General features: G+C 50.5%; 12 protein-coding genes across 20 annotated transcripts in view; 5 read left to right on the top strand and 7 right to left on the bottom strand.

Annotated features, from left to right (window-relative positions):
- The window catches only part of ABCF1 (ATP binding cassette subfamily F member 1), a 12,854-nt gene extending 5,029 nt beyond the window's left edge, over positions 1-7,825 (top strand). For both annotated transcript variants that reach the window (XM_082663821.1, XM_082663822.1), the window contains exons 7-25: positions 345-419; positions 501-614; positions 1,574-1,678; positions 1,936-2,058; positions 2,437-2,537; positions 2,635-2,720; positions 3,033-3,172; positions 3,258-3,406; positions 3,702-3,785; positions 3,987-4,111; positions 4,302-4,414; positions 4,513-4,684; positions 4,786-4,860; positions 4,944-5,014; positions 6,241-6,273; positions 6,358-6,526; positions 6,724-6,788; positions 6,883-6,955; positions 7,101-7,825. In XM_082663821.1, the coding sequence (XP_082519947.1) occupies positions 345-419; positions 501-614; positions 1,574-1,678; positions 1,936-2,058; positions 2,437-2,537; positions 2,635-2,720; positions 3,033-3,172; positions 3,258-3,406; positions 3,702-3,785; positions 3,987-4,111; positions 4,302-4,414; positions 4,513-4,684; positions 4,786-4,860; positions 4,944-5,014; positions 6,241-6,273; positions 6,358-6,526; positions 6,724-6,788; positions 6,883-6,955; positions 7,101-7,267 (2,040 nt within the window). In that variant the 3' untranslated portion in view covers positions 7,268-7,825. The remainder of the gene's footprint in view (positions 1-344; positions 420-500; positions 615-1,573; positions 1,679-1,935; positions 2,059-2,436; positions 2,538-2,634; positions 2,721-3,032; positions 3,173-3,257; positions 3,407-3,701; positions 3,786-3,986; positions 4,112-4,301; positions 4,415-4,512; positions 4,685-4,785; positions 4,861-4,943; positions 5,015-6,240; positions 6,274-6,357; positions 6,527-6,723; positions 6,789-6,882; positions 6,956-7,100) is intronic.
- Positions 7,826-13,166: 5,341 nt separating this feature from the next.
- PPP1R10 (protein phosphatase 1 regulatory subunit 10) lies at positions 13,167-43,936 on the bottom strand. The gene is made up of 20 exons (XM_082663877.1): positions 43,806-43,936; positions 29,073-29,600; positions 22,652-22,770; positions 21,886-21,972; positions 21,604-21,739; positions 21,137-21,188; positions 19,030-19,107; positions 18,708-18,881; positions 18,384-18,489; positions 18,171-18,283; positions 17,582-17,682; positions 17,195-17,342; positions 16,962-17,120; positions 16,613-16,859; positions 16,387-16,450; positions 16,087-16,281; positions 15,857-15,932; positions 15,514-15,627; positions 14,686-15,348; positions 13,167-14,418 (listed from the first exon to the last, which is right to left on the bottom strand). The coding sequence occupies exons 3-20, from the start codon at positions 22,756-22,758 to the stop codon at positions 14,309-14,311; spliced, it is 2,730 nt and encodes a 909-aa protein (XP_082520003.1). The 5' UTR covers positions 22,759-22,770; positions 29,073-29,600; positions 43,806-43,936; the 3' UTR covers positions 13,167-14,308.
- MRPS18B (mitochondrial ribosomal protein S18B) lies at positions 30,407-36,363 on the top strand. The gene is made up of 7 exons (XM_082662727.1): positions 30,407-30,536; positions 31,716-31,824; positions 31,927-32,024; positions 32,430-32,498; positions 33,831-33,897; positions 35,160-35,219; positions 35,802-36,363. The coding sequence occupies exons 1-7, from the start codon at positions 30,459-30,461 to the stop codon at positions 36,095-36,097; spliced, it is 777 nt and encodes a 258-aa protein (XP_082518853.1). The 5' UTR covers positions 30,407-30,458; the 3' UTR covers positions 36,098-36,363.
- ATAT1 (alpha tubulin acetyltransferase 1) lies at positions 36,888-48,981 on the top strand. Of its 3 annotated transcripts, XM_082663878.1 has the most exons (13): positions 36,888-37,033; positions 37,507-37,567; positions 37,681-37,772; positions 37,893-37,953; positions 38,077-38,190; positions 38,378-38,479; positions 42,915-42,960; positions 43,080-43,148; positions 44,740-44,811; positions 44,981-45,224; positions 48,048-48,127; positions 48,219-48,261; positions 48,637-48,932. In XM_082663878.1, exons 1-13 carry the CDS (start codon positions 36,927-36,929, stop codon positions 48,809-48,811), a joined length of 1,266 nt encoding a protein of 421 aa, XP_082520004.1. In that variant the 5' UTR covers positions 36,888-36,926; the 3' UTR covers positions 48,812-48,932. The 3 variants fall into 3 exon arrangements, with proteins under 3 accessions (XP_082520004.1, XP_082520005.1, XP_082520006.1); XM_082663879.1 differs by lacking the exon at positions 48,219-48,261 and having other exon boundaries at positions 36,910-37,033; positions 48,637-48,981; XM_082663880.1 differs by lacking the exon at positions 43,080-43,148 and having other exon boundaries at positions 36,910-37,033.
- Positions 48,982-49,223: 242 nt separating this feature from the next.
- LOC309829140 (uncharacterized protein C6orf136 homolog) lies at positions 49,224-52,917 on the top strand. The gene is made up of 6 exons (XM_082664840.1): positions 49,224-49,436; positions 50,746-51,147; positions 51,432-51,520; positions 51,696-51,896; positions 52,487-52,556; positions 52,634-52,917. Exons 1-6 carry the CDS (start codon positions 49,365-49,367, stop codon positions 52,745-52,747), a joined length of 948 nt encoding a protein of 315 aa, XP_082520966.1. The 5' UTR covers positions 49,224-49,364; the 3' UTR covers positions 52,748-52,917.
- A 127-nt stretch (positions 52,918-53,044) lies between these two features.
- DHX16 (DEAH-box helicase 16) lies at positions 53,045-68,313 on the bottom strand. The gene is made up of 20 exons (XM_082663749.1): positions 67,928-68,313; positions 66,106-66,356; positions 65,847-66,009; positions 65,474-65,530; positions 62,196-62,450; positions 61,803-62,006; positions 61,532-61,723; positions 60,782-60,892; positions 60,494-60,609; positions 58,356-58,566; positions 58,066-58,164; positions 57,802-57,954; positions 56,045-56,185; positions 55,691-55,853; positions 55,477-55,595; positions 55,297-55,364; positions 54,408-54,570; positions 54,140-54,301; positions 53,723-53,896; positions 53,045-53,211 (listed from the first exon to the last, which is right to left on the bottom strand). The coding sequence occupies exons 1-20, from the start codon at positions 68,132-68,134 to the stop codon at positions 53,083-53,085; spliced, it is 3,138 nt and encodes a 1,045-aa protein (XP_082519875.1). The 5' UTR covers positions 68,135-68,313; the 3' UTR covers positions 53,045-53,082.
- Positions 68,314-71,038: 2,725 nt separating this feature from the next.
- PPP1R18 (protein phosphatase 1 regulatory subunit 18) lies at positions 71,039-79,139 on the bottom strand. Its single transcript, XM_082664036.1, has 3 exons — positions 76,926-79,139; positions 72,605-72,815; positions 71,039-71,938 (listed from the first exon to the last, which is right to left on the bottom strand). The coding sequence occupies exons 1-3, from the start codon at positions 78,543-78,545 to the stop codon at positions 71,919-71,921; spliced, it is 1,851 nt and encodes a 616-aa protein (XP_082520162.1). The 5' UTR covers positions 78,546-79,139; the 3' UTR covers positions 71,039-71,918.
- Positions 79,140-80,658: 1,519 nt separating this feature from the next.
- NRM (nurim) lies at positions 80,659-83,478 on the bottom strand (the record flags this gene model as incomplete). The annotated part of the gene is made up of 4 exons (XM_082664071.1): positions 80,659-81,456; positions 81,812-81,988; positions 82,592-82,788; positions 83,346-83,478. 4 exons carry the CDS (start codon positions 83,476-83,478, stop codon positions 81,175-81,177), a joined length of 789 nt encoding a protein of 262 aa, XP_082520197.1. The 3' UTR covers positions 80,659-81,174.
- Positions 83,479-86,114: 2,636 nt separating this feature from the next.
- Positions 86,115-99,170, bottom strand: MDC1 (mediator of DNA damage checkpoint 1). Of its 3 annotated transcripts, XM_082663261.1 has the most exons (16): positions 99,114-99,170; positions 96,706-96,847; positions 95,723-96,103; positions 95,568-95,637; positions 93,798-95,272; positions 93,617-93,655; positions 93,220-93,285; positions 92,965-93,054; positions 92,362-92,583; positions 91,633-91,676; positions 88,927-91,137; positions 88,726-88,845; positions 88,411-88,593; positions 88,059-88,184; positions 87,850-87,960; positions 86,115-86,885 (listed from the first exon to the last, which is right to left on the bottom strand). In XM_082663261.1, exons 2-16 carry the CDS (start codon positions 96,842-96,844, stop codon positions 86,718-86,720), a joined length of 5,445 nt encoding a protein of 1,814 aa, XP_082519387.1. In that variant the 5' UTR covers positions 96,845-96,847; positions 99,114-99,170; the 3' UTR covers positions 86,115-86,717. The 3 variants fall into 3 exon arrangements, with proteins under 3 accessions (XP_082519387.1, XP_082519388.1, XP_082519389.1); XM_082663262.1 differs by lacking the exon at positions 93,617-93,655; XM_082663263.1 differs by lacking the exons at positions 92,965-93,054; positions 93,617-93,655.
- A 2,245-nt stretch (positions 99,171-101,415) lies between these two features.
- On the top strand, positions 101,416-105,076 carry TUBB (tubulin beta class I). Its single transcript, XM_082662790.1, has 4 exons — positions 101,416-101,650; positions 103,061-103,169; positions 103,442-103,552; positions 103,839-105,076. Exons 1-4 carry the CDS (start codon positions 101,594-101,596, stop codon positions 104,894-104,896), a joined length of 1,335 nt encoding a protein of 444 aa, XP_082518916.1. The 5' UTR covers positions 101,416-101,593; the 3' UTR covers positions 104,897-105,076.
- Positions 105,077-106,698: 1,622 nt separating this feature from the next.
- FLOT1 (flotillin 1) lies at positions 106,699-118,350 on the bottom strand. Of its 4 annotated transcripts, XM_082662791.1 has the most exons (13): positions 118,200-118,338; positions 117,810-117,866; positions 117,435-117,510; positions 117,255-117,345; positions 116,885-117,028; positions 116,628-116,747; positions 116,444-116,539; positions 116,079-116,231; positions 109,081-109,262; positions 108,877-108,922; positions 108,629-108,766; positions 108,200-108,364; positions 106,699-107,077 (listed from the first exon to the last, which is right to left on the bottom strand). In XM_082662791.1, the coding sequence occupies exons 2-13, from the start codon at positions 117,850-117,852 to the stop codon at positions 107,048-107,050; spliced, it is 1,284 nt and encodes a 427-aa protein (XP_082518917.1). In that variant the 5' UTR covers positions 117,853-117,866; positions 118,200-118,338; the 3' UTR covers positions 106,699-107,047. The 4 variants fall into 4 exon arrangements, with proteins under 4 accessions (XP_082518917.1, XP_082518919.1, XP_082518918.1 ...); XM_082662793.1 differs by lacking the exon at positions 117,255-117,345 and having other exon boundaries at positions 118,200-118,350; XM_082662792.1 differs by lacking the exon at positions 117,810-117,866 and having other exon boundaries at positions 118,200-118,333.
- A 374-nt stretch (positions 118,351-118,724) lies between these two features.
- On the bottom strand, positions 118,725-120,103 carry IER3 (immediate early response 3). Its single transcript, XM_082664072.1, has 2 exons — positions 119,888-120,103; positions 118,725-119,788 (listed from the first exon to the last, which is right to left on the bottom strand). The coding sequence occupies exons 1-2, from the start codon at positions 120,095-120,097 to the stop codon at positions 119,528-119,530; spliced, it is 471 nt and encodes a 156-aa protein (XP_082520198.1). The 5' UTR covers positions 120,098-120,103; the 3' UTR covers positions 118,725-119,527.
- Between the last annotated feature and the right edge of the window lie 14,865 nt (positions 120,104-134,968).

Raw genomic sequence — 134,968 nt, forward strand, 5'->3', positions numbered from 1 at the left:
CCTTTCAGATTAGCGTGATCACATCTTGGCTTGACTGTGTGTTGAAACCTTTGTTCTTTATGCCTTCTCTTCCCTCTTTCTAGAGCACCTTCACTAAGCCCACATCCATTACCTCGTCTCGAGATGTGTCCTCTTGAGGAAGCCCTCCAGTGCTAGGGCCATCTCACCCACGTGGCTCACTTGCCTGTGTCACAGTCCCTTAGCCGGAGACTAGGGTTTTGCTGGGTCTCATTTTCTCCCTGGCAGACTCAGTATAGTTAACTGCCACTCCTAGACCCCCTAGAAACGCTCGTTAAGCTACAATATAGTAAATTAATTTGTGTGTGTCTGTGTGTCTTCTCCAGGCTGTATCTCAGGAACAACAGCCAGGGCTCAAGGGCAAAAAGGGAAAGGAGGAGAAGTCAAAGGGGAAGGCCAAGGTGAGGGAGTATAGGCAGGAGGAGGGGCTGGGTCTCAGGAATTAGAGCATTTCATCAAACTTGCTGTCTTTTCCCCGGTAGCCTCAAAATAAATTTGCTGCTCTGGACAATGACGAGGAGGAGAATGAAGAGGAAATAACAAAAGAAGAGGAACCACCCAAGCAAGGGAAGGAGAAGGCCAAGAAGGCAGAGCAGGTTTGTATTTTGGTGTTGGGGGAAGGTGGGCTGAAGGACTAGGACTCTGTGGCCCTTGGGCAGGGGGCAGGATCTGGGGGTGCTCTTACTCTCCAGAGCAGGAGTTGGCAACTTTTTTTTTTTTTTTTTTGTCCCTGCCACGTGGCTTGCGGGATCTTAGTTCCCCAACCAAGGATTGAACCCGGGCCCATGGCACTGAAACCGTGGAGTCCTAACCACTGGACCACCAAGGAAGTCCCAGGCAAACTTCTGTAAAGGGACACATAATAAATATTTTTGGCTTTGCAGGCCATATACAATCTCTGATGCATATTCTTCTTCTTTTCTATTTTTGGAAAAATTCCTTGAAAGTGTAAAAACCGTTCTTAGCTCAAGGGCCATCACTGGCAACTCCTGACCCAGAGAGGAAATGCTGCGGGCGTTAGCCTCAGTCAGTCTGAGCTCTGGCTTTTGCCACCACTCACTGTGTGACCTTGAGTACATTTTTCCATCTCCTTGGGTCTCAGTTTCCTCATCTGTGTGATCTAGTGATCTCTGAGCTCCCTCGTACTGTTAGCAGTTGCTAGTTCTGATTTTGCTGGATTTCTCAGTGACTGTATGCTAGGGCTTCTAGACCTTTCCCCTGCATGTTAATGTGTAGGCCACTGATACATGAGAAAAAGAACCTCATATAACCCTCAATTACACTGTATTGGCAGTTGCATAGTTACAGTACATAGTTACAGATACACGTACATTATTACATTTCATACATAAATACTCATACTATTCCTGGTGGCAAAAATGGATACAGAGCTGCAAGGAGAGCAGGGCGGGTATGAGAATGGGAGCGGATCCACCGGTGTATTTCAGGACCCTGGTGGAGAGAGACAGAGCTGACTGTGGAACTGGGGGTACGTGATGTGAAGTCTGAGTTCTAGAAGGGGTCCCTTGTTTTTACTATGCCCTGGTTCTCACAGGGCTCAGAGGAAGAAGGAGAGGAGGAGGAGGAGGAAGGGGAGTCCAAGGCTGATGGTCCCTTTGCTCACCTTAGTAAGAAGGAGAAGAAGAAGCTGAAGAAACAGGTAAAACCTTGGGTTCTTGGTGGTCAAAGGTGGGAGAACCTGATTTTTTTTTTTTTCCTTAACGCTTCAAGTAGGGGACACGTGAATTAGGGGACAAGAAGGAGGGCTTTGGGTGCTCTGTCAGGTAGAACAGTTGGAGTAAGGAAATAATTGCTCTCTGTGAGCCTTGTCTCGGTGTCTGGTGATGTGGGGCTGTCTTGTGGTGATGGGAAAGTGGCAGGCAATAGCCTCAAATGTGATTTTTCCTTCCTTCTCAGATGGAGTATGAGCGCCAGGTGGCTTCATTAAAAGCAGCCAGTGCTGCTGAAAATGACTTCTCCGTGTCGCAAGCAGAGGTGTCTTCCCGCCAGGCCATGTTAGAAAACGCATCTGACATCAAGGTAAGGTCTGAGGGGGCCTCTCTACCAGCTTACCCAGGGACATGCCACTTCTCACCTTCCCCTGAGTGGCCACGGCAGCCTAGGAAGTGGGTATGAATGGGAAGTCCATTGGGAAGAAAGCTCGGAGCCGTTCTCTACACCTTGAGTTCTGCCAAGTTGAGTGAGAAGATAGAAGAGCCAGCATAAGGGTCCACCCTCGGAGGGAAGCAAGGCGGGACAGGCTGGCCGCGCTTAGGATTTGGAGACTCCAGTTAGAGGCAGTGGTTGGGGAAGGGGCCGGTGTGGTGAGAAGAGGGGGCTTCCCTGCAGAGAGAAAGCTGCAGCTGCTGTCTGGAAGGGAGAGTTCTCATGTGCTCGCTCCTTCCCTGACACCTGCAGCTGGAGAAGTTCAGCATCTCCGCCCACGGCAAGGAGCTGTTTGTCAACGCAGACCTGTACATTGTCGCCAGCCGCCGCTATGGGCTGGTAGGACCCAATGGGTGAGGAGAGGAGGGGCTGGAGCTGTGAGAGGGGCGGGGCTGGAAGGAGAAGAGACTTCTCTGAGGCAGCCTGGTCCTAAAAGCTCTCATCCCCCAGCAAGGGCAAGACCACTCTCCTCAAGCACATCGCCAACCGAGCCCTGAGCATCCCTCCCAACATCGACGTGCTGCTTTGTGAACAGGGTGAGGCCGCTGGTGGGAGAGGGGCTTGACGGGGAGGTGAAACCGAGGGGCCTGAGGGGGGCCGCCCTGGGGTACAGGAGCCAACCAAGAATAGAAGAAACCGTCGTTGTAGAGCTGGAAGGGTTATGTGGGGAGACTGGGGACTGGGAAATGGTACTAAAGAAGGGGGAGAAGAGATGAGAGACTGGAGAGTATTTTGTTTGGAACAAGTACAAAGAGCTGGGCAGGGTCAGGCAAACCAGAAACAGCTATAGGGAAGAGGGAATAGGAGGCTTGGCCCTTGGGGCACCCTGACTTCTCCCCTGCCCCCAGAGGTGGTAGCCGACGAGACGCCGGCCGTGCAGGCTGTTCTCCGAGCCGACACCAAGCGCTTGAAGCTGTTGGAAGAGGAGCGGCAGCTTCAGGGACAGCTGGAGCAGGGCGATGACGCGGCTGCTGAGAGGCTCGAGAAGGTAGAGGAGATGGCGCAGGGGACACGGGCTAAGACTGGGGGCTCCTGGGACCTCGCAGCATGTGTCCTCTTCTCCCTCCTCCCAGGTGTATGAGGAATTGCGGGCTACCGGGGCAGCAGCTGCAGAGGCCAAAGCCCGCCGGATCCTGGCCGGTCTGGGCTTTGACCCTGAGATGCAGAATCGACCCACACAGAAGTTCTCGGGGGGCTGGCGCATGCGCGTCTCCCTCGCCAGGTGGGCTCCCTCTCACCACCCTCCCTTCCAGCCTCCGTCCACCAGGGCTCTTCCCCTTCTCCCCGTTCTTCCAGAGCCGTCTTCTCCCTCCCTTCCTGTCTGCCTTGTCAGACTCAGGGTCTTTTCTCCCTACCTGGGAGTGTATTCTGTCTGTGTCTCCTGCCTGGGAACTGTCTAAGGAGAGGTTGGGAAGGAGTGTTCATGGTCTCAGGCTCCACTTACAGAGGCTTCTCTGGGTTCTCTGAGCAAGGGTCTTCCTCCCCCTGACTCTGCATTCTGCTGCCCTGCCCTGTAGGGCGCTATTCATGGAGCCCACGCTGCTGATGTTGGATGAGCCCACCAACCACCTGGACCTCAACGCTGTCATCTGGCTCAATAAGTGAGTAGCCCTTGATTACAGCCTTTGCATCGTTGGTTCGCATTCTGCCCTCGTTTCCTCTAGCTGGTCTCCACTCTGCCCTTGACACCTCTCACTCCAGCCCCCCCTCTTTCACTCCCTGCCCCCATGCTCTGTCTGCTTCCCCTGACTCCACCCTAACCTGGCCATTGTGACATTTCCACGCTCTTCTCTAAAACCCAGCTACCTCCAAGGCTGGCGGAAGACGCTGCTCATCGTCTCTCATGACCAGGGCTTCCTGGATGACGTCTGTACCGATATCATCCATCTTGATGCCCAGCGGCTCCATTACTACAGGGGCAATTACAGTAAGGAGGATCATTTGCGGGCAAGGAAAGGGGTGGTTCCTGGAGAAAGGCCTGGGAGGGAGGGCCTGTAGGGTTGTGGTGATAATTCTGAGTCTTTCAGAATTCTAGACAACGACGCCTGCCCCCATCCTCCCCCGTCCTGCTGGGGAGAGGGACAACCATCGATGCCCATTCCCCTCTCTTGCCCCAGTGACCTTCAAGAAGATGTACCAGCAGAAACAGAAGGAACTGCTGAAGCAGTATGAGAAGCAGGAGAAAAAGCTGAAGGAGTTAAAGGCGGGCGGCAAGTCCACCAAGCAGGCGGTGAGCACCTGGGTCTTCCTGGGAGGACTCGGGCCCTGCCTGCCTTTTGAGGCCTTCTGTAAAGGGTGCGGGTGTCTCCCTTTCCCCTTCTTCCCCAGGAAAAGCAAACAAAGGAAGCCCTGACTCGAAAGCAGCAGAAGTGCCGGAGGAAAAACCAGGATGAGGAGTCACAGGAGGCCCCCGAGCTCCTGAAGCGGCCCAGGGAGTACACCGTGCGCTTCACGTTCCCTGACCCGCCGCCGCTCAGCCCTCCGGTGCTGGGCCTGCATGGTGAGCTGCCGCGGCCGTGCCTTCCCTCACACCAGGACATTCGGGGCACCCTCGGGGGACTCTGAAGAGAAAATAAAGTGCTTCTTTTCCTGGTCTCTCAGGTGTGACGTTTGGCTATGAGGGGCAGAAACCACTCTTTAAGAATCTGGATTTTGGCATTGACATGGACTCAAGGAGTGAGTTGGCAGGGGAGGCTCAGGAGCCCCGGGGAGAGTTTCTGGGGACCTCGCCTCTTTGACCTTTGTCTTCCTTCTGGCAGTCTGCATCGTGGGCCCTAACGGTGTGGGGAAGAGCACCCTGCTGCTGCTGCTGACAGGCAAGCTGACGCCGGTGAGTCCGGGAGCCAGGAAGGGGGACGGCGACGAGCGAGCGGAAGCGTGAGCACACGGCTGTTCCCCAGAGGCTGCAGTCGGGGGCCCCTCTGTGCCGTGGAGAGTTAAATACAGAACTTGTCATGGATGGTGCGCTTCCTTGAGAGGTGCTGTAGAGGAGGACGGTTTAGATCAGGCGGGGAGAAGAGCCAGGAGAAGTGGGGCCAGGCTAGGGGCATGCCTCCCCACCCCCCATGTGTTTCGGTTATGCAAGAAATACATGCCCATTGTAGAGTGGTTAGAAATTGCACAGGCCAGGGAATTCCCTGGTGGTCCAGTGGTTAGGACTCAGAGCTTTCATTGCCATGGACCTGGGTTCAGTCTCTGGTCCGTGAACTAAGATCCCTCAAGCTGCGCGGCACAGCTGGGAAAAAAAGGAAAGAAAAGAAGTTTCGTAAGCCAGAGCAAAATCCAGAGGTGACCAGTATTAATTTCAATGGATTGCTTTCTCCTTTTTTTCCTTTACAAGCGTGCATAGAACTTTTTTTAACGAAAGTGGCCTATCGTGTGAGTTGTCCTGTGGCCAGCTTTTTCCAGATCGTGTACTCAAGTGTTTTCCCGTGCCAGGAATCCTATGTGTGCGTGCGCTTCGTATGCATCTGCCGTAGTGTATTTGATGTCAGTCGTTTAGATTTTTCACTAAAGGACAAACCTGTAGTAAATAGTCTTATTATACCTGTTCATGAATTTAGTTTTCCTTAGGATAAATTCCCTAGAATTGTTTTGGGGACTTTTGCGGCGTTATGTAGTGCTTAGGTGGGTTGTAGCCATCTGTCTGCCCTCCAAGAAAGTGTTGAGAGGGCCCGTTGCCTCACACCCACAGAGAGTAGATCTTCAGAAAGGTGTTCTAGATCCTCCCACAAACTGTCTCTTAATCCCCATCTGAGGTGGAACCCTGAAAACATCTTGCTGGAAGGCAGGGGTGGGGACGGGGGTCCTTTACTTGTGGTCAGTCTGCTCCTGGTTCTGAATCTCTGCTTTCTGTCTCCCCCTCCTTCATTCTCCTCTTGCTTCTGATTTCCTGGGCCTGCCTTGGTCACGTTCAGGAGACGCCCGTGTTCCCTTTCTCATGCTGGCTTGTTCCAGCCCGGTTCTGGTGTTTAGCTCCCCTTCAGAAAAGTTGGGGTGTGGAGCTGCAGCTCCTTTCCCCTTCCCCTTAGCTCCCCCCTTGCTTTTTCCTTGCAGACTCGTGGGGAAATGAGGAAGAACCACCGGCTGGTAAGTGGCTTTGGGAATCAGGGAGTAAGAGGCTGACAGAGGAAGTATGACTTTGACCGACCACGTCCCTCTTCTCTCGGGCAGAAAATTGGCTTCTTCAACCAGCAGTATGCAGAGCAGCTGCGCATGGAGGAGACGCCCACCGAGTACTTGCAGCGGGGCTTCAACCTGCCCTACCAGGATGCCCGCAAGTGCCTGGGCCGCTTTGGCCTGGAGAGTCACGCCCACACCATCCAGATCTGCAAACTCTCTGGTACCAGGGGCCAGGGCAGGTGTCCCCGTCCTTAGCCTTCATACCTGCAGACTGTCCCTAGAGGCAGGAGGAAAGAGGAACTGGGACTTGGGGGACCTCACCGCGTGTGCGCACGCGCGCACACACACATTCAGGGTTTACCTGCAGAAATGTCAGGTGGTGAAAGGTGTGGTGGATCTCCTTTCCCTTTGCTACAGGTGGGCAGAAAGCCCGAGTTGTGTTTGCAGAGCTGTCCTGTCGGGAGCCCGATGTCCTCATCTTGGTGAGTGAGCTGGACTGCAGGGCTGGGGCAAGGGTGACAGAAGGGAAAGGTAAGAGTCGTAACTCTCAGTCACGGGATGCCTCCTCCCCCATAGGACGAGCCCACCAATAACCTGGACATCGAGTCTATCGACGCTCTTGGGGAGGCCATCAACGAATACAAGGGTGGTGAGTCAGCTCAGGACGCGCCCTCCTCCTCCCCGCCTTGGGGACCGGGCTGTGGTGTCTTTCGGCTGGGCGCCCTCCTCTCAGGTTCTGATCCCCCTCTTCCTCCTTCCTCCCTGCCCTCCATTCTTGCCATCTTTCTTCAAAGCTGTGATCGTCGTCAGCCATGATGCCCGACTTATCACAGAAACCAGCTGCCAGCTGTGGGTGGTGGAGGAGCAGAGTGTTAGCCAGATCGACGGCGACTTCGAAGACTACAAGCGGGAGGTGTTGGAGGCCCTGGGGGAAGTCATGGTCAGCCGGCCCCGAGAGTGAGCTTCGCTTCCTGGACATCCCCTCGTCTCCTCTCCACTCGGAAGTCTGCTCTGGTCTGCAGCTGGCGCAGTAGCTACTCGGGTACATGAAGGCGGAGTGTGGTCTTGATGTGACCAGGATACCGCTTCGATTGCTTCCTCTTCTCTGAAAGACTTGTCTGATTGCTCTCTTCAGATAACTGAGCTGGCCTTGTTCTTGAAATCCCTCCGTACAAGCAGAGGTGACCTTTGTTATGGGGTTCCATCCAGCCAAGCTCATGTGGCCAGTTGTCTGAGACTCTGTCCTCAGAAGCCTGCGTCTGGTCCGCCTCAAAGCTTCAGGCCCAGCTGCTGCCCTGTTCTGTGAGTGGTGCTGCTTTTTTTGGTGGATTTGATGCTGACCTAACTGATACAAACAGCTGGTGCAGCTCAGAGCTGGAGGAGAGTTCTGAGGCCTGTGCTGTCACCCAGGATTTGGTGCCTGCAGTCTCTAGTCTGGTTGGGGACTTGGGGGCAGGAAAGGAATGCTGCTGAACTCGAATCACCCTTTACAAGGGGAAGAAATAAAGGAAAGGAGTTGCGCCGCCCTGTCACTGTTTGGAGATTTCATGGGAGCTGGAACTGTTCTTACTCTTGATTTGCTTTGTTCAGTTTACTAGCAGCAGTTAGTATCCTCTCTTCCCCACCAGTACAGGTGGGTCTAACTTGCAGTCTTACCGCACTTTAGGTGGTGCTCACTGTTTGAGGAGCCTCCCTCCCTTCCCACAGCCCTTCCGACAAGGACAAAGGAAAGTGAGTCATCCCTTCCAACTAGGACACTCGGGTTTCTCACTATCCAAGCTCCGCCCTGGTATCAGGGACCAGAGACCTGATCCTCCCAAAAGTTACTAAATCAGCCAACATGTACAGCACCGTGCAGTATGCAAGAAGGGAAGAGACAAGGTCTGCCTTCATGAATAGTCTAGATAGAGAAGACTTAGAAAGTAAGACATGAGTGTATAGCGTGATACAATTAATTGCCAAATGTGTGGTGCTCTAGATTCTAAGTTGCCTTGAGCTCATAGAAGAGAAAGATTATCTAGAACTTGATTATTTGGCGGGATCACTTGAGAGTGGACCTTGAAAAAGTAAGGATTTTTTTTTTTAATTATTTCTTTATTGTTGGCTGCGTTGGGTCTTTGTTGCTGCGCGCAGGCTTTCACTAGTTGCAGCGAGTGGGGCTACTCTTCGTTGTGGTGTGGAGGCTTCTCATTGCAGTGGCTTGTCTTGTTGCGGAGCACGGGGTCTAGGTGTGCAGGCTTCAGTAGTTGTAGCACATGGGCTTAGGTGCTCCACAGCATGTGGGATCTTCCCAGACCAGGGCTTGAACTGGTGTCCCCTGCATTGGCAGGTAGATTCTTAACAACTGCACCACTAGGGAAGTCCCAGGATTTTAGTAGTGAGGAACAGGGAGCCATTTTTGGAACATAGGAAAAGAGCAGGTCTAAGGCAGATCTAAAGAAGAAAGAACTATTTGAGAGTTAATGAGAGAACATGGCTGGTGTGGCCACTTTTCTTATTAGAGTTAGATTGGAGAGATGGGTTTGCAAAGTAAAACCCAAGTGGCAAGTGGTTGGTTGGTGGTGATTTCAGGTAGTGATGGGCAAGGTGGACTTTAGAGACTTATGGGATGGGCCCCAGAACTTTTGCTGTGGGGATGAGCTAATAAATCCTGAATTAGGATATGAGAGAGAGGGATACAAGGCAAGGACAGATGGAAAGAGCCAGGTGTGGGAGTTGGAGAGAGGATGGTCAGATGTGTGCAGTTCCGGGGGAAATGTGAAGAACCATTTAAGATTTACTGAGTTGGGGTGTCTAATTTGGGGAAGTTATTTTCTGGCCAAATAATACTGGACCTCAATTATGAGTTTTACGCCAAAAGTGAAGGTTTGGTGTGAAGATGATTGAAGAGGTGCCGTTGGGTACATCTCCAAGTTAGATATAAAGGAACACCCCTTATGGAATTTGAGGGAAAAGCATCAGGGTCTTGTGCCAAGTAAGATGTTACATGTGAAAGTATTCTCCACAATTCCACAAAGTCGGTGTGTCGTAGAACAGTGGGAGCAGGCTTCAAGTCCACTACTAGTGGGGTGACCTTGGACTTAGCCTCTTGGTACCTGTTTCCTCATTTGTAACATGAAGGTGATAAAAAGCCCCTACCTCACAAGGTTATTAAGGGATTAAGTAATTATTTGTGAAGGGCTTTAATTTTTTTTTTTTTTTTTTACTTTTGTTACATGTATTTCATGTACACTCTACACTTTGCACTTAAATTTTTCAGTTCAGTAGTCTAGATGAGTTGTTACACAAAATAGTTGGGAATGTTGTTTATAAAATGAACACCAACATTTTGCATTTTAAGTGTTTGGTCGCTGATTTCACTACAGATACTTCAGATGCTCCAAAATAACTTCCATCCATGGGCACAAGTTTTCTTTCTTTCCTCAATATATATACTATAATAATGCACTTTAAATATGGGCAAAAGAATTACACTTCTTCAAAAAGAGCAGCATAGAAATGGAACTCGAAAGGAAAAAATTACACATGTACACAGTAGTACAGTATGTGGGTAACCCAAAGCCTGAAAAATGGAATTTAGTTAACAATTAAATATTTTTATTCATGACCTTTGTCACCTACAAATCATGCACTAATATGGTTCATAATGAGCACTGTAGAAGTGTTATAAAAAATTACTCTTCTCCACACCTTCCTAATGAGGAAACAGACTCAGAGACGCTGACGTGCCCATGGTCACCCAGCCTGGAAAGGAGAATTCCTGGGATGGGGGCCCTAGTTTTCTGATGCCAGTGCCCTGGGCGTCCTCCCTCATCTGTAGAATATGGACAGGATGACCAAAGGATGAGTCCTTGAGGGGCATGAGAGCCAAGGCAGGACTGTGTTTTAGGAACATGTGAGAGACGTTTTAGGGAAGTCTGTCAGCACTACAGTGGGAAAGATGAAAGTCGGGAAGGAGCCCTGTGGCCATACACAACTCAGACGAGGCCTGGGAATGTGCAAAGTTGCCCTTGTGCTGCTGGTGCTGGTGCAGCAGCTGAGACGCTTGAACTGGTGGCTGCTCTAGGGCAGTGGTTCTCAGCATGTCCTAGACCAGCGGCAGCGGCATCACCTGGAGTTTGTTAGAAGTGCAAAGGTAGGAACTCAGTGGTGCCTTTGGAGCATGTCACAGGAAACATGGTGTTAGGAGAGAAAGGGTAGGGGTCACCTTTAGCTTGAGTGATTAGGGAAGACTTCTCAGAGGAAGTGACATTAATTAAAACCAAGGCCTGTAGGTGGAGAAGGAACCAACTAGATGGGTGAGAAAGAGCCTTCAGCAAGGCACCAGAATGTGCAGAGGCTCAGAAGCTGGGAAGAGCTTGACTTGGTCAGGACCATGGCTTGAGCTTAGAGCTTGAGCAGCGGCCAGGACGTGGGGTCTTCTAAACGTTGACAGGGAGTTGGGATATGGTTCTAGGAGTAATAGAAGGCAGTGTGTACGCAGGAGTGTGAATTGACCTGGTTTTCATTTTCACAAAATTGCTCTGGCTGCTGGGTGAAGAGTGGTGGGTGGGAGGGAGACAGGAAGAGGAGATGCCAGGAGAGGCGAGCAGGAGGAGATATCCTCCTTCCTCTAAGAAAGGAAAGGAGATAATGTAGACTCATATTTTCAGGTGAAGAGAAGGGGAAATGGTGCTCACGTAGGATGGGGCTCACTTTCTCAGGAGATTTGGTGCCAGAGAAGGGAGAGGAGTTAGGAGTTGCCAGGCAGCAGTGAATGTTGAGTCAGTGCTAGTAATTTGTACTGGGCCAAGATGGTAGGATTTTGTGGGTTTTCAACATTATATTTACTGCCTGGGAGCAGGAATGGGAGAAGTAGAATAATGGTGATTCAGAATTGGAGACTGCACTGGTGTGCTTGGGGAAGGGTTGACAGAAAAGTCAAAAGTTAATAGGTTATTTAGGGATGGGGGTGGAAATGGAATAAGAAAGGAAGAACAGACCAACTGAAGCAGTCGGGAGAGGTGTGCCTGCAAGGCTTGGTAAAGAAACAGAAATGGGTCAGTGGGTACAGTGAAATGGATGAGATGCCCAAACTGTCTCCCTGCCTAAAAAAAAAAGAAAATCTAAGTAACAGGTAATTGGGATTTTCATGGAGAATTTGAAAGAAAATGGCTGAACTCATTTTTAAATTAAAATAGAAAAAATTAAGCTCTCTGTAAAGATTCTTGTGGCCTGTTGCAGGAGGTGGAGGGAAGAAGGTGAGAAGCAGCAGTAGATGGAACCAGAAAGAAAGAAACACAAGTTAAAGAATTTTTTTTTTTTTAATTATTTTTGGCTGCGTCGGGTCTTCGTTGCTGCGCTGGGCTTTCTCTAGTTGCGGCGAGCGGGGGCTACTCTTTGTTGCAGTGTGCAGGCTTCTCATTGTGGTGACTTCTCACTGCAGAGCCCAGGCTCTAGGCGCACAGGCTCAGTAGTTGTGGCTCACGGGCTCTAGAGCGCCGGCTCCATAGTTGTGGTGCACGGGCTTAGTTGCTCCGCGACATGTGGGATCCTCCCAGACCAGGGCTCGAACCCGTGTCCCCTGCATTGGCAGGCGGATTCTTAACCACTGCGCCACCAGGGAAGCCCAAGTTAAAGAATTTTTAACTTTTTTTCACTTGAGTTGTGTACTTCATTGGTATTTCACCTCTTAGGTTGGCCCTTAGATTACATCTTTTCAGGACCTCTCCGAGTGTGAAGAGCAACAGTAGGCTGACTGAAAACCCTCTTTCCAGAGAAGGGGCAAAAGGGAAGAAAAATTAGCACCACTGGCCTAAGTGTAGGTGGGGCTTGTGAGGTTTAGGAAGTTGCTCCCCTCTTGTGGCCAATCCTGGAAACGACAGCCAAGAAACGTGTTCTAGGGCCCTGTCTTTTCATTGTTTTCCAGATCAGCAGTCAGCAACACCTGGGAACTTGTTAGATATGCAAAATCTCGGAATTCATCCCAGACCTGCTGAATCAGAAAATTTGCTGAACCCCACCCCCAATCTCTTTTAAAAGCCCTTCAGATGATTCTGAGGAACGCTGCAACTTTGGTAACCACCATTCTCAACCTATACCCCAATATCCCTACCTCCCTTTCCCTCTCCCCACAAAATGTAATCTCTTAATTTCTGATTACAAGAATAGCAGAGCTTCCTATTTAAAGTTAATCCTCTCCCTCCATGTTCTGGACTCTAAAACCTCCTGTCTCCCCAGGAATCTTTCTTTTTTTAAATATACTTTTTTTGGCCATGCTGCACAGTTTGCAGGATCTTAGTTCCCCAACTAAGGATCAAATCCAGGCCCCAGCAGTGAAAGTGCTGAGTCCTAACCACTGGATCACCAGGGAATTCCCACCGCTGGGAATCTTGTTCCATCAACTAGGCCCTCAATACCTGTCCTTAAGGTCTAAAAATTATCTTGATCCTACATCTTCTAGCAGCAGGCCTATTTCTCTCTACCCTGCAGAGCCCCTTTTTTGGGGGACAAGCAGGATCCACCTATTTTTCCTTCCTTCCCCAGAAACTGCTCTTGGATTTTTCCTTTTTCAGCCACTCTTCCCTACTCCTCCCTTCTGCCCACCCTCACATAAATCCCTTCCCTAAGCTACTCCACAGGGCTGTTAGGATCAGCTAGAATGGATGTGCCTACACCTTCTGCAGCTCAGGTGATCTGTGAGCTCTGCCTTCCCGAGCTATGGCGTTTTATATTTCAAAGTACTCCTTCACCAGTATTTCACTTAACACCAACGAAGGGTTGAAAGCCACATTCCACAAAGGTTTGTATTAATGAACTTTCAACAACAGCTGATAATGGCTTTTTTCTTTTTAAACAGTCCAGGAACACCAGGGGTTAAATACTTCTCTTTCCACTGTTTATTATTAATGTACAAAATATACAAAACCAAAAGAAAAAAGAAAATACTCATCCTCAAATCCATTGTGGCTCTAACCCAAGACCCTGCACAAAACCCAACCAATCCACTGTTTTCATAGAAAACAACTGATGCTGAGACAGGTGAAGGAGAGGGCTGGGAGAGGGCAGGTCATCTCATCGAATCCACCCAGGAAGGCACCTGGTGGGGATTCAGAGGTGGCTGACAGGGCAAGGGAGGGAGCTGGAGGCCTCACACCCACAAGGTTCCAGGTGGGGGCCAGGAGCACGCTAACTCCCAGAGGCAGTGCGTGTAGTGTGACTGGCATGCCCAGCACGCCGGGCTTCAGTTGATGAAAAGCTGGTCTCACTGAAGTGTTTTAATTTCCAGAATGAGCTGCAGGCAAGGGTGGACCACCACCAATGGCCTCACCTATGCCAGCTAAAACTTTTCACCGGATGCCGATGTGGATTTGCCATCATTGAACCTAGCAGACCCATGATGCAAACTTGGGTGTTCACGGAAGATTGCAACGTCTTACTTGAGAAAGGACTCAATGTAAAGCCTGTGTCGGGAGGAGTGGGGATGATGTGTTCCAGAACTCAAATCCAGCCTGATTGAGTCCTCTCAGTGCAGTGGGATACACAATACCCCTTTACCATCTCCCCACCCCACGAGGAAGCATGAACTTGGCTGGGATGATTTCATAAGTGCAGCTGATCCCGTGTCAGAGTTCTGTGTGCATGTGGAGGACCCACAAGAGGAGAGTAGAGGTGTTCTCCAGGATAACCAGCTTTAGGTTCTCAGGCATAAAGGGTAATACTGGAGAGGCGCTTGGCATAAAGGGCAAATCTCCTCAAAAAGTGAAGCCAACTCGGTCTCCTCTTCAGCAGTCCAGGGTACAGAATGTGTCCAGTCTCTCTCCTCCCCAGACTGGAGGAAAATATGTACATCAATGCGCACCAGTGATCCGAAAACCCCCAAGAACCCAGGCAGGTGGGCACTGAGGGGGCCGGCTCCTCATCAGCTGGGGAAAGGGGAAAATGGGCCTCACAGAAGCCATAAAAGGGTGGAAGGAGCAAGGCTGCAGTCCACAGGGGTGTGGGTGGGGTGGGCAGGTAGTCCCTAGGGCAGGGGGGGCCCATTGACACCCGGGTGGTAGAAGGCACAGTTGTTCTCATAGCGGCAGTTACCCTTCATCATGAAATGTCGACAAACAGGGCGATTTGACATGTCTGTGGGAATGATGGTGGAATAGTTAGATAGGAAATGGCCAAGAGGTCAATGCCACCCTCATCCCACCCGTCCAAGGCATCCTGAGAACTGTCTTTCAGAGAGACCTAGTCTTGGGGACCTGGGGGAAGGGCTAAAGGAAGGAACTGCCATGCATGCTGGGAACGGGGTGACCTCATGTTCTGCCTGGCAGACCCGGGGTAGTGACGTTCCCCAAAAAGTTGTAATGGGACACCAAGAGCCATATGGGGGACAGGGAGCATCCTCACCTCCTCCATGGCTGTGGCCTCCATCATGCCCTCGGTGGCCTCCTCCGCCATGGCCAGGGCCATCATGACCACGGTGCTCATGAGGGGGTGGCCCTCGATGGTCATGGCCTCGGTGACCAGGGCCATCATGAGGTCGGTGGCCGTGGGGCCCCCCATGTCCAGGGCCTTCATGGGGCCGATGTCCACCACCAGCACCCATTCCTCCACCAGGGCCTTCATGAGGACGATGGCCACTGCCACCACCCATGCCGCCGCCAGGGCCTTCGTGGGGGCGATGCCCACCGCCCATGCCACTGCCAGGGCCTTCATGGGGACGATGTCCGCTGCCACTGCTCATGCCCCCACCAGGGCCTTCATGGGGACGATGCCCACCACCTCCGACCATGCCCCCACCAGGGCCCCCTCTTCCATTTGGAGGTCCTCCTCCAGAGCGACCTCCTCTGGCCCCTCGGAATGGAGGAGGAGGAGGAGGTGGTTCACTCCCGCCTCGGCCACCACGGCCTCTATGGTATGGCCCCGGACCTGGTCCCCCACGCATCGGGCCACCCCGCATGGGGTCACCTGGGCCATCCCAGAAGGGATCACCCCCTCGGGGAGGGGGTGGGGGACCCAGGAGACGTGGACCCACTGGCCCACCAGGGCCCCCAGGGCCTCCATGGGGACCTTTTGGGGGGAAAAAAAAGGGAGAGAGACAGTATCAGCTACCTGTTGCACCCAGGGACCGCCATCTCCCAACCCAAACCAACCCCCAGCTTTGGTCAATCCTGTACAGTTACCAGGCCGAAATCAAGCAGACAAACCCATTCTAACCTCTCACTCACCACCTACCTGGCATAGGTCCGCCAGGTCCAGGGGGGAAGTGCTGCATGCCCTTGGGGCCCCCAGGGCCTCCCGGTGGGAAACCATTGGCTATGGGACCAGGCCCTAAGAGTCCATGAGGCACTGTTAATGAAAAAGGAGTGAAGCAGTCAGCAAGACGATTCTAGAAGAGCGGCATGACGTCTTCCCGCTTAGGTGTGCCCAGCTGACCCCCTCAGACCAACCTGGCAGAGCACTGCCCTCTGTCCAGTCTTCCCCTCCCATGTCTTGCCGCCTAGTGGCAATACCCCTGCTCCCCCAATTCCACTGCAGGCCTCCTCGCCCAGGCCCCGGGGCTGGCCCTGAGGATTACCCAGCATCTGCTTGATCTTGTCTGAATAGTCTGGTTGCTTCAGCAGTTCCTCTGAGGGATGACTGTTAGGGCTACCCTGTGAGGCAAGGTCATTAAGGGACAAGGTCAACAGAGAATAAGGGTAACACCCGGCAGAGAAGGGAGAGCCCGAGGAGAAAGCAAGTGGGAAGGAGAGCAGAACGGGAGTAAGGAGAAATGGAGACAGTGGGGAAGAAGAGGGAGGCTCGTACCATGATGGAGGTGAGGATCTCCTGCACATTGATGCCTCCTCCTCCAGGACCCTGGGGGCTCTTCCCGGCACCCATGCTTCCCATAAGATTGGCCAGAACAGGAGGCAACTTGGAACCACCTGCCCCATCGGGTGAGCCACAGGTCCCCCCCGGCTCCAGGGTCTCAACATATGGGGTCTCATCCATGGAACATTCCTGAAATGACAGTACAGAACAATCAGGACCAACAAGGATAAAGAGCCAGTCTCACATGAAAGATGCATTAATGTCAAGCACAGCCTCCATCACCACATAACTCACCTCATCTAGGGGGATGAGTTTGGGGGGGACAGGCTCATAGGGCTCAGGATCAGGCTCGTGAGGACTGTCAGGAATGCAGCAGGCGATAGAAAAAAAAAGTGTGACAGTCAAATTATTTATTCAAGCCCTTGATTTTCTTCCTAACCCCCACCCCCCTTCTAATTACCCCAGGGCACGTTCCCCTCAAGGGCTCAATACCTCAGGAAGTGAACCCCATTTTGCTCACCTTTCCTTGTTCAGGAAGAGCTCCTGAAGGATCCCCTTCTCCCGCTCAGCCTGGATGTACCGCTCCTGGCTGTTGCTTCCAGGGGTGACAAGAGGCGAGGGCAGCACCAGGGGCCGGGGACACACCCAGGGCACCTTCTCCTCCATGTTGTCATGGCTCAGACGCCGGGCCGTCTCAAACGCGTGTCGATCTGACAGTATCTCTCGCTTAGCTGCCTCTCCGAAGTCCTTGATCTTATTCACATTCACTATTGCCAAGGAGAAAAAAAGCAAGAGGGAAGGTAAGCCCAACCAAGTCCTTTTTAAACTCTCTATACCCCACCTACTATAGAGGAAACTGGATCTCTAACCTCGTTCAGTTTCATCCAGTTCAAAATAGAAATACTCTCTCAGCTTGCCCTCCTCAGGCCAGGTCACAGTTTTCCTCTTCCTGCCTTTCCGGGTCAGCTGGCTAGGATCTCCGGGACTCTCCACTGGCTTTGCATCCAGAGCTCCTGGCTCCAAAGAGGCTGTAAACAAGTAGTTTCAGAGCAGATCCTTCCTTTCAGAAAACCCCGAAACCTGAACCAGTTTCTAGACTTACCAGTATCCATGAGCTCTGGGACTTCAACAGGGGGAACTGGGGTCCCTGGACGTTCTGTGTCCATAGCCTCAGAAGGAGGTGCTGGCTCTGGGGAAGAAGGTTTGGCTGTGCTCGGTTCTGTGCTCGTTTTCCCTTCAAATGGGCTTGGCTATTGTGAAAGAAAAAGAAGTTAATGAGCTGACAGGAAAGGCAAGGCAATTAGTCCAGGGTCCTTGGCAAGATCCCCTAACAGTTCCTATAAAGGAAGACTGTCTCTAACAGTACTCTGCCACCAGTCTACATCTGAGACACAACTCTTGTCCTCCCTGAGCATCCTAGCTGCTGGGCCCTTCCTTCACCTGTACCTTTTCTACCTGGTCACTGGCACCTACTGCACAGCACCCATACCTTGGCAGCTGTGGGTGACAGCACCTTCTTCTTCTTCTTAATTTTGATGCCTGGAACAGGGGCTGAATTGAGCGCATCCAGAAAGCCCAGGCCCTCCATAGCTACAAAAGAAAAGAGCATAAAATGGAATCATCAGACCTCCTTAATAATGCTATTCCTATAGACAAAATCTGGGCAGAAAATTGGCCAATAGAGACCCTGCCTCAACTTTGGACACAATAAGCTCAAGGTGACCAGGAAGCATATGTAGGAGGATTCACACAAGAAATTCTTGTCATTATTCTATCTTTCTTTTAAAGGCAGGCAAGCGTGGCTTTGGATAGGAATCAGAGCTCAGGTAAGTGACAAAGTCAGCCCCCATGAACGTGACGGCTGGGAGCGCACACACCAGTCACTGAACAGCACGCCTCCCTACTTCATCTCTAAAATCACTCCTAAGCAATCCTATCAAGGACTCCTAGGAAGGGAGTTCCAGGGGAGTAAACATTAAAGGACACCAAGAAACCAGATGAAAATGGAGGAAAACGCTTCATTTCCATGAAAAAAGTTTGCTCTCAGTTCAAAGCACATCTCCCCACTTTAGACTCACGCTGTGGCGGGATGATCTTCACTTTGATCTCTTTGGTGGCATTGGGTGTTGTGTTGAGTGGCTTGTATTTCTTCTCTGCAGGGGGTGCAGCATCTCCTGGGGCGGCTGTGGAACTGTTAGAAAGGGACTGGTCAACAACACCTGACTTGCCCCCTCTTTTCCCCTCATGTCCACAGACCCAACCCATTCAAAAACCAAGAACATGGTCCATACCTCTGACGCTTGAGGGGGATGGGTTTAAGGTTGTACTTGTCAGAAACCACCACTGCACTGGCATTCTTCTTCACAGGCACCAAAGACGGGGTCTCCAGCTCTAGTCCTGGGGGAGAAGACATGGTGTTGGGGCTGGACTCACTCCACACTCTCCTGACTCTTCCTCCCTTAACCTTCATCAAGCCCTATAAACTCCCACAATGCTCCACCCACTAGTCTTCCCTCTCTCCAGATTTATCGTACCATTAAGTCCAACTCTTCCACCATAAGGCCCGGGCTGTGCACCTACCCACAGACACTCCAGAGGCCAGACGGCAGTCTTACCGGTAGAGCGGAACTTGGCGTGACTGGGCGCCGTGGTTCGGAGGGACTTGGGCTTCTCCCTCTTCTTCTCCGGGGCCTCCTCAGCCCGAGTCTCAGCCTTCACCTCAGTCAACGGTCGCTCAGGAGGGGTGGTTCGACTCTTTCCCTCTTCTTTCCGTTTCTTCTTATCTTTCTCTGTTGTGGAAAAACAGAGCAGAAAAGGATTTTATTTAGATAAAGAGAAAGACTGTCAGTCAGAGGTAAAAAGCAGGTTAGGGGCACGGAAGGCCACATCCCAGTGGGAAAGAAAGAAATACAAGGGATAAAGGGCCTAGCTGCTTACCAGCAGGCTGGGTACTGCTCTGGGAGCGGATCACAGCCATCCAGTCGCTAACAAGGACTGAGGCCAATTTCCGGAGCTCTGCAGGTGAGAGAAAGGGGAAATGCCTAAATAATGTAAGATACACTGAATCATGGAATTTTCCTCTATTCAGATAACTTTCAACCCTGATGCCACCGGGTGGGGCGGGGGGGCAAAAAGAAGGAACATTTATTAAAGTATGTTGTAAAAACTACACCAGGTGCTTTGCATACATCTCATGTAATTGTTATTACAACCTGAACTTTTTTTTTTTTTTGCGGTACGCGGGCCTCTCACTGTTGTGGCCTCTCCCGTTGCAGAGCACAGGCTCCGGACTCGCAGGCTCAGCAGCCATGGCTCACGGGCCCAGCCGCTCTGCGGCATGTGGGATCTTCCTGGACTGGGGCACGAACCTGTGTCCCCTGCATCGACAGGCGGACTCTCAACCACTGTGCCACCAGGGAAGCCCACAACCTGAACATTTTTAATCTCCCTTTAAGACACAGAAGCATGGAGATTAAAGTTACAAAACTAGAAGATGGCAGAATGAACCTAGTGCCTATGCTCTTCCCTTAACCACTTATTACAATAAAATAAGGAGAAAGGCAGAGGGGTTCAAGTATCCAAAGGGCTACCAGATTTTAAAAATTTCAAGGAGGCAGATTTAGATCCTCGTAAAAAAAAGATTTTCTAGGGAAACTTTTTTCCTAGGATGTCACTAGTGATGACAGCTCTTAAAAGAATCAATTAAGTGTTGCAAGAGTGAAAAAAGAACTTAAAAACAAACCGATTTAGGATGAAGGAAGCAGAGTTTATCTAGAGAAAAAAGATGGTCAGAGAATTTAAAGATAAAAAACAGAATTTATTTCTAAATATATGGAAAAATGCATTTGTAGCTCTTTCCTTCTGTACTTGGCAAATAAAATCTATCTACGGGACCTCTCTTCTTGCCAACGTTTCCACTATGGGCTGATTTAATAATGAAATTGTTGTAGAATATTAAAACTTAACTTTTTAAAACAGTCACACAACTGCCAACTCCTATACCTAATGCAATATGAACCCCAATGCCCAGTGGGGGAATATCCTGAAACCTCTTTGAAGCAATCGATACTATCTATGGTCCAGTAAACTTAACTACAGTCAATAAGGAATGTACAAATTTCAGTATCTAAAGGAAGCACAGAATAATAATTAAACCTATACTCAAAGACGGCAACACAATTAAGCCAGCTGGAACAAGGACCAATATACCTCAGTGAAGAAACAAAAGATAGGCAATGATTTAATGGGATCTTCTGTGTTACAGTTTATCCTACAAAGCTACTCTGAGATGTCAGAAAAACAGTGAAGTGCTCATTATATAAAAGGACCTAAAAACAGAATTAATACAACTAAAAGAACGGAAAGCTAGGGAATGTTTTTCACTTAAACAATACTGTGAGTTAAAATAAAATCGTGATCCTTTATCCTGGAAAATGTTCCCAGTGTTTTCTCCTCTAGCTAAACTTTCCAAAGGGACCTAGCATACCATTCCCCATAGACAAAGAGCAGGGATCGGCTCTGCTACAATGCTGCTCACTTGCGGGAAACCAGCGTCTTGTGCTCACTGGTTTATGCCTTGGGTGTAAAACTTTTGGGTTAACTCTTGGATATAAACCTTTTTCTTCTCTAAAGAAAAGCCTGTGACTTTCTGGAGCCAGGCTTTGTCTTCAAGCCAGAACTGTATGGCCCTTGCCAGGAGCTCCAAAACCCTTTGTCTTAGCAAAGGAAAGAATCTGTTGCTATCAAAGCTATGATATACTCCAGCAGTCAGGATTCTGCGCATGCCCTACAGCAGGGTGTTTATTGGTAGAACGAGCATACCTGTTGTTAGGAAAATAGACATTGAGGGTCCCAGAATATGCTCTATTTATTGATATTTAGAGAAACAGAAGTAAATGATGACGAGACATTCTAGGATGACACTGTTTCCCCCAAAGAATTTTAAGTGTATGGCTTTTACACCAAGAGATCTTAAGAAATGAAGGTAACTGAGTGGAAGTAACGGAAGAAGGCCCAGGACACAGAGGAAAGGACTGGCCCCTACCTTCATCCTCACTTGACTTGCTCAGCTGCTTCACCAGTTTGGCTGTGTTGTTCTACGAAAGGAAGGGAGCAGCAGGATGGTAAGTGCCAGAAGGAAAAGCAGCCCACTCAGAGCTAACCACTCCCACAAACGCACAACCTCTTAACAGCCACTAACACTGAGATAGACCTTCTCTCTTACAAAGCCCTTGGAGACGTAGTCTTACTCCTTAAAACAACCCATTTAGGTAGGTTCAACCATTCCCATTTTACAAATGAAAAAACTGAGGCTCAGATATATAAGTGCCCCACGTCACACACCTATTAAAGGACATAAATTTGAACCAAATCTTGATTCCAAACTCCTATTTTTTTCTACCATTCTACCTCACAGGCCCAAGACTGTAGCCACATCAGAGTCAATATGAGTTTTTCATCTGTTAGCCTAAACCAAAAAGGAAGAACCAGGGTTGTAAGGACTGAAGGTACCTGCTTGAGATGGTCAACAGTGAGTGGTAGGTGCTGCAGGGTCAGTAGAATTTGCTGCAAGAGGGGAATGTTGTTGGTTGTCTTTGAATATGTCAGCCAATTGTTAAGAAGCTTGTAACCACCAACATCAATAAACCTGCAGGCAGGGAGGAGGCTCTGTGATGCCCTTCCTGGGTCTTGGGAGTATACCCCACCCTCCTAGTCCCCCAGCAATAACCCAGGAACCCCGTGCCTCACCTCCCCCCGCCTTCTAAGTACCCAGCCACCCAGGTCCCCACTTACTTGACCAATATTTCTGGTGAACGGGTCTGCAGGAGAATGTTCAAGTAAGTGCATCGACTCACCATCTTTCGTGCTTCCTTCATCAGACTGTAAGAGATAAGTCAAGGTTAGAAATGAAGCAGCCCGAAAGCACCTCTTCTTTGAGCAGACGTCTCTAATCTGCGGGAGTACCTCGAGATCCCTGATGACTTGGGACTTCGCTACAGTGTGGGGGGATCACACAGGCCCCTAGGAGGATGGGGTGGATCAGGATTGATGTGGAAACACCCAGAGGGATGGAACACAATGGAGGAGATGCACTGAAGTCTCCGATCTGAGGAGGTTTAAGTGTCACTGCTTCTCTAACCCACAGGACACATTTGATTCTGCTTCCAGGTGAAGAGCCCTAGCCTTCAACTACCATCTCTTCGGACTGGCTTAGTCACTCGCTTTCTCCTGGAAAACTTGAGGATCCCTGAAGGAAAATGACATTTGGAGCATGCAGAATGCAACCCAAAACAGAACTAAGAATCCTGTCACCTGACACTCCTGCTTGCTTCCTTCCTTCCCTTGGGACTGTGGATCTCCAAATATCCAGATGCCGTAATGACCGGGGACCAAGGGGTCATCTTTTCCTATCACTAGTTCTAACATAATTGGATTTGAATCCTATTCCACTGACTCCCATTCCTCTTAGGGAACACTTTTTGCTATCTACCTTAATTACAGTCATATTACAACACAAAATATTCTCCACTCACAACGAATTCAAAGGGTACAGACTCACCTGAAGATCTTCGAAATCCCATCCACACTCTTGACTTCCCCGTCTCGGTTAAGGAAGCTATCCAGGCCCTTGAGAAGCTCTTTGGGATCTATGGGACCCGAACCCATGATCGAGGTTTTCTAAGATAAGAGGATAAAACAAACCCACAGAATAAATGGGTGGCAAGGACAGCCGCAGTTGCCCTCTAATAAATTCTATCTCTGTTTGACAAATTATTAGTGATTATTTAATCTACATTCAACTGCACTCACCATTATCTAGGTAAGAAAAATCAACACAGACAATTGTCCCTACTGAGAAAACAGCCCTGGCAAGTGAAGCACTGTGTTAATACATGACTGAAGGGGACGACAGTCAGACTGGAGGACTGAGGCAGCACCTCTCCTCTCGCTCCCAGTTACATCCTTCCCAGGACAGCTGAACTTCACCAGATTGTATCAGAGCTAAGATTCACATTCCCAAAACAAACACTCAACTCTCCAAGTCATTTTTGCTTATCAGGTCCCATTTCCCCTTAGTTGCTAATGAATCGAGCTTAAAAAAAAACACCAAACCTATAGCTTGATAAGAACTGGGCCAATCATGGATGTTGGGCTGTCTTCCAAGAGTCAACTCCTTTCTATCTTAGCCCATGAAGAGTCAACCGCTTGGGAGATTGGGATTGACATATATACATCAATATGTATAAAATGGATAACTAATAAGAACCTGCTTATTAAAAAAAAAAAAAAGTCAACCGCCACAGGTAGCAGGATATGTTCTGCTTGCACCAGTAGACAATCTTCTAAAGTTGTAGGTGAAAAGAGAAGGAAACAAAACTTGAAAACAGAACCTCTCCCCTATGGGAGTTAGGGGTGGCTCCCAGAAAGAGAGACAAATGGAGCAAAGAAAATCAAGCAGGTCCTCCTAAGCCTTGAAAAAATGTCACTCATTAACCAAACCCTGCATGAGTTTTTATTGTTTCAAAGTTAAGGGCAAGATTGGTTTGTGGTTTCAAAAGCAAAGATGCGAATCTGACTCCTAGTCCCTCCTAAATCATAACACCACCCAAGATCCCCAAGGAGAGCCTGAAATTAGAAACCATGGAGCCAAAAAGAATGGAACAAATAAAACTAGAAGCTGGCAAAATGCCATTAAATTTTAAGTAGCTGCTTTAGACTAGGTTAGAAAAGGAGTTAATTAAAAGCTGAACACAGCTGTTACGGGACAGAGACACGTGAAACAATTTCTAGGCCAGAACTGAAGTTTGAGAGAGGTAATTTAGAATCAATATGGTTCTGATTAGGATTTTTATCCACAATGCCTCTAAACATTGGCTTCTGAGAAGCAGAAAAGAAAGCCACCTTAGTAATATCGACATTTGGGAAATAAGACGAACACTGGGTAGGAAGCAGGCAAGAAGAAAGCCTCCTGAATCCCGCATCTAGTACAGAGATGAAACACATGAGCCAGGCAGAAGGGTAGGAAAAAATCAGTGTTTTACAAAGATGATTATATTTTCTGCAGAAAACAGGTTCCTTATAAGATCATGTTAATTAGTTCTATTTGTTCTATTTGTTCTCAAGCCAAAAGAGAAAAACAAGCATAACACTTTCAACCTTTTAATTCTCACAATAAAAAAGTCAATAAATTTCTACATTTACACGGTCTAACAACCTAGGCCAAGAAGAGGCAGAGGCATGGGGGGAACTTGGTTCCTGAGACCATAACCTGTGGGTTGAATACAGGGAGAGGAGGTAAGGTAAGAAATACTGAGAGGTGAGCAAGTCTGGGTTAACTGTGCTTTGCTGCTGCCCTGGAATCTCCACGAGGACAGGTAGAACCTAAGGTCAGAGGAAAAAACATTCAAGTCCAATACCAGATAAATTAGAAGTCCACAGGCCAAATCCACTTAAGTGTGGTGATTCTTATGCACAGAGACACAGACATGGGGATAAAGGAATTTTCCCCATGTAGTAAGACACTATAAAGTGAAGTATAGACACTGTAAGGACAGAAATACAATAAAGGGATACACAAAATAGATTTCCCATTTGCTGGAGACTGGAACAGCAATGAGCGAATCCAAAATAATAAAATATATCATCAGTTAAAAAAAATATACGCAATTTGACCAAAAGCTTTCAATTAAACTAACTTCACTTCCAACCAATGTCCCCTAAATACAGCTGGCCCCTCAGATTCAAACCCAGTTGAATACACAGCACCTTGGAAAAGTCCCTTTTGCATACCCACCTACCAGTTAAGTCAACAGGCCTGCTCCCCCTACTTCCTTCAGAAACAAAAATTGTCACCTGAGCTCAAATGTTCCTTTGCTTAAGAGGGCAGCAGACAAGAGAGAATAACCATCTTCAGAGAGAAAAGAAACCAGCGAGTACACAGCTAAATTCTGTCCAGTGCCTTCTGCTGGGAATGGGACCCAGGGACAACTTTTTAATTCCCCATTCACAAGCAGCAAGAATAAAAGACATTAACAGTCAAGGAAAACTAGAAGACAAAGCAGAAGAAATGTTAAATATTCATTTTCCACTGCAGTTTTCCTATTATGTACATTCTGGAAATATATTAACAAAACTATAAATTTTGTCTCACAAGCACCAATCACGTGGTTTTAAGATGTAAGGGGTTTTTCTCATGACGGCTTCCTCCAGGCAGATTAGTTTTCACTCATTTAAAATTAAGGACCCCAAGTGTTTTACAACCTATTTCCGTATTTTGAAGTCATTACGTTTAGAAAGAAGTTCCAAGGCACTCAAGTGGAAAGGAATGAAGAGCCTAAATTCTCGGCACAGCCCTACAGGAGAAAAGGCAAATGACTTTACCAGGGAAAGAGGGGCAGTGACCAATTGTCATTAACATATCTGGAGCCTGGAACGAAAGCTTAAGGAAGCTTTCTGAAACCAAAAATAATCCAGGGTATGATAATGTTTTAATTTCCTTGAAGGCAGAACATACGTGGTGGCGGTGGGGAAGCAACCCCTGGCGTCATCTCCACCTTGTCCTAAAGCTGGGCTCTCCTTATGGAGCATGTTGCTGGCAGACACGTGCAGACACAAGGCACCGGGGAATTTTCTCTTACCAGAGATAAAATTAAGTCCAGAAGTGACACCAACTCCTGCCTCCAAAATAAATAAGGTGAAAAATATCTAGCTTGGCTAAAGTTATTCCATACCCATCACCAATGAAACAGAACTGAATTGGTTCAGGACAAAAATTCTAGGCGAGTTTAAAAACAATCACAACAATCTTCTAACAAAGGAGGAAGGTGTCCGTCCAAGTTTACCTTCACTTAGAGGTCTTAGCACTTCTGGAAATGAAGTGCTTTGTAGCTTACATTCCCCCCTTCCTTTCCACGGTAATTGAGGCATTTCCTAGTCTGACTCCAGAGTGGACTGAATTATGTCTCTCAGGTGATTCACAAGGTCGCACCTCTCTTCAAGTAGTAAGCCGCCCCCCCCTCAAAATCACTCCAAAACCTGGTAGCACATGCCCTTCCCAAACGCTTATTTGCCTTTCAATAAGGGTGTAAAGTCACCCCCCACCCCTGCCCTCACAGGACAGGAGCCCAGGATAGAACTGTGGCCACAAACTACAAGGATCAGGTTCTCCGACGTTCTCTGGATGGATGTGGTTTCCCTAGAAGACCTTTTTTCCCATCTCCCATGTTAATGCAGATCTTCTTTATTATAATCCCCTGCTCACTAGAGCTCAGGAACCCCAGTGGGTAGAACGTTCAGCTCCCAAGGAAGGTATGCTGCAGAGGCACATGGCAAACTGCTTAAAAGATAAAAAACTTGTGGTCAGTAGGACATGTGGAAGAGGCCCTCCCATCCAATCCACAAGTAATAGTTTGAGAATCCATACCCAGTAGAAAATTAGCCCTAAAGTCTCACCAAGTCATCACAGAACAGTTGTACAAAATGGGTTTCCAATTCTGCCTAGAACCTTCACGCTTCACGGCAGGACTTTAAAAAATGAAAAGTATATGGAGAGTCTGATAAAGATTTGATTTTGAAAAAGTTGGAAGAAGAAAGGTAAGAAAGGGACAGGACACTCAATACCACCCTCAGGTAGGGCATGGCTTTCAAACATGCACCAATTGCTACAGCACTGCACAAGTGGAAAAACGAAGAGGACATTATTTCCCCATTGTTTTTAAGGAATTTCTTTCAGAAGGGAAGGAAAAAGAAATTCAAAAAGGGTGGCTCTTTGGAAAAAAGAAATGAAGGTTGTGAAATGTAATACCAGAAAGGTTTTGCTTACCAGAAACCGTAGCTTGAATCCCCCTGCCTTGAGTTTACAACTGCCGCCTCCTTTCCTAAAGATTCACTTCTCATCCTAGTACCAATGTACAGGAGCTAAGCAACTGGAGAACGTGATACAGCACTGAACACAAAGAGCGTACCCCCAAACCCAGAGGCGGGAATAAGGGCGATTTAGAAGAAAGTCCTAAAGTACCCACTCTCCCCCAGATTCTCATCATACAAAGCGACCAAATGCCAAGAGGCCCAAGGACTGATTCCTGAGCAGAAACGGCACATTTCAGTGTCATTAGGCCCCAGCTGTCTATTCCAGTTACTCATTCACAAGTCCTTGTGTCTTCCTCCAGTATCCCCCAACACACATAAGACACACACACGCTCACACACACTCCCCTCAAAAGCTTCCAGCCCTAAAGTACAGCTGTTTGACTGGTTTCCACCCCTGGCAACTGAAGCGGGGAAAAATTCCAAGCAGTAGTGATGAAAGAAGGTGAAAATAAAAGCAACAGACTCGGGATCGTTAAATACAAAAACTAGAGCTGCCCAAGGAGACGGACAGCTTCAAGACCTAATTCCTATAAGCTGTTTTCCTTTTAAGATAATGGCTATAAAAAGTTATAAAGAAAATAAGGAAAATGGCTTTTCCTGTCTAGCAGCAGCGTGCACAAGAGTCCAGAAGGCATCTGCTCGGGGTGGAGTTTGAAGAGGGTGGAGAAAGGAGGAAGAAAGCTGATTACATCACCTTTCAATGCTGCTCCTCCCCCTTGACCAAGTTTCTAGGGCGGCCCTAAGCTCTGGATGGCAAAAGGGGGAGAAAAACAACAAGGCAGGGACGCCATCTTGTTACGGAGAAGAGAACTCGAACTTAAAAAGCTATCCCGGCTCTGCCGGTAGCTTTTTACATTAAAAAACCTTTTAGTAAAAAAAAACAAAAAACAAAAAGCAGCCCCCATCCTGAATAGTCTTTGACCTACTTTGAATAAGAGCAGTGTGAAAATAAAAGCAATTAAAATATTAAAAAGAACAATTTTCTGCGGGGAAGAACTGAATTTGCAATTGAGGTTCAACCTGCTACTGTCGAACACCCCCATCCTCCCTATAAAGGGAAAGGGGGGAGGACTTGGACCCCTCTCAACAAATAGGATTGAGGTGGGAGGACAGGAGAAAAATGGGTCAAGACACAACCTGCAACGCCGCTTGGAAGACAAAAGGACAAAGAAAGTCGCCATATTGAAGCAGGGAAGAAAAAAATTCCTTTTAACGACACAAATCTTCTAGAAAGCTAGCATTCAATTGCACTAAATGGCTTTTAAAATTATACTCCTGAATTCCACATTTCCCCAACCTTTCCACCCTCTACTTAACTGTATTCCCCCCACCAAAACGTATCAAATTAAAATGTTAATCATTTTTTTTGCTTTTAAATAACCTACGCAATCTGCAACAATTACAAGACATTCTTTACCTCCCCAACTATTATCTTGTATGTATTGGCACTAAGATTATATTTTGCCCTGAATTAAGTGTCTTGCAATCTTTATTCCTAGATTGCCACCTGTATTAACCACACAAATATACCCCAAACAAATTACATTAAAATTGAGAGTTAACAATCATTTAAAAAGTCATAGCCACCTATTTCTCTCTGCCCATCTCCTTACCCTGCAATCTTTATGTACAGATTGCTTATTAATCTGGCAAATTGAAAGGCGCCCTGCTTGTCTCACACACAAAGAAGTGGGACTTCTGGGCCACAAAATCCACCATCTTTTGTATGTGAGCTCATTAACCCTTTTGAAGACTGCTGCTAACGAGAGGAAGGTAACCATACCTCCTTATAAAAAGCAAACACTTATGGCTTTGGCAGTCTGGAAATTGGCTGGATTACCAAGGGTTAACCATCAAAATCTTAAGTTGCGGGCCCTCCCTCCACCCTCTCCTAGCCTGCAGCAGAGCAGGGAAGAGGCAGGTGGTAGGGGAGAGAGAACACTGTTTAGACCCAAAGGCCCTTTTTAATGGAGATTAAGTGACCGGATCGGTCCTTCTCCAGTTCTCTATTTGTTCTACGGTCTCATTTCTTCCTCTCATTATTTTTGGTTTCACAAAGGGAAACGTTGATTTCTTGTTGCAAGGCTGGTTTTTGAAAATTCGACACTTACTATCCAATTTTTTTGCGACGTCAGCACCTCGGGCTCAGGGGGGGAGGGGGTTAAAATTTTGGAGAAAAAAAATAAACCAACCAACCAGGACCCAAAACTCAATTATTTGGGGGGCCTCATTGGATCAAAAAGTCTCCTTAAAAAAAATAAAGGCCAACTCAGTATTCATTTTCCCCCCACCCAACTCCATGTAGGGAGGGGGGGTCGTAGAAAAAAAGTTCTGAGTGGATTAAAAAAAGTAAACGCTGGATGAGTGAATTTGGGTGGGTTTGGGAAGGGAGGGTGGTTGATTATTTTTGAAGTTATGTGGTGACGGTCCTTCGGCCACAGATTTCAAGTCCCAGGCAGCGTGGGCTGGTGGGGTGGGCAAGATAGGTGGGAAGGGGCAGAAGACACAAGTGGTTGGGCTGGTGGCTGCTGTTTTCCCTTTCCCCCCTCTCTCAGGATCCTTTCAAGGGCTTAGATGTTGCTGCGGCTTGTTTCTTTTCTCCTCGTGGCCGGCCCGTCTTTCTCCGAGAAAATTCAAACCTGGGATAAAAGGAACACAAGGGAGAAAGATATAATCAGTATGGGTTGCTCTTAAACACCCAAAAGTACAATCTTTGTTGTCCCCAAACACCTCCATGTCGCATCCCGAACACAGCCGCTTAAAAAGAGTCACGGCTCTCAACCGAGCCCTCGCCTAACCCATTTCCTAGGCCAACTGTCCCAGCAAAATTTTACCCTCCAACCAACAAAACGCCGAGACTTACCTCTAAACGAACCCCAGAATGGCGGCTGCCCGCTCGGGCTGAGTCTTTTATATCCGGACACCGCCCAACGCGCCCAAACGTGCTAGTGAAACGCCCTTGCGGCGAGAGACTGTGCGCGGGGCGTGAATTCATTGGGCAACCAATAAGACAACTCGCCAGCTGATTGGCTATCCTGCCTTAACCTTCGCTCAGCCCCTTCCCCTGGGCACCCTCTTCCGCCTCCTTCCTGGCCCCCGAAAGCGTGCGCTTGACCTAGCGGCCTAGCACCTCCCTTTCCTCTGCTTCCACCACTTCCGCCCTCGAGATCATTTCTCACCAAAGGTTGGTAGAATCGGACCGGCGCATGCGCAGTGAGAGGATCGCGGTCAAAATCGACTTCAAAATTGCTTAAAATACAAACTGTAAGAATGCGATCTAAGAGTCGTACTGGCTGGTTCAGCAAAAATGCAATTTTGAGGCCGAATTCGTTAGTGACGCAGTTGAAATTGGCCTCTCCCTACAGCTCCCCTTTCACGCTTCCGTCCTGACGCAGATGCGCTGCCGCCTTCCGCACTGCGGGGTCGTCCTTGGCCCTACCCTAATGTATTTCCTGGAGCATGCGCAGTCGCTTTTCCTGCTTTATGCGTATGTCAAGATGGCTGCCTCCACATTGAACGTGTTGCTGAGGCGCCTTCCTAGCATTTCGCCCTTCAGAGGTGCCTACGGAGTTCAGGTAACTCCTTGGGGCACATTTTGTACAACGCCAGATTTGGTTGTACCTTTTCGAGGTCATCGCTCCACTGCTGGGAATCCAGGAGCCGAGGCCTTCCCAAGTGCTTCTGCCTTGGCTGTCAAGGCAACCCTTCGCTTCCACCACCCTCCTCCTTCCCTTCTCATTCCTCAGTACAGCGCACGTTTTCTAATCTCGAGTCGAGGGTAAAGAGCAAGCGTTGGATGTCCTCCTCTTCCGTTTCCATCTCGGCTGAATAATTAGGCGGTGGAACGGATCTCTTGGCCATACACAAACCAACTATTAACTGTACAGGTGGTGTCTAAATCTTCGATGCCAGGGAGTGTTCTTGGGTTGAGGGACACTAGCTTCTACCAGCCCTACCATCTTCCAGTAGAGCCAGGATACATTCTCATGACCTGGGACCAGTTACTCGGCTCTTTATCTCACTAAATCAGTTTCTTATCAAAGCATACATGAGAGCTTAACTTTGGATTGAGTTTTCCCTCCAGCCTACGTACTCACCACCCTGGAGGTTATGGGCAGGGCAGATTCTTGGTGGGGTAGGGTGAGATGGGAAGGCTTGCCCAACTGCCACTCCCTAAAGTGGGACTGAAAACTGGTGACAGGGGTCACCACAGAGTTAACTACAGGCCTGGTAGCTTTAGAGGTGGTGTTAGGACTTAAGTTTGTTCTGCCATATGGAATGTTGACCTTCAGCTTCTTAGAAGGCTGGGCAACTGAGTGATTGGATTGGATCGAGTTGGAGACTCGCGTGTCCTTTGCATCCCCTTCCTGCCACACATCTTAATTCCAAGAAGATGGACATTCTCCCTTTTCCTCCAGTAGACTGAGTTCATCCCAGAAAGCATGAATGCCTTATACGTGCCAACTTTTTGAGTTGTCTTTTCAAATAAATTTGCTTCCCAGTCACCTGTGCTAGTAGTTTATCTTCTAATGTTACCTTTTCTTTCAAGATCCAGTTGGAGGTAGGGATAGTCGTTGTTGATGTAAACTTAATCTCCCACAAAATGCTACCTCCCATATACAGCATATTCCTGCTGTATTTCATTTACACAGTGGGCGTGCCTTCCCCTTTCTCCCTGAAGTGTGGGCAGCAAACCAATCAGGTCTTGTCCTTGAACTCATTGTCTCATTTCGCCTCTGCCCCTCCTTTTATAGGTTCCCCTCCAGACTCTTTGCACCAAAGCCCCCGCTGAGGACGATTCTTTGCTCCCACTTCCCGTTTCCCCTTATAAGGATGAACCCTGGAAATATCTGGACTCAGAAGGTACTCCTAAATGGGGAAGGGGAGGGTCAAGTGAGGTCTGAAATAAGTGGACAGAGACCCGCCCATCACCACCACCCAAACTTGTATGGTCTTTCATTTCAGAATACCAGAACCGCTATGGTTCTCGCCCTGTCTGGACTGACTACCGTCGCAACCACAAAGGTGGAATACCCCCACAGCGGACTCGAAAGACATGTATTGTGAGTTTCTGAGTGTGGCACGTGGATGTGGAGTGGGGCTGGAGGCCAGAGTGACAGCGGCAGCAGCACTTTTTTTTTTTTAATTATTTTTTTTTATTTTTGGCTGCATTGGGTCTTCGTTGCTGCATGCGGGCTTTCCCTAGTTGCAGGGAGCAGGGGCTACTCTTTGTTGCAGTGGCTTCTCTTGTTGTGGAGCACGGACTCTAGAGCGCAGGCTCAGTAGTTGTGGTGCACGAGCTTAGTTCCTCGGCATCAAGTGGGATCTTCCCAGACCAGGGCTCGAACCCGTGTCCCCCTGCATTGGCAGGCGGATTCTTAACCACTGCACCACCAGGGAAGTCCCCAGCATCACTCTTTCTGACAGGGCTTTGAACAGCTTCACCTACCAGTTTCTTCTCTCTACAGCGTGGAAATAAAATTGCTGGGAATCCCTGCCCCATCTGCCGGGATCAGAAGTTGCACGTTGACTTTAGGGTAAGGAGAATCTTTTCTCTAGGATAAAGACTTGGAGCGTTTTTTGCAATGCTAAAGAGATTACCTTAGGTGCCCCGCTCTTCATATCCTGGTGCCCCTAAAGTCCATTTTGTATTGACTTTCTGGTAATATAAAAACATTTCTCCTTCCAGCCTTTTGCGCTCTACTAAGGGTTTTACTAAAAAGTTTCATCCCTTGTCTATGAAATTTACAGTCTAATTTGGCAAGAGAAATGCTTGTTTCTAATGTGAGGGCAATGCCCAAAGGTTTATTTATATCAATCACAGTTGTTAGCAAGTAGATTGGACTAGTTTTTTCCGGAGATTTTCTTTATTTCGTTGTCATGTTGATGTTTGGTGGCATGCTGAGACTTGGGGCTGGAGGGCAGATACATGAAGCAAGGTATAATCTAGTTATTTTTTCAAAAAACCTTCATTGTGATAAGGACAGAACTTATTCCTTAAAGTATTCAAAAACCTTATAAAGATGATAATGGAAAAGTGCCCTTCCGAGCTTGCAGTATTATAAGGTATTAGGGCAGAAGCTGAATGGCTGGTCGTCAGAGAAGTCAGAGGGCATTCAGGGGTCAGTCAGTCAGCAGATGGGGGTGTCTGAGTGCTCTCAGGCTCCTTCTGATACAGGTTGTAGAGGAGTCCAGAGATACTTCTCAATTTCAGCTGTGTATAATTGGTTACCAAAAAAAGGCTATAATCATTTGTATACAGTTTATAACAAATTGCATGACTAAGGGAGAGAGAAAGATTACAGACTGAAGAGTGCAGCTGATTCTGCCTGCCATTCCACTCCACAGATATACCTGCTTTTTCTTTGGGAGTCTCACCACCTGTGATTAATTACTGGCTGGGAGTCATTCTAATAATTAAATCTCTAAAATTGATTTTAGTAAACATATATATTACATATACCATGCATTTATATAAGTTAATAATTTGTAAATGTACATTATAACACGTACTACATTTTCTGGGTGATTTCAGGGATTTTCCAACAGACTGTCCCTAATTTGTTGCATGAAGGACTGACTTTAGAACCTAACCCCTGCAGAAGATAATTCTATGGGAGTCTCAGTGACAAAACGTAGGCTGTGTATGTGAAATGGTTGGAAGGCCAGGAAAGGGAAAAAGGTTGCAAGAATGTGTTCAGTAAAGGGATGCGGCTAAAACCAGGACCTGAAGGAAAGTAGCACCTGGGGAGATGTAGAAGGGTCAAGGTCATTTGTGTGGGTGTGCAGGGATTGTGCACTTTTAGTCCCTAATCGTCTTGCTACCTTCCCTTCCCTCTCTCTTGTTTCTCCACCACTTTTTCCTACAGAATGTGAAGCTCTTGGAACAGTTTGTCTGCGCCCACACGGGTATCATCTTCCATGCTCCATATACAGGTCAGCCCATCATCCCTGTCACCACCAGAATAGCTTTTCCTTACAGCACTTCTTATATTTATTAAGACAAGACAACAGGTATTTATTTGGTGGTTCCTACTAATGGCCTAAAAAATGTGATGGAACCTTTTGGAAATCTTGGCCTAATGGGGATACTCACATGCTAAAACAGTTACATGTGAACAGAAGATACAGGCGAGTACCAGTATAAGCAAACTATCTAGATGGAACTGTTAAAAGGTAAGTGGTGCTGATTGTTTCCTTTCTATAGGGTCTCTTCACTTTTACGGAAGGCTTTCTCATAAATTGACCTTTTATTCCATTGACAATTCAGTTAGATTTCCCAAATTTGGCGTAAGCTCACCAATTCAAGATTATATCTATTCCCTAACTATAGTCACAGGCCAAATCTGGCTCACTGTCATGTTCATTTATTTTCATATTGTCTACAACTCCTTCCAGGCTACAGTGGCAGAGTTGAGGAGCTGAGACAGACTATAATATATGCCTAAAACATATGCCACATTGCCTCCAGTATATGGCCCTGTACAGAGAACATTTTGCCAACCCCTGCTCCAAAGCAAGATAAATTTGCAAAGAATAATCGGAATCCACCCTTTTGTGGCGTGGTAGCATGATTGGTGGAGTTTGGTTTGTCAAGGAGTTTGTTTTTGTTTTGGCTTAGTTTGGTTTTTTGTGGGTTTTTTGGCCACACCACACGGCTTGTGGGATTTTAGTTTCCCAACCAGGGATTGAACCCGTGCTCGCGGCAGTGAGAGCACAGAGCCCCTAACCACTGGACCACCAGGGAATTCCCAAGGAGTTTTAAGAAGAGTTCTATAGTCAGGCTGTAAAAGGCTGAAGGGACTATTTTGCTACTTTCTCAGATCGTCTTGCCCAGATCTGAAATCCATTCTTCCTTTATTGACTCTTTCTCTGTGGATTGTCCAACTCAGCCCTTTAACTAACCACACTTGCCCTTTGAATTGTGTTCTGCTCCCTGTCTTGAAACCTTTACTGTTAAGTGGCTTCTCTATAGTGGCTAGACCCTCCTAAGTCTTCATCCTGGTTCGCAGAGAGAGAGAGAAGGTTCTTCCCACTGGGCAGAAGGGGAAACCAAGCCTTGCCGAGGGGTCAGGGGAATGGGGTCATCAGGTAGAGCTAGGTCTTCCAAATCTAAGCCTCTATCACCATGTAGAAGCAGTTATGTTCTTTATTTACTGTGACTTATAAAATGATCTCTGAGTTACCTTTTTTCACAGGGGTCTGTATGAAGCAACACAAGAAGTTGACCCAGGCCATCCAGAAAGCCAGGGATCATGGTAAGAATGAGAAGGGGCACAGCGCAGTTTTGTTAGGCATAAGGAAGGTGACTTAGGGCTGGAGGGTGGATATAAATGTTCCCACCTATCTGAGAAGGTAGCACTCATGTTCTTCCAAAGAATCTCTTCTTTCATCACTCCACTGTCCCTTGTTTCCTCTCCTGAGTCTCTTATCTTGTCGTTGCCCTGTCCTCTTTTTCTTCCTCTTTCTCTGCCTTCTTATTTTATAAATGTTGCCCCAATGCCATGTCTAAATCATAGGAGCTTTGTATAAATTTCTGACCCTGGGCTCCATGACACTTTTGCACAAATTAGGAAAAGGTACCCCTATGTTAGGGCAGATGCAGCTTCATAGCCCTGGCACAGGCCTGCACAGCTTGGCAGGCAAGAGTCTGGGCAGCACGTCAGCCCACACTTGCCCCCTTGGCCAGTTGCTTCTGTGCAGCATACCACATGCATAAATGAACCCAGTGGCTCTGACTGGTCCCTCCCTCCCTTTATATGTCATTTTTCTTATTATCTGTCTTAATCTGAAGTACCTGTCCTCCCTTCCCTGGCATTCTCTTTTTTTTAATCCCCCAGGTCTCCTCAGTTACCACATTCCCCAGGTTGAACCCCGGGACCCTGACTTCAGTACCTCTCATGGAGCTGTGAGTGTCACTCCGCCAGCGCCCACTCTGGTTTCAGGTGACCCCTGGTACCCATGGTACAACTGGAAACAACCACCAGAGAGAGAGCTGTCCCGCCTTCGTCGGCTCTACCAGGGTCATCTCCGAGAAGAAAGTGGCCCTCCACCTGAGTCAATGCCCAAGGTGCCCCTCACAGCCGCAGTTGAAGCCTCCTCCACTGAGCAGGCGGGCCCCCAGACTGCTCTGTAGGAGCTGTAGACTAGGAAGGGAGCCGGAGGGTCCCTTACACAGTATTTCATCCTGAAGAGCTGTCTACATTGTGGCCAGTGGCAGGCCCAGGGCCAGAGAAAGGAAATGATTGTTGGTGAAAGGGATAAATACATCTGAGGCTGAGGGAGGGCAGTGCAGACGTGTATCGGAAGCCCCAGCCCCTATATGTTGTCAATAGATAGGCTATACATTCTGCTACTGTTCCAGACCTGTGCCAACTGGGTTTTTCCACAATAAAGCTGTATCCTGTCTCTGGGCTGCATTTCAGATGAATGCTATGGAGGATTGCGGGGCAGTGGGTGCTGCTGTGGGGAGAGGAGTGGTCAGGCTTGAGCCAGTCCGATCAGTGCACTCTTGGGACCAGAAGCCACCTGGGATGAGCAGTTGTGCCATTATGTGATGATCACTTGTGCCCCCCTGTGCCCGATGCACAGTGTTCCCACTGAGGGGCTAAAGGGTTGGAGAGTGAGACACTAGGCCTAAGAAAAATGCGTTGCTATGGCACCCGCTGCCGTGGGAGGCGCGGATGGGATGAGTGGCGTTGCTAAGTGACAGCTGGTCTGGCAAAAAGAACGGGGTCCCCGGGCCGGCTGCCGGGATGGTGGTGGGTGGGGGGCGGCGGTGGGTGGGGGGCGGTGGTGGTGGAGGGGGGCGGTGGGTGGGGGGCGGTGGTGGTGGAGGGGGGCGGTGCGATCCCCCTAGGGACCCGGGGGCGCGGCAGGGGAAGTAAAGATGGCGGTGGGCGGGGCGGTGGCGGAGGGGCGGAAGTGACGTCGCGTGGGGCGGGTCTGGCCGCGCACAATGGGCCATGGAGTTCCCGTTCGATGTGGACGCGCTGCTCCCGGAGCGGATCACGGTGCTAGACCAGCACCTACGGCCACCGGCCCGCCGACCCGGAACCACAACGCCGGCCCGGTGACATCTCAAACCTGCCCCACGGCCCTTCTCTCCCGGTTCCTCTCGAAACCTGGTCCAGGCACCACGCCCCCTTCTCACTGACTAGTGTCTGCTCCTTTTGATGTCCTGGCTCGCCTTTTTGGTGACATTTGATCCTAGAACTGGTGGGGTAGATTGGGGCTTGAATCTGTCACCTTTCATCCCTTGGCCCCATCGTGGTTCCAACCAAAGGATGTGGTTGACCTGCCCTTCCTGCTTCCCCACAATAACTTCAAGGGAGGAGGGAGTGTACCACACTGAAAGGAGGTGTGGCAAAAGTTTGGGTTCCAGAAGAGTGGGTGGGAAATCAGGTTGGAAGATTCCGAGGTAAAGGCAGAGGGCCTGAAGTACTGAACTGGGGTTGCGGTTATCGCCCAGATTCCCAGGGAGTGAGTGCCCAGGACCCTCTAATTCAGTGAGTATCTGACTCTTGATGTCCTCTCTTTCTGTAGTGTTGATCTGCAGCAGCAAATTATGACCATTGTAGATGAACTGGGCAAGGCTTCTGCTAAGGTAATGTGGAGTCTACATGGAGTAAAGGGAGGCCTCTCTGGGGACAGTTGGTAAGGGAGGCCTGGGTCCTGTGGAAGGGACTTGTAGAAAGTCTGTCTTCAAATTCCTGGCAGGCCCAGCATCTTCCTGCTCCCATCACCAGTGCATCAAGGATGCAGAGTAACCGCCACGTTATGTATATACTCAAAGATACTTCAGCTCGAATGTGAGTGCCAAATACCGTTCTACCCTATACTTAATTCCTCCCTCTCCCAGCCCCTCTCCCTTTTTTGATTCTACCTCTTCCAGATAGCTGCTAATTATTGTTATTTTCCCCAACCTACAGGGCTGGAAAAGGAGCCATTGTTGGCTTCCTTAAAGTTGGATATAAGAAACTCTTTGTACTGGTGAGTGTCATTGGAAACTGAAAGTTCATATGCCTTGGCTCCTGAGAACAGAAGTGCTGGAGATTGGAAGGTGGCAATGATGTCTGGGTGCTAGAAGATCTTTATTGTTCTTTTACCTCTTAGGATGACCGTGAGGCTCACAATGAGGTAGAACCACTTTGCATCTTGGACTTTTACATCCATGAGTCACTTCAACGCCATGGCCATGGACGAGATCTCTTCCAGTATATGCTGCAGGTATTACTTATCTCTTCACCAGTTCATCCAAAATGGAGATCAAAGGCCCCTTGTCCTGAGTCCTTCCAGAGGCCCTGCCTCCCACCCTCCCACCCCCCATGTTCCCATATCCTTCCCAGGTGACTGGGTTCCTATTGGCCTGCTTTCCCCATGCCTGCTCCTACCCTGAGTCTCCTGTTCCCTGCAGAAGGAGCGAGTTGAACCACATCAACTGGCTATTGACCGACCCTCACAGAAGCTGCTGAAGTTCCTGAATAAACACTACAACCTGGAGACCACAGTCCCACAGGTTAGAGGTTTCAGAGAGTAGACCCCACTGAGCGTTCCCACTGAATTTATTATTTTTTGTGTGGCAAACAAGTGGCACTTTCCATGCACTCCTTATTCCCTATTATATAGGCTTATTTTATACAGGTAAGTTCTGGGGGGGCAGGGTACCATCTCTCATCCTGCAGCTATTTCACTCTCATCTTTTTTTTTTTTTTGTGGTATGCGGGCCTCTCACTGTTGTGGCCTCTCCCGTTGCGGAGCACAGGCTCCGGACGCGCAGGCTCAGTGGCCGTGGCTCACGGGCCCAGCCGCTCCGTGGCATGTGGGATCTTCCCGGACCGGGGCACGAACCCGTGTCCCTAGCATCGGCAGGCGGACTCTCAACCACTGCGCCACCAGGGAAGCCCTCTCATCTAGTTTTATTCTTCATCATGGGCTGTTGTGTACACCCAATAATATGTTTATGCCCCAAACATAATCAGCTCATTTTCATCTCCTTGTTTCCGCATAGACCATTACCTAGTCTATCAAGATTTAGTAAGGGCTCAGAATAATATACATTCCCTGTCCTCAGGGAGATTGGGTCTATTTTGGGGAAGGTGGTTTGTTTATAAGTAGATGCAATATAATGGTGCTAATGCTGTCCGTTCATTCAACATATATATATTAGAGTACCTGGCACTGTTCTGGGCTTTAGAAAGACTTTATTCAATGAAACAGATAAAAGTCTCTGTTCTCACGGAGCTTGTATTCTACGTGGGGAGACAGACAAACGTAATAAACAAGTATATACTATGATTGATGATAAGTGCTCTAGGAAAATGAGAGCAAGTAAGAAGGCTTGGGAGTGCCATGTGAGGATGGGAGTGTGTGGGATTGCAGGTTTAAATGGGATAAGCAGGAAAGGCCTCACTGAGAAAGTGTCACTTGAGCAATAACTTCAAGGGGTGAGACTATGAGCTAAGTAATATCTGGAGGGGGAGCATCCCAGGCAAAGGGAATGGCTAGTGCAAAGGCCATGAGGTGGGAGTGCGCCTGAAAAATTGGCTGGTGTGCCTAGAGCAGCATGAGTGAGGGGGGAGTGTGGTAGATGAGATCAGAGCAGTAATGGGGGAGGAAAAACATTTAGGACTCTATAGGCTATTGCAAAGACTTTGGCCTTTAAGTGAGAAAAGGAGAGCCATCAGAGGGGTTTGAACAGAGGGAGAATATGATGTGACTTACTTTAAACCAGAGCACTTTGCCTGTTAAGAATAGGTAGTAGAGGAGTGAGGGTACAAGCAAGTTAGGAAGCAACAATCCTGCTGAAAAATGGTGGTGGCTCAGTCTAAAATGGTAGCAGTAGAGATGGTAAGGAGTGGTCAGATTTTAGGTATTTTGAAGTTAAAGCAAATAATTTTTCTTGATAGACTGTGAAAAAAAAAGAGGGAGTTAAGGGTGATCCCAAAGTTGTTGGCCTGAGCACTTGGAAGGATGGCATTGCATTAACTGATGGAAGGTGGAGCAGTTTTGGGGAAAAATAGTAGGAGTCCATATTGAATATGTTAATTGGAGATGTCTGTGATGAGTCCAGGTTGGTTACTTCCCTGGAGTTCAGAGACGAGGTTCGGGGTGGAGAGTTTTCATCACACGTAGGGTACTGAAAGCAGTGAGACAGGATGAAACCGCCGTGGAGTGAGTATCTATAAAGAAGTGGTCCAAGGACTTGAGCCCTTGGGCACTCTTGGAAAGTCAGGAAGGAGAAGAAGCAGCAAATGCAGCTGAGGAGTGACTAGTGAAGTAGATGCAAACTTAGAAGTAACGTGACCTGCAAGGCCAGTGAAGAAAGTGTTTGCAAAAGGAAGGAATGGCTTACTGAGTCAAATGCTACTGATCAGTGAGGTAAGAAGAGGTCTGGGAAGTGACCATTGGATTTAGCTGCCTGAAGCCACTGGTGTTCCTGACAAGCGGTTTCAGCACACTCGTGGGTGGAAGCCTGGATGGAGTGGCTTTAGGAGATTGAGAAGCTCAGAACTGGAGGCAACAAGAATAGGCCACTCTTTTAAATGCTGCTTTAATGTGAACAGAAATAGAGCAAGAGCTAGAGGGGGATATGGATCAAGAGAGGGTTGATTCTTTTCAGTTGCATAAAAATGAACAGCATAAGAATGACTCAGTAGAAAGAAAATCTGATGTCAGAGAAAGTGGGAAGAATTGCTGAAGCAGTGTCGTTGAGTGGGCTTGGGATTGGGTTGACAAGCGAGCCTTGGGTAGGAGCACGGATAGTTAATCCCTTGTAACGTGATTAATTGGTGTGCTTACAGAGGGGGCATAAAGTGAGTTAGGCTTGACTTAATCTTGAAAGGTGTTCGTCAGGTGGACAGAAGTGGGCAGGCTAAGGTGCTTTTCATGTAGGAACCAGCACGAGCAGAGTCAGAGAGATATTAATCTACCTTTCAGGGCACTGCAAGCAGTTTTGTTTGGCTGGAGTGCTGGGCATATGCTTGTTGGGGAAGGATGAGGGTGGGTGGGTTGGTAGACATTACAGCAGGAGATAGACAGGGTCTCCTTAGACTGTGCTCCCAGAGTAGGACATCATTTTTCCATTAAGAGGCAGCAGAGAGCAACGGAAGAAACACAGTATCCAGCATCAAATGCATTACCCAGGTAACATGTAAGAGCAGGGCAGTATAGTGTAAATAATATTGGGTTGGCCAAAAAGTTCGTTCCAGTTTTTCTGTAACATCCATCTGGAAAACCCGAACGAACTTTTTGGCCAACCCAGTAACAACTGATGTTTCATGAGCTCTGTGTGGTATCTACATGCATTATCTCTGTTGATCCTTGTACATTTCTTTAAGTAGTTGCCATTATTGACCCCATTTTGGGTTTATACAGATTAGTGACTTGACCAAGTTTGCACAGCTAATAAATGGTAGAGCTTGAATTTGAACCCATAGCCCCCTCTAATGACTACACTGTATTCCTGGCTGAAATGCCTCAACTAGAATCAGGAGTCTGGGATTTGAAACCCAGTTCTGCCACTTGTAGCTACTAGACTTTGGGCAAGCCATGTCTCCAAGCACATATATTTCCAGTTTTCCTGGGTATATACCTAAGAGTAGAATTGCTGGGTCATATGGTAATCCTGTGTTTAACTCTTTGAGGAACTGAGAAACGGTTTTTCCACAATGACTGCAACATTTTACATCTCCATCAGCAGTGTGTGGTAGCTCTGGTATCTTGACATCCTCACCAAAATGTATTTTTCTTTGTTCTTTTTATAATAGCCATAATAATGGTTGTGAAGTTGTATCTCTTTGTGTTTTGATTTGCATTTCCCTAATGACTAATGATGTTGAGCATCTTTTCAAGTGCTTATTGGCCATTTGTATATCTTCTTTGGAGAAATGTTTATTCAAGTCTTTGCCCTTTTTTTAAAAATTAATTATTATTTTTGGTTGCACTGGGTCTTTGTTGCTTCATGCGGCTTTCTCTAGTTGCGGTGAGCAGGGCTACTCTTCATTGCGGTGCACAGGCTTCTCATTGCGGTGGCTTCTCTTGTTGTGGAACATGGGCTCTAGGCACGCAAGCTTCAGTAGTTGTGGCACACGGGCTCAGTAGTTGTGGCTTGTGGGCTCTAGAGCGCAGGCCCAGTAGTTGTGGCGCACGGGCTTAGTTGCTCCGTGGCATGTGGGATCCTCCCGGACCAGGGCATAAACCCCTGTCCCCTTCACCCACAGGCGGACTGTCAACCACTGCGCCACCAGGGAAGCCCCGCTTTTCATTTTCTTGATAGTGTCTTTTGATGCACAGAAGTTTTTACTTTTGACGAAATGTAATTTATTTTTTCCTTTTGTTGCTTATGCTTTTGGTGTCATATTTAAGAAACCATGTCCAAAGTCATCAAGATTTTCCTCAATGTTTCCTTCTAAGAGTTTCACAGTGTTAGCTCTTACATTTAGCTGTTTGATCCATTTTTAGCTATTTTTTGGTCCAAATTAATTATCTTGCATGTAGATACTCAGTTATCCAAACACCAGTTGTTGAAGAAGTTATACTTTCCCTATTGAATGGTCTTGGCACCTTTATTGAAAATCAATTGACCATAGACACATGGGTTTATTTCTGAACTCTATTCATTCCATTGGTCTGTATGTCTATCCTGTGCCTCTACCACACTATTTTGATTACTGTAGCTTTGTAGTAAGTTTTGAAATCAGGAAGTATGAATCCTCCCCAAATTTGTTATTCCTTTGTTAATCTTGAAGATTATTTTGGCTATTCGAGGTCCTCTGCAATTCAACTTTAGGATTAGCTTGTCAGGGTCTGAGATTTTGACTAAGTCTGTCAACAAGGACAGGAAGGCTGGCTTTCGTTCCTCCCACTGTGGTTTTTCTAGCACAGGGTTCTATACGCAAGTATGTGCTGAGTGGCTGAATGGACAAATATATTTCGCTTGTTTCATCTTACAGGTGAACAACTTCGTGATCTTCGAAGGATTCTTTGCCCATCAGCATCGTAAGTTTTCTCACCTTGTGTGTGTTGGTCAAGCAGTTGGGGTGAGGGGAAGGAAGGAGGTGGATTCTTGGTCCCACCGGACCCCTCACTGAGGGGCACCACCGCTTCCTTCCTCACAGGGCCCCCTGCTACCTCTCTGAGGGCAACTCGACACTCTTGTGCTGCTGCGGTCGATCCTATGCCCGCTGGTAAAGCTGCATTGAACGGGTGGATCTGTAGTGCTGTGATGGCTAGTCACTCTGGAGGCCACTGGGAACTCAGTGCAATCTGTGGGCAGTTTGGGAGAATTCTAAAGCAACCCAAGTCCCCAGCAGACATTACCCATGTCCTCTGCCCTCATGGGAGCTCAGTGTATTTATATTTGGCAAGACTGTCAACTAAGCAAGCTCATTGGAAGCCTGTTTGACAGCTGACATTGATGGAGCCTCTTGCTGCTTCAGGCCCATCAAAATAGGCCAGAGTCATGTTCCTTCATAAACTCCTCAGGCTTCTGTCAGCCAGTGAGGGACAGGCAAGTGCAGTCAGCCCTTCCATTTCCAGTCATAGAATAGTGACATGAATGGTCCAAAGCTTAAATACTAGTTTTAGAAGATAACACTCAGAATTTGTAACATTTCCAACCAAATAATGAAATTGATCTGGAGAAACCATACCTAGGAGGTACTGAAATGCTGCCCAGGTTCCACATTCCATCCTCATCCACACACATGCTCCCTGCCGGGCTGAGCCCCACCCCTTCCTCCTTCTCAAGGCTGAGGGGCACAGCCTTCTGCTGGCCGTGCTGTGCGCACTTGCACAGAAGGGCCCTTTGCTGAAGGAGCTGGCTCTGTGGCTAGCTCTCTCACCTCCTCGGTGGCCAGGAAACAGAGTAACCACCACCCAGACAGCAATCTCTCAACAGTGATTAGCATCCACCAATGTCAGGCACGGAGAGGCAGTTCAGATCCGTAAGCGGCTCTGCTTTCCAAGGCTTCCCCCCTCTAGCTCCTGCTGACCAAAGCTGTGAGAGGGAGAGAGAGCCAACAAGGACGGTGAGGACCAGGTCCACACGGGAGGGACCCTAAAGTTTAAGTGGATCTGCTGGGCAGTCTCTCATTTGCCACGCATGATGGAGAAAGAACCTCTTGAGAGGGAAAGGGAGGGGCAAGTGGAGAAGTGAGGAGGCTGGAGACAGGGCTGGGACAGTCCGTTAGCCTCCCATTTACTCTGTCTGGTGACTCCTTTCCAGGTGTCTGTGTTTTTACCTCATCCTTTTTTTCCCCTTATAAAACGTAAATCTCTTTCTATCTTTGCTCTGGAAGGGGAGGTTCTGCCCCACCCCAGCCTCCCCTGACCTCTCCAAAGCAATTCCTGATTAACCAAGGGCTTTGTCCGTCTCATCTAGAGGGACCTGGGGTCCTCGGTGGCCCAGCTGGGACCATTCCACTGCCCCAGAATCCCAGGGGGGCCTGACAGCACCCACTGACAGTAAGAGCTTGCCTCCCTTGGCTGCCCTTCTCTTGCATCTCCCAGGCCCCACAGTCTCCCCCAGATCTTTCCCCCCAACTCTGCATTCAGCCTACTCCTTCTGGCTCTCCTCAAAATGCTCCAGCCTTCCCCCCGAATTCCCTTTTGGTGTGATGGCAGTGCCACAGAGCTGCTTCTGCGGTGGAGCTGAAGGCTCCTTTCCCCGGAGGAACTGTGGTGTCAGGGATCAGAGGTTTGGGGTCGTGGGGGTAGTGAAGGGGTGCACAGTATGCCTCCTAATGCTTACCTTGCCTGTGTCCTCTCCACTGCCAGCTCCAGCAAGGAAGCTGCCACCCAAGAGAGCAGAGGGAGACATAAAGCCATACTCCTCTAGTGACCGAGAATGTAAGACTGGGGTAGGGGGTCTGGGCCTGGGGGTGACTTAACCCAGGGGAAAGATTTGTTCTCTCTAAAGGCTCTGATTTCTCTTTTTTCTATTCTAATCTTTGCTGTCATGACTCTCTTCCCTTTCCTTTTTCTTCTCTGTCTTGCTCTTTTTTCTCCCTCTCCCCAGTTCTGAAGGTAGCTGTGGAGCCTCCCTGGCCCTTGAACAGGGCCCCTCGCCGTGCTACACCTCCAGCCCACCCACCCCCGCGCTCCAGCAGCCTGGGAAACTCGCCAGAACGGGGTCCCCTCCGCCCCTTCGTGCCAGAGCAGGAGCTGCTGCGTTCCCTGCGCCTCTGCCCTCCGCACCCCACCGCCCGCCTTCTGCTTGCTACTGACCCAGGCGGCAGCCCAGCCCAGCGTCGCCGCACCAGGTAATAGGAGCTGGAGGGTTAGGGAATGTCAAGACTGTCGGACAGGGTGTTAGAAATGGCGGAGGGCAGTGTAAATCCATCAGAGACATGAAGCAATAGGACAGGAAGACTGGAGAGTCCTGGAACCTTTCAAGAAGAATATATTGGAAAGTATTTATGGGAGTGGTCTGGAAATAAATTACGGTGAAGGAGCAGAATAGGACTTTATGTAGAGTCTAGGGACTCTAGTTTAAGTGAGAGCTGGGAGGAAGCACAGGAAGAACACAGATCCGTTGGGTGGGTGACTGAGCCTCTAAGATTGGGGAAATCATGGTTTAACATTTGCTGGGAAGGGGCAGGATCTCTGACACAGTTTGGGGAGCCACCAGCCCTCGGTCAGTGCCTTGTGTGGCAGGAGCCCATCCCGGCAGGCAGAGAGTGGGCCTCTCCTTTTTTTTTTTTTTTTTGGGCCTCTCCTTTTTTTCTCTCCCCAGCTTTCTCTTCACCTCTGACTTCTCTTTCTGTTTTTCTCTCCCCCCCATTTCCCCTCTCCCCTCCTCCTGTCCATAACATCCTTCCACAGCTCCCTTCCCCGCTCTGATGAGAGTCGATACTGACAGACAGCTAAGCCTCTCCCCTTCCTGGGAGACCTGGCAAGGGCAGAGACTCCCTCCCTGAGAACCCCAGACCGGATCTTCCATTGTATCCCCCAGCATCCAGGGGAACCTGACAGAGCCCATAGGATTCCCTCTTCCCCTTTCTTGGACAACTGGGTTGTCAGGGTCCCAGATGGCCTAATGCTTTGTAGCTTTTCTTACCATAGAAAGCACCCCCTGTCTCCTAACTCGGGCTCTGAACACTCTCCCACAGACAGCCCATTTGCTGCCAGACTTCTCGGTTGGGCGGCTCCTACTAATTATCCAGAGAAGCATAGTCTTGCTTGCAGTCAGATTCTAGAACACCATGGAAGGTCCAAGGGCCTCCTCTACCAGGGAAACCTTTTAAAGAGTCTTGTCCATGGAATGAATCTTATAGTCCCACTACACTGTCTCCTGGTAGCTCTAATACTGCTTCGTGCTACCGACCACAGCTACCCTATCAGCCTGCTGACGCCAGCCAGTGAGTGAGCTCTGCTTCAGAGCAGTCCAGTCAGGTAGGACAGGGACTTACCAGCTCCCCAAGGGATCCACTCAACATTGCCAAACTCTTAATTTCCACATGTTGTGTGTATGTGTATCTGTCAGGGGACCCCCGAGCTGACGTCTGCTACGAGGCTCTAGACTCGCCACACTTCTACAGACACCACCACTTCCCCTGGGTCCAGGTTCTGTGAGGGAGTTTGTTTCTTGGCAGGAGATCCCAGCAAGCACCCTAGGATCACTCTTAGCCAAGTTTCAGAAGCTAAGCCTGAGTCTCAAGGCTCTATTAGCTCCTGGAATACGCTCTCGCAGCCATCCCTCCCCGGTCACTAGATGCTGATAGATTCCTGTCTTGTGAGATTGTCTTGAGATGATGGGGGAACTCCTCCTCTGGCCTTCCTTTCTTCTTTCCTCCATAGCAAGAACCTTCTTCCCTGCTCCATACCCAGGGTATAGAACATCCTTCCCCCTCCCTACCCTCTGGATGTGTGCTAGTTGATACCCCTACTGTATTCCCCGAAATCCTTGGGAGCAGGATCTCCCTCTCTTCTGACTCATTCCTTTTTCTTCTCCCTCTCAGTGTTGTCTGAATAAAGTGTGAATTCTTTTGTGTTTTTTAAATGGACATTTTCAATGATAAAAACTACAAAAGAAAAAAAAAAAACACCAAACAAACCTTAAGGTCTCAGCCTCGTTTGTGCGTCACCCCTTATTTTCCTGGGATCTCAGGACCTCTCTCCCTCTCTCTCCCTCACCTCTGAGATCTGCAGATCTTCCAGCAAGGAGCCTTAGAGCTCCCCTTGCAGGATCTGGTGTCTGCCTGTCCCCATCTTCATTGTGGGATCTTCTGCGGATTGTCTCCTCTCATGTAGTCGCTGGATCCCTCTGTGTAGCCTTCTATATCTACTCCTCCATTCTCTCCAGAAACCTCTAGCTCTCCCTAGTCACTTCTACCCTTTACCCCAGGCCAGCCTTTGCTGAGATGTTAAGATTTACTAACATCTCTGGGATCCACTAATTGCCTCCTGATAACAGTCCCCTAATTGTTTCCTGAATTCCTCTTCCCGCTAGTTCCCTGGCCTCTCCCTCACTAAACCCTTGGATCTCTTTCTCAAGACAGTCCTTTCCCTAAATTCAGCCTTACCACTCCCTATTTCCCTCTGGCTGAAGTATCCTAAAATTAAGGTAATCATGTTTTCCAAACCAAACATCAGGGCACCTGGTCCAACAAAAAAATATTTTTTTGCATATATGTGAATCTGGTTGTGTGTGTGTGGTGTGTGTGTGTGTTTTTGGCCGAACCACGCGGCTTGTGGGATCTTAGTTCCCCGACCAGGCCCCAGCCAGAGATTGAACCTGTGCCCCCTGCAGTGGAAGCATGGAGTCCTAACCACTGGACCGCCAGGGAATTCCCCTGAATTTGTTTTTATGACATGATTTGGAGCACATTTGGCCTTACTTTTAACACATTACCTCAACTAGGAGTAATAAAGCAGCAAGTCAGGACTGCTTCAGAAAACCTTGGGGTATAAAATGAGCTCCCTTCCCTTTTCTGGGGCACAACTTAGATTAAAATCCCATAGGAATGATAACTACCCCTCTCTCTGTTCCTGTGCTGTTCCTTTTATTATTCTCCTGATTCCTCCATACCCACTCATCTTTCATCCTGTAGCCTTTTCCCCATCATCTCACATTTCTTCTACAGCAGGACTCCCGCAGGGCTGGTAGCCCAAAGCTGCAGCTATAGCCGCCATGGGCGGTTGAATTCCTCATCCCCCAATACAGGTAAGTTATTCATCTCCTTATCCGCAAATCAAGTAGGCCATATTCACTACCTACTCCAGCCTTCCCATGCACATGCCTGGTATTCCCACAGGCAACCAAGAACTGAAGCAGGGGGAGCAGGAAACAGAGAATAGGTGAGGTCTGACCCCTCCCCTACCAGCCTCGCACCACCTCTGACTCCTTTCCTAACATCACTCTCAGCTACTTCCTCCTCCTTAATCTCACTCTCTGAACTGGACACCAGCTCTTCCCACAAAGCCTTCCACCTAACACCCTACAAGCCTCTTTCCCCATAGGTTCGACTCGAGTGCTTCCCTTTGGCAGTCTCTGAGGGGTTTCAGGTTTGGACATAGCACTAATGGTTCCAGCCTCATACCCCATCATACATCCTCTACACAAGAGCCAGTCAGCCCTTTAAGAAGCTGTGATTTTTTTTTTTTTTTTGAAGCTGTGATTTTAATTCTCCCTTTAGTACCCCTGTAACCCACTCTCCATCTCCCACCTACTAGGTCTGCCAGTGAGGAGCAGGTCTTGTCACAGCATGGGTCTGGGGAGGAACCCATGCACACGGTTCCTCCACAGGCCCAGGCTCCACCAGCCCAGTCCTGGACAATGGGTGGGGATATGTTCAACGCCAGGTTCATTCGAAACTTGCAGGAACGTCGCAGCACCAGGCCTTGGTGACCGCAGCCCCCTCTCACACCTTCAAAGTCAGTATTATTTCTCTCTCACACAGGACCTAGCCAAAGCCCGCCCTCACAATGGATGTATCCATTCATTCATTCATTCGACAGGCTTTATTATCAGTGCCAAGTCATTTGTATCTTATTTTTAACCACAGCAATAAAGTATTTATTTTTATCACGAGAGCTACTGAAAACCGCGATTGTCATTATTTCAATCACACCCGTCACTCTTCGCGCGCCCCGTTCAGCCCCATCATCGCCCACTTTTGCGCAAGCGCCACAGGTGAGAGCAGTGCGCGAGGCCGCTAATTTACTGCGCAAGCGCTCTAAGGCAGCCTCCGATCCGGCGAGCGCAGGCGCACTTACTGCAGACCAGCGCCTCACCGCCTCCCTGAACCCGCCGCAGTGCGCAAGCGCGCAACATCTCCGTTTCCCTCCCCTCAGCCCTTCACCCCCCCCCCCTTTTCCCCTTCAAGAAGCCGGCTCCGGGGCACGCTCACCCCTGTGAGGAGGCCGGACACGGGAGGTGCTCTCTCCATTCCCAGAAGATCATGTACCAGCCCAGCCGGGGGGCGGCCCGGCGCCTCGGCCCCTGCCTCCGTGCCTACCAGGCTCGTCCCCAGGTAAGAGCAGAGGGGAAGCGGGAGGGGAGGAGAGGGGGCGGGGAGAGACCCTCCCCAGAGTCGGCGTGTGGGGCGGAGCGCGCGCCCCGTGTGGCGCAGGCGCAGTGACGTCCCGCCGCTCCTTCCCACCTGTGCGGGGCGGCGCGTTTAGGGGTTAGGGGTCGTGGGGATCCGAGGGCGGCGCCGCCAGCCCTGTAGAGCACGGGACGTCGGTCTCCCGGGCCTGCGGGGGCAGGCGGGCTGGAAGCTGGGGCGGTGGGGCGCGTCCGCATTTCGCCCGCGTTTCCGCGGTTACCTGTGCCTGGAGGTGATTTGAAGGGCAGGGGGCGGAGAAGTTCGCGGCGCCTCCCGGGAGCCGACCAGACAGACCTGCGGGCCGCGCTGTGCAGCCCGCGCATCTTGCACCCGGATAGCGGTCCCGGCGGGAAGGCCGGCCCGGGTGGACCCTGTTCGGGCCCCTGTGCCCGGGCGGGCAAGATGGCCACGCCCCCGGCGGAGACGGCGCCTCCGGGACACCGTCGGGGACAGAGGTACCCGCGCGGCCCGCCCGCTCTCCCGATAATGAGACCCCTCGGGGGGGTTCGTTGGAAACGCGGGACTCGGGTCAGGCCTGACTTCGGGTGACCTCTCCCTCATCGCAGTTTCGACATCAGTAAACCAGGGGCATGAGGTCCAGCCTTTAACAGTCTCCTGGGCCTTTTCGTGTCATTAGAGGAGCCCGAATGATGAGCTTACTGCTTAACAGGTCGCAAAGTTTTATTTACAATTATTATCTCATATAGTCCTCATAATAACTCAGTGTGGTTTCATCGTCCTCGTTTATAGGAGGACATTCCCTCAGGCTGAGGAAATGAGATAGTGCCTAAGGTTACATGATAGAATTGGAACTCAAAAGTCTCCTAGTTCCAGTTGGATGTTAACTTTTCTCTATATAACCTCTGCTTCACACACTCCTGGAGTTGTGTTAGAGGCCACAGTACAAGAAGACCTGTAACTTATTCATTCATTTGTTCATTCTTCAAATATGCACTCTTATGATTCTTGCTGTAAGAGAGGCAGACCTGCCCCCAAACGGGTTTGGAATCTTAAACGAATCTAAAAGTACTTGCTAATGTTTGGGAGAGGTATGTGTACTTTTGTCACAGGAAAGTGTTTCCTCCTGTTTTAAGTAGAGATGGAGATGAATTTTCCCTCAATAGTTCCATCTCTCCTGTCAGAAGGAGCAGGTGGCTTGTTAATGGGCAGTTTGGATGGCAGGGCATTAGGCAGCTGGATTCTTATCTTTTTCCCTTTTGTTCTTCCTCCTTAGGACCACCTTTCTCCACGGGCCCTACCATTCCCACCTCTTTGGCCTCACTCCGTGACAACCACTTCTCCATCTTTGCCTCTTTTCTGGTCTCCCCCACCCCCAAGCCCTCCCACCCGGCTGCTTCCCCGAGCTCCCCCACTACCTCTCCCTCAGGTCCAAGCCCTCACCTCACCATGGGTGGTTCTCCCCCCAGGAAAGGGGGAGGAGGGACCAGGACCTGAGTTACACAGCGGCTGCCTGGATGGGCTTAGGAGCCTATTTGAGGGACCTCCCTGCCCCTGTCCTGGGGCTTTGATACCTTTCCAAGCCTCTGGGACTGCCCACTCTTCCCCGGCCACTCCATCAGGAGATCCGAGTATGGAGGAGCACCTGGCTGTCATGTACGAGAGACTGAGACAAGAGGTAAGTCAGTTCAGACGTGGCCTTTGTCCGAAATGGGAAGGGATGTAGGTAATTTTTAAAAATAGGGAGTCAGTCAACTGGATTCTTTCTGGGAACCACAAGACGGGCATATAAATATGTTATAAACATTTCCCAAGGAAAAGATGCTCCTCAGTTTGGATTAGGGAAGTTAAACATGGGATGAGATGACCTTTCACTCATGAATAAAGAGACACTAAATATAGAAAACTGAGAAATAGGATCATCTTTTCTTTCCTCCTGGTCTGATGCCTTCTTCCACCTAGCTTCCCAGTCTCTTCCTTCACTCCCACGACTACACTCTCTACTCATCGGATGTGGAATTCATCAATGAGATCCTGAACATGCGTACCAAGTGAGAATCCACGAATGGGTAGGGCCTTGGGGAGGAAAAGGACCCAATGCTATTTTCACTTATTAGAGAATGTCCTAGGCTGCTTCTCACTGCTGCTCCCCATCCCACTGTCAGATACCAGTTTGGTTTTCTGATTCTGCCATCATGAGATTTCTTTCCCATTCCTTCCTCCCAGAGGCCGGACATGGTACATTCTGTCACTGACCCTCTGCCGCTTCCTGGCCTGGAACTATTTTGCACAGCTTCGGCTGGAGGTTCTACAGCTGACCCGCCACCCTGAGAATTGGACCCTGCAAGCCCGCTGGCGGCTTGTGGGGCTGCCCATCCACCTACTCTTTCTGCGTTTCTATAAGCGTGACAAGGAAGAGCTTTACCGGTAAGAGAAGTGAGAAAAGAAACGCACTACAATTTCCTAATCTTACCCTTTTGGGAATCTATGGTCTAGTCTTCTAGACAATCCTGGATCTACCCTGACTTGACTGCAGGCTCCTTGAGGGCAGGATCTTGTTTTTGTCTACTTTAATCTAACAAAAAATAGAGACTCTGAATATATTAGGAAGCTTCTGAACTCAGCTTCTTCATGTACATTACCTGGCACATAGTAGGTACTCAAATACTTATTGAACAGATGAAAATTCCCATCTCATAAGTGGTGCCTCACAACCTTAGGTAAAGTACCTGGTAAATTTCTGGCACAGAGTAGAATCCCAAGAAATTCTTAGGCTCAGCCCAAACCAGTGGTTCCCAAACTTTGCTGCACAGTGGAATCATTCAGGAATCTTTTTAAAATATCGGTGCCAGACATTCTGATTTAATTGGGCCAGGGAACAACCTCAGGATTTTTAAAAGATCCCCAGGTGATATAATATGTAGTAAAGTTTAGGAACTACTAGTTTAAACAAATGCTTGAATTAAACTTTGGGACCAGTCCCCTTCTCCCTCAGTGAGCCTTTCTCCCTTCACCAGGACCTATGATGCCTATTCCACCTTCTACCTGAATTCCAACGGCCTCATTTGTCGCCATCGCCTAGACAAAGTGAGTCCTAGGGCTGTGTAGGGGTGGGGTGATGGGGTAGAACATCCCACCAGCTGGCATTAACCTTTCTCCTGCAGCTGATGCCTTCACACTCACCCCCAACGCCCGTGAAGAAGCTGCTAGTGGGAGCCCTGGTGGCTCTGGGGCTGTCGGAGCCAGAACCCAACTTACACCTGTGTTCCAAGGGCTGATCAGGAACTGGGGCAGAGGCAGCACGGAAGACTTGCTACGCACAAGAGGAGGAGGTGGAGGTGGCCAAAGACCTCAGGAGCCAGCTTCCTCCTCTCTTCTCTCTTCTCCTTTACTTTCCATCTCATGCTGTGTAAAGCTGCTGTGTAACTTAACTTGTAAATAATAAAATCTAAGTGAATATATGAGATCGAATTTCCATGTCACCTTCTCTGAATCTCTAAGGTTCCCCATAGCTTTACTCTAAAAATATTTTTATTAATAGATATTAAATAATGTACAGAAGGAAAAGGAGCTGGTGTTAACGTTCTATTTGTTCTGTTATGTTCTCTGCTCTTTACCCTAGCTCTTCCCGTGTCTTGCCTACTTTTCTGGGCATTTTCTTAGCATGGGGATCTTCTAGCTCCTTGGCCTTGTAATAGTGGGGAGCCACCTCCAGAAGCCAACTGCTCTCAATCTCCAATACCTGGAAGGGACGAGAAAAAATCAGCAGGGCTCCCTTCTGTCCAACCTAGTTTCTGATGTGTGCGTGTGATTTAAAAGAAGGTTCTCTTCTTTCCCCTTTGGCTGCAGGGCTAGGTGAAAGGGTAGCTGGCTCTAATACTCTGGATCCCAGGGGCAGACACACATCTCTACATGTTATTCAAGAGCACAAGTAAGCTAACCCTAAACAAAAGCCTGAACATAAAGACTGAAATACACTCAGGATGGAGCTCATATCTGCTTTGTTCATTATCACCCCGGCACCTGAAACACTGAGAATGGGCATTCAAACACTTAGTGAGTGAATAAACAGTTCTCAGATCTTAGCAGATGCTGAGACAGCTGTTAGGATGCATTTCTACCTTATCCTACCTTAAACCAAGGTGCTTTCCTATTTCTCTGCCCGTCCCAGCAACGTGAACCTGGGTTTTTAGCTTGCCAGGATACCGTCTCCCACACAATCCACCTGCCTGGGCAGGGCAAGGTCCCCTCACCTGTCTCATGAACTCTTTGGTGGTCAAGACAAGTTCGTGGTAGAGCAACCAGCGTGGCTGTTCCTCAAAGAGGGAAGAGTTGGGATGAATGAACACCGTCTGCTGCTGTTTCACTGTGCGGTAGCCGCTGCGAGTCAACCGTGCTGTGTGGTAAAAGTAACCAGCAGTGATGGCCTGTGGAGCAGGCGGGAAAGGAAGTCAGTGGGAAAGGCAAGGACCCTCAGCACTCACTGCCTTTTTAGTTCAGGCTTTGGGAGAACTAGAAAGGTAAGGGCCTTTCAGTGGTCCGGAAAGCAAGCACAGGGAGAGCACACCTTCCACGGGGGAAGGGGCAACGTTCTCAGGCCCCTGGCCCCAGAGGAGAAGCTTGCTCCTCGGGAGACACTGGGTGGACAGCAGCAGACTAGAAACGCTGACCTTTCGGACACGGATATAGTCCCCCTGGCAGGAACTGAGACCGACTTCCACGCGTTCCAGGAGCCCCTCCAGCTGTTCCCGCACATCCCGGGCTCGGCGCATCGATCTGAACTGTACAAAGTTCTCATAGCACCACTGGGAAGAGTAACCACTCTCAGCCCACTGTGAAAAGGGTTGAAAAAGAGGGGAGGAAGAGGGGCTGTTAAGTATACAGCGGAACCAGAGTCCCCCACGTCCCCCTCACTCCCACTCACCCAAGCCCAGTGACCTGTGTATAAACGTTCAGCAGAACCAGGTGGTCCCCCCCAGGGAGGAAGAAGTTGACACGAGCATTGTCGGCATGGACGACCTTGTCCTTGGGTCGGTAGAAGATGGAGTTGTTGACAGAGAGCATGGCAGCCACTGTCAGGATCTCCTCCGAACAGCTGTACCTGGGGCAGGAAGGGAAAGGCATGGGAGTTCAAAGCAAGACACAGCAACAGGAACAGGAACAGGTGCAGTGAGGAGGAAAGTGATCACTGTGTGGTGGATGTCCTCACGTGGGGACAGCAAGTTGGGCTAACGGCTACAAATCAGAGAGTAGATTGATGGTGGCAGGGGCAACGGTATGGGGGTGAAGGAGGTGAGGGTCAGGTTATAGATAAAACGGTTAACAGGAAAGAGATCCAGGGAGGCAGGGGCAGGAAGGCACCGGGGCCCTCTGAGGTTCTGCAGCACGAAGGTGCACATTATAGCAATCCCTTTAAGTTCACGTAATGACATTTAACCTCAACCATAGCAGAGAAAGGGCATTTAAAGGTGGTCCCTCCACAGCTGTTTCTAAATGCTCTAGTCTGAAACCTTAGGAATGAGTAAGTCCCCAAACCAGCCCTCACTCAGCACTCCTCACAATGGAAAATCTTCCACTTTCATTCATGCCCCCAAATTTTCTACACGCTTGTCAATTTCACCCATCTGATAATCATAACCAAAGACAGGACAGTGTCTTACTGATCCCTGTGGGCCTCAAAAGGGGCAATAAAAGTTATCTAATAACTTGTTATTTGTTAAAGAATAATGTGGTGGACAGAAAAAGCAAGATCGCAAAGATGGCTCCAGAGACAGAAAGAGGCAGGGCCAGTGTGTGTGCTGGGGGCCCGGCCGAGTCAGGGGCTTACTTCTCAGAGGCCAGGATCATTTTAGACAGCATGGGGTCCACCGGCAGCTCTGCCATCTTTCGACCAGACTAAGGAGAGGAAAGAGAGAGTTGAGGCCACTCCTCCCTCAGGTGTCCCTCCAACTCTCGAGGGGTCACCCCAGCCTTCCTCCTGCCCCAGCCTGCCGCCCTCCCACCTCACCGTGGTGAGCTCCCCAAGGTGGTTGAGGGCCCCCAGCGCGTACAGCTGCTCCAAAGCCAGCAGCAGGGTCTCATATGGCGGAGGGTCCAGGAAATCAAAGTGCATTAGGTCGTGGATCCCTGGAGAAAGATGTGAGGGGTAGACCAGAGTCCCTTCACAAGGACAAGCTAGCCCCACCCCTTCTGTCTCAGGAGGACTGGGGGACCCCAGTCACCTAAACTCTTGAGCAGCAACACGACGTTGCCCAGGCTGGTCCTCTGAATCTCGGGCACTGTGGTTTCTTCCAGCTCGTGCTGATAGGCCCAGGCGGTATACAGGCGGAAGCACTTCCCTGCAGCCACCCGACCCGCCCGACCAGCTCGCTGACTGGCTGAGGCCTGGAAAGAAAGGACAGTTTGTCAGGCCCACGGACCATCTGGTGACGGAAAAGAGAAAGGGCAGTATTTCTGCAAGAAATCTGGGAGGGTGTGGACCGCTAATCCCCCTTGCTCTAAGCAGCCTCCACCGCTTCTGAGCTGGCCTGTTCTCCCCCTCGCCCCGTGGAGACCCTGCTCAAGCCCAGGCCAACCTTGCTGCAGGGTGTGACGGTGAGCGATTCCATGCCCGTGCGCGGGTTGTAGCTCTTCTGCTTACAGAACCCCGGGTCCAGCACGTAAATGATGCCCTCGATGGTGAGCGAGGTCTCGGCGATGTTCGTTGCCACAACTACCTGAATGAGAGGATGTGGGATCGCCGGTAAATCCCACCCACCTAGTTACCCAGAGGAAGTAATTCTGGAATACGTGGAGTAGATGAACAGGTGCAAAGGAGCAGGAGCTGAGGAGATTTGTGGCCAAGGTCGGGAGAGGGGGACAGGCCAGTAGAAGAGGGGAGATGTGGGGATTAGCAGGGCATAAGGCAGAAAGGACAAGAAAGGAAATGAAGGGGGTTCAGGGGTTTTTTCAGAGGTGGGAGCTGGGGGTGTCAGGTTCCGGCCCCATCTTCCCCACTGTCACTTTTTTTTTTTTTAATTTGTTTTTTAGTTTTTGGCCGCACCGCACGGCATGTGGGATCTTAGTTCCCCCATCCAGGGATCAAACCCGCGACCCCTGCAGTGGAAGCGTGGAGTCCTAACCACTGGACCTCGAGGGAAGCCCCACTGTCACTTTCATATTCACCTTTACACGTTACTCCCTAAAACAGCCCCCTGATGAGTCTCCCTGCTCTACTCCTAGCCCTGGTTACACGGCATCCAGAATGGTCCTTTTAAAATGTGAGCCTGTCACATCACTCCCCGCCATCCATCAGTGGCCTCCCACCCTACCTGAGAATCACATCCAAACCCCTTCAGGCCCTGAGTCCTCCAGGCCCTGGCTACTTTTCTGATCTCATCTCCTAGCACCAGGGCTCCTCGCTCCATCCCTGCCCACTGCTGAGCTCGCCTCACGCCCATCCTCACGCCCGCCCTCCGCGTGCGCTATTCCCTCTACTTGGCGCGCTCTTCTCCCAGATGTCAGCCTGGCTCCTTCCCTGGCCTGGGTGAGGCCCCAGCTTCACTCTCACCTTATCAGAGAGGGAGAGGCCTTCCCTACACCCTAAGGAAAATCCCTTCCTGCCATTCCTCTCCTGACACCCCGGAGTCAGCCTCCGTCTTCCCATGCCGCACTGTACCTCTTCAGAGCATTTGCCACAAATTGATATTAGGTATTTATGTGTTCATTGTCTCCTAACTTATATTAGACTAAACTCCATGAGGCTAGCGACTTGTTTTGTTCATTGCTGTACCCTCATCCCCTAGAACAGTACCTGGAACATGGGAGGAACTCTTTAAATATTTGTTGAATGAAAAGTTACATCTTTGCTCAAAATCCTTTGATGGCCACTAACTGGTCTAAAGTCCACACTCTTTCTCCTGCCATCAAAGGCCCTCTTTAATCACCATTCAAAGTTGTTTTTAGCCTGTCTCCCACTACTTCACCATGTGAGCCTTCCCCTAAGCCTGCTGGAGTGCTCTGACTTCAGACACCCCTTAAGCCTTCCTCTGATATTCCGCCATCATCTTCCCTAAAGGTCCTCCAGACCCAATCCCGCCTCCTGGCACCCCAAGGGCCTCCCTTCTCCTCTGCACCTCCACCATGCTCACTTTCTGGATCACACATTTGGCTATCTCGCCATTCCCGCTGTCATCACCCTCTCTCTCCAGCTCCAGAGGCAAGGAACTGCCACCCCGCCTCGCAGCTGCAGCAGTGCCCAGGACACACCCTGCACAGGGCAGGCACACACTTTCCTCTTCACTACTAGTTGCGTGAACCACACGGGTGAGGAATGTGGGTTTCTCCAACTGACCTTCCGTGCCCCAGGGGGTGTGGGCTGGAAGATCCGCGCCTGCATATCGGAAGGCAGGTTGGCATAAATGGGCAGCACCAGGAGCTCCCGGATTTTGGAGCCCAGGCGGCGGCAGCGATCCTGGAGCATCTCACAGGCAGCCTCAATCTCCTCCTGGATTGGGTGGGGAGAGCTGTGTGGGACCCAGAGTCACGAGAGGCTGACCTGCCAGCCCCGTCTTCCCCTGGGATACACACATCACACCCCCTCCCCCACATCACGCACCTGTCCTGTCAGGAACACCAGGATATCCCCAGGGGGCTGGGTCACATGAATCTGCAGCACAGACACCACACAGGCCTCCAGGTAGTCTGCCTCTGGAGCCTGTGGGGGGAGGAGGCAGGCTCACAGGAAGGCCACCTGCTCAGGCAAATCTCTTCCTCTCCTCCCAGCTCGACATACACTTTATCCCAGTTTCCCTTTGGACTCTCCATCCCTTCCTCCCCTCCTTGGGACAATCTCCTTCAAAGGCTCCACTGCCTTTACTCTTAAGCCCAACCTCCCTGAGGGGGCACCTTGGTATAGAAGATGTCAACTGGAAACCTGCGTCCAGGGATCCGGAAGACGGGGGCGTCATCAAAGAAGGTGGAAAAGCGGGCAGTGTCCAGTGTGGCTGAAGCCACCAGGACCTTGAGCTCAGGTCGGAATCGAGCAACATCCTTGATCAACCCAAAGAGAATGTCTGTGTGCAGGGTCCGTTCGTGGGCCTCATCCACCATCACCACGCTGAGGAAGGAACGGGGGCACCAGTGAGCAAGGGGAGGTGGGTAATGCAGGAGGGGACACTGGGGTCGCCGGATGAGAGGACAGGCCCCTATCCTGGCTAGGAAGGAACAGACAGACCTGAAGCACCATGATGTGAACAGCCCCGAAGCTCCCGGGGTCCTCTGGGGCACCTGCCGTGCATCCCTGATTGACCCTGATGCCTCTTTCTGGAGAGAGGGGCCGGGTGAGCCCTCCCACCCCAACCTGAGAGGACTCTGCAGGCTTCTTGGTCTCCTCGTAACTTAGCTACAAGTGTGTCACCTTCTTTCTCCTTGCTCTAGTCTTTGGATTTCCTGCCAAGCCCGCAGGAGCTCATCCCCCACATCAACCCTTTGTGCCTAACTGTGACCATGATGGTGAAGTCCTCAGCCATTTCACAAAGCAGGCTGGCGTGATGGGAAAACCCCACAGCCTGAACACTCTCGCATTAGCTGGCCTTCCATGGGTTCTCAGAGGTTTTTCCTCTGAGGAAAGGACCAAATCGTATCTGTCCCATTGCTCCACTGTAACCTTCTAGGACCGGAAATCCACAGTCTCCTAAGAGCTGAAAAGGCAAGTACTGCTCAGCTGGCCTGGCTCCACCCTCATCCCATCCATGAATCACTTCTCCCCCACAAGACATGCTCATCCAACCCCTGCTTGGCCAATGCCGGCACTGAGAACTCATTATTCACGGATCAAGCCACTCCAAGACGTGGGCCAGAGGCTTAAGAGTCAGGGCGCAAGCACTCTGACAGCCCCCGCAATCTCTGCCACACTATGGCTTGTCAGTATTGATCTGAAATCCGCCTCCCTGTAACCTCCCCCATGGCTCCTAGCTGTGCTCTCTGGGGTCACATAAAACAAGTCTGGTCCCTTTCTCATGTAATAATAGCCCTTCACACATTTAGAGGGAACCAGGATGTCTGAGTTTTCCCCTCCAAGCTGAACATTCTAAGTTTTTGCAAGTGGTCTTCACGTGGCTTCTCAACAGCACCATTCTACCATCCTGGTTGTTTTCTGAACTCTGGGAACAATTGGGGAGACACAGAAAGGCTTTCTCTGTAGCCTCTTCTACCCTCCGGGCCCATCTCAGTTCTAAGACTGTTCGAACCATAAAGATTCAAAAACTGGTGGACAGGACTTCCCTGGTAGCGCAGTGGTTAAGAATCCGCCTGCCAAGGCAGGGGACACAGGTTCAGACCCTGGTCCAGGGAGATCCCACATGCCGTGGAGCAACTAAGCCCATGCGCCACAACTACTGAGCCTGCGCTCTATAGAGTGCAGGAGCCACAACTACTGAGCCCACGTGCTACAACTACTGAAGCCCGTGCACCTAGAGCCCGTGCTCCACAACAAGAGAAGCCACCGCAATGAGAAGCCCGCGCACCGCAACGAAGAGTAGCCCCTGCTCGCCACAGCTAGAGAAAGCCCGTGCGCAGCAACGAAGACCCAACACAGCCAAAAATAGATAAATAAATAATTTAAGAAAAAAGAGGGGCTTCCCTGGTGGCGCAGTGGTTGAGAGTCTGCCTGCCGATGCAGGGGATGCGGGTTCGTGCCCCGGTCCGGGAAGATCCCACATGCCGCAGAGCGGCTGGGCCCGTGAGCCATGGCCGCTGAGCCTGCGCGTCTGGAGCCTGTGCTCCGCAACGGGAGAGGCCACAGCAGTGAGAGGCCCGCGTACCGCAAAAAATATATATATATATAAAGAAAGAAAGAAAAAAGAACTGGTGGATAAATCAGAAGAGAAGACAATGTCCAAAATGGCCAGGTGGGAAGATAGGAGGGAAAAGCCAAAGATTAAAGGAGATAAAGGAAGGTACTGAAGAACAGGAGGGCAGCAGACCGGAGGGAGGTGAAGGCGGGCAGCACCCCCTCTCGTGGGAGCTGGGGGGCCTGTGCATACCTGTAACTCGCAAGGTCAGGCTCAGAGAGGAACTCCCGGAGAAGCATCCCATCCGTCATGTAGCGCAGGACAGTTCGCTCTGATGTGCAGTCCTCAAAGCGGATGCTGTAGCCGACCTGTCATGTGGGCCATTAGTGATCGACAGTTGGGCTGTTGCCCCCAGAAGGGAGGGCAAAGGGACAAGGGTGAGCACCTGGACCAGTGGGGGTTGAGGGGACCTGCAGGCAGCGGGGGCTGAGTCCCAGACCCTAGGGGCTCCCCTCGTCCCTCAGTCCTCACAGATCTCACCTCATTCCCAAGCTTCACACCCATCTCCCGGGCCACTCGGGCAGCCACACTCATGGCTGCCACTCTCCGGGGCTGGGTGCAGGCAATCTTCACACCTTTCTTTGTGTAACCCTGCATGACAAGAAGAAAGAGGAGGTTTTCACTTTGACAAATATGCAGCTGGGGCCCAGCAATTCAGAGAAGTTGGAAATGCAGGGCAGGAGGAACAGAGAAACAGACAGAGCAGGAAACCAGACAAGAAGGGCAAACGGATAGGATGGCAGACCCAGGGCCCACAAAGGGTCCTCACCCAGCCCTAGGCAGTCCCAGCCCTTTGGGTCATCAAGTTCGGGGCTTTGTGAGATTCAAGCTGGAAAAGGACTGACCGGCTGGGCAGACCCAAAAGCAAGGGGAACAAGGGAAGGTAAAAAAGCAGGAAAAGTCTTTTCACTCCTCATTCCTTGGCCCTGCAGAGGAGCAGAGGCCGGGCTGGTGGAGCGGGGTCCATGTTCACACCCACACGCCACCATCTAACCGTCTATACCTCCTTCCAACGCTAACCTACAGAACACCTATCAGGCATGGACACCGTGGCAGGAAGTGAGAACAGAAGCATGAAAAGGGTGTGGTCCTTATTCTCGAGAACCTCACCACTTAGCAGAAAAGACTAAAGGACTGAAATACAGAAGGAAAGTGACTACTCAAAATCCCACGTAAAAGAGCTGACAGGACTGTGCTGGTCAGCGCCAGCGGAGGCTGAGGCTGCCATACCTCCTCAAAGAGGTACTGTGGGATTTGGGTGGTCTTGCCCGAGCCTGTCTCGCCTTCGATGATGAGGACCTGATGACTAGCAATGGCGGCCAGCAGCTCCTCGCGGAACGGGAACACCGGGAGGCTGCGGCGGACGACCTGGATGGACTCCTTCTGCTGGGCCTGGGTTGGAACGGGTGGGGCTGACGGCTCCTGAGAAGGAGGAGAAGGGCTGTGAGTTTCAGGGCCGGCTCCCACGCTCCTCGGGACATCCCAGCGCCCACCCCTTCACCTCGTCACCCTGGAGCTGAGTGGCCCGGACGAACTCGATGGTCTCCTCTTCCTCCAGCACCAGCTGATACTTGGGCTCCTGGGAGGCAGCATCTCGGGCCCCAAACTTCAGGGACGCTGCCCCGAGCCGGGCCTCCTCCCAGCGCCGCTGCTCCTCCCCAGGGGCACCGGACTCCTCCTCCACTAGATCCACCGCTCGTGCTGGCTAAAGAGAGAGGGGCACGTGGAGACAGAGCTGCCCTCTCTGCCCAGCACCCCCTTCCCAGCCGCTACCCCCGCCCCCGGAGAAAGGCAAGACAAGGAAGGGGCCAGCCAAGCCACCGCCCAAGCCCTGGAAGCCTTCCCTCCCATCTGCTCGGGGACCGGGGCTGAAGCGGTGACCCCCTCGCCTCACCTGTCCTCGCGTCTCCTCGGGCATGTGGTAGCGATTGGTGGCCTCCAGCTTCTCCTGCTCCCCAGCCGCCCGGTACTCCCGGGCCAGATCCCGCACTCGCCGCTTGTATCTGAGCTCACGCCGCTCATGTTGGCTCAGCTCCACATCCCCAAAGAGGAACTCCTCGTCCACCAGCTCGGCCTCCAGGTCCTCAAGCTTCTCGCGCTCCCGCTTGGCCAGGTATTCTCGGCGGGATTTCTTCCGCAGCTCAGGGACCTGGGTCAGCCCAGGGCAGTCAGAGCCTCTTCTCGCTGGAAGAGTGACCCTTTTCCTCACATACCCCTAAGAGTGACAACCTCCGACAGGCCGGCAAGAGAACCTAAAGATGTGTCCTCTACCTTCCTTCCCTCTGCACTGGACAACGCGACTGACGACATGCCCAACGCTGGGCCGACACGCTGCCTTCCAGCAGGAGGACCCAGCTGGACGTCCTTCCAGGCAGCCTGACCATCTTTGCCAATATAAATTCACTAGAGCTAAGGTGATTATGTGCATATTTTATATTGTACTCTTGCTGTTTTATTCAACTTAGTGGAAAGGGGAAAAACATAACAGCTGATACCAGCACTTGGAAGCACAGGTCTCAAACTGAAAACAACTGAGACAGTTGGAAACCCTGGGTGAGCCAAAAATAGGTATTCTTCCTCCCCAGTGATATGCTCCCCGGTCTTGAACCAAATGACTGCAGTTTGAGGAAAAGGGAAAAATAAATTACACACAAAAAGGTTGGAAGCATCAGAGAGTGGTTCTGTGAGGCAAAATGTAATGAGGGATGTTTAGCTCGGGGACTAACTTCTCCCCCTCAGACAATGGGTCATTTGGCTTCTACGTGTTTCCTTTCAATACAGGCTTTTCAGGACACACTGTGGATGACAGAAGACTGGCCACATGCTGAAGGCCTTTCTGAACCCTAACCCTAAGCCCTCCCACTGTGGCAACACAATCTTCCCTGTGTTCACAACAAGCTCCTCTACTGCAGTGACAAAACCCCACTGCTGCCCTCCCCTTGGGGGCCCTGATTTGATTTAATTGCTTGGTTTTTCTTGTTTGTTCTATCACGTCTTAAAATGGAGTTTATGCTCATGACCTGACCTGAGTACCACAATCAAATACTCCTTCGGCCTGATGGGTGAGGCAGATGGATGTCTTTTTAAAATATGGGCAAGAAATCAGGGCAATCTGAGCATCGAAAAGAATAATGATATGCAATTATAAAATACTGAGAAATAAAAATTCATGAGTCCAACATGACATGTGTACAAACAACAGGAAAAAAACTTCTGTCACCGGTGAGGTGACTATTACAGCAGACTCTTTACTCTGAAAATTAGTAATTAAAAGGAAACAATTAAGCATTTGCCCTCACTTTGAGGAAGGCACTGTAGCCCATTCCTTGTTGTTGAGGAAAAGTTCTTCTTTATATAAAAAGGCTAGCTGATAAATGTAGAAGGAATGTCAGGATCCAAAAATCACCACTTTGCAATCCCCCATGACATAAGTGATTCAGGAAAGGATTAGCAGTGGTTGCTAAACCATTAGCTGAGAGGCTGCTGGCAGGAAGGATACCAGCACTAACGCGCACACAGCTGGACAGTGTGTCCCCCTGATATGATGGGCACGTCACCACCCAAGAGGTGTTGCTGCCACAGCTGTTTAATCTGAGTCTAAGCAAGCTGTGGACCCAATTTCCACTTTAAAGAAAGCACTGGGACAGAACTTAATACCACAAGATAAGGATCAGATAAATCCAGAATGTAGGACACGGTACAAGATGAGACAGAAAGAAAGAGAGAGAAGGGGGAAGTGAAACAAACTGAAGAAACCTAACAACCAAATGCAATGCGTGAACCCTGACTGGATTCCAGTTTGCAAAAAGCAGTTATTAAAGACATTTTGGGGTAACTGGGGAAATCTTACTGTAGGCAGGTTCTTAGTTGATATATGAGAAACATCTGCCTGGGTGTGACAAAGGCACTGTGGTTTTAGAGAAATATCATACCAGGTACATGCTGATGGGACAAAATGCCATGATGTCTAAAACTTTTAAATGGTTCAAAAAGAGAGGAAAAGAAAAAAGCCGCCATTTACATAGGCATTGCAGGGACTTCTCTGGTGGCGCAAGGGTAAGAATCCGCCTGCCAATGCAGGGAACACAGGTTCGAGCCCTGGTCTGGGAAGATCCCACATACCACGGAGCAACTAAGCCCATGCGCCACATCTACTGAGCCTGCGCTCTAGAGCCCACACGCCACAACTACTGAAGCCTGTATGCCTACAGCCCGTGATCCGCAACAAGAGAAGCCACCGCAATGAGAAGGCCGCGCACCATAATGAAGAATAGCCCCCCATCGCTGCAACTAGAGAAAGCCCACGCGCAGCAACAAAGACCCAACTCAGCCAAAATATAAATAAATAAATAAATTTTTTAAAAAATTGCCTTATACTATTCTTTCAATTTTTCTATTTGTTTGAAAATTTTCATAATTGAAAAAGAAAAGAATAATTCAGGAAAGTAAAAACACTACACCAGCATTGAGAGATGTCTCAGAAGTCTGACCACAGTCACTTTGTGGGGTGTGAGCTGAGATGGATATGTCAGGAGAGAGCTGATGGCCACTAGGCCATTTTCAGGACACCAAGAGCCTCAGAATTCTTTGGGGAAATCTAAGTGTGACTTAATGGGAAGACCAGGCCTTTGGAAAACTGCAACCCTACCTAGGCTAACCCCGTAACAAGTCCAGTTCATGAATTACAAGGGCTCTGTCCCCGTGCAGTGAGAAGACCAAATCAGGAAACCAGTGGGAGATCACAAGGCCCCGTGGGGCACGGAGGGATCAGGTGGTAAGAAGGTATGTGGAGATGCTGTACCCAAGCTCAGGGGTCAGCACGCCCGTGGGCAGCAGGACTCTGCTCTGCCCCTGTCCTGCAGCCGCCCCTTGAACACCCAGCTGCCTTTGGAGTACATCTCTTTAACTCTCAGGAACAGGGAAAGCTCACACTCTCCTCACTAACACACAGTGTGATCTGATCCTAGGAGTCAAAGAGGGTTTCTGGGCCGTTTTCTTCCCTCTACAACTTAATCCATCCTCAGCAGGCTCCTGTCAACCAAGCCCCCTCCTCCAGAGACCCAACACCCCACCAGCAGCTCCACTGCACTTCCTGTGCACACTTTCTCCCTATCCTTAACCACACTCCTTCAGTAAGTCTTTCCTTTTGTCTTCCTGGGCACTGGGACTCACCATGGCTTTCCGGTCTTCCTCAGCCATCTTGAGGCGCTTCTGAGCCTCTTCATAAGCCTAGGAGAAGAAGGCAAGAGTGGCCAAAAGTCCCCACACCCACAGCCATTGCCCTTCTAGAATCACAGGTATCATCCTGATGTTCCCTAGCAAAAAAAATGTTCCCCGGCACAAAGAAATGTTCCCCCTTCACTGAGGAATCTCTGGGGCTGCAGGTTCAGCAGAGAGCCACCTTAGCCCAAAGACCCAAAGACATTACCAGATCACTGGAGGCAGCCCCTTGTCTTCCCAGAGATCACTATCTGCAATCACACCCAACCTCACACTGGACCCAGGGATCTTCTGGGCACTGACGGGACGTGCTGCTCCTACACACCTTCTTGTCTGACCGCTCCAGGACGTTGCGAGTCCGGTCCTTGTCCCGCTGCCGAACCCGCTCGGCGAACGCATCGCGCTCCTCCAGGTCCTGAAGGCGCTCTCGCTCTGTCCGCTCCCACTCATCCTCTGACTCTGGCTTCTCCGTCTGCTGTTTACTCCCCCTGCAGCCCAGCCCAGAGCATTAACTAAGGGCATCCAGAGGCTTACTGTCCCATCATCCACCTGCCCCATCCTCTCTCACCCTACTTCTGACTTACTGTGTCTTCCTCTTTTCTTTCTCAGAAAACTCTTCCTCCTCTTCTTCTTCCTCTTCCTCCTGACGTTTCTTCCTGAGGTGTTTCCGTTTTTTCAGCTTCTTCCGGAGACTGCTCCCGGCCCTGCCCACAGTCTCCTCGCTGCTCTCCTCACTGTCCTCCAGCAACCTGTAGGATCGGTTCTTTTCCAGCAGGGCTCTGGCCTCTCGCTCTGCTGCCCGAGCTGGCTTTTCCACCACAGCCTTCCTTGGGACCTGTCAGAAGAGGAGAGGATAAGGGGGTGTGACCAACTCCTGATCCCTGCCCACCTACTCTGCCCTGTTCCTAATTTAAGGAGTAACTTGACCTTAAACCGGCCTTCATCCTCTCCCTTCCCCAAGGCTTCACACTATGTCCATCAGCCTGAATAGGGCCTCTCAGCTTCCAAACTTCTTTTCAGTCGTTCATTTAACAAACATTTATCGAAGCCTGTCCCATGCACCCACTGCTAGGTACTAGGGATACAGGGATAAATAAAGAGACAAAAACTCTTGCCCTCATGAAGTTTACATACTCATATCCAATTCTCAACTGCTCAGCCTCTGTTCTTCCCAATGACTAAGTCATTCCTACCCAAGGACTGGCCAGGATTGTTGTGCAGAGGCCTGTCACAGGCCTGGCACTGTACCAGACTCCAGGGATACACTGGTAAACAGATTAACATAAAGTTTCTACTCTCCCATCCCTTACATTCTAACCTCATTTCTCACCAAGCACCTTATGGGATATCCACACCAGGTTATCCACCATTCTCTGAACAAGCTCAACACTTTTAGTATTACTGGATACTTTCTAAGCTCTAATTCTGCAAGGTGCAGTTAGGTGGCAGGAATACAAAGACAAGAAATACAGTCTTGTCGGGCTTCCCTGGTGGCGCAGTGGTTAAGAACCCGCCTGCCAAGGTAGGGGACATGGGTTTGAGCCCTGGTCTGGGAAGATCCCACATGACGCAGAGCAACTAAGCCCCTGCACCAAAACTACTGAGTGGACGCTCTAGAGCCCACAAGCCACAACTACTGAGCCCACGTGCCACAACTATTGAAGCCTGCGAGCCTAGAGCCCATGCTCTGTAACGAGAAGCCACTGCAATGAGAATCCCACACACCGCAACGCAGAGTAGCCCCTGCTTTCCGCAACTAGAGAAGGCCCACGTGCAGCAACGAAGATCCAACGCAGCCAAAATAAAATAAATAAATCTATTTTAAAAATATTTCATTAAAAAAAGAAATACAGTCTTGTCTTCCAGGAGCTAACCTTTACACCTGTACTCTTCTCCCCTCTCTACGTGACAAATTCCAGGGAATCTTTGGGTCTGCTTTTCCCGATCCCAACTCCCACCCCTTCTGCCCTCCCACAGCACCGGCCTACACATCTATTCTATAGCCTCGCTATTCAAAGGATGGTCTGTGGACCACCAGCCATCACCTGTAAACTTGTTAGATTTGTTAGAAATGAAGAAACGAAGAATCCATTCCAGACCTACCGAATCGGAACCCGCATTTTAACAAAAGCCCTGGATGAATCCTGTACCTGTTAAAGTTTGAGAAACACTGCTCTATAGCGCTTAATCCAACACACTTAAACCATTCTCAATCTTCTCCACGGAAGTAGACGTCCAGCCCGTAGGCGATAACGGACAAAGAAGAAATGCTGGTGAACTGAGCTTATTTAATTCTCGGTTGGACAGTTAGCCCGACCTCACCAGGACAAATAACCTGGGGGCGCCGCCCCCGCTCCACCCCCTCTCCTGCCGCTCCCATGCCCGCCCCCCACCCCCACGCCGCACCTTGGTCCAGAGTCTCAAGGCGAAGTCCCGGGCCGGCCCACTGACGTCCAGGGTATCGGTGTCTCGCAAGCGCTGCACGAACTCCTCTGCCGAGGCGCAGCGCTGCGCAGTACCGATGAGGAACTGGGCCACATGCCGCTCGCTCAGTCCCAGCACCGAGTGCAGCTCGTCTTGCACCCAGCGCTCCAGCCCCGCCGGCGTCGCCATGGCGACTCACGCTCCCTATTCCCGGCCCTGAGAGTGTCTCGAGCAGCCTCGCTGGCGGCCGGGCGGGTCACCCGGAGGCCTGAAGCCCCGGGCCGGAGCCTCTGTTCCACAAAGAAGCTGCCTTAGGACCTGGGGGTTCTGTTTCCAACAGCCCAAAGCAATCTCCCCGGACCTCGGAAGCCGGAAGTAGCTGCACTTTTTCCGGCCTAAGCACTACGGTGGCCGAGCGAAGTCAAATCTTGCAGAATTGTACTCGAAGCTTGGGATAAAACATTTTCATTTCCTCCCCCACCGAATCTCTCTTTCGCCCTCTGTTGGTCACTCCTGGGTGTTACACTCACTCATTTCATTCCACAAATGCTGAGAGCCTAATGTGTGCTAGGCAGTTTTAGTTCCGGGGATATACCAAAGAACAAATCAGAAACAAATCCCTCACAGAATTTACAGTGGCTTGAGGGGGGCGGAGACAAGATACATAAAAAATAAAACATGTGGGCTTCCCCGGTGGCGCAGTGGTTGAGAGTCCGCCTGCCGATGCAGGGGACACGGGGTCGTGCCCCGGTCCGGGAGGATCCCACGTGCCGCGGAGCGGCTGGGCCTGTGAGCCATGGCCGCTGAGCCTGCGCGTCCGGAGCCTGTGCTCCGCAACGGGAGAGGCCACAACAGTGAGAGGGCTGAGTACCGCAAAAATAAATAAATAAATAAATAGACATGTAAGTTCCATGGAGCCAAAAATAATGCAAGGTGTATGTGTGTGTGTGTGTGCGCGCGCGCGCGCGGCTGGTGGGGCAGTCTTTCAAATTAGAGGATCAGGTCCGTGCTTATTACAGATTAGGCCGTGCTGATTAGAAGTGATCTTTGCTAGGACTGGTACTTTCCGCAGAAGTGAATACAGGTTAGGCTTAAAAGAGGACTCCAGGCAGGAGAAGGGATGTGGAGAAAAAATAAAGGTGCCCGCTTTTCTTGGCGCTGTCTCTGGAAGTTATTTTAAAAGATCTGCAAACTAAGGAATGTGCAAACTATATTCAGCATTTTTTTTTATTTTTCTTTTTGTATTCAGCTTTTTTTTTTTTTGCTAACTGCTTGAGAAACTCACTGGTGACTGCTTAATTTTAAATAAGCAGAGTTTGTTGCTTGACTCTGCCGTCCTCTGTTTGATCCTGCTTCATACTTTTACAATTAATTGTATTTATCGACACTACGCTGGGAAAAGAAACATTTGTTATTCCAGTTAACAGCCACAGGTAGCTCCACATCATTGGCTTCTTTCTTTCTTTTTTAAAAATTTATTTATTTTTATTTTTGGCTGCGTTGGGTCTTCGTTGCTGCACGCAGGCTTACTGTGGTTGCGGTGAGCGGCAGTGCCGGCTTGTCATTGCAGTGGCTTCTCTTATTGCGGAGCACCGGCTCTAGGCGCACGAGCTCAGTAGTTGTGGCACATGGGCTCTAGACCGCAGGCTCAGTAGTGTAGTGCATGCCCTTAGTTGTTCGACAGCATGTGGGGTCTTCCTGGGCCAGGCCTCGAACCCGTGTCCCGTGCATTGGCAGGTGAATTCTTAACCACTGCACCACCAGGGAAGCCCTCATTAACTTATTGAATGCACTGCTTTCTATTTCTGAAATGGACTGTGGACACCCCTGGCACCTCAGAGCCTCTTGCTTCTGCTTTCCTGGGTCACAACTGATTAGGATCTTTACCTAATTAGCTACTCATGTAGTATCCTGTTTCCCTCCTACCCACATCCTCTCTGAAGTGGCTCATTCTTTTGACACCTTGCTTGTTCCCTTGCTGGTAAATTAAAGACCTTTGGCATATGTTTAAGATCAATTTGTCTAATACACTTTGTTTTTAATAAAGAAGGAATCTCCTCTGACTAGTCTGAAAGGAGCATCCTCTAGTGATAGAAGGACTACAACTACTTAACCATGTCTTGATTAGCCTGGAGAACTTAAAAAAAAAAAAAAGACTGATAAGTAAAATACAGATATTCTACATTTGTAGAAAATAAAAATTCATTGAAATGGGGAAACCTCCCAGTACCAACTACACTTGGGCCACAAAGCCATGAATTATCCCATTGTCTATCAGAGGAGACCCTTTTGAGGAATCTGCACTTCTGTACATACACTATACTTGCAGCAATTTCAGGAGACTTATTATTTATGGTCCTGAGTCTTGGAGTAAAATCCTCTGGATTAGCCACTACTAATCACATACTATCTGGCTGCTTGCATTGCACTAGGCTTCTGAATACCAGAATCCTTCAATTCAGAGTGTCCTTTGCTTCCAAGTTTTTGGCTCTTTTCATTTTTTCATTCATTTGCTCAGTCATTCATTTTAAAAATAAATTTTTGTGTCTACGAGGTGCCAGGCATGGGGATGCTGCAGTAAACCCAACCAACACAGTTTGTCCTCATGGTACTTCCAGTCTAGTGGATGCTTCAACTGCCCTTTCTCAAACCAGCCCTAGACTAAAAAAAAAATTTAATTAAAAAAAAGAGAGAATTAAAAAAAACAGGGAGTTCCTTGGTGGTCTAGGGGTTTGGATTTGGCGATTTCACCGCAGTGGCCCAGGTTCAATCCCTGGTCGAGGAACTGAGATGCTGCAAGCCGTGAGGCGCAGCCAAAAACAAACAAACAAACAGACAAACAAACAACAACAACAAAAATCCAGTCCTTCACCTGCTAGTCCTTTGAGAAACCAGTGCCAGGCTCTCCCAGAGCCCTTTCTACAAGTCATTGCTGAGTTCCTGGTTCACCTTCGTCATTTTCCCCTCCCACAGCCGTGGCTGCTTCCTCTTCACGGCTAAGAAGAAGATGGGAGGGAGAGGCCTGGAATGAGGAGCCCAGAGCCCACCCCACCCCCAACATGCACTTTTTCTAAAGAAGCAGCAGCAGGAGAGTCGGAGAGAGCTCCACTTTATTATGGAAAGTTAAAAAAAGACAAACAAAACCAAAAAAACCAGGCAATGGAGAAGGAAGGAGAATTGGGGGAAGAAAGTTGAGGCGTCTCATTACTCACCCCACACCCTCGCAATTCAGTTCAATTGTGAACCACTAGGAGGAACAGAATTAAATAACTAGAGGGGGATACAGAGTTAAGGTTCCCAGCCTTCCCTCTTGGGGAAAACTGAGACAGTAATACTGAGCAAAGGTGGAGGAAGCCATACCCCCAGGTCACCCCAATGAGGTGACTTCAGGGGACAGGGGAGAGGATTCTTTGTGGACACACAAGTAGACGTGGCTTGTAAACCCGGGACTTTGGCAGGTGGGGCTGGGAACTGGGGGATTTTGTAAACCAGGCTGTGGTCAAGAAAGGAGGCAGGCGCTGTAAACAAAGGGGCAGTGACCTAAGGAACAGGAGGGAGAGGTGCCTGTAAATGCAGTGGGGGCCAGGTCTCCCAGGGACATGGGTACTTAAATCCCGAGAGCCTCAGGGGGCGGGTGGGGAGTCAAGGAAGGCTGTGGGGAGAGTTACCCTGCCCATGGAGATGGAGAGGGTGCTCCATCCGTACCCCCCCACTGCGCCCCGTGAGTTCTGTGCTCCTCCCCAGGACTTGATGGGGATCTTGGATCACCTAGGATGCACCAGCATGTCTGATGAGGGTGGAAACTGTGCGGTTGCCTCCGCCCCCAGAAACAGGATGAGGAAAGCAAGTTGGAAGATGTGGGTTGCCCTTCCCTGCCAGGCTCATGTTCAAGGTCTGTCTGCTCTGAATCTTCTGGGCTCCAGGATCTTCAGTTCTGGGAAGGAGGGAGGTATATCCCAGTGTCGGAAGAGGGTCACCTCCGGCAAGACTCATCTGTGGGAGAGGAGGCAATAAGGATAGAGAATGAGTGAGGGTCTCTGCTTCCCGCCTTCCTGACCCACTGCCCACACTGAAGGCCAGTTGGCATGTAGGAAATCTTATAATATCTTCCACATCCTGAGTGCCTGTTACTACTAGTAACAGCCATCACTCATTTAGCATGGATTCTGTGCCAGCCATTCTCATAACTCGTTTAATCTCACAATAACCCCCAGGAGAGGTTAAGTAATTTGATGTCCAGCCGTAGTTCCTAGGTGTTCTACAAAAATTACTTAACCCTCCCAACAATTCCAAGAGGTAGTTATTATTAACCCCATTTCACAATAATAAACTGAGGCCAGAGGTCAGGTGATTTCCCTGAGGTCACACCACAATTAAGAGACAAGATGGAATTCAAACTCAGGCCTGTCTGATCCAAACGCTGTGTTTTTAACCACACTAGAGCGCTCAGAAAGAGGCCTGGTTTTGAAATATGGAGACCTCACGTGCACTTCGCTTCCCAAGACCTCCGTTTTCCCATCTGTGAAAGGAGCAGTTGGGCTAGAGGCCCTGCCAAGACCCTTCCAAGCGCCAACATTAAATCCTCCCCCTCCCTCCTGGATCGCAGCGCCCACTCCGAACACCAGGGGGCGCCGTCGGGCCGGCGGAGCCCGCGCTCACCCACTATCAGGGCCTTGGTGCGCAGCCCGCCCTGGAGCTCTGGCTGCAGCAGTAGCAGTTCTTCCTCATCCTCTTCGTCGTCGGGTTGGGCCGCTGGGGGACTGGAGGCACTGGGGGCCTCAGGTTCGGGGCCCAGCTCCTCCAGCACCGAACTCTCGGAGGGGTATTGGTACGTGGTCTCCAGGGCTGTCTCGCTGAAGGAGATCTTGAGCTGAGGGTGGGAGAGAAAGGGGGGAGGAGGCGAGGTCAGCAGGGGGAAGACCGCAGGGTAACAGGTGCAGGATGGAGAGTGGGGACTGGATTTGGGCACTCGCTGACTTTGTCCTCCCCAGCCACTCTGGAAGCCAGTTGTCCTTTCAGTACTCTCTCTCCAGTCCCAGATTTTCCCTCTTCAATCATATCATTTCAGAAACATTGACTTTGACCTGAGCTTTGGCGGGGGCCCAGGTGGCAGAAGTGAGTAACGGAGGACCAAGTGGGTTAGAGTGTGGGAGGCAGAAGGGTAAAAACAAATTAAAAACATGGAGATAAGTCCTGTGATGAGAACTGAGTCTTTGGGCACCCTGGGAGCAATCAGGACAGCTACCCAGAGGAGGTGAGATTTGAAAAGAGCTGGAAAGAGCTGGCTGGGAGGGATCCCCACCAAAAGCAAAGACAGGCACAATGGTTTCCATAGCCTTGGCCCCTTGATGTTGGGGGAAACCCAGGACCCTGGTCACCAGCCCCTTTCACCCCCCTCACTCCCCTCCTCCAGCTGGAGTGGACCCACAGGAAAGGGTCCTGGGTCTGAGAGGGGAGCGGAGACCAACAGAAAAGCCCAGAGGAGAAGAGACTCTCCCCAAAACACAGGGAGAAGATGAGCCTGAGTGCCTGAAAGGTGCAGCTGGGGGAGGTGACAGGGGCAGAGAGGAAAGTCCGGGCAAACATGGCATGGGGGTGGAGAGTGCACCAGAAGGGACGTGCAGAGACAGAGGCAAATGACCAGAAGGGATCTGGACGGGGCAGAAAATCCTTCCTAAACATACTGTCTCAAGAGCAGGCGAGCCCCAGCTGCTCTCACTACCTTTTTACCCTTCCCCTTTGCCCTCCTAAGAAGCTCAGGGGGAAGGGGCAGGGTGGGATTAACTCTGGGAGCCAAAGCGATTAAGGAGACAAACAGGAGGATTCCATGTGAACGGCTCAGAAAGGTCCAGATGATCTCCCCAGGCCTCCTCTGGCGTCTGTTTGAGAAACTCAGGGCTGCAGCCCAGCACCCCTGAGTCTCTGCAGGGACTGGGGTATAAGGAGAGAAACCAGGCTGGTGGCTGCACAGGTGGTTGCTAACACCTGGGTCCCTGAGGGAAGCTAGAACTCAGAGACTGTGTGTGTCACTCCCTGGGTCCAAACCTGGCATTGGCCCCTACCTCACTGGGAGCAAAAGCCAGAGACTGGCCAAGGCCTACAGGGGGCTGCCAGTGTGCCTCTCCCCACTCCTCTCCAGCATCCTCCTCCACTCCAGCCACATTGGCTGTGATCTCCTCCAGCCCCACCAGGGGCACTCTTACCTCAGGGCCTTTGCACTGGCTGTTCCCTCTGCCTGGAACACTCTTCCCCCAAATGTAGCCATGGTTCCCTCTCTCTGCATCATGCTATTATAAAGTTGTCATATTCGCTCCTCCTACCTCCTGGCCCTCTGGGTTCCACTTGTCCCTGTTCTAATGTTTTCCCATAATCACTTACCACCTTCTAACCTAACCTACCAGAGAATTTACTTATTTGTTTACTTATTTGTGTCTGCTGTCAACAGAAACGTGGAAGTTGCCACAATGGGTAAGGAAGGCTTCATCCAGACCTCAGATGTGGTCCCAACAGAGGACCAACACTGGGGGAATACTGGGGGCGGGGTCAGTCCAGTCTGTACACAGTCAACCCCCAGTCTGTGTCTGTGGAACAGCTGGCTGGTAGAATCAAGTGACAGGAACCAGACCCCTTATATCCCAGTTTCTCAAAAGGAACTAATTCTATTGCTGACAGATTTACCCAAACTTCTGGGAACCCATTTCGGTTTTCTTTTCATATCACCTTTTGAGATAACAAGCTGCGTAGTTTATTATCTGCTCTGGAAAAGGATCCATTTTATTTGCTCTCCCTCCACGTTTGTCTCTCTCCCCCCACCCTGCTTCCCTCCTCACCACCCGCCCCAGCTTCTGACTGGGCTTCTCAGGAATGCACAGCCTGCATGGGGCGTGTGGGGTGGGGGGTACGGAGGGGGTGACTCACTCCTCTCATCAGCTATATAAGGTCACAAGGGGGCTGGAGAGGGGAGGGGCTGGTCTCCCTGCCAGAGGGGCCTCTGGGGAAGGGCACCAGCCACAGCCCAACCCCTGGGCTCCAGTGGCAGGGCTGGGATTTCTCTCCCAGTGGCAGGGATACATTTGATGGAATTAGCCTGCAAAACAGGAGTTATTTAGGGAAGGGGGGGAGTGTTGGGTGGCAGGGTCCTCATATTCCTCATCTGGCAGCTGGGGACAGGACATGCCTGTCCCTGATGAGCAGGGTGCTGGGCAAGTGGAGCAGGCCTGAGGGAGGGCCGAGGGGAAGGTGTCTGGGCCTAGAGAACTCTGTGCTGCTTCTTCCCCACCCCCACCCCCACCCCGAGCGGCTGCTTCCTTATTCTCTCACCACATCCTGAGCACAGTTCTGGCAGGCCCGTGGCCCTGCATTTGCCACTCAGCCCCACCAGCCTTCCGGCCGCCCCCCCACCAGGCTTCCTGTTTGGGCGATCTGCTTCCGGCTCCCCTGCTCCCTGACCTAGGTATGGTCACCCTCACAGGTCCTGCCCTGCGCTCAGACAGTCCCTGGGCTTTGGGCCCCCAAATTCACGCCTTCCCCTCTTTGTTCCTCCCCAGAGGCACAAGCCAACCTCTACAGCAGGAAGTGACTTCTCTGAACACCTCGCCCTGGTCGTTCCTCATCTACTTCCTTGCGTCTGCCCAGCCTGAAGGGGAGGGGGCTGGTAGCAGTCCAAGAGCTCAGGACAGACTCAGGGACCATAGCTCAGGGATGGGAGCTTAAGCTTCATGTGAAGATGAACTGGGGTCTCAAGTGACCCTGAGCTTTGGTCCCTGTGCTTTCCCACTGATACTGAGGACACAAAAAACAAGTCTGAGGATGTCACACATGAGATGAGAACTGGAGACTAGGAAGGTCTTCCCAGTCTCTGGAGAGATGTTAGATGCAGAGACCTCTCTTTCCTTAGAGTTTTTCAAGCTGGAAACTGATGTGTGGGGAAGGACGTGGGCCAGGGCCAGGGGGAGAAGTCTGCTTGGCTGACAGCTTGGCTGTTGCCAACTTCCCTGCGCTGCCTTCGTCTGCTGGCCTCGGCCCCCACCCCGCCCCCACCCCACCCCGTCCTTAACTCCCATTGTACTCCCTGCTCTCAGCACAGTGCCTCCAAATTCACTTCTCTTTCTTTCTACCCCAAGAGGAGGGAGAGGCCGGGATGGCAGGAAGAGAGGGGAAAACCAACTGCTGAGCCAGTTCTGGGGACGGAGGGGAAGCCCAGGGAGGAAGGACAGGGAGGGAGTGGCGAGGGGGTATTTTGGAAGAGGAGAAGGCTTTTCTTGTCCCAAGAGAGAAGGGAGTACTGTCTGAAGCAGCGGCCCAGCTGGGGGTGTGCAACCTCGAGGTCACCCACTTCAAATGGCCTCTGTGTGCGTCTCTCCCATGGGGCAGACTCGGGGTTCGAAAGCCTTCTCTGCTCCTTGGCCGGCCCTGTTCCACTCCCCTCCCCCTGCTGTCCTGCGGTCCCTCCTCCGCACCCCTCGTCCTCGGGTCTGTGAGACCCTCCTCCGCTCACTTCTCCCTACAAGCCCAAAGCCACCCCTCCACCTCCCCAGGCTTCCCGCCCCGACATCCTCCCCGCTGGAAGGCTGGAAGTGCTTTTGCCCTGCGGACCCTGCCCTCACAGGCTCCAGGCTGTGGCCTCAGCTCAGGTCTCCCACCAGACGGCCTGGGTTGGGTCACAGAGTCAGCAATGGAAAGAACTGGGGGGCTGGGGGCTCAGAGCCTGAGGGAACGGAGGGTGAGCAGCCTGGGCACAGCCTGAGAGTGACACACCCAGGACAGCGCTTGCCTGCGGGGCAGCCTCCTTGGGCTGGGAAGTGAATGGAAAAGAAGGGCTACAAGAAGGAAGGGTGTGTGCGCAGGGGAGGAAGAGTGGTGGCAGGAATCAACAAGAACGCATAGACCGAGACAAGAATACAGGCGTATGAGACAGAGACAGGAGCCCACAGAGAGCTGACAGTGGGCTTCTGAGGAGTCTGACTTGGCTGCTCCCTACCTGTTTGTGGTGCCTTTCAGGGGACCCCTTGACAAGGCAGCTGCGGTCGAGGCGGAGGTAGCCCCCCAGAACCAAGATCTCCTCGGCAGTTGGGTACCGCTTCTTCCCAGCCCCAGCGACTGCAGCGTCAGCTGTGGCTGGGCTGGCCGGAGTGGCAGGGGCTGCAGGGGGCACGGACCGCCGGGGGTTGACTGTGAAGGTGTGTCCGCTGCGGCGGGGGGCCCCCACCCCTGGCCCTGCCTTCACCCCATAGAACAGCCGGCTCATGAGGGGATCCCCAGGGGACTGGGGGGCAGGTGGGGCTGGGGGTGGGGGAGACAGAGGGGCTGCTGGTGGGGGCCGGAGTTCCCCTGCTTCCTCTTCCTGCTGTCTAGAGCCTCCAGTCCCAGCGTCCTCTGGTGAGAGGGGGGAGGGCACAGAGCAGCGGTTCTGCAGGGTGCTCAGAGGCCTGCCCTGAGCCCCTGCCTCCTCCTTCTCAGCTTCCCCTTCTCCAGCCTCTGCAGCGAGAGGACTCAGGTGCTTCTCGGCAGACTCTGGAGGGTCTGGTTTCTGAGTTTGAGTCTCTGTGTCCCTGGGTGTCCAATCTCGAACCTTCCCAGAGTTCAGGGTCCATTTCCACCCTTCTGTCAGCCTCAAGCCCCTCTCGCCATCCTCCGCAGGGGTGGGTCTCTGTTCTGCTGCCTCCACTCCTCCAGAACTGCTGTCTGGAGCCTCCCTTGTCAGGGTCTCTGACAACGCTGTAATCTCTTCTGGGACCATCCTTGGACTTGGCCTCTCTTCTTGTCTCCCACATTCCTCTGAGCAGTCTTTTCTTTCTTCTCCTGAGCTCAGCCTCCACTCTGATGCCTCCGGTTGTACCCAACTCTGTTCCTGAGACTCTCTGGAGTCAGGCGTCCATTTATGGGCCTCTGTCAGGCCCAACTTCTGGTTGTCAGACTCCACCGGGCTCAGTCTATTTTCCACCACCTCTTTTCTCCTGGGGCTTTGTTCTTGAGGCTCTGCCAGTCTCAGACTCCGCTCTGGAGTTTCTCCAGGGCTCAGCCTCCATTTCCTCACCTCTGACAGTCTGGAGCTCCTGTCTCCAGCCTCTCCTGGGCTCTGCCTCCAGTCTCGAGCCTCCAAAGGCCTGGGGCTCGACTCTCGAGCTCCCCCTATCCCCAGCCTCCTCTCTCTGGCTTCCCTGGGACTGAGCCGCTCTTCTCTTGACTCTCTTCCCTTGGGGCTCTGATCCCGCATCTCCCCAGGGCTGAGTCTCCGCTCCCAGGCCTCTAAAGACCCAGGCCGTCTCTCTGCAAGTAGCTCTTCACTCCGCTGCTGCTGCTGCTGCTGCTGCTGGCGCTCTTGCCGAATAAATCGGTTCTGGTGCACTGGCCCAATGGCCTCCAGGAGGACAGCAGACTCGTCTGGGTCTGGAGGTCCAGCCTCCGTAGTCCCAGGCGCAGGGCTAGGCTCCCCGGGAGACAGACCAAGCTTGGCCCGGCGGCGCTCCAGAAGCCCCCGCTTCCAGGCTGGCATCTGGGACAGCCGCTCCTGCTCTGCCTTCTCCCGGCCACGAACGGCTGCCTCCTCCTGCCGGCGCCGGGCTAGCAGCTGTAGCTTCCAGTCCGGGATGGTGGCCATGGTCCCCTTGGGGAGGGTGGGGAACGCTGGGGGCAGAGAACAGGAAGGAGAGGCTCCAGAGAGGCCCAGAGGGTGAGAATGGGGGTGGGAGGGGAGGTAGTGGAGCGGAGAGGTGGGACACAGAGGAGGGCAGAGGAGCTGAGGGTGAGGACAGAGGGAAAGAGCGGGGAGCAGAGAAAGGGGAAAAGCTGAGAAAGTGAAGGGGAAACTAATAGCCAAGTTGATGGCGGTCGGGGGATGGGTTGAGAGGAAGAGTGGAGATTCAGGGCAAAGAGGCAGGAGTCAGATTTGTCAGTACAGGTTATTGGGTATCAGAGACAGTCCCCAGAATGTGAGAAGAGAGAAAAACGAGAGAAGTTGGCGCGAGGGCGAAGAGAGAAAGGAGAGGCTGGACGTGAGGGGGACAGGGTCCAGGCGAGGTTGCCTCACCGCTACCCCAGGAGCGGTGAGAGTGGGAAGAGAGGTCAGGGAATCCCGCCGGAGAGGGGGCACTGGGACCTGAGGGGGTGTCGGGGAGGTGGGAGGGCGGAGAGTGGAGAGGTCTAAGGGAGAAGGGGAAGTTAGGGGGCAGAGGGGCGAGGGGGTTCCGCGGCTGCAGCCCGGCGCGTCTCAGCGTGGGCCCAGGAGGTCCGGGCTCCCCTTCCAGCTCTGCTCGGGCCACGCCTCTCCGGCCCCCCAGCCCCCACCCCTCCGCCCCGCACTCCGCCCCGAGGCGGGTCAGGGGAAATACCCTCCTCCGGGGACTTTCGGAACCCGGGTGTCGGACCTGCCAGCACGTTCCCAGAACCCTGGCGTCCACCCCCACCCTAACGCGGTCCCGGCACCACCGCCTGCCTCCCCCACCGGCGGTGCCCCGGGACCCAGGCGTGCGGAGCACCGGCCCCACACCTCTTTTTTCCGGAGCCTGCCAGTCCTGTACCCGGGTCTTGGCTCTCACGGAACCCCGACATAGCCGGCCATCCCCACCCGGCTCTGACCGCACAGACAGGCAATCTCGGCACAAAGAGGAGACAGCCCAAGGTTCGGGCCGGGGACGGGAGCGGGGACGGGAGTGGAGACACCCCCTCCCCAAGGCTGAAGCCCCTCAGTCAACTCACACGCCGCGGGGCTCCCAGGGGAGGGGGTGCGAAGGAGCCTGACGTCCGGAGAGAGGAGGAGAGAGGAAGAGGAGGAGAGAGGGATCGAGGGAGATCCGGAGACAGGAGGGAGGGGAGGAGGGAGGGAGAGGAGGACGGAAAGAGGGAGCCAAGGAGGAGGGACGGAGACAGAGACCAGGGGACCGGGCGGGGGGAGACGGCCGCTTTGTCTGAGGACAATGGGGAGAGGGAAGGGGGCGCGGGGCGGAGCCGGGCGAGGGGGCGGAGCCTCGCTCCCTCCGACCCCGCGTGGGACTCGGCTCCGGGTCTCCTCTCTTCCCGCCGCCAGCCCTGGCCCTCCGACGTCTGTCCCCAGGGCTTCTCACCCGGCTCCCGGATAACCCAGGTGTCCAGACCTCCGCCCCCAGCTCGCCAACCCAGGGCGGCGGCCCGTGACTCAGGCCCCTCGAGGGACTTGAGGAGGAAGCGGCAGCTGCTCCGAGCCGGGCCCGCCCTTCCCATCTCCTGCCGCTCCTCCCCACGCATTTGCCTTCCCGGGCCAGCCTTTGTTACCGTGGGGGCCGGGGCGGCCGCCGGGCTGCGGGGGACCCGTAGGGAGGGGGCGGCAGCAGGAGCGGCGCTCGGAAGCCAACGGTTTTGGAAGCTAGCTCCCTTACCCGAGCCGCTGCCCCACTCTTCCGCTTCAACCTATCTGCCGAGGGTCCCCAGGTCTGCAGCGAGGAAATTGGGGGATTTGGAGGAAGGGAGACCGGGTGCTTCGGGAAGGGGGGTGGGGCGGTCCGCGGGGAGTGGCCGCCACCCAGCGGTCATCAGAGGGCGCGGCCGATGCCCAGACTCGAGTCTGGCTCGCCTGTCCTTCCCAGAGGCAGCCCTGCAGCTTGAGAGACACTGACAGACTGCATGCTACACGTAGAAAAACCAGGCTGAATTTTATTTTCCTGTAGCGCGAGTTACTCGGGAGAGCAGGGAGCCCTTAGTCACCCGAATTAAGAGCAGAAATATCTGCTCAGCTAGGTTCATGAGTCTGGAGCCCAGGGGCAGGGCCTAGGGAGCTGGAAAGGCCAGACAGTGGGGCTGGGCTGCAGCTGCAAGGTGTGGAGCCTGATGGGGCAGCCACTATCGTCAAACTTGCGGACCTTGGTCCAGCTCCTAGGAGGGGAGCTAGACGTGGAGAAGAGGATCCTTGAGGCGCAGAGGCCAGAAATAGGACCAGGGGAGTGGTCAGGCCAGACCCTTCTCCTTGTGAGGAGGTTGTTAATGGAGGGTCAAGCCCTAAACTCTGAGGAGACAGATAAATTCCCCACTCCCTCTTCCTGGCTGGTGAGAAGCGGCCCTTGGAGTCCAATGGCTGAAACTCAGAATTTAAGATATGGAGCTGGACCCAAGGAGTGGAGGCTCAAGCAAGGGAAGGGACAGCTCCTTCAGTCCATGAATTTGGGCCTCTGGTCTGAAGCAGCCAAGGCCTGGATGTTAAGGGGATTTGGAATTGGAGGGGAAAAGGAAGTACAGGGCTTGGAACGAGGGTTAGCCCCTCACTCGGCCTCCCCGTCCTGGGGCCGGGAGAGCAGGTGGAGTTTTCTTTGCAGCTGGGCCCGGAGGTAGCGGAGATCTTGCTGGTCCAGTCCGTGAGCCAGGCCCAGGTAGAGGGTAAGGAGGAGAGCAAGGAGGAGGCGGTCAGTGCCCAGGGTGGGCACCACCCATAGCACAGTCAGCAGCTCCACACACACTGGGTGGCGCAGGTGGGAGAAGAGTCTCAGAGCCCGGGGAGACTTCAGGGCCAGAGGCTCGCCCAGCCCCAGCACATGGTAGTACACCTAAGAGAGGGAGAATGGCTTAGAAATGGAGTCAAGCCCTTGTCGCAACTTAGCTGCCTCTTTCCTCCCCTTCGAGGCACCCTCCTTCTATAACGCAGGCCCAGGAACCACCCTTCTGAGACTGGGGTCCCTGACCCTCATCTCTGGTCCATGAAATTTCCCCAGGCCCAGGAAGCCCATGGTTTCTGGCCTTTGAGGGAGGGCTAAGGGGAGACTATCTTACAAGAAAGGGAGGTGAGGGAGTCAAAAGCAAGAGGCAGGTGGAAGAGTAGGGGAGGAGGAGGGACATCCTTGGAGAGGAAAGAGGTATTCTAGAAAGGATCAGAGGTTTTGGGTAGGGATCTGGGAGCCTCACCTGTTTGAGGCCCATGAGCTCTGCGTAGTCAAAGACGAGAAGGATGCTGAAGATGAGGAGCCAGGAAATGACGTGGAGCACAAAGCAGAGGAGGGGCACCCAAGTGGCCCATGGCTCGGCCCGAGCCTCCCACAACACGGGGCCCCTGGGCACGGGCTCCCAGTACCGCATCACCAGCTGAAGGAGGATGAGGGACTGGGTATCCCAGCAGCCCACCCTTGAAAGACCTAGACCCAGAGGCTGCCCCCATCCCAGGCTGGCCAGCTGCTCTCCCCGCCTCTACCTGAGCATGTTCAACATGTGGAGGGTGCTGGGTGGGGTCCCAAGTATGTAAGAATGACTTGTCTCTACTCTGAGGACTTAAAGAATGGATGAGAGTCACCAGATAGGTACACAAAGTAGCCTAGGCCAAGCACCCACTGAGAAACAGATGAGTACTAACTGGGAAGCTTTCTCTTGTGACCTAGGGAAGTGCTTTTGAAGAAAGGATAGGACTGAAGAGGAGTTAACAAGGGAATCTCAAGCAGGACAACGTGAACAAAGTTGCAACGGTGAAAATGCACATATCATGCTCGGGGAATGTCAAGCAGTACACCATTCTTGATAAAAAGTAGGATATGTGCTGTGGAGGAATGGGAGCTGAGATTACAGTCCTGAACACCCTTAGTTCTCCTCCTAAACCCATGTTTTATCAGAAGCCTAAGGTCCTTGCCTCTCCAGTCGACGGAATCCTTCCCACAGACTGTTTCCCTTGAGGACTCAGCTGCCAGGGCTTCATACCTGCAAGGCCAGGGCAGTGCATGCCACGTACAGAGACCTCTGAAGGACCCCGAAGTACCGGGACATCCATGACTTCACTGTCTCAGTTGCCATGAGGCTGTGCTGCCCCACAAATAGTAGCAGGAGCCCCAGATCCCAAGCCAGGGGGACAAGAATGCTTTGGTCCTGCAGGGCAGCCAGCCATCCCTGGCGGGCATCTAGCGGGAGTTGGAGAAAGGGACAAAAGATCAAGAAGACTGTGGGAAAAACTCCCTACTCTTATCTCTTCTTGGGACCCCAGGCCATGTCCCTTAATGCTTTCAAGAGCCTTAATGCTTCCTCTCTAAGCTTTGCCCACCTCACTTTTCTATTCCCTGTTTCTTCCCTCTTCCCCAGGCCTCCTTCAGAGCTGGGGAAGAGGATTCATGCTGGTCAGTCACGAAAGGCATGGCTGGAGTGCCCTTCTTGTTTCGGTTCTCCAAATGCTCCCTCTTTATAACACTCTCCATAGTCCTCTTTACTAAGCCTTTCCTTAGAATACTCTGCTTATCGCCCTCTCTCCCCCTCAGTCCTCACTCTCCCGCCTCTCCAAACCGCTAATCCCTGAGTTGCTAATTTAGCCCTTGGTGTCCCCTGCAGCGTCTCGGCGGCTTTCACGGTTCTAGTTCCCTCTCCTGGACTTCCCCTGTCATTTGTCTCCAAGCCCCGCCCCCGCTCCCTCTGCTCCGGCTCCACCTTCCTACCCCAGAGCTCATCCTCGGTCCCTCCCGCTCACCCGGACCACCAGACTCCGAGATTCCTCCAAGAAGTGGCCGAAGGGAGGTAAAGCGCACGAACTCCACTCCAGTGCCAAAGGCCAGGATGAAAGAGGCGAGGGCAGCAGGGACGAGGAGCAGTGCAGGGGCCATGGCGAGAAATGGAGGAGTGGGGAAAGGGGCGGTTTTGGGATTCCCGCGGCCGCAGGCTCCGCCCCGACCCCGCCTCCCGCCTGGGACCCTGCCCAGGAGGGCGGGGCTCCCGCGCACCGACGCCCAGGCTTCCGGCCGGCGCGCGCGGCTCTCTCTCACAGAGCTTCAGGGCTGATCCTTAAGTGCCTTTCCCCGGTCTGCGATCTCCGCGTCACAGAAGGGAATGTTAGAATCCCAAGTGAGAGGTGAGAAGGGCAGCGGTTGTTCAGTCATGCACGTGGTTTGAATCGCAGCTGGGCTAGTTTTCGCATCTAAAACGAAGACAGTTCTTCTCTTGCAGGGTTCTTGCAGAAACGGCATTATGATCCCCTCTTCCTTTAACAGCTTTGACTAGAAAACAGCCAGAGTCAGAGGTTACAAAGCCTCAGCTAACACTTTAATAATGAACGGTGAGAGAACGGAAGACTGTTGACCCAGGCGGAGAACCCAAAGCTCTGAATCATCCATTACAGCTTGTTAGATGAAAAAGAGTGACTATTTTACCACAAACGCTTAGTCTGTAATTTATCATAAAGCTGGTTTGTTGCCTCTCCACTTGCTAAGGGGAGAGAACTTGTCTGTAACACTGAAAGATTTGTTCTATTAATGCCAAAGGCTGTTACTTCGTAAACATGAGAGTAACAATATGTTAAAATATTTGTGATAGAAAACTTTATTACAGTTGTAAACGTTGTAGTATATTAATTTTATCCAAGCTTGTGATAATTAACTACCTATACAACCTCATATTAGACTCCACTTACTAGTCAGAAAGCACTAAGATCTTTTGTCCAAAATTTTCCCTACAGACCTGTTTGTAATACCTACAAGACTAACATTCACATCTAAAAATCAAAGTAAAGTAAGGTTTTTCTCCATTAAAGATCATGTAGCTAAGGACCTGGTCACAGTAGCTATGACCATAGTAAGGAACTTAGAGATCATGAAGCTAATTCCCTCAGCTAATAGACAGAAGAAACATAGGCCTAAAGAGATCAAGAAAATTTCCCAAGATAAGAATTAAGGAGCTGCTAGTCCTGTGGGCTCAGGGATGACAAAATTGCCAAACAGCATCCCACAGGCTCTACATTCCTTCTCCTCCCGGAGGCTTAGTATTCCCATTCTCCTCTGAATCAGTGCTATTTTATACTGTACCAGACATCATTATGTTTTCCCTCCTGATTCACTCTCCATCCTGCTTTCTGCCTCAGGAAGTTGTCCTGAATGGACTACATCAAAGAAAATCACAGCATTTGAGGGAAGCCTTTCTATGTAACTGTTCCCTCCTCTCAACCTTTTGGGTTTACAGGTGGCCACAACAGAGCTGTGGGTACTGGCAATATTCTTAGTGATTTCTCTACACTCGGCCTACTTATAATTTTCACTTCATTAAACTCTCTCCAAATTATCCTAATTTGACTGTGCCATAGTTTCCTCTTAGGATCCTGACTGACAGAGACATTTATTACACAATGTGCTATGAGCTGTAGGGTTCATTGGAAGTGTAAGAAAAGATCTCTCTTCTCTAGAAATTTAAATCGGGGCACTTAAATTGTACCAGTCATGAAGTGGGTGTGCACATGAGTGCTAAGTGGGGCTATAGAGACAGCAGGTACTGTAAGGAATCCAGTGGACCTCAAGGACACAGGAAGCTTCACAAAGTACAAGGCTTTGAGCAGTGCAAGGGGACTAATATTTATCTGGGTCCTACTGTGTGCCACACCCACTATGGCTATGCTTAATATATATTGTGAGATTAGGTATGTCTAAAAGCCAGCACAGCGTTTGGCAAAGCTCATGCTGTTTCTACTACACCAAAGTTTTCCAAACTTAAGTATAACTTACCTGCAGAAAAGTGCCCAAAACTAATCAGTATTTTTTTAAATTGAAGTGAAATTCACATAACATGAAATTAACCACTTTAAAGAGAACAGTCCAGTGTCATTTAGTACATTCATAATGTGTGCAACCACCACCTCTGTCTAGTTCCAAAGCATTTTCTCTTCACCCCAGAATAAAACCCTGCACCCATTAGGCGGTCATTCCCCATTTCCTCTCCCTGCCAGCCCTGCCAACCACCATCTACTGTCTCTATGGATTTACCTATTCTGTGTATTTCCTACAGGTGGAGTCATACAATGTGACCTTTTGTGTCTGGCTTCTTTTACTTAGCATAATGCTTTTGAGATTCATCCTCAAAACACCGTAGCACAATTAGTACCTCATCCCCTTTTATGGCTGAATAATATTCCATTGTATGGATATGCCACAACTTGTTTAATCCATTCATCTGCTGATGAACATTTGTGGTGTTTTCATCTTTCGGCTCTTGTGAAAGTGTTGATATGAACATTTGTATACAAGTGTTTGTCTGAACATCTGTTTTAATTCTTTTGGCTATATACCTATGAGGAGAATTGCTGCGTCATATGGTAATTCTATAATTACCTTTTTGAGAAGCTGTCAAACTGCTTATCACAGTGGATGAATCATTTTACATTCCCATGAGCAATGTAGATGGGTTCCAATTTCTCTACATCCTTGTAATCAACCAACTTCTAAAATTTACAAAATAAAACTGTACTATACCATAAGGCACATAGTGAATATTTATTTATCACAGAGGTTAAGCCTAAGCTAACTTTATAAATACTGGAAAAGCAGGCCAGGGAAAAAAAAAAGGGCAGAGATTTGCTCAACGTCAAAGCTAAAGGATGCTTCTAACGAGATGGGGCAAGGAGAGGGGAAAATATTTTAGTAGCATTCCATAACTCCACCCTCAAATTTACTCACTCCAAGCATTCTTTCAAGTTCTGGACACTAAAATTGTTTCCACTATCTTTTGCAGGGTGAGTAAGAATCCCAGTAAGAAAAGAAGAGGCAAAACAAATGGTTTCCAAACAGGAAGCAGGACACTGTGCGCGCCATACAGCAATAAGCACATCAGTCCGGCTAAATGTGAGCAGCGACTTAAGATATCTGAGCACGGGATTGGCCGACTTTAAGAGGCCATTTAAGAAAACTGTGGCTCCCAATCTCCCTGTCTTTGTTTACCAGCAAGCTTTTCAGCCCCACCCATGTTCCAAGACAAATCAGATCAGTACACCCCAATCCTTTCTAAAGCCCTAAGTTCTTTCTTCCAAATATTTCTAACACTTTATATATTGGTCTGGGAGGAAAAGCATACTGGGGTGGGGTTTTCAGGTGGATGACACTTCCAAACTGGAGAGGACAAAGGCCTCTGGCTTGGCTTCCTGCTTTAGTACTCCTGTGAGCAGGAACTCAGGTGAGAGGATGGGCAGCCCAACCCGAAATGGAATGGCACATCGAGGGAAGTCCTGGGAACATGTGATCACAACTCTCTGAGGCTGGAAGAAAGAGAAAACAGAAAGCCAGGGGTGAAAAAGAATCCTAGAAATAGGTTCAGGACCCACTAATCAGTCTTAGCAGCACAAAAACAGTACCTCCTGACGGGAAGCCATATGACACACACTGTCTATGAAGAACTCTTGCCACAAAAGTTGAACCTGAATTTGTTCAACCTTTTAAAGTTAACTACGATTTACAGGAAATATAAAAGATAGAAAAACAAGATAAATGACACAACAAGGGAGCAAACAGAAAAATCCAGACTGGAACATTCTAAAGGACAAGTGATCTAGTTTCTGCAGGAAGTCAATGGCAGGAAAAAGGCTAGGTGGGTTGGGGGGTATGCTCTAGAGTAAAAGAAAATTAAGAGATACAGCGCAATTGTGGGGATACATGGACCTTGTTTGAGTCCTGATTTGAACTGTAAAAAGACATTTTCAGATGACTCGAGAAATTTGATTAATGGAGTAAGACGAAGTGACCAGGAAACAATTGTTAATTTTGTTATTGACCAATAACGGCATGTGATTATGTAAGAAATGTACATATTTCTTAGAGATGTATATTTTAAATATGTAAGAAAAAATAATAATGACCTTTGCAGTTTCCCTTAAAAATTTCAGCAAAGAAAATGAAAGAAAAAGGGAAAAAAAAAGGAATAGAGCAAATGCAGCAAAATCTAAATTAACCTGTTGAATCTGAGTGATTGGTATATGGAGGTTCGCTACATATTCCCTCTCCCTTTGTGTATATTTCAAAAAATTGTATATACAAAAATAAAAATAAGTCCATTTGGTATCAGCAGACCTCTTCCTTCTCTATCCCTCTCTATACCAGAGGTCTTCCCCCAGCCTCTCACTACTCCGTGTTCCCATCTGTACCTCCATTTTCCCTCTAACCTGTTCCCATTCCAGCCACCTCTCTAACTACCACCTCACCAGATCCTGAACATACCACCCCTACCTTATAGGACCGGGGCATGCTGGGTAGGACGGTGCCTCCACAGCAGCTGATGATCTCTCCCATCTGAGGTGGTGGTGGCTGGACTCCTGGGGTCACGTGAATCTCGTAGCCCTAGGAGGAAGAGAACGGTGGAGACAGTAGATGATGCACTGAGAGGCCGTGGACCGCTGGGCAACAGCTGAAGTGTGGGGCAGAAGATGGCCTCTCACCTCCAGCAGCCTTCGCTCCCGAGCCCGGCTCAGGGCCTCCCGAAGGCTGAAGCCAAAGTTCTTCTCCTGCTCAGGATCAGCCACCACATATTCAGCCGGGGGCAAGAAGCAACCTGCCTTGTGGGACTAAGGACGGTAACAGTCAGCATCAAAGCTCAGCCCAGCCCTTCACCCAGCTCTTCTTTCTAGTGTTTACAGGGAGCTCACGAAATGTTTTCAGAATTAAGCCTTCTGCTTCACTAACCTCGTCTTCCTGTACCCATGTTCCTCCCACCGCTTTCTACAGACCCATGTGAGCAGCCTTCTCCCGCCACTATCTCTACGGGTCTGTCATCATCTCCTGGCCTCTTACCTGGCGCAGCCAGTCCAGGGAGAGGATGGGGATGCCCCGCCCCAGGGCACACAGGAACTTGACTGTCCGGCGGATCCGATCTGTCACCAGGTGGGAAGCCTCAGCCACTGAGCTGGCCAGACTGCCCCCCAGGGCCAGCACTGCCCGCTCTCCATGAGCATCCACCACGCCTGTGAAGAGCACCTGTGAAGGGGGTTAGGCAGAGCTGGTCACGGCAGCCAGCGCCATCGGCACCTGTCTCCCAAATCCCCTGGGTCTCCTCCCGTCCTACCACATCTCCATCTCCCACAAAGCCCCAGGGCCCTTCTCTCCTACTTTGGGGGCCGTGGACTCTTGGAGAGGTTTGGTCCGTCGCAGGCTGCGGCTTGGTATTTCCCGGGGCTCCTCCTCTGTCTGCTCTCTCTTTCTCTTGCCTGGTCCTGGAATCACTACATCCTGGGGTTGAGAGAGAACTTGGTGGGAGTTTCCAAGCCCCCAAGCTCTTTCCAAACTAGGTGACTCCAGCCCCCTCCTCACCTCTTCCTTCCTCAGCTTCGCTGCAGGATTTTCTTCTTCTTCCTTGAGGAATGCTGTCTTCTGGGGAACTTCTCTTTGGAGCCGTTTTTGAAGTGGAGGTGAGTCCGCAGTAGCTAAAGGCCTCTTGCGATTTTGAGAGGCCTCAGGCTGGGGCTCTGGGGTGAAGCCAGATCTATCTGCTGCCCCCCCCTTTGGGATCTGGGGAGCACGAGTGGGTGCCTCGGGAAGCTGGGCAAAGGCAGGCTCAGGAATGGTGCTAAGGGACTCAGCTGCTCTCACTGCCCCTCGTCTCTGGTTCCTTGAAGACTGGGAGTTAGGTTCGGAGGGTGCAGAGTAGGGTTCATGAACGTGACCTGTGAGAGACCCATGTTTCCTAGTGGCCCTTGGCCTCCTGCTGCAATTGGCTTCAGGGATGGGCTCAGGGGGAACAGGCTCTCCTGTGGGCACTGGAGAGTGGGATTCAGGGGTGGTAGGAACTGGCACAGCACTTACTGTAGAAGACCTTAGTGTCCTGCTCTGACCACCCTGAGCTATGACTTTGGGGGTGACAGGCTGCTCTGTGGGGGACGAAGGTTCAAGGTCAGGAGCTGTGGGTTCAGTTGGCTGGGATGTCTTGACAGAGGACCTTTGTGTCCTGCCCCGAGTGGCCTGAGATGTGGGCTCAGGGGTGAGAGACTGGTCTTTAGAGGTGGAAGGCTGGGGCTCAGGAGTTATGGGGACAACTGGTTCAGGGGCCTTAGCAGATGACCTAAGTGTCCTGCCCTGAGAGGCACGAGATGTGGGTTTGGGGGTGACAGGCTGGTCTGTGTGGGCAGAAGGCTGGAGCTCAGGGGCTGTGGGGACATTTTGTTCAGGGGTTTTAACAGAGGACCTAAGTGTCCTGCCCCGAGTGGCCCGAGATGTGGGTTTGGGGGTGACAGGCTGGTCTGTGGGAGTGGAAGGCTGGGGCTCAGGGGCTGTGGAGATAACTGGTTCGGGAGTCTTGACAGAAGCCCTCTGTGTCCTGCCCCGAGTGGCCCGAGATGTGGGTTTGGGGGTGACAGGCTGGTCTGTGGGAGTGGAAGGCTGGGGCGCAGGGGCTATGGCGATAACTGGTTCGGGAGTCTTGACAGAAGCCCTCTGTGTCCTGCCCCGAGTGGCCCGAGATGTGGGTTTGTGGGTGACAGGCTGGTCTGTGGGAGTGGAAGGCTGGGGCTCAGGGGCTGTGGAGATAACTGGTTCAGGAGTCTTGACAGAAGCCCTCTGTGTTCTGCCCTGAGTGGCCCGAGATGTGGGTTTGGGGGTGACAGGCGGGTCTGTGGGAGTGGAAGGCTGGGGCTCAGGGGCTGTGGAGATAACTGGTTCAGGAGTCTTGACAGAAGCCCTCTGTGTCCTGCCCCGAGTGGCCCGAGATGTGGGTTTGGGGGTGACAGGCTGGTCTGTGGGAGTGGAAGGCTGGGGCTCAGGGGCTGTGGAGATAACTGGTTCGGGAGCCTTGACAGAAGCCCTCTGTGTCCTGCCCCGGGTGGCCTGAGATGTGGGTTTGGGGGTGACAGGCGGGTCTGTGGGAGTGGAAGGCTGGGGCTCAGGGGCTATGGCGATAACTGGTTCAGGAGTCTTGACAGAAGCCCTCTGTGTCCTGCCCCGAGTGGCCTGAGATGTGGGTTCGGGGGTGACAGGCTGGTCTGTGGGAGTGGAAGGCTGGGGCTCAGGGGCTGTGGAGATAACTGGTTTGGGAGTCTTGACAGAAGCCCTCTGTGTCCTGCCCCGAGTGGCTCGAGATGTGGGTTTGGGGGTGACAGCCTGGTCTGTGTGGGCAGAAGGCTGGAGCTCAGGGGCTGTGGAGACATTTTGTTCAGGGGTTTTGACAGAGGACCTAAGTGTCCTGCCCCGAGTGGCCCGAGATGTGGGCTTGGGGGTGACAAGCTGGTCTGTGGAGGCGGTAGGGTGGGGCTCAAGGGGTACAGAAGAAACTGGAGAGGACCCTTGGGGCTTGACTTTGGGTTTTGGGTGAAGAGAGTCCAGCTCTGAGGAAAAGGGAGTCTCCAGAGCTTCCTGACTCTCATTTTGTCTGGTCCTGGGAATGGGCGGTTCTAAAGGAGGTGGAGAGGGCGAAAGGAGGGACTGAGGGGCAGGATGTTTCTGGCTCTGAGAGATGAGGGGGTTTTGGAGAGGCGCTGAAGCCTCCTGCAGTGCAGGAGGCCGACAAGCATCTGGGGATTCCTGATCACCCTGGGGAGAAATGGAAGCCAGTGAGGGAGGAGGAGACAGAGAGAAGAGAGACAGGACTTGGATACTGTTCTTGATCCTTGTTTATAGAGTGTACTCATGGCATCTCTCTTTCTGTCTGTTCCATTAGACTGGGAATTCCCTCCTTCCCAGAGACCTCTCCCCAAAATGCCAGTATAGCATTCTCCATGTATGGATGACGCTAATAAAGAGGACGGTTAGGAGAAAGAGGAAAGGGGCTTGAAAAAGGAGCTTTCTGAGTCAGGGAGGGAGACAGAACTTGGGGAACAGATATGGAAAACAACAGTGTCAAAGTAAACGGATAGAAGCCAACTAAGGAGCCAACCAAGAAGCCAACTAAGGAGCAGTGAAAATGGAAGAAAAGTTAAACGTATGGGGAAAGGAGTAAATGAAAGCAAGGTCAGGGGAAGGGGCAGTGGAGGAGATTGCAGAGATGACCTGTGGAGTGGGGAGGTGGGTACAGAAAGCAGCTCTCACCCTGGAAGCCTTCTCAGCAGGTGGCATCTTGCAATTCAAGTAGCCTAGACAGAAGGGAAAGGCAAGTAGCTGAGGTCTAAGCAGTCAGTCACTTAGCGGTTGATTTTCATGAGGGCTGTGTACCACCTTAGGCTCCCCTCTACCTTCACTTACCTCTCTGCTGCCTCCTGGGGCTCACTGGGGCACCCCTTCCTCCACCTGACTGGCTCCCAGAAGCTATGGGGTCTGAAGCAAGTCCCTGAAGGTCTCCCGCCCCTGCTCCAGGCTCTGGTGTCGAACCTGAGGCCTGGCCTTTCTGGTCCTGGCCCCCCGCCTCTGTCTCCCCTGTCTGTGGGCCTCTGTCCAGCATCACTTTGGGTACCTTCCCTTGTAACCCACCTGCCTCACACTCTCTCTCTGCTACTGGTTTCTCTGCTTCTCTGTCAAATATTTCTCTTGTAAGAGTCTGCTTTTCTCTCTCTTTCTCTTGTATTTCCTCGGGTGTCTCAATTTCTACCTTCAAACTCTCCATATCCCTTTCAGTACTTGCACTTTTTACTTTTTTGTCAGACTCTTGTTTCTGAGTATCTCTAGCTAACACCTGTTTTTGTTCTCTGTCCTGTATCCCCCTCGTTGATTCTTCCTCTCCCATCACATCTTCCCTCTCTCCTTCCGAGGGCAGTTTCTCAGTTTCCCTCTCCAATGGCCCTCTCTCAGGGGTCACCCTCTCTGCTGTCTCTCCTGGTGTACCCATGTCTTCCTCCACAGTCTGCATCCCTCTGCCTTGAATCCCCAGTGGCTCTGCATGAACTGGACTCTCTGGATGTTGCTCTTGTGGTGCTGCCGTAGGTGGAGAGGGGCAAGATGCATGGGCTTCATTGTGGGTGGCAATGGGCTGGGTCTCAGAGGCTTCAGACTCTCTCGGACAGAATGGCTGTGTAGCCAAGACCTCCCATGGCTCATCCAAGGAACCTGAAAGCAGAGTGAGAGAGAGAGAGAGAAGAGGGAGGAGTGTAGGTTGAAAAGGTAATAGCTTGAGAAAAGATGAAGACAAATTCATGCATAATAAATTTAAATGGGTTATTAAAGGAAAGCTGGGAGTAAGGAAGATAGTCATAACATTTAACATTTGTCTCAAAAAGTAAGCCCAAACCTTCATATAAAAGTTCTCTCAGTAGCCTCTTAAAAACTTATGCTAGACTAGTTGCTCTATGGGTCTGACTTAATATGGCATTTTTTTTCTGAGGAGATGGAGGAACATCAGCAAAACGTCAAGGAATATAAAAGAAACGTGTAGAGGGGGAAATAAGGATGCCAAGTTCGGGACACAGAGGAGGGGAGAGTTTCTTATACCTGTGGCCTGGAAGCTGCAACGGGAAGGGCCAGGCTCTTGGGGCAGAGTAAACAGGAAGGCCTGGGTGGGTTCATCCTCCATGCTGGGGACTGTTGCACAAGAAAGCATGGCCTGAGCACTGTTCCACAGAACTCCAGGGTCCCATTCTTAGTTTCCCACCCTGACCGTCCCAGCTTTCACACACTTCAAGGACTACCAGTCTGATCTCCAAGCTCCTGTTTGTACCAGTATCCACATGATACAGATGTCCTCACCTTCCAGGCTCTGATTCTCTCTCTCCACAAAGCACTGGGTAGCTTGCAGGTCCAGATCTTCAGAATCTGGTGGGGGAGGAATATAGGATAATTAAAAAATCACAGCTGACCCTTAACTCCTTCCTTTTACTCTACTATTCCCTCCTCAGCCCCAACACCATGCAATAGACTGAATCTCTGTGTCTCCCCCAAAATTCTTACATTGAAACCTAATTTCCAATGTGAGGGTATTAGGAGGTGGGGCTTCTGGGAGGTGATTAGGTCATGAGGGTGGAGCCCGTGTGAATGGGATCAGTCCCCTTATAAAAGAGACTCCAGAGAGCTTCCTTGGGCCCTTCTGCCACGTGAGGACATAGTGAGAAGATGGCTGCCTATGAAGAAGGAAGCGGGGCCTCACCAGACACTGAATCTGCTGGTATCTTGGACTTCCCAGGCTCTAGAAGTGTGAAAAATAAACTTCTGTTGTTTATAAGCTACCCAGTCTATGGTATTTTGTTATAGCAGCTCAAATGAACTAAGATACCCTAGAAGCATTCTTTATTGCAGGGGTTAAGGGAGGAAGAAAGGCCAGCACTAACCATCATGGTTGTCTCCAGAGTCCATGGTCTTATCCACATGTGGTTCTCTCTCCCCTTCTGTGGGGGTCTGGGCCCCCTGTCTCTGTGGCTGGGTGGGTTCCCCTGGAGTGCCTGTGTCCACCACCAGATCTGCTATGTTATTCCTTGAGACAGGGAGAAGGTCCTGCTCCACTTGGGCCGCGGGTGACCCACCCTGGGCCCCAGCCATAAAAGCCCTGCCCTGTTCAAGAACGGCTACAGCCCACTCTGTCCCAGTATCTTCTTCTGCCTGAAGCTGGCTCTTCCTTACATCTGCCACTGCTGAGGCTGCTAAGGATGTGTTCTCCTCCGCATCTGGGTCACAGTCCCCAGCGAGAGGAGGCTGGGCTTCTTCTGGATACACCACAGGCAGCTTTGCTGGGCCTCCTTCAGCTTCCACATCTGTTTGATGTGTCCATGCTACAGGTACTTGATGCTTCTCCAGAAGTATAACAGCTGGCCGTGGTGGGACTTCCTCCACCACTTGTGTGTTGATATGCACTGTGGCAGAGGCTTGGCTTCTCTCCAGGTGGAACCCTGGTGAGCTCTTCTCTTCCGCCACCTCTGTATCACTGTCCCTGAGAGGAGGATGACTCTTTTCTGAATATGCCTTGCCCGTGTGACCCCTGGGAACAGTTCCTGTCTTCTCCACTGCGAGCCCCTTTTCCTTCACGTCTGTGTCACTGTCTCTCCCAGCAGAGGCTTGGCTTTGCTCCAGAAGGGCCACCGGTTGGGCCCTATCGTCTTCTGCATCTGGATCTCTGTTCCACGCAACGGCCCGGCTCTCTCTTAGATGTGCCAGCGTGAGCGCTGCTGAGACTTCTTCCTTGTCATCTGTATTGCTATCGATCACGACGGAGGCTCGGCTTTTGTCCAGAGGGACAGCCAGGGGGGCCTCCCCCTCCTCTATATCTGTATCACTACCAGCCGGGCTCTCCTGCTGATGTGCCACGCCAGGTGCCCGAGGACTCTCTGTACCAACTTCATGGAAGATGTGCCTCTTCCTCACAGGAACTACAGCTGGGGTCGCAGGGATCCCCTCTTCTTCCACATCAGTATCACTGTCTATGAAGCCACAAGGCTGGGCCCTTTCCAGATGGACCCCAGTGAGCCTTCTCAGAGGCCCGCGCTCATCGTCCACATCTGTGTTACTGTCCTCCCCAGCAGGCTGGCTCCTCTCCAGAGTCACTCCAACTGGAACCACCCTACTCCTCGCGCTCCTCTCAACTTTCGTGTCATTGTTCTTCTCCTTCACTGAACACTGATCCTTTTCAAGCTGGATTCCAGTTGTGACAGGTTTAGGCTGTTCTGTCTCTGCAGCGGTGACTCTTCTGGCAGCTGAGGAGCCCTCCCCTGCTCCTGGCTGCTGACTTTCTTCCTCATCTGTGTCACTGTTCAAGTTGAAGGCAAAAGGTGGCCCAGGGACATCCAGGGCAGAGGAAGGTCCCTCTTCATCGCTGTGAAGGGAAGAGAAGAGAGAGTCTATAGAATCTATTTCCCCAGAAGGGATACCCCACTCAACTAGGAGCTCCTTGAGGGCAGACATGAGGTAGTATTTTCTTTTCTATCTCCAGCAGTTAGTTTTTTACTTGGCACATCAGAGGTGCTCAATAAAAATTCAGTTGATTGAATGAGTATGTGTAGTTCCCCAGCCTGGACTTTCATGGTAATAAGTTCTCGTAGAGATGGATCCTCCAGCCCCTGATTCCTCCTCCTTTAGAGGACTCAGGTGTCTGGCCCTTTGGCACTCACCTCTCTGGAACTACTGTTGCCAAAAAGGAGGTCCTTGGTCCTTTCACCACACACTTTTCAGAAAGAGAATCTGTCAGTTGTAGAAAGGAGTAAGTTGACAGTTTTACACTCACAATCCCCATCTCCTCACCCGCCCTCCCAATACACAAACTTACCTACTTCTTCCTCTGAGTCCTCAGCCAACAGAAGCCTGTGGGGTTGAGTTCCTCCCTGTACCCTGGGTGTCTCCTCTATAGTTAGAGGGCCCCGGGAGACAAAGGGCAGGGGGACATCCAAGCGATGGTACTGGCAGGGCAAGTCAGCAAAGAGAATCAACTCCCGGTCCCTCAAACGATGACTCGCCCCAGGGCCCAGGACCTTAGGAGGCCTCAGGATTTGAGTACCATTGAGGCTTCCACAATCCCGGAGGACAGGCGCCTTGTCCCAGGCCAAGATTTCAATCACTGCATGTTGTTTGGAGATAGATGAATAGGGCAGGGCCACAGAGCAATCAGGCATTCGGCCTACCACATTCTTCCCAAGGTATAGTGGGAAATCTAAGAATTAGAGAGGTATATGGGTTCCAAGGCCAGAGTCCTGACCTTCTATTAGGAAAATGTTCCTGTTAAGTACCTCACTACTCACTCAAGGTCCCCCCATGCATTAGAAAAATAAAAGGCCCCAGGATATCTAGCTAATAAAGAATATATGCAATGCATTATTCATAATCAATACCCCATCCATCCACACTGGATTATTTTCTATTGTAAAATATACATAAAATTTACCATTTATGTAAAATATACATAAAATTTACCATCCAGCCAACTTTTCAGTGGACAGTTCAGTGACGTTAAGTACATTCACATTGTTGTGCAAAACATCACCACCACCCATTTCAGACCTCACTGGATTTTTATCTGAATCCCTTCATCTTCTCCTACCAAAGTAAAGGCACCCCATTGAGTCCAGGGCACTTGCCTGGAGCAATCAGATCAATCAGCCCCCTCTTCTCCATTCCCAGTAAAACCTTTTTTCAGATCTCCCAGATGCATATCTAAGCTTGCAAGCCTCCAATTACCTCGCCACAGAAATAAGAGGCCTAAAAAAAAAAAAAGAAAAAGAAATACCAGTACTTCAGCACCCAATAACCCCTGACCTTTTTCTGGTCCATAGGAACTACTGAAGATACGCAGTCGCCCAAGGGGCTCCAAGCTACACCCCAAAGATTCACTGGGTCTCTCTTCAACCTCCTCCTCTTGTTCAACTTCCCAGTTAATAACCTGGGTGTCTTCCATGATCTGAGGAAAAAACACATTATTATCACCTCTTTCAGTGGGTCACACACACAGCCTCAGAGAGGAGACTGCTAACTGCTGTAAACCTGGATAGCTATGGAGGCTGATGCTTCCCCTTCTGCCAGTCATTCTGTTGTTATTCTTCTGAAGTATTTAAGAAATATCTTTGACCATGATACGGAATAAGAAATAAATATTATAGAGTCCCCAGTACAGAAATATATACAAAAACACATGCTTGGGACTTCCCTGGTGGTCCAGTGGTAAAGAATCTGCCTCCCAACGCAGGGGACTCAGGTTCGATCCCTGATCAGGGAACTAAGATCCCACATGTCGCGGGGCAACTAAACCTGTGTGCCACAACTACTAAGCTCGGGCGCCTCAACTAGACAGCCTGCGTGCCACAAACTACAGAGCCCACGTGCCCTGGAGCCTGCGCGCCACAACTAGAGAAGAGAAAACCCGCACAGTACGACTAGAGAGAAGCTCCGGCACCGCAATGAAAGATCCCGCATGCCTCAATGAAGATCCCGCATGCTGCAACTAAGACCCGACACAGTCAAAATTAAATAAATAATAATAAATAAATAAATCTTAAAAAAAAAAACAAAAAAACCCCACATGCTTATTTATAGACAAATGTTTTGAGAAACAATGTTAAGCCTTTATACAACACTCTGATAGTTGTCATTCTGTTTTTTTCTCTTCTCAATTCTTTAAACGCCGATTTGCAATCCACTAAATTGATTTCACTATCCACTATTGGGATAACTTTTGCCAAACACCAACTATGTATCAGGCATAGTAGCCATGAGGCAGGCGTTTAGGACACTAAGGCTAAAAATATTCAATCAGGATAACATAGCAGGTAAATGAAAAGGGTAGGAATAAATGTGCTTCTGGCTGCAAAGCCCATGCTTTTTACACTTTATCAGATCATCTCAGTGTGATCAGACTAAACTGCAAAAAATCATAACAGCCAAAAGAGAGGCTTGGTAGGTGTCAAGCACTGCTCTAAATACTTTATATTCACTGACTTATTTAATTATCACAAGAACCCTGTAAACTATTATTATTACTTTTTTTTTTTTGGTTGTTTTCCTTTTGGACACGCAGCATGGCATGTGGGATCTTAGTTCTTCGACCAGGGATCAAACCCCTGGCCCCTGCAGTGGAAGCACGGAGTCCTAACCACTGGAGCGCCAGGGAATTCCTTATTATTACTTTCTATTTCTCAGATAAAGAAACTGCAATACAGATGGATTAAGGAATTTGTCCAGGACCACCCAGATAATGTCTCTCCTCTGTTTAATATTCTTTGATGGATTTCCATGCCCACAGGATAAAATAAAATCTAAACTCCTTAGAGAGACCCTCCACAATCAGAACCTCATATCCTCAAATGTATATCCCACCCGCACCTCACCCAAGCCTATGATTCAGCCACATGGACCTTCTCCCCAGTCTCTGAACACATTGCTCCCTTTCATCTGCAGGCCTTAGCCAGCTCCTTAGCCCTTTGCTCATAGTTTTCTGGTCCAAATCCTACCCATCCTTTACAATTCAGTTCAAATGTCACTACCTCAGCAAAGCCTTGCCTGGAGTCTTCTCTGCTTTCTGGTGTTTCCCACGTTCCTAAGTGTTTCACGGTGGTTGGTGGACTTGTACTTATCCTGATAGCTCTCACCATAGTGTAACTATTACATTCCATTTCTGCCTCACACCCCCCGAGAACTGGACAAGGCAGAACTGTGTCTTTTCCCCAAGGGTCCATCATATTCATTCAACAGTTATTGCGCACCTGGTACCGCTGTAAGTATTCGGGATACATTCCTGAACCAAAAGTAAAATTAACTCTGCCCTCCTGATTAAAGAACAAATAAGATGAAAACTCAAAACAGTATGAAAGATGCTACTCTAAACGGAAACTGTTGACAGGTTGGGAAAGTAGGACACCTCCATGGAGATAGTGTTAACTCCGTTCTTAAGACTGGCGAACTCAGCTGGTACCCATGACCCTCGTCTCCAATCCATGGGCCACCACCTTTGATCTCCCTCCATCCCATGGGTTCCCTCCTAGCCCAACGGCTCCCTGTGTCTTCATACCTAAGGTCAGGGAGGAGCGTCAGGTAAGGATGAGTATTATAATCCGAGCAGCAAATTTCCAAGTATCCTCCGCCCAGTCGTACCCAAGGCACGCCCCTCCCACCCACCGGGGAAAACAAAGATGTCACCCGGGGAGCCTTGGGCGAGGCCCCCCAGAACTCACCTACTTTGAGTCCCCGCGCGCGCCACCAGTAACGGCCGCGACCGGGGTGGCGCGAGTGCCTGAGCGGGGCGGGGGCCGATTCGCTGATTGGCTCCTGCCGCTGTCTTTCACAGCCCGGCGGCACGCCGACAGAGCAAGCCGCCAATTCGGAGGCACAGCCAGAGCCCCGCCCCGTCCCCGCCCCCTTACAGCTCAAAGGGGCGGCTTCTCCGGGGAGGCTGAGATCAGTTGGCTGAGGCTGTAATCAGAGGCCGCCGAAGGCGCTCAGAATAGCGCACCTCGATTGGGCAGCTCCAGAGGACAACCCACTGCCGCTTCACCGCACCGCCCACTTCCCGCGCAGATTTCCAAATTGCGACCACAGAGTCTGGACGCCAGCGACGGATAGAGGGGCTTACCATAGTCGTCGCCCCAAGCATCTAGTGCGGCCAGAGCGTCCTTCCCCGGTCCTCCCAGACATGGAGTCCGCTGACTCATGAGAAATGAAAATGGATTGCGGGTTGCAGTCGTGGCTGAAGGCTGCAGTTTGGAAAATATCCCGTAGGCGTGGCGCTCGAGGACTCATTGCAATGGAAGTCATTTTCTTATGAGTTAGCTCGTCTTGAAGTCATGTCATTTCCTCTCTGACAATACATTCCTGATGGACATTTTGAGGTCATTCTCCAAGAGTAAAGATCCCTAGGCAAACAGAACTGTTCCGTTAACCATCTTGAAGGCTGACCGAGTTCTTTGAAGGGTTCAAGGATGATAAATATCATTTATTTCATTAAATGTCATACTAAGACATGAATAATTTAGGAAGACCTTTTGCATTCTTATCTCACTTCATTCTGACTACAATAGGCAGAAATAGGTTTTATAGAAAGAATCGGAGCTCTGCCGATAACTTGCCTACAACTAATGTAAGGTAGAGACAAATTGAAACCAGTTCCCTAATTGTAAATCCTGAATTCTCTTCACTACCACAAAATACGTAATTATTTTCATTATGATCATGCCGTAAAACATGAACATTCTATTTTAAGTGGGTAGACGGGTCTTACACAACTTGTTCTTTTATTTATAAAACGACTGAGAAATGTGTGTTGAATCCAATGTGAATTAACAATGATGACCTTGATATAACATGTCCTTTATCACAGTGCTTACCACACTCAATTATTGTTTATACACTTCTCATGAAATTGCAAGATCCTGGAGAACAGTGAGCTACTTCTTAATCATTTTTGTATCCCTAGCTCCTGGATTGGTGGACACTTAGTATCTCTCAAGTTGAATTAATCCCTGAGATGAAACATGCCACTCAGACTTCAGCTCATCCAGTTTTTCCCCCATCACCTCCCTACCCCTTTTATTTCAATCCTGAGGCTCCTGGAAGGTTGCAATGGTCAGCCACCTAGTCAGTGAAATCAGTGAACTGAAAAAACAGACTTCATCAGTGTCTAGAGAGGCAGGCTGGAAGACACTGAAATTCTATCAGGTACCTCACCCCATAGTTCTCCGCTGGACAATACAGTGTGTTAAACGCTGCTCTAAGGCCCAGACCCCCCACATGGACAGACACTTCTGGCATATCAACTTCTCTAAACCATTCAACTTATTCTTGAACATACCCTTCACACAATTACTTCTCTATCTTGAAAAGCCCTTGCTGCAATTTTGTTTCTAAACATTATCATTAGAAAACTCCCAAGGAAATAGCAGGAGGGCAATCCCCTCCTTCTTCCTGAGGTATCTGGGGGAGCAGCAGTTTACTGAAGTTCATGCCTTGGGTCACCAAAGGACCAGCTGTTAGACAGCAGATCAGGATGCCGCATTTCTCCCCAGTTTTCGCTGAGCTAAGCAGTCCTGTCTTCCCAAGAGCTACCGCAGCGGGGAGCTTTCAGGGCGTGCCCCCACTCCACCTTCCAACGCCTGGCACCCCCGGGTTCCCAATTTCTGTATCCGTAAACTACTCTCTTTTTATACCAGAAAAGTCAGGCATAGAGGAAGGAACCCTTGCGCAAGGTCATTTTTCATTAAAAACTCCCAAACCAAAACCCCCACACCCAGTACCCACCCATTTGTTCTTTCATTTTGCAGCGTGGACAACAATAGAGGACTACAACTCCCAGGGAGGACTGCGCTCGTCCCGCCGAGCAGGGACCAATGGACGTCTGATACATGACCAGCACGGACTAATCAGGGCCAGCCTCGGTGAGGCTTTGTCTCCCCACCACCTCGCGGGGCGCGTTCTCCCGCCTCCCGGCCCCCGCGCACGCGCGCCCCGCCCTGCCCGCCTTTCCTCCCGCGCCCTCCCCTCTCCTTTCTCCCTCTCAGAACCTTCCTGCCGCCGAGTTCGGACCTCGCTGCTCCAACCTCTGGGCCCCGTCCCATCCTTCCAGCCTGCGACCAGCAGCAGAGAAAAACTAATTGCGTATCATTTTCTTGCCCCGTACACACTTGTGAGGCGAGCAAAAAGATTACAATAAATTTTAAAAATGAGGGAAATCGTGCACATCCAGGCCGGTCAGTGTGGCAATCAGATCGGTGCCAAGGTAAGGATTTTTAACCTCTTTTGACTATATTTATTTTTGAGAAGAAAAAAATCCAGGTAAATTATGACGAATGGCTGTGGGACATTCGCATCCTCCATTCTTAGTCAGGCTTTACCCCTTAAAAGTTGTATGTATATATAATACACGTTTGTATTATGCAAAGCTGGGATTTGCTTTTGAAAAATGGGGAATTTTTCTTGGCAGGCTTATTTTGGGGAAGCTGTTAAAAGCACTCTTCAGGTTTAGGGGGCGGGAAAACCGAGTTTCTGTAAAATTTTACTTAAAGGGCATCTGCTAACGGTCCGGGGAGCGAGGGAGATGCGGAAACGGCCCGAGACAAAGCGAGATGAGGTTTTCCCCATGTGCATCCCCTTTGGCGGGGCTTCGGCGGGCTGAGCCGGAGGGGGAAGGGGCGAGGCTGGCGGGCAGCTGCAGAGAGGTCAGATCCAAATGTGGGGGACGCGATGCGCCAGGGTGGGCTGCAGTACGCGATATCCTTTACAAAAGATAGGTGTCTCCGGGCACCCGCGATCCCCAAGGGGCGGTCCCCCAGTTTTTCGTGCATGGAAGGCTAATATGTGCTGGACTAATTTCAGTTTCTTTCATTTGCCCTTAACCGAGACCCTTTTAGGGCGTGAACAGATATGGAGAAAGAGCTAGGGGAAAGGGGGAGTGCTTTTTTTTAAAGGGCTCCTCAGGCCCAAAGAGTAGGACAAAGGAAGAAAAACCTCATTTAAAGCAAGGGGGTTAAAATTAAAAGCTAGAGAAGAAATAAAATTCCGAGGCCAAGGGGGAGGCTTTTTTTTTTTTCCTTTGCGCGCGGTTACAGTGTAGCGGGGGAGGGGCGGGGAGGAAGCGCGGCTGCTACGTTAGAGCAGAAGGGCGGGACCCGGGCGCCCTGGCGCGCTGGGACAATGCGGCCGGGCCGGCCCGCTGGGGGCGCGCGAGCCCGAGCCAAGTCCCGCCCTTACCGCGCGGAATTTGCGCTCCGGCCCCGCCCACGCGCGGCACCTCCCTTTGTCGGCGCCTAGGCGCGCGCCTGCGCCGCGGTCACGTGCCGGGCGGGGTGGGCGCCTGCGGCAGTGGCTCCTTTCTCCGGCCCCCAGCTCTTTGTGCCCTGCGACGGGGGGGGCGGGGAGGTGTGCTTCTCCGAGCAAGTCGGCCGCCTCCATCTACCCACCTCGGTGCCTGCGATCGCCGGGACCTTCCACAGCATCTCACATCCCAAGCAGTGAAAGCTGCAGTTTTCCCGCGTGTGCAGGTGTTTAGGGGAAGGGTGTGGCAGGCAGAAGGAATGCCAGGCCCTAGGGGAGGGCCCGCCACAGGCGTATCTGGAATTAAAATGGCGGTAGAGGGCGTATAATTGGCTGGAACCTGAGCTGTTGAGGACCCGTTGCTCTCCCCCGGCAGTTCTGGGAGGTGATCAGTGATGAACATGGCATCGACCCCACCGGCACCTATCATGGGGATAGCGACCTGCAGCTGGACCGCATCTCCGTGTACTACAATGAAGCCACAGGTGAGGGCAGGAGGCCGTGAATCACGGGTCCCATCACTCCCACTTCTCTGGGGTCTCTGCCTCCCTGGGAAACCCTTTATCCCCCTTGAATGAATCCATTCTCTCCCTTTGGAGCCGTTTCTTCATTTCCCCCATCGGGGCTCAAAAGTGGCTCTGCTGCCACCTGGTGGCAGTGCCTGGAATCACAAGTTTGGGTCCCCGGCTGCCTCCCCGCCCCAAAATATTTACCTATATGTCGGTCAGTTTTTACAACGCTACTTTATTCCCTGTAGGTGGCAAATATGTTCCTCGTGCTATCTTGGTGGATCTAGAACCCGGGACCATGGACTCTGTTCGCTCAGGGCCTTTTGGTCAGATCTTCAGACCAGACAACTTTGTTTTTGGTGAGTTACACAGACAATAGTAGATACTTGTTCAAGTTATTTGGGCGCAGCAAGAGTTAGGAAATGATTGTACTGAAGAACTTATACAGGGCTGTGTTTTGAAAGCTAACGGAGAATAGAGGTAGTGACTGCTTTAAATAGTAAACTGGGGGGGAGCGACAGGTGTACCACAGGGGAGGGAGAGAAGATACATCCACTGGCATTACTCCAAAAGTTGAAAAGCAGAAATGTGGCCATGTATCTTCCACACTTTACTAACCAAGCTTGCCTTCCGACCCCATTGCAGGTCAGTCTGGGGCAGGCAACAACTGGGCCAAGGGCCACTATACAGAGGGGGCCGAGCTGGTCGACTCGGTCCTGGATGTGGTTCGGAAGGAGGCCGAGAGCTGTGACTGCCTGCAGGGCTTCCAGCTGACCCACTCGCTGGGCGGGGGCACGGGCTCTGGAATGGGCACCTTGCTCATCAGCAAGATCCGTGAAGAGTATCCTGACCGCATCATGAACACCTTCAGTGTGGTGCCCTCACCCAAAGTGTCCGACACCGTGGTGGAGCCCTACAACGCCACCCTGTCCGTCCATCAGCTGGTGGAGAACACTGATGAGACCTACTGCATTGACAACGAGGCCCTTTACGACATCTGCTTCCGCACCCTCAAGCTGACCACGCCAACCTACGGGGACCTGAACCACCTCGTCTCGGCCACCATGAGTGGTGTCACCACCTGCCTCCGCTTCCCTGGCCAGCTCAATGCTGACCTCCGCAAGCTGGCAGTCAACATGGTGCCCTTCCCACGTCTCCACTTTTTCATGCCTGGCTTTGCTCCTCTAACCAGCCGTGGAAGCCAGCAGTATCGGGCCCTCACTGTGCCAGAGCTCACCCAGCAGGTCTTCGATGCCAAGAACATGATGGCTGCCTGTGACCCCCGCCATGGCCGGTACCTCACCGTGGCTGCTGTCTTCCGTGGGCGGATGTCCATGAAGGAGGTCGATGAGCAGATGCTCAACGTGCAGAACAAGAACAGCAGCTACTTCGTGGAATGGATCCCCAACAATGTCAAGACGGCCGTCTGCGACATCCCACCCCGTGGCCTCAAGATGGCGGTCACCTTCATTGGAAACAGCACAGCCATCCAGGAGCTGTTCAAGCGCATCTCAGAGCAGTTCACTGCCATGTTCCGCCGGAAGGCCTTCCTCCACTGGTACACAGGTGAGGGCATGGACGAGATGGAGTTCACCGAGGCTGAGAGCAACATGAACGACCTCGTCTCCGAGTACCAGCAGTACCAGGATGCCACCGCAGAAGAGGAGGAGGATTTCGGTGAGGAGGCCGAAGAGGAAGCCTAAGGCCGAGTGCCCACCACCTCAGGCTTCTCAGTCCCCTCTGCCTTCTTCCTCAGCCGCCCCTTTCCTCTCCCTCAGAATTTGCGTTTTCTGCCTATCTTTTTTTTTCTTTTTGGGGGGGGGGGTTCTAGAACAGTGCCTGGCACATAATAGGCGCTCAATAAATATCTGTTGTTTGTTGAATGTCTCCTCTCTCTTTCCACTCTGGGGAACCTAGATTTCTGCCATTCTGGGTAACCCTGTATTTCCTTCTGGTGCCCACTCCTCCCATCTGTCCAGTTAACATTTCCCTCTCTGTTTTCAAGATAAACTCTCAAGAAGCTGAGTCTCATCAAATCCCATTCAGAACCATGTGCTGATAATCCGGATAGGTGACCGCCATCCTAGGCCCATGTGGTAGCCCAGGGGAAAGGAAACGAAGCAGCAGGTAGAAGTCCCTACTGGGAAGGGGTGGGGTTTTGGAGAGGGGCATCCAGGCTATTGAAGTCCTAGTTTCCAGGTAGCTCTCTGCTCCTCAGCTTCTGGGGAGGTGTTAACAGTATTATCTCCATTTTCAATCTCCCTCCAAGCTCTGTCCTGAGCTATTTCCTTTGCAAGGTTCTGGCCACCACCCTGTCAAGGGGGGGATCCTCCCCTCTTCCACTTTACCTCCCTCGTAATGTTGGATTCCTTCCTTTCCCCTGGTCAGAAAAGGGGGTCAAGAGGAGCAAGGGAGACTAGTCTCTAAGCCTCCAGAAAGCCACTCCCCAGCCCTATCTTTTCTTATGGAAAAAAATGACTATCACCCCTTCTGTACCTATATGGAAAGCTATGTGCTACCACCTAAATGTCATTCCCCAGAGAGGGGGCAGGACACTCTCCATCCTTTGGCAACACCTCATCTCTTACTTTTGCTACTGCCTCCCCCCCACCCTTGGTTTTGTCCTATTCTACACTTCAGATTTCTATTGTGTTGAACTTGCTGCTTTTTTTCATATTGAAAAGATGACATTGCCCCAAGAGCCAAAAATAAACGGGAATTGAAACAAAAAGTTGTGAGATGTGTGCTCATTCAGGGAAAGATTGCTCGTGGAGGCATGGGGCTCAAGTTCAGTTATATGATACATTCTACTTCCCATAAACTAATGAGAAGAATATCCTTACACCTTAATCCCTGGTACCCAGCACCTGCACCTGTCTTAGTAACTGGGGTAGGTATAGGCCCAGATGCAGGATCTAGGGACAGAAAAGGGAACTGAGATGAACGTCAAGTGGTTGCAAGATCAGCATCCCCTTGAACGATCCTGCCCAGAGGTACTGAACCAGAATGGGTTGGACCCCAGCAGTCTGTTTCTAACAGTGCTCCAGAAGGATCTCAAATGCACAGTGCATCCAGGGTTCCTTTCTGTTACGGGTAACGCTGATTTCTGTAATCCTGTGGATTTTCTCAGCCTAAGGCAAAAAATCACTAGTGAGGGACGTCACACCATGGTCCCATTCTAAACCGTTCCATCCAATACCTCATGCTTCAAGGAGCACAATAGTCTCAAAGCTGCCCTGGAAATTGAACAAATGTAACAATTTCCCTTGGCCGTGTTTTCAGTAATTCTAGGGACGAATGCAGTTATTGATATTGCTTCCACTTCAGCACGCTTTGCTGACTATAACCAACTTCAGGGTTGGGAGGGGGATTAATTCTATAACTTAACATACAGGTAACTACTGCCTCTTCCATTGTAAAAAGCCTATTGAAGGCAAAGGCAAAAGCTACATTCTAGCATTCATTTTGAATTAGTTCTGCTATATTAACTGTTCATAAGTATCAGTACTTATTAATAGCAATTTATTTGACAAAGTTGAGAACCTGCAGACCACCCCTGAAGGCTTGGTCAAGGAAGAATTCTGGACAACAGGCTCAGAGAGTAGATTAAGTTAAATAAGTTGGGGGTGGGATCATCAGAAGGCTGGCATGGGACTGGCAGTCTGCAGTATGGGGCTGGAAAAGGGAGCAACCCTTCCCTTCCAAGGCAAGGGACGGGCTTTTTGGCGGGGAGAGACAAGCGGTGGAACTCCGCTGTCAAAGGATGTGCTTGGGGAGCCAGCTGAAGTGCATGCAGTATTGGGACCATTCAGGCAACTTGAGTTATGAGGCTGGGCATCGCGAAGGTCGAGGGCTCAGGCTGTTCTCAGAGGCTTGTGGTTCACCTGGCAAAAGACAACAGTGATGACTATGGGAACCAGGTGCCCTGCTCTCCCAGGATCCCATCTGGGTGAACAGGCTGCAGGGAGGATGCATACTTCCATGAGTACTCTAGTTTTTTCTGGTACCCTACCTCACCCCCTTTGCCAAGCAGTCATTTGGATTCTTGTATAATAATGAATTACTTACTGCAAAGGGGTGAAGGGAGCCAGATCCCTGCTTGCACAGGCCCTCCTTAGCTCCCAATTATCCACTGCAGACCTCAAGGAGACTCCAAGGAACCCAGCTCGAAGGTCACTGATTCAGTCTGGTGCTTTTATTTATGTATGCATTTTTTATTTAACACACTCTTTGTTTTGTTTTTGTTGTTTTGGCTGTGCAGAATGCGGGATCTTAGTTCCCGACCAGGGATAGAACCCACACCCCGTGCATTGGGAACGTGGAGTATTAACCACCAGACTGCCAGGGAAGTCCTTTAACACACTTATATAGTACTTACTACATGCTAGGCACTGTTCTAAACACTGCAAATATCTACTCATTTAATCCCCTTAACAATTCAACAGGGTAGTTACTTTTATTAACCCAGTTTTAGGGTGAAGAAACAGGTGCAGAGAAGATTAACTTGTCCAAGGTCACAGTTAGCATGCACTGGGGCCACGATTCACACCAAAACAGTCTGGCTCTAGGTCCTACTCTCTGATCTCTACCATAATCTACAGGTGAATAAACAGGCACCAAGAAAAGCAGTGATATGCCCTGGAATTAATTTTCAACAGGCTGCAGCTAGTTCCTTCTACCCGTGGGGTGACCAAGAGCACAGGCTCCAGAGATAGCTGGCCTGGGTTTGAAGCCCAGCTTCACCAGCTGTATGACATGGGCTAAACTGGAAGTTCAGTTTCTTTACTTTGTAAAACCCCACATACCCCAAAGGAAGTTTGATCTAAAAATATTTTTAAACCATTTGTGTAGAAGCTTAGCACTGTGTCTGGCACACAGAAAGCAATTAATAAATGTCAGTGGCCCCCCAGGCCTCCTGGGTGCTGGCCCCATGCTAGGCCCGCTGCATCACATGCCGTAAGAACCTGGCGATTCGGCTCCACAGCCCCCGCCCTAGAAACCCTCACCTGGGAGATGCTGACGCCTGTGAGTCTCTCCACGCTCTCCGGCAGGCGGCTCAGGATGTCCAGCACTTCCCCGGTCACTTTGGCCGCCCCCATGGCCCCACTTCCACTGGACACCAGTGTGATCTTATTGGCCGAGGTCAAGGGACCACTGATCTCCTCTGCCACCTGGTAGGTAAGATGCCCACTCAGCACTTGTGGTCTGACCACACCCATCCTAAGACTCCTTACTCTGGGTTTTAAGATCCTTGTCCTTCACTTTTGTGAGGATCACCCTTCCTCACTCTGGTCACTGGCTTGTAATTCTCACCCCGAATTTATGGCCCCTAGCCTGGTTCTCCCCCAGACCCTCATTTCCCTCACCCCTCATTCCCTCACCCCTCATTCCCTCATCCTGTCCCTCCTCTGCTTTTGTCCACACGACCCCCAGACCTGGGGCAGCTTCTCCAGCAGCATGTCCAACTGAGCAGCCTCCTGGTACAGCTGGAACGCCTCTGCCTTCTTGGCCATCTGCTCAGCCTCGGCCCGGGCTCGGGCCCCTATGGCAAAGGCCTCGGCTTCCCCACGCATCTGAGGAGGGTACAGGACGCCTGGGGTACTGATGGTGGTAGTCAAGGACAAGAAATCCCAGCACAATCCCACTCCCTCCACAAGCCGGCAAGAGCCATCTGCTAACTCACCCGCACGGACTCGGCTTCTGCCTCTGCCTGCATGATCAGCTGGGACCTGGGCAGAGAAGGGAGTGGAGGGAGGAGCTGAGGAAGAGCCCTTGCTCTGGGAGAAAGACTCCACCGGAGGAGTACAGGTAAAGAAGGCCTCAGCAATTCGTCTGGGGGCGCCCAGGTGGTTGAAGGAGCCGCAAGGGGCCAGGAAGGGGTGTTTACTTCTCTGCCGCTGCTAGGCGCTCCAGCTTGTAGCGCTCGGCTTCCGCCGGCTTCCGCACGCGGGCCTCCAGCTCCTTCTCCCGGCGGGCGATCTCCTGCTCCTGCACTGCCACCTGCTGGGCCCGCTCCACCACCTGCACCTGGACCCGCTGTTCCTCGATCTGCTGCTTCGTCTTGGCCACCTGGGAAGGAGGGATGCTCAGAGTCAGAGCTGAAGAGCAAGCGGCCAGGAAGCAGGCAGGGAAGCTAGGGCCGGGGCTCCCGGGCGGGATGTAAAAATAGAGCAGGGGGACTTCCCTGGTGGCGCAGTGGTTAAGAATCCGCCTGCCAATGCAGGGGACACGGGTTTGAGCCCTGACCTGGGAAGATCGCACGTGCCTTGGCCACAACTACTGTAGCCCACGCACCTAGAGCCCGTGCTCCGCAACAAGAGAAGCCACCGCAATGAGAAACCCGCGCACCGCAATGAAGAGTAGCCCCCCCTCGCCGCAACTAGAGAAAGCCTGCGTGCAGCAACGAAGACCCAACGCAGCCAAAAATAAATAAATAACTTTAAAAAAAAGACTTGATACTGTGTCAGTTCAAAAAAATTAAAAAAAAAAAATAGAGCAGGCACATGAAGGCGGTCCCAGTGGGCTCAGCCTGCCCAAGGGAGTCCGTTTCCCGTACAGATCCAAGGCATGGCCTGAGGAGCGATGGGGGGTGGCCTGATCTTCCCTATCAGAGCCAATACCAACAGTTAGGGCTGTTCCCCACGTAGTCTCAGCTTCAGGGCTGGATAGGGCTGGAACCCAGCAATTCTCCCTCAGGCCAGGTGAAGTATCCCTCCACTGAACTCCTATCACCTTGTTTCTCCACCAAGTCTCCCTCTAGAGTATGAACACCTGGTGGGCACTGAGTGCATGCTAGCCATCCTCCACCTCCAGTCACGCTCAAATCCATGCACTTCTCTCCATCTGTGTGGCGGTTACCTTAGTGCAAGCCACTGTCAACTACTGAAAAGTTCTCTCACCAACTTTTTTTTTTTCTCTCTCTCACCAACTTTCTTTTTGGGGGCTGTGTGTGTGTCATTTTTATCTTTTGTATGTGGTCCAAATTAAAAAAAAAAAAGTAAACAGTGATAGGTTTCCTCCCACCTATTTCTCAAGCCACCTGGTTGGTTCACTTTCCCTGAAACCACCACCGTGAGCAGCTTGTCGTGTATCCTTCCCGGGATACTGTAAGCAACTACAAGAACATGTATACACAGAGTTCCTCTTAGGCAGATTTCATTTTCTTATCCCTTGCAGAGTAGAGGGATCAGAAGGCTGTTGCCAAGATGTCGGTGAGGAGTTCGGGGGAGGAACACACTTCTTGCCTCATTGCTCTGGCTCAGATGTGCACCATCTCCCCTGTGGGGCTCATCAACACAAGAGATGGTGCCCCTGCCTTTACAGTGAACACCCATCTGTTCACTCCAGAGGAAGGGTGCTTCTGGATGTGGCACCCTGTACTGTCTTTGACCCTAAAAGTTCAAACCTGTTCCAAACTGGACTAGTTGCTCTTGGCCCCCATATGCAGCATCACGGTGTTCCTGTGTTGGAGCCTACCCACTCCTCCTTCTCTCTCTTCTTCAGACTCAACCTCCGGCAGCTCCCTCAGAAAGAGTATGTGGGGGACTTCCTTGGTGGCGCAGTGGTTAAGAATCCGCCTGCCAATGCAGGGGACACGGGTTCGATCCCTGGTCTAGGAAGATCCCACATGCTGCAGAGCAACTAAGCCTGTGCGCCACAACTACTGAGCCTGCGCTCTAGAGCCTGCGAGCTGCAACTACTGAAGCCCACGCACCTAGAGCCCGTGCTCCCGCAACAAGAGAAGCCACCGCAATGAGAAGCCCGCGCACCGCAACGAAGAGTGGTCCCCGCTCACGGCAACTAGAGAAAGCCCACGTGCAGCAACGAAGACCCAATGCAGCCAAAAATTAATTTTTTTTAAAAAAAGGAAAGAGGGCTTCCCTGGTGGTGCAGTGGTTGAGAGTCCGCCTGCCGATGCAGGGGACACGGGTTCGTGCCCCGGTCTGGGAAGATCCCACATGCTGCGGAGCGGCTGGGCCTGTGAGCCATGGCCGCCGAGCCTGCGCGTCCGGAGCCTGTGCTCCGCAACGGGAGAGGCCACAACAGTGAGAGGCCCGCATACCGCAAAAAATTTTTTAAAAAAAGGAAAGAGTATGTGGGCAATAAGTTTTTTCAGATCTTGCTTCTCTGAGATTTTCACTCCGCTCTTCTATTTGAATGACGATTAGGTTGAGTACAGGTTACTAGGTTGTTATTAATCTTCCACCAGCATTTTTAAGGCATTGTTCCAGGGTATTCCAGCTTCCTGAGAAATCTGAAGTCATTCTGATGCCTGACCCTTTGCTTGAGATCTGTTCATTCTCTCTGGAAGCTTTTAGTTCTTTTCGTTATTCTCAGTGTTCTGAAATTTCACAGTGATGTTCTTCAAGGTAGATGTTTTTCATTCACTGTTTTGGGCACTTGGCGGACCATTTCAATCCAGAAAGTCACATAAACATGTCCGAATCTTTTCACTGATGATTTCCTTTTGTTTTCTTTGTTCTGTTGGGTCTCCTGGGCTGGCCTCTAATTTTCTTTCCCAATTTTTCCATCTGTCTTGTCCTATTTTCTGGGAAATTTATTAGAATTTCTCTTCCACTGTGATTTTTTTTTCAGTTCTTCCATTTTATTAATTTCTAAAAGCTCTTTTTTGTTTTCTATGTCCTGATTTCCTAGATGTGAACTACTCTCTTATCACTGAGGATATTTTTTTTTTTAAGCTTTCTTCTCCCTGCATAGTATGTATCCTTCAAATTGCTTTGCTCTGCTTGTGATTTTGGCCTGTCTTCCATGTTGCAGGATCCCTCATATGTCAGGGATTCCTTGCTTGTCTGCTCACAGGGAGGAAGGTCTGAAACACTGAAGGGAAACTCTGGGTATGTGGGTGAGGCTCATTGGCTTTGAGCTTCAATCTAGGCTGACCTAGGCAGTTCATCTGCTGAGGAACCTCAGATTCAGGATCTTCAAGTCTTTCATGTTGGATTGGTCATGTTCCCCAGAGCAGTCTTCTGATTTCTTCTTTGGAAGATGGGGGTTCTGAGAGCCATAGGGGGTGAGTGGTTAGGGGAAGTGGTCACTATTCAGTATTCAATAGGCAGACAGGGGCTTCCCTGGTGTCGCAGTGGTTGAGAGTCCGCCTGCCGATGCAGGGGACACGGGTTCGTGCCCCAGTCCGGGAAGATCCCCCAGGCCGCGGAGCAGCTGGGCCCGTGAGCCATGGCCGCTGAGCCTGCACGTCCGGAGCCTGTGCTCCGCAACGGGAGAGGCCACAGCAGTGAGAGGCCCGCGTACCGAAAAAAAAAAAAAAAAAAAAAAAAAGGCAGACAGCCTCTTCAGGCCTGTTACTGGTTAAGTACTTAGGCCCTCACCTGTGTCTGGCTGGCCCCAAGTCATGCCCTCTGGTTTACTCTCATCAGATAATAAACCCCCAGAAGTCTACTGGGGCAGAGAAGGGAGCATTACCCAGAGGCAGGGAGCCAGAGCGCTCTGAGAAGTCACTTTTCACCTGTTTCTCCTTATTTCAACAGTCTTCGTCACAGCTCCAGAGGCCCCTGGTGCTGCCAGCTCCTGAGCCTCAGATCATTTCATTGTTTTCTCCCCTTCGGCTTTGGGCTCAGCTGTCTCAGACCTCCTTGGTCAATTACCACAGCTTTCCAGCGTCCAAAATGATGCTATGGTTTCTGTTGCTTCTGTTCCTATTCTCTCCAACTTTTTTTTTTCTTTAATCACCTTATGTGGATTTAGTAAGGTTTTAAGAGGGAGTGCAAGTAGCTGCATTTATGCAATCCATCATCTTTGAAAAACCTTCTAACTCATCTCCCCACTTCTTTTTTTTTTTAAAAAAATTTTTATTTAATTTATTTATTTTTGGCTGCATTGGGTCTTTGTTGCTGTTCTAGTTGCAGCGAGCGGGGGTTATTCTTTGTTGCGGTGCGCGGGCTTCTCATTGCGGTGGTTTCTCTTGTTGCGGAGCATGGGCCCTAGGCGCGCGGGCTTTAGTAGTTGTGGTTCGCAGGCTCTAGAGCGCAGGCTCAGTAGTTGTGATGCACGGGCTTAGATGCTCCACGACATATGGGATCTTCCCGGACCAGAGCTCCAACACGTGTGCCCTGTGTTGGCAGGCAGATTCTTAACCACTGCGCCACCAGGGAAGCCCTCTTCTTTTCTCTTTTGACAATCAATCAATTCTTCACATAACAGCTGTACTGATCCTTGTGAAAATGTAAATTAGACCAGAGCACCTCTCTGCTTAAAGTTCTCCAATAGCTTCCCATTGTGCTTTGAATCTTCTAAGTCTCCATCACGGCCACTCGAACCCTAGTAAACCTGGTCCCGCCTGCCTCTCCCTACTCACAGCACACCAGCCATACTGGATCAGAAACCTCCTTTCTGTTCCTGCGACACGCCGAGCTCTTTGTTACATCAGGGTCTTTGCATGTGCCAGTCCCCTACCTAGTCACTTGCCACATACAGCTATTTAAATCAAAATAAAAAATTTAAAAATTCAGTTCCTCAGTCACAAAAGCCACATTACAAGTGCTCAACATCACAGCACAGATATAGAGCATTTCCATCATTTCAGAAAGTTCTATTAGAACAGCACTGGACTAGAATGTTCTTGGCCCACAACTCTTTACATCGTTGACTCTTTCTCATCTTCAGGATTTATCTCATGTATCACTTCCTCACCGAAGCTTCCTCTGATCACCCCCGACCTAATAGAGTATCCCCCCAGTAAAGTACCACCTATGTATTTCCTTCATAGCACTTCATGTAATTTGAGCCAGTGAAGGTTATTTGCTTATTAGTGGTTTCGGGTATTATAACGTAAAGCTCCATGAGGGCAGGAATCTTATTCCATCTCATTCATACTTATATACTCACCTCCAAAACAATGCCTGGCACATAACAGGCATTTAACAGATACCTGTTGAGTAAATCCTTATTTCCCCAGCACCTAGCACAAAGCCTGGCTGGCACAAAATGAGGAACTAATAAAAGCTGAACAGAACCCAAACCAGCCCAACCCTTTGATGTGCAGACAAGCCATGTTGAGAAGAAGATTAAGAACCTTATCCTTGGGTGGGTTAAGTCCTGCCCAAGCTGGTGTTTTCCACTATGTTAATGCTTCTCAAACTCCAGTGTCTATCAATACATGAATCGCCTAGGAATTTTGTTAAAATACAGATTCTGACTTGGTCAGTTGGGCTGGAGCCTCAGATTTTGTATTTCTAACAAGTTCCCCAGGGATACTGCTGTTGCTGGGAGGCAGACCACACTTTGAGTAGCAAAGTACTATGCCACACTCAGGTACCTGTCAAGCCATCCAGGGATTTAACGTCATAACTAAAGATGTGTGCATTTCATAATTTCACCCTGTACCAACTCTTGGCAAAAATGAATTTCATAATATTGCTACCCTTTGGGGAAAGGTCTCAGAGTACAGTTGATTCTCGTTATTTATGGTAGTTCTGTTTTATAAAGTAGCCATGAACACTGAATTAACAAAACACTTATTTTGTTCCTAAGGGAAATACAGGTATAGGTTCCTGTGAGCCTCTGGTCACAACAGATAAACAGGTCAATATATATCTTTTTTTTTTTTTTGGCCAAGATGTGCAGCATGTGGGATCTCAGTTCCCCGATCAGGGATCGAACCCACGCCACCTGCAGTGGAAGCACGGAGTCTTAACCACTGAACCGCCAGGGAAGTCCTATATATCCTTGTTTTATGTGTTTCTGCTTAAAGACACCATATATAACATATCTGTTGATTCGTTAACAATGAACTCATGGCCAGCAGCACTGTAACTCATGCCTAAAAGAAGCTTATCTAACACACGTCTTCTCCATCAGGCACATCACAGCCTTCTTGCACTTAGGAACACTAGACGGCACTTCAGCACTACATTTGGGGACATTTTAAACTGAAATCACCAAAAAAAAGCACAAAAGTGCAAAAAATGTGGCAGTGAATATACTATGAAAATGACACTGTTTACAGTAGGAGCCGAAACAAGAAGGCAGAACATCTTCTTGTTCATCTTCAACTGGGAAGCACATATCAGGCAACTCAAATTGTTCTCCACTCTGCGCATGTTTGCAAATAGTCATCAGTACAAAAAATACTGGTTCTGAGGTAACCAATAAATTTTAGTGATGAGGCAAATTCTCAGTTATGGGATCCACAAATGATGAGGATCGACTACACCTCCCTGCATTTTCAAGGGCCCCCATGTCTCATTTTGTGGGATTCAAAGCCCACGTTTTCCTTCCTCACACACTTCTGTGATCACCAGGGCTGCTGTGGGCCCATGGAGTACCCCTGTGCAAATTAGAAAAAGGCACCCCTTCCTCTGGGTGGATGCAGACCCATTCACCCAGGCCCGATGTGGAGCATGGTTGGATCTTAGCTCTGGATCACCCCCTCATCCAGGTGCCCTGGCACAGGGCACAACCTGCCTCAAGCCTGTGATCAGCCCTATAGAGGGTATCCTTTCTAGGCCTTTTCTTTGCTTTTCAGCTGAAACGTTTAGGTCTTCTTTTTTTTTGCGGTACGCGGGCCTCTTACTGTTGTGGCCTCTCCCGTTGTGGAGCACAGGCTCCGGACGCACAGGCTCAGCGGCCATGGCTCACGGGCCCAGCCGCTCCGCGGCATGTGGGATCTTCCCAGACCGGGGCACGAACCCGTGTCCCCTGCATCGGCAGGCAGACTCTCAACCACTGCGCCACCAGGGAAGCCCCGTTTAGGTCTTTTAAATCTTCCTCATAAGGAGGAGCTGGGTCAGAAATGGAGGACCAGAATAAGGGGATCAGAGTTAGAATATAAGAGAGAGTGGTGGCCTGAGAAGAACGGGGAGGGAGTGAAGTCCAGCCTGGCCACCGGGCCAGCATAGGGGCTCTGACCTGAAGCTGATAGGCCAGGTCAGCCTGTGCTCGGCGGGTGTTGACCTCAATGTCATATGCAGCCTTCTTGAGCTCGTAGTCCCTCTGCGCCTTGGCCATCTCGATCTCACTCAGGTACTGAGCAGACACCTTTTCTTGCTTGGCTTTGGCTTCCTGTGCATGCAGAGATCAGGCAGGGAGTCAGAGTAGGGAGAGGAAGGCCCCAGGGAGAGAGCCTGATCTCCACCAAGCTCCTCTGTCCTCACCCCAGGCCCGGCCTCATTTATATCCTCTGCCAACCCTGCTCCACCAGCCCCCACGCCATCCCCTCTTCCACCAGGTGCACAATAAGCCCATGGAGACCAAGCAACCCCCAGATCTCTCACCCGGATCCCAGCGTCTCTCTTGGCCTCCGCTTCCCCAATCCGAGCATCTTTTTGGACTTGAGCTGTTCGAGCCTTCCCCAAGGAGTGCAAATAGTCCTGTGGGAGAGTTGCAGATATCACAGTCCTCGGGAAGGTTTAACAGATGGGAGCAGGAAAGCAGGGAGAAGCAACTGCCTAGGTTTACCTGATCGTCGTGAATGTCCTTCAGGGTGTAGCTGACCACGCTGATGCCCATGTTGACCAGGTCTGAGGAGGCCACTTTGAAAACTTGCTCTGAGAATTTCTGCCTGTCCTTATAGATTTCCTAGGATAACACGATGGAGGGAAGAAGGAACATAAGCTCTCAGATCCTCTGACCACTGTCTCCTACAGACTAGCTCGGTCCTTAGGCCCCTCTCACTCTGGCACCCCTTCCAGATCTTTCCCTGCCCTCAGGCCCACCTCCACAGTCATGTGGGCCATAATAGCCCTCTGGTGGCCCTCCAGCGTCTCCAGTGCGATGTGGGCAATCTCAGCCTCCGTCTTGCCCAGGAACATCTGGCAGGCAGCTGCCAACATTTCCTTATTCTGGCCCTGAATCTTCACCTGTAGCCAGAATAGGGTTAGGGAGGGTGTGGTGAAGGTCTCATGAAGACAGGGAGGAAGCTGGGAGAGTCAAGTGCCTTGGGGATCCCTGGAGAAGCTGAGACTAGCAGAGAAATTTCTCCATAGCAAGAGGTAGGGAAGGCCATGGTCAGAAGATTCTTAATGTCTGGGGACAGAGAAGGTGATGGGGGAGTGGACTTTGGAGGAAAGGCTCTGAAAGCCTCACCTGGGCAATGCCAGTGACTGAGATGGGGACCCCATGGCGAGTGTAAACCTTTTCACTCTTGACATTGAGGGTCAGTGTGTTGAGAGAGATCCTAGGGGAAAAAGAAGGGGTGGACAGTGTGAAAAGGAGAAAAGAGAGAAAACGGGGGTTCCCTTTCCCTAGTTCTCTTGTTCAACCTACCTCTGGATTTGCTGGATGCAGGGCAGGACAAAGACACGTCCTCCAGCCACCATGACTGGGGGGCTCCGGCAGAAACCTGCAAGGTGAGGAGACAATGAGCTGCGGTGGCCGGTGGCCACGGTGGAGCTGGAATGTGGAAGACGACCGGGGAAGGGAGGGGGAAGCAATCCCCACGAAGAAATCTGGGCGCTGGCAGGAGCAGCGGGCAGTGTAGGCCTTGGAAGGATAGAGGCAGGGAATCACCACAAGTGGGTGGCTTGCAACCATGGGGGTGGGATGGGCAGAAGGTCTGGCGCTGGGGAGCTGGTGGGGAGAGGGGGAAGGGACCTCTGCGGGGACTTGGGGGTCACTGGCTGAGCAGAGAACAATACTTACCGGAGACCACCATGGCCTCGTTTGGGCCACAGGTGAAAAACATGGCTCAGGCTGGAGCTGGAGGAGGGGGAGAGAAAGCCTTTGCTGATAGCAAGGGGCACTGTGGAGTCCACAGGAGTGAACCCTTTCGCTTTCCTGTCAGTCCCGCCCCGCCTGCAGACAATGCGGCCCCGTCCCTTCCGCGCCCACGGATCCGCTAAAGCTTTACCCTGTGAAATTTCGCAGTCACCCAGCGACTCCCAGCCCCTTGCCGCACCCCACCTTCAGTGACGACGGTTTCTCCCTTATCTGATAAAGCTCTCCCGGCCCTTGGAGACCCCCAGACCCTTGCGCCACCGTCCCTGCTCCTCCACAGCTCGACTCCATCTCCCCACCCCACCCCCCACCTACCTTCCCGGACGCGGGCAGCGGCCTGGCCGTGGTCCGGGGCAGGGCGGGGACGCGCAGGGCACCTGTGAGCCGCCGAGCAGGGGCCGCTCGCGCACAGCCTGCCTGGGAGCTGGGCCCGCGCTGGCGCCCTTGCCCCCAACCAGGCCGCACCCTGTCGCTGCGGCAGACGCGACCCCGCCCCCTCGGCCCGCCCCTTTCCCAGCAGGCCGCGCTCCGGTCCGCAGCCCGCCCGGGCGCCGGCTCACCCGGGCTGACGAGCCAGCCCGGGGTCGGATGGGGCGACCCCCAATTCGCCGCCCCTCCGGGGTCCGGAGCCCTGCCCAGGCCGCTCCACGCCCCGCCCCACGGGACGTGACCTCAGTGGGTCTGGCACCGCGGGGCAAGGGAGATTGACTCACCTCGGATTTGCCCCGCGAGAATTAACTGGGAAAACCGCAGATTGGGCAACGTACGACAGCATCCGATTACCGGTTGCTGGGTTCCGTGACTCGGGAAAAAGGGGCTCAGGGGCCCGGGGAGGAGCGCCCGCTGGTGACTTGGCCGCGGCTCCTCCGGCCCAGGCGCTTGAAGGCCATGAGGAATGGGGGACCATGGCTTGCAAAGAGACACTCACATGACTGCTGACGGTAAATCAAGTTTATTTGTGTTCACAGAACATACCGGGCGACCCCATAGCCACCCCCTGACAGCCCATCGACCCCGCAGCCACCCCTTGGGGGCAACTTCGAGGAGATCGAAGGCCAAGGACCTTATTCTCAACGGTCCGCCGAAGCCTCACACAGTAGACCCGCGAGTTGAGATGCTGGAGGGCTGAGTATGTCACCTGCTAAACCTACTACGACCCACCACCGTCCTTGACTCCCAGCCCGGGCGCCTTCTCGGACCCGGGTTTCCTCCATCCCTCTTCCCAGCCTCGTTCAGTTCTGGGCGCCGGCCTCCACCAATCCCCCAGAGCCCAATAAATACCCAGAGATCTGCATTTGCAGCAAGGAGCACATCTCGCACTCCTGCATAAGTTAAAATAAATATTACATACACCCCTCCATCACCTAGGGGGACATACATAAATACATATAAATATTATTAGGAGCAATGAGAAATAACGACGCTCTCCTGCCACCCGGCCTAGCCGGGTAAGTCTCCTGCCACCCGGCCTAGCCCCGGCGTGTCGGTGCCTGTCTCTCCCAGGCTCGGGCTGGCATCTCCGCTGTAGTGTTCTGAGTGCGAGTTGCCTTGGGAGTCCCAGTTTGGGATACGCTCTTTCTCCCACCAGGTACACCCAGTGTTTCCTGGTTTTTCAGATTCTTCTGGGGGTGTGGAGAGTCCGGTTAGAAGGCGGCAGGGTGTTGCTGGAGAAAAGTGCTGAGGTCCAAAGCGTAGTCCGAGGGCTCCGAGGTCAGATTAAGGGGCTCGAGGACCGGGGGCACAACGGTGGGCGCGGGGGACTGCGCGCTGGGGGTGTCCTCCGGGACCAGGGGTGTCGACACACCCTCTTCAGCCATCAGGATCTGGCAGAAGATGATGGTGAGCAGGAGAAAGAGCAGCCTTTTGGCAGGGTTCGGATCCTCGACTGGCAGCTGACGCCGGACCTGTGGGGAGATAACAAAGGCAACAGGTCAGGTCGGGGCCCCGGCGTACGGCGGTTCGCCCTGCTCTTCCCCCGGCCTGTCCACTTCGGCGACACTCACCACTCGTGGGTAGAGGACCCTACGGCTGCGCTTTCGGTGCCCGCGGGAGGCGCTGGGGCGCGCAGCGGGGGCCACCGCGGTCTCCGGGAGAGGATCGAAGGTGAAGATCTCGGGGCCGGAGCCCCGTTGGGGTCCCAGGCTGGTGGAGGGGACCGAGGTCGGAGCCCGCAGGACGGTCATGGTGGGGAGGGAGCTTCGAGAGTGACACATTGTGCGCAGAGCTGAAGGACAAGTGGCCGCGCAGTCCTGCAGAGCTAGTTTTGTACCCCGAGAACTGGGCGGGCCCTTCTCAACTCCACCCGCTGCTGGGAGCGGTTGGCCGGTCGGCTGGAAATTCCGAAGTTTAAGCAAAGGGAGGGGGTGGAGACTTGGCCAGTGCAACCGTAGGCGCCTAAGTGTGTGTCGTGAGTGTGTGATTTGTGAGTGGAGGCGGGTAAAATTCCGGACTGCGGGCACATGTCGGGACATGTGGCTGCTGGAGAGGGGCTCACAGACAGTTTGAGAAGGTTCAGCCACAAGCCCCATCTCTGGAGAGGCAGGAAGGCTTACATAAGGAAGTCTGCCCATCCTACTACAATACTGACCCAGCAAAGTCAAGGAACCACAGTTACAGGTGCACATTCACAAGTTTGTAGGAAACATGGAAAACACACAGCCTAGGAGGGAAGTCACTACAGAAACAGCCAAGATGCCTAAGAGAAATGAACACCCTAGCACACACAGACAGACACAACCCTGCCTGCTTTAGCACACACACACAACACACACACACACAAGCACACACACACACCACATTGTAGAGGCGGAAAAATTTCTCCTTTCCTTCTAGTTTCTTTGGCTGGTCTAATAATTAGACATAGGACAGATTAACAGGAGAAAACAAATTTAATTGCGTACTTACAGGAGCCCATGAAGACTGGAGACTCAAAGGCAGTCAGTCGGGCAATCGAGGCTTACATGCCATCTTCAGCTAAGGAATGGGAAAGAGGCCTGGGGCTTGAAGGGGAGGTGGGTAATTCACAGGAAGGTGAGAAGAGCAGATGTTTGCTAATTAGGTGTTTGCCCTGCTAAGCAGGTAAGTCTTTCAGGTGAAAGCTATCTCTGGGCCAGGCCCCCTACCTAAATTATTTAGGCAATTGTCTGCGGGGGTCTTGATTTCCTTCAGCTCCGAATAATTCACATGCCAAAGTGGCACATTTGGGGGTGGCATATTCTGCTCGCCTTCAATATGCGCATCACACCCACACAGAACAAAGGTGCAGAGACTGCACAGGGGCAACCCAGCAATGTGCAGAAATGTTCATACATGGCTGGAGCAGAGGACCACAAAATACAAAGGTGAGAAGTTAGCAGCCATCTGGATTTAAGTTTATGTGAAGAACATTTAAACTGTGAGACATTATGCAAATGTTGTGGTAATGATAATAACACAAGAGAGAATTGACACATTTTCATAACTGCCTTAGAGAAAGCTGCTCATGGATGTAAGGCCAACTGGCCCGAGGCAGGGGAACACAATCAGATTCACAGGTTGCATCAGACCGAAATTCTCCGGACCACCCAGTTCCAGGAACTGACCTGGGGACTTTGAACCCAGCCCAGCCTTCCTACCTTTCGAGGGGTGGGAATAACGGTCCCCCAGGATACCCGAAAAGACCACCAAATAAGGAATACCCTGCGCCCTCCCAGATTCACCACACCCCTTTCCCTTCTTCCCTTATAAAATCTTGCCCAACCCTCGCCCAGGCGCGACTTCTCTGGCCCCTTTCTCTCGGACCAGAGAACCTCGCCCGGGAGCGCTCCCTAATAAAGCTCACTTGAAGCTTTCCTCTGTTTCGTGGTGCCGTTTGTTAAGATCCGACCTTACAATGGACACAGAATTTAACATCTTTTGAGCACTCAACAGGGCCAGACACCCTGTTAAAAGGTACTGTTGAGTACTGAGGTAGGTTTCAGCATGTATGCTGCCGAGAGAGCCAAGTGCTTTATCTAAAGCAAACACATCAGGTTCTAAGAAAATGGAAGACTAAGTATGGAATGGAAGACCAATAGAGCTGCTGTTCCTGTCTGTCTAATCAATCACATGAGGCATCCAGGAAGAATGGCATTTGAGATGACCTTAAATGGTGGGTGGGATACCACAGAGTCAGATGTGGAAGATGACTGAGAAAGAGAATGGAATCAGCAAAGCCCTTGAGCTGGAAAAGTACAGGATGTGTTTGGGGAATCACAAGAAAAACAATCTCAGGACAAGTTTCCTGTAATGGAGTAGTGGTGAAACCCAGCTGGACCCTGTGGGGCCCTCCTGGGTACCAAAGCCTTTCCGTGTCCCTCCTAGACCTTCCCTGGGTTCCAAAGGACAGATTCAAACAGTTGCTGATTAGGGAAGGAAGGGAATGCAGAAACAGGAGTAGTCGAGAAACAATAGTGCAGGACTTCCTTGGTGGTCCAGTGGTTAAGACAGAGCTTCTACTGCAGGGGGCGTGGGTTTGATCCCTAGTCCGGGAAGATCTGAATGCTGTGCATCCAGCGCAGCCAAAAACTTTAAAAAAAAAAGAATGGTGCAGATAAAGCAGGGGCTGGTTCCTCCAAGGGATATACATAACAGTATATCTTTGAGATCTTCTACAGGAACTAAGTCCCTCACTCAGTTGGAGGATGGTAACTTCAGGCTGAGTACAAGATTCCTGGAGCACCACCCTGTTACCTCACCACCAACCAATCAGAAGAAAGTCACACACCCCAAATTTTACCTATAAAATCTTTTCCCCAAAAAACTGTCAGGGAATTTGGGGGGTTTTGAGCACAAGCCACCCATTCTCCTTGCTTGGCCCTGCAATAAACCTTTCTCTGCCCCAAACTCTGACGTTTCAGTTTATTTGGCCTCACTGTGCACTGGGCACATGAACTTGTTCCATAATAGTATCTTCAAAATCTCATTTCTTCCTCTCCAAACTCATTTTTACCCCTCTTCTCTTGTGCTGTGCTCCAGCCACCCAGGGCCTCCTCCTTTCAGTTCCCAGGACTTGCCAAGCTCTTTCTCCCCTTAGGTCCTCTCCTTAAATTGCTCTGCCCTGGCACTTGCAGTTTTTGGCAACTTCTCATCCTCATCATAAACAGGAGGGAAGGGGGCAGGGCACAACCTTTAAAAGAATGACATAGTCCTTGAGGATCCGAATTTTGCCTTTAAAAACTCTTCCCTGAAAACCATCAGGGAGTTTGGGGTTTTTGAGCAAGAGCCACCTGTTCTTTTTGCTTGGCACTTGCAATAAACCTTTCTCTGCCCCAAACCCAATGTTTCGGTTTGTTTGGCCTCACTGTGCATCAGGCGCGCAAATCTGGGTTCCACAACAGTGGGAAGTGACGATGGCTGGAAAGGAATTAGGCAGTGAGGAGAGCTTAGCTGTCAGGCCAGGGGACTGGGTTTGACTCTAGACTGTGGAGCTTGTGGGTCATGGAATGACATCAAAGGAGGGCAAGTTCAAAGCTGGGAACTGAGTGGGACAAGGAGCATGCTCTGGATGGGGAAACACTGAGGCAGAGACAGGATACTATTGGAGAGGTTTGGGTAGGAGGAAAGGGCCTGAAATGGGCTATGACACAGGGAACACGAGAAGGGGTGGCTTTAAGAGACATTCCTAGCATAAGATTACCAGAATTTAGTGATAAGACGGGTAGCATTAGAGTCAGGGAGCATGAAGGGACCAAAGCTGTCTCCATGCATTTCAAATGCATCTGCCACAGAGCTTTGTACCAGATCATATTATGCCTGGTGCACAGGATGAGAACATGTTTGACCTCTTCCATTAAAGGCTGTGTCACACATGTCTCTGTGTCTTCCATAGAGCCTAGCAGGGTGCCTTGCATGTACTAGTTGTTCAATAATCTTGATAAATGAAAGATGAAAATGCAGAACTAAAAAATGCACATATAGTATACATACACTGGCTGGATCACCCCAAGATTTTGAGACAGGCATACACTCCTTCAAATCCCACATACGAATTTATAACCTCTTAAGAAAAGTTGGGACCAGTCTTACACAGACACCAAACAAAGAACACCTAAGGGCATTTCTCAGCCAAGGATGTGTGGGGCTGCAAATAAGGGGACGGCCCACAATTGGGCTATAAATAGAGACATTATTGCTGTATATACTATTGCTTCCTGGGCTTATATGTTGCTTTATTTTACACCCACCACTCCTGTTTAAGCACACTAGCAACTTTCAGCATTATACACTTCTTTCTGATGAGGCATAAAACACACCTCCTCTACAAACAAAGACACATCCCTTTCCCACACCTCCCTTTCACATCTGCCATCATCGTTACATTTACACCCAAGCACAGTGAGCCTACCCACCCACCTACACCCTCATTCCAAGGCAACCTGCACACTAAACGATGATCAACATAAATACATGACAATTTACATGTGTGGACAGGCTCACATGCTCACACAGACATAAACTGGGGATGGGAGAGAGAGTGATGATGGAAGAAAACTGTTTGGTGGGAGAAGGGGAGAGTCACCCAAGGTTAGGAATGCATAACTTGTTTATGATGGAAAATTTCTCCAGGGCATTAGGCAGGGGAGGGGAAGTGAAGGGGATGTCAGGATCCTGTTTCACACTACCTTCTATATCTGGAATCTGGGCCTCCAGCTGGACCTAGTTATCCTCACTGTCCTCCCGGCACAGAGAGACCTTTCTTTGTGGCAAAGTCAGAATGGGACCAAGAGAAGAACCGGAGAGAACTCAGAGAGCCAGGGCTCTGCCCCACCCCCTCCCTGCCACACAGGAAGCTGGGGAAGGTTGAGAGTGAATCATTAAGTCAATGACAGGGTGCAGGGGTGACAGCTGGGGGATGAGTTAAGGCCAGAAAGGGCCAGGGGCTGAGACCAGCAGTTGCACGGGTTCTCACTGCCCTAATCCTAGGGAAAGGTCTTTGCCCCTTTCCATTTCCAGCTCTCCTCGTATCATCCCTATCTGCCCAAGATCACCAAGTTCCTTCATTCCCCTCCTTTGACCTGTGTTCTTGACCTCCCACTAACCTCTTTCTTAGCCCCTTGTTTGTTTTCTTGTTAATGCTTACCACAGTAGGGAATCATTTTACATATTCGTTTACTTTTTGTTGTGTCTCTGCCCCGCTGGAATATCATCTCCTCGAGTATACAGGACCACATCCTCCCTTTTTCCTCATGGTATCTCTGTGGTTTCTCTAGTACTTGGCCTTTCACCCAGTAGGGGCTTAATTGAAATATAGTTTATTTACAATATTATATTAGTTTCAGGTGTGCAACATAGTCATTCGATATTTTATAGATTGTACTCCATTTAAAGTTATTACAAAATAATGGCTGTATTTCCCTGTGCTATACACTACATCCTTGTCGCTTATCTTTTTTATACCTAGTAGTGTGTATCTCTTAATCCCAACCCCTATCTTGCCCCTCCCCCTTTCCCTCTCCCTGTTGGTAACCACTAGTTTGTTCTCAACATCTATGAATTGGTTTCTGTTTTGTTGTATACATTAGTTTTATTTTTTAGATTCCACATATAAATGATAACAGAGTATTTGCCTTTCTCTGTCTGACTTATTTCACTAAGCATGATACTCTCTAGGTCCATCCACGTTGTTGCAAATGGCAAAATTTCATTCTTTTTTATGGCCGAGTAACATTCCATTGTGTGTGTGTGTGTATATATATATATATATATATATACACACACCACATCTTTATCCTTTCATCTATTGGTGGACATTTAGGTTGCTTCCACATCTTGACTATCGTAAATAATGCTGCTCTGAACATGGAGGTACATGTATCTTTTCAAATTAGTGTTTTTGTTTTCTTCAGCTATATACCCAGGGGTGGAATTGCTGGATTATATGGTAGTTCAGTTTTTTGAGGAACCTGCATACTGTCTTCCATAGTGGCTGCTCCAATTTACATTCCCACCAACAGTGTACAAGAGTTCCCTTAATAAATATTCTTAAATTCATCTCCTCTGAGGAGCTACCCCTCACCCCCAGAGGTGTCTGTTTATACAGCTGTGTCTCTTCAGAGGCCTCTACATTTCCTCTTCAAAGAGGAAGTTGGGGGATACTCAACTGTGGCTCAGGGTGACCTGCCATTGAGTCAGGAATAACTGTGCAGTTGATGGATGGCAAAGCCCTGGCTCTTACCCTTTATAAGTAACATAAGAGTGAGTCATGCCTACTGCCCCACCTGGAATACTGCTGCATTGCTAATCACAGGCTAGAATGGGGGACAGAGGTAATGGGAAGGAGGCAGAATGGGCAGAGGAGAGGGAGACAGATATTTGGAAGTGGGTGCTTCTGAGAAAGGGAAGCAGGGATAGAGGGATGGAGCCAGGGCCTTGGGGTCAGGGAATGAAACTTGAAAACTCTCAGCTACACCTGGCATTTAGTAGATGCTCAATAACTATTTATTGACTTGAGGTGCGTTTGAGATAGAAGCGAAACATGGGGTAGCAAAAAGAGTATATTATCATCTAGTGGCATTAGAGGAAAGTGGGTTTAAATTCCAGCTCTGGTACTTATCAACTATGAGGTATTGGGCCAGCTACTTAACTTCTCTGAAAATGTTTCCTTAATTGAAATATGGGCCAACTGGCCTTAAGGTTGTTGTAAGGATTAAGAATATGAACAGGCACAAAGTGGGTGTATTTTCCCTAGTGGCCATTATTATAGTTATGGGAAGAGGGGCTGCTTTGGAGCAGATGTGGACAGTAGTGAACTAACCCAGGAGTAGGAGACCAGGATGATAAAATAGCCTCCAAGTGCTAAGATCATCAGGGGATACAATTTCTCTTTCTCTTTTCGTCCTCCCTTCTCTCCCTCTCCATTTCAGGTAGGTTTTGTGGCTTTTTCTTTTCTCCAGAGAAGCAGAGACTTCTGCATTCCTAGTTCTTGTTCAGCCAATGAGAATGATTGTAAACAACTTTCCCCTGGCCCCCATATACACACACTTTCTAGCCAGAACAATTCTTGCCAGAGGCATGGGGGGGCGGTGGCGGTGGTGAGTTCTAGGCAGCAAGTTAATAAATGACCCCCAAAGACTTTCATCTGGGCCTTAGGAGGGCCAAGATCAGGCCCTGGCAGTTTTCCCTGACGCAAAAGGATGGCAAGGGTGCCTGGAGGCCCAAGGCAAGGTCACAAAAGAACATGATATCCCCTGCCCTGGATTCAGCCCAGCCTGGCCCAGCCCAGCCCAGTCCAACTCAGCCAAACTTCCCCAGAGGCTGCTGAGAGTGGGGAACTGGGAAAAGAACCCAGCATCCCTGTTCTGGTCCAACACTGGCTTCCTAGGACCCCAGGGTTGTGGCTCCTCCCTCTGGCCTCAGTTTCCTTCTCACCAGATTATAACTCCATGAAAGCAGGACTTTATCCATCTTGTTCATCGTTCTATTTTCAGTGTCTAGAGCATACAGACTACCTGAAAAGGCTAGAAACATAGGGCTCTTTAATTCATTAATATTAGAGGTGTTCATGTGGGAGTCTCTCTGTAGATTGCTCCAATGTCAGCATTGGAGAATATGACTGAGATTTAATCCAAAGCGTAATGTCGGGGGGTGGGCAGGAAGGGCAACAAATAAAGCATTTCCCCTTTTGTCCTGCCTTTTCAGACACCCTGTATTTACTGAATGAGTTGATCTGTAAAGTCAAGGGCTTAGATTAAAAGCTCTCGAATGGGCCTCCCTCCCCGGCAGCTCCCTGATTCAGCAGCGTCTCCCCTGTGTGTTCGAAAGTTAGCCAGTGCCTCCCTCCTACCTCCAAAGCAGCTGCCTGCATAGGCCATTTTCTTTGAAGGTTGGGAGGGGTCCAGCCTCCGCCCAGAGAGGCCTCGGTGGCGGGGCGGGTGCTCCTGGCTGGCCCGCCTCCAGCGCGAGTGGGGATCGCGTGTTAGGGCTGGAGCTTGATCGGCTGCCCCGGGGTGAAACCTAAGGCGGTCTTCTGGGAAGGGTAGATGCCCTGTGTGACTCAGAACCAAGTTAGGGAAAAAACAAGCTCAGTCAATTGCTGGCACCCTCCTGGTCTGGCCTGGCTTTGACTATGAGCTCATGAAAGAGGAAGCTGGGCTGGGCTGGCCAGTAGCCCTGCTTTCCCTCATGTTCTCTCTCCATCACTCATGGATTCCCTGGAGTGTCTGGGCCCCATTGCTACCGTCATCCTGGCTCGGGCGGCCCTGGCCCTTTTATGACACTCTCTCTTCCCAGACCATTGGTCAGTTGTTTCCCCAGGTTGGAAATACCACCCGACACTAAAGGGGATTACTCACAAGGGGAGGCTGAAAATATCATGTGTCCCTTGGCTCTGATGCTCTCCACTGACAACCACGACCATTTGGGTTTGCTCCTGTGACTGCTGCATCTCCCACACAGACCAACTGGTGGTAACCCTGGGAGCCCGAATGAAGAGGTTGCTTGAGAGCTAGGGTTCCCCAGTTCAGGAAAGAGACAGAGGGTCCCAAAGTACTGGGCACCTGAGCCACCTTCGGGGCTGATGTATCCTAGTTGAGACCTACTTACCTAATACTTTTGGTATTCAGAACAATACACTACCAGAAAGGCACATTTGATTTCAATGGAAACAATGACAAGGATGGGACACAGAGAACCTTCCTAACTCTTCTCCCTCCATTCCATCTTCTATCTTCTATGCCTTCCCCAGAGCTTTCTTTTTTTATTCTTTTTTCTTTTTTTGGGCCATGCTGCATGGCATGCAGGATCTTGTTCCCCCGAACCCGTGCCCCCTGCTGTGGAAGCGCAGAGTCCTAACCACTGGACCACCAGGGAATTCCCTCCCCAGAGCTTTCTTGTTAAAAGAAGGACTTGACCAAGTCAGTGTCTGGGTTGGTAACTTCAGTGCCTCTGAACTCTCTAGTGGGCTGACACTGGCCTCCCAACCCGAATCAGGCAACTTTACAGGCTTCTCTCTCAACTCCCTGACTGCTTTCCTTGCTCCCTGAGCTACGGCACCATATACGATTTTGTACTTTTTCTCACTCATGCCAAACTCTTACCCATTGGACTCTTCACATGCTGTTTTCTCTCCAACCTCCTGGGGAAACCGTGCCCGTGACTCCTCCATGTAGAATTAGTCCGTCTACTTTGCACGTAAATCTCTTGAGGCACCAAACACAGTATATTATAGATATTTGTCTGTTGATCTTTCTGATTGCTTAGAAGTGCACACGGCATTGTGATGCAGCCATTTTGATGCCAGGGACTTTCTGACAAGGCCCCCTAAAGTTATTAAATTGTCAGCATTTAGGGACTTCTCTGCCAGTCCAGTGGTTAATGGACTTTGTGGGCACGGGTTTGGTCCCTGGTTGGGAAATGAAGATCCTGCATGCCGTACGGAGGAGCCAAAAAAACAAAAACAAAAAAAGAGAAATGTACAAACCAGATACTCTCAGCCCGTCCCTGTGGGTTGTGCTCATTCTGTCTCTCTCTGATTCCCACCCTTTCACATAGAATTTGGTAGTGCTTGGTGATATTACTTTTTTTTTTTTAAGCCAGGTATATTGTGGAATTCCCTGGCAGTCCAGTGGTTAGGACTCCGTGCTTTCACTGCCTAGGGACCAGGTTCGATCCCTGGTCAGGGGACTAAGATCCCACAAGCCTCGCGACACAGCCAAAAAAAGCCAGGTATATTGAAGTATAGCTTATATACAGTAAAATCCATCCTTTTTAGGAGTACAGTTTGATGAGTTTTGACAAATTCATATAGTTGTGTAAATGCCACTGCAATCAGGAAATAGAATATTTCCATTGCCCCAGAAAGTTCCTTATGCCCCTTTGGAATCAATACCCTCTCTTCGCTCCTAGCCCCTACTGACAACTGACCTGATTTCTGTTCCTGTAGTTTTGCCTATTCTAGAATGTCATATAAATAAAACTACAGTAGGCACTCTTTTGTGTCTGGATTCTTTTGCTCAGTATAATATTTCTGTGATTCATCCATATTCTTGCACGAATCAGTAGTTCTTTCCTTTTGATTTCTGAATAGTATTTCATTGTATAAATATGATACAGTTGGCTTATTCATTCACCATTGAAGGACATTTGTGTTTTTTTCTTGATTTTGGCTATTACGAATAAAACTGCTATGAAGAGTCACATACAACTTTTTTTGTGGACGTGTGTTTTTCTCTTGAGTAAATATCTAGGAGTAGTATAACTCAGAAGATATTTAACTTTATAAGAAATGGCCGTGGTTTACCATTTTACCCTCTGACAGGACTGTTCTAAGGAAGTTGCATCAAAATGTCCCTGTTGTGAGTTCCTGCACCAAATCTGTCAAGTCAGAACGTTTTCCTTGTCAGAGAACAGGCTGACATGCAGGTGACCTCGGGGGACAGGGATAGGCTGGGATCCGGCAATCTGCGCCTGAAGAACTGGCATGTCATGTGTTCAGGAGGCCACAGCCGGTTCAAGCCACGCTGCTGTTCAAGCAGCTCCAGGAGCACACCCCACCTCCCGGCCCACCCAGCGCACCCTGTGGCTCAGTATCTCTCCGTCGGCCGCTCTCCCCAGCCCCAGTGTCTGCCGCGTGGCCCTGCATGGGCCCCGGTGCATAGTGTGAAGTAACACAGGCCCACGCTGCTTGGGCACACGCAGTGCCCTGGAGGCACTGATCTGAGCACTACCTAGGAATCAATCCATTAAACCTTCACAAACCTCCACTGTCATCATTGTCTGTATCCTCATTTCACCAAAGAGGAAAATGAGACGTTCCATGAGGCAGCTCACTTTCTCAAGATTACCTAGCGGGAGTTAGATTCGAACCCTAGTCTACCTCATCCCAAATACAGCAGTGTACCACGTCGGTCAGAGAGTGGACGCTGGAACCAGCTTACTCTGGTTCAATTCCATGTTCTATTCATCTAATTTTCGTGGTAAGTCTCTGAGAAGAAGGCCTTTACAACATCCCTCTCACGGGTGAGGATACAGCACAGAAACTTTGCACAGCAGCAAGGGCTAGAGCTGGGATTGAATTCCAGGAAGTTTGGCTCCAGAGACAAAGCAACCGACCTCTACGCTTCCCTGCCTCTTAACAATCCTCATCATTAACATCAGCATTTGGCTCACTGCCCTCGCTCGTTGTCTTTGGGGTTTTACGCTGCTCTGATATTTGCGTCCTCGCTTGTGTCTCACTTTCAAACTCTGAATGGGTTATGCACACATGCCCCAGGGTAGAATAACCTTGTTGGGCAGCCCTGTTGGGCATTCTCTCCTCTGGTCATATCGCTGGACTCTTGCCAGCCCTTGGGAGTTGCCTCTAGCTCAGGCAAGGATCCTAATCCAGCAGGGGAAGTCGGGGAGGTAAGGACCTCTGCAGGGTGACCCACGCCTAAGAAATCTCCAGCTACTTTTTTCAAGAGGACATGGTATAGTCAGAAAACAAATGAAGGTCTTGAGGTCATCTCAAAAGATCATTTGTTTCCTCAAACAATTTTTTGGCCATGCCACATGTGGGATCTCAGTTCCCTGACCAGGGATCAAACCCATGCCCCCTGCAGTGGGAGCACAGAGACTTAACCACTGGACCACCAGGGAAGTCCCTTCCTCAAAGAAATTTTGAGCTCTTTCAGATGAGACTAACCATTGAACCCCCTGTCAGGGCTGAGTACTGTGCCTAACTTATATTAGGTACTCAGTAGATTTTGATTGAATGATAAATTAATGAATGAACAAAAAGACCCAGATTCTCTTAAGTTAGCTCTGTGCTGTCACATATGGTAGCATGTGGCTATCTAAATTTTAATTGATTAAAATTAAATACAATTTAAAATTCAGTTCCTAGGGACTTCCCTGGTGGCACAGTGGTTAAGAATCCGCCTGCCAATGCAGGGAACACGGGTTCGAGCCCCGGTCCGGGAAGATCCTCCATGCCGCGGAGCAACTAAGCCTGTGCGCCACAACTACTGAGCCTGTGCTCTAGAGCCCGCGAGCCACAGCTACTGAGCCCACGTGTCCTAGAGCCCGTGCTCTGCAACAAGAGAAGCCACCGCAATCAGAAGCCCGCGCACCGCAATGAAGAGTAGCGCCTGCTTGCCGCAACTAGAGAAAGCCCAGGCACAGCACCGAAGACCCAACGCAGCTAAAAATAAACAAATGAATAAATTTATTTAAAAAAAAGAAATAATAATGAAAAAAAATTCAGTTCCTCATTTGCATCAGCCACATTTTAAGTGTACAAAAACCTCATGTAGCCGGTGGTTACTATATTGGAAAGCGCAGGTATAGTGCATTTCCGTCATCACAGAAAGTTCTATTGGACAGCACCGGGCTAGATGATGAGTGGGGTGAGAGAAGGAAAACTGCTGCATTGTGAAAACATTCACTGCGAGCTGATGGCTTTCATTTGCTTTCAACACTTTTAAAGCAGTCAAGATCAGTCTGCTCTGGTTGGATGAGGTCTCCTACCGCCCATTCAGAGCTCTAGAAACAACTTCTTCAGAAATCTATTACTGAAAAACGGAAACGTGTTTCTGATCATAGCCATGACCCAAACTTCTGTGAAAAGGAATACAAGAGGTTGAAGGGGGAACTAAGAGAGTTTTTTTCTGTCATAGTCCACACGGAACCAACCAATCCAGGGTGCTCTGCACCCATTATCTCATTCAGTCCTCCTAGCAGCCCTGTAGGACACAGGAGGGCAGTGGAGATAAGTGGCTGAAAGTCATAGAAATGATGGAGGCTAGTCCCTGCACTCAAATCATCAGTAGATTGACTGTCAAATGTGTTCCAACTATGAGCAGTGGAAGGCAGAAAGATGGATAAATGGGCCTCAAGAAGTTTATAACCTAGTTAAGGGAAAATAAGAGACATATAATAATTATATAACTGTACATACATATACACATATATGTACAAGTATATGTGTATATTTTATACATGTACACACTAATATATGCACATACACAGTAACATAATAACTAACATTTGTTTGGCATATTAGAGCTTAGCAAGTACTTTTCCTCATCTGAAGACCCAGCAAATCACCGTGTTGAATGTGAAATGAATGGAATGTTGAGACAGAAAGCGAGCATTTTAGGAATTCAGAGCAGGGTGAGATCACTGCAGGAAGGGGTGATGGGAAAAATTTTAGCTGAGGCATAGAACTAGTAGAAGTGCTGGGCAGTCACACAAACCCGAATACGACTCCTGGCTTCCCTACTAGAAACCTGCCAGGATCTCTACTGCTAATAGTTTTAAAGGAGATAATTGTAAATTCATCTTACTTTCTAGAAGATAAAATGCTAACTAAGAGTGCTTAGTGGTCTGTGTTTTCTCTCTGGTCCTCCACCCAAATGATCAAAATATTAAAAAAAAAAAATACTCCCATCTGTTTCATAGTGATTCTAAAAACACAGGGTAACCTGGATACTTTAGATGTGAAACGGTTTGAGTTGCCTTTACTTAAAAACCCTGTGATTATTAACCCAGGGCACTTCCCTGGTGGTCCAGTGGTTAAGACTGTGCACTCCCAATGCAGGGGGCCCGGGTTCAATCCCTGGTTGGGGAACTAAGCCCTCATGCTGCAACTACTGAGCCCATGAGCTGCAGCTAGAGAAGCCTGTGCGTCAGAACAAAGAGCCCGTGCACAGGAACGAAGACCCAGTGCAGTCTAAATAAATAAATAAATAAATAAATTTACCAAAAAAAAAGCTTAAGGGCTTCCCTGGTGGCGCAGTGGTTGAGAGTCCGCCTGCCGATGCAGGGGACACGGGTTCGTGCCCTGGTCCGGAAAGATCCCACATGCCGCGGAGTGACTGGGCCCGTGAGCCGTGGCTGCTGAGCCTGCGCATCCCGAGCCTGTGCTCCGCAACGGGAGAGGCCACAACAGTGAGAGGCCTGCGAACCAAAAAAAAAAAAAAAAAAAAGCTTAAAAAAAACCAACCCTGTGATGAGCATCTGATGGTACAGCTCAAACACCTTATTAACACATGAAGTTATATAAGGTCAGCTCTGCTCATAATTTCTGCAGTGAAATGCATGAAAATCCAGCCCTGCATTTTTTTTTTTTTTTTTTTGCGGTACGCGGGCCTCTCACTGTTGTGGCGCAATGCATTACATGCATTGCCACTTCAGCACCCCTCACCGCCCCCTTCTGTGCTGGAGCAGCTCATGAGAGTAGATTGTGATATTTTCAGGAATTTTGTGAGCCAACTGACATAACGTCGGTAGCTTGAAGTTGACCTTGTTGGGAATATTTACACCACAGAAACTGGAAATGCAGCTAATTAGACTCCCCCCAACCTCCAGGCAGTTGTTAAATATTTCTCAGCTCAGCCTTGCATCCACTTCTTTCCTCCCTTCACAAGATGTGAGCAGAACCAAAGTACAGCTCAACCACCTTATTAACACTCAGAGTTATATTAGATCTGCTCTGCCCATAATTTCTGCAGTGTACAATGCATGAAAATCCAGCCCTGCATTTTGCCTGGGCTTGCCTAGTTTCTCCTTACATAATCGTAGTCACTTCCCTGCCAGTAATAATTTAGAAATGTCTTTCTAAAGTCCTGTGCACTTTGCCTCAGCTTCCTTTAATTTTTCTAAAGCTTTTACCTTCCTTCCTTAGCATTTGGTTTCCTTTGGTTGTGAGCCACAGAAGCTCATTATGGCTAACAAACAGAAAAGTTGAGTATGTGTGTCAGTTAGGATTAGATTCAGCTGTGAGAGACAAAAAATTAGAATAGTGGTTTACTAGATATAAATTCATTCTCTCTGATAGAAAGTCTAGATCAAGGCTGGCAGTTCAGGCTTGGCTAGAAGCTCACTTTGTTGCCTCACGTCCTCAGTACATGGTTTTTCCTTCATGATCTAAGATGGCTGTCCAAGCTGCACATTCCAGCCAGTAGGACAGAGAAGGGCAAAGAAACACATCCTTTCCTCTTAATCCATTGACAGAAGTAATGCACAGCATTTCTGCTTATATGAAATAGGCTGAAGTGAAGTCATTTAACCATATCCAGCTGCAAGGGAGGCTGGGATATGTGTTATTTACTCCAGGCACCCCTGTGCCCAGCTGGAAACTGAGAAGA

This window comes from Grampus griseus (genome assembly GCF_964374135.1).
Source record: "Grampus griseus genome assembly, chromosome: 10".
Classification (NCBI taxonomy): Eukaryota; Metazoa; Chordata; class Mammalia; order Artiodactyla; family Delphinidae; genus Grampus; species Grampus griseus.

What these genes read in the sequence shown, in the direction of transcription:
- FLOT1 (XM_082662791.1), bottom strand. Translation starts at nt 117,852, where the DNA reads ATGTTTTTCACCTGTGGCCCAAACGAGGCCATGGTGGTCTCCG. An exon ending in AGGACATTCACGACGATCAG is followed by an intron (nt 116,540 to 116,627) that starts GTAAACCTAGGC and finishes ACTCTCCCACAG; the next exon opens with GACTATTTGCACTCCTTGGG. An exon ending in CAGAAGCCGAGTCCGTGCGG is followed by an intron (nt 108,767 to 108,876) that starts GTGAGTTAGCAG and finishes TACCCTCCTCAG; the next exon opens with ATGCGTGGGGAAGCCGAGGC.
- ATAT1 (XM_082663879.1), top strand. Translation starts at nt 36,927, where the DNA reads ATGGAGTTCCCGTTCGATGTGGACGCGCTGCTCCCGGAGCGGATCACG. An exon ending in GGAACCACAACGCCGGCCCG is followed by an intron (nt 37,034 to 37,506) that starts GTGACATCTCAA and finishes CTCTTTCTGTAG; the next exon opens with TGTTGATCTGCAGCAGCAAA. An exon ending in TCTTCCAGTATATGCTGCAG is followed by an intron (nt 38,191 to 38,377) that starts GTATTACTTATC and finishes TGTTCCCTGCAG; the next exon opens with AAGGAGCGAGTTGAACCACA.
- MRPS18B (XM_082662727.1), top strand. Translation starts at nt 30,459, where the DNA reads ATGGCTGCCTCCACATTGAACGTGTTGCTGAGGCGCCTTCCTAGCATT. An exon ending in GAGGTGCCTACGGAGTTCAG is followed by an intron (nt 30,537 to 31,715) that starts GTAACTCCTTGG and finishes CTCCTTTTATAG; the next exon opens with GTTCCCCTCCAGACTCTTTG. An exon ending in CTTCCATGCTCCATATACAG is followed by an intron (nt 33,898 to 35,159) that starts GTCAGCCCATCA and finishes CTTTTTTCACAG; the next exon opens with GGGTCTGTATGAAGCAACAC.
- PPP1R18 (XM_082664036.1), bottom strand. Translation starts at nt 78,545, where the DNA reads ATGGCCACCATCCCGGACTGGAAGCTACAGCTGCTAGCCCGGCGCCGG. An exon ending in CTGAAAGGCACCACAAACAG is followed by an intron (nt 72,816 to 76,925) that starts GTAGGGAGCAGC and finishes TCCCACCCTCAG; the next exon opens with CTCAAGATCTCCTTCAGCGA. An exon ending in CACCAAGGCCCTGATAGTGG is followed by an intron (nt 71,939 to 72,604) that starts GTGAGCGCGGGC and finishes CCTCTCCCACAG; the next exon opens with ATGAGTCTTGCCGGAGGTGA.
- PPP1R10 (XM_082663877.1), bottom strand. Translation starts at nt 22,758, where the DNA reads ATGGGTTCGGGTCCCATAGATCCCAAAGAGCTTCTCAAGGGCCTGGAT. An exon ending in GAAGATCATCCCGCCACAGC is followed by an intron (nt 17,683 to 18,170) that starts GTGAGTCTAAAG and finishes TTTCTTTTGTAG; the next exon opens with CTATGGAGGGCCTGGGCTTT. An exon ending in AACTCATCCCCCTAGATGAG is followed by an intron (nt 16,282 to 16,386) that starts GTGAGTTATGTG and finishes CTGTCATTTCAG; the next exon opens with GAATGTTCCATGGATGAGAC.
- IER3 (XM_082664072.1), bottom strand. Translation starts at nt 120,097, where the DNA reads ATGTGTCACTCTCGAAGCTCCCTCCCCACCATGACCGTCCTGCGGGCT. An exon ending in GGGTCCTCTACCCACGAGTG is followed by an intron (nt 119,789 to 119,887) that starts GTGAGTGTCGCC and finishes ATCTCCCCACAG; the next exon opens with GTCCGGCGTCAGCTGCCAGT.
- LOC309829140 (XM_082664840.1), top strand. Translation starts at nt 49,365, where the DNA reads ATGTACCAGCCCAGCCGGGGGGCGGCCCGGCGCCTCGGCCCCTGCCTC. An exon ending in CCTACCAGGCTCGTCCCCAG is followed by an intron (nt 49,437 to 50,745) that starts GTAAGAGCAGAG and finishes CTTCCTCCTTAG; the next exon opens with GACCACCTTTCTCCACGGGC. An exon ending in ACGAGAGACTGAGACAAGAG is followed by an intron (nt 51,148 to 51,431) that starts GTAAGTCAGTTC and finishes TCTTCCACCTAG; the next exon opens with CTTCCCAGTCTCTTCCTTCA.
- DHX16 (XM_082663749.1), bottom strand. Translation starts at nt 68,134, where the DNA reads ATGGCGACGCCGGCGGGGCTGGAGCGCTGGGTGCAAGACGAGCTGCAC. An exon ending in GTGTGAAGCTTGGGAATGAG is followed by an intron (nt 60,610 to 60,781) that starts GTGAGATCTGTG and finishes CCCACATGACAG; the next exon opens with GTCGGCTACAGCATCCGCTT. An exon ending in ATGATCCTGGCCTCTGAGAA is followed by an intron (nt 54,571 to 55,296) that starts GTAAGCCCCTGA and finishes TTCCTGCCCCAG; the next exon opens with GTACAGCTGTTCGGAGGAGA.
- TUBB (XM_082662790.1), top strand. Translation starts at nt 101,594, where the DNA reads ATGAGGGAAATCGTGCACATCCAGGCCGGTCAGTGTGGCAATCAGATC. An exon ending in GCAATCAGATCGGTGCCAAG is followed by an intron (nt 101,651 to 103,060) that starts GTAAGGATTTTT and finishes CTCCCCCGGCAG; the next exon opens with TTCTGGGAGGTGATCAGTGA. An exon ending in GTACTACAATGAAGCCACAG is followed by an intron (nt 103,170 to 103,441) that starts GTGAGGGCAGGA and finishes TATTCCCTGTAG; the next exon opens with GTGGCAAATATGTTCCTCGT.
- MDC1 (XM_082663261.1), bottom strand. Translation starts at nt 96,844, where the DNA reads ATGGAAGACACCCAGGTTATTAACTGGGAAGTTGAACAAGAGGAGGAG. An exon ending in GCAACAGTAGTTCCAGAGAG is followed by an intron (nt 95,273 to 95,567) that starts GTGAGTGCCAAA and finishes TTCCCTTCACAG; the next exon opens with CGATGAAGAGGGACCTTCCT. An exon ending in GCATGCCCCGGTCCTATAAG is followed by an intron (nt 86,886 to 87,849) that starts GTAGGGGTGGTA and finishes TCTTTCTTCCAG; the next exon opens with CCTCAGAGAGTTGTGATCAC.